The 144,179-nt window shown below is 39.9% G+C and overlaps 3 protein-coding genes across 5 annotated transcripts; 1 reads left to right on the top strand and 2 right to left on the bottom strand.

Moving 5' to 3' along the window:
- Window positions 1-24,974: 24,974 nt before the first annotated feature.
- Window positions 24,975-25,802, bottom strand: cldn23.1 (claudin 23.1). Its single transcript, XM_062435101.1, has one exon. It carries the CDS (start codon window positions 25,800-25,802, stop codon window positions 24,975-24,977), a length of 828 nt encoding a protein of 275 aa, XP_062291085.1.
- Window positions 25,803-32,424: 6,622 nt separating this feature from the next.
- tnksa (tankyrase, TRF1-interacting ankyrin-related ADP-ribose polymerase a) lies at window positions 32,425-114,116 on the top strand. 3 transcript variants are annotated; one of them, XM_062434040.1, is made up of 29 exons: window positions 32,425-32,926; window positions 34,822-34,937; window positions 36,228-36,336; window positions 42,138-42,233; window positions 63,327-63,363; window positions 67,951-68,026; window positions 82,454-82,548; window positions 83,661-83,727; window positions 84,203-84,389; window positions 87,422-87,543; window positions 87,631-87,722; window positions 87,891-87,969; window positions 89,437-89,608; window positions 90,084-90,163; window positions 93,991-94,136; window positions 94,274-94,439; window positions 99,227-99,446; window positions 101,392-101,501; window positions 104,364-104,552; window positions 105,062-105,142; window positions 105,543-105,729; window positions 105,846-105,925; window positions 108,540-108,660; window positions 108,944-109,041; window positions 110,241-110,315; window positions 110,483-110,588; window positions 112,287-112,473; window positions 113,114-113,270; window positions 113,576-114,116. In XM_062434040.1, the coding sequence occupies exons 1-29, from the start codon at window positions 32,425-32,427 to the stop codon at window positions 113,660-113,662; spliced, it is 3,840 nt and encodes a 1,279-aa protein (XP_062290024.1). In that variant the 3' UTR covers window positions 113,663-114,116. The 3 variants fall into 3 exon arrangements, with proteins under 3 accessions (XP_062290024.1, XP_062290025.1, XP_062290023.1); XM_062434041.1 differs by having other exon boundaries at window positions 105,843-105,925; window positions 110,247-110,315; XM_062434039.1 differs by having other exon boundaries at window positions 105,843-105,925.
- Window positions 114,117-120,152: 6,036 nt separating this feature from the next.
- dusp4 (dual specificity phosphatase 4) lies at window positions 120,153-130,705 on the bottom strand. The gene is made up of 4 exons (XM_062434616.1): window positions 129,687-130,705; window positions 128,047-128,174; window positions 125,809-126,028; window positions 120,153-123,521 (listed from the first exon to the last, which is right to left on the bottom strand). The coding sequence occupies exons 1-4, from the start codon at window positions 130,054-130,056 to the stop codon at window positions 123,133-123,135; spliced, it is 1,107 nt and encodes a 368-aa protein (XP_062290600.1). The 5' UTR covers window positions 130,057-130,705; the 3' UTR covers window positions 120,153-123,132.
- Between the last annotated feature and the right edge of the window lie 13,474 nt (window positions 130,706-144,179).

The following is a 144,179-nucleotide window of genomic DNA, read 5'->3' as shown; positions in this document are numbered from 1 at the left end:
GGTCAGTGTGTGTCAGAGGCTCTGAGATGTGATGGATACGCTGATTGCGGTGACCGCTCTGATGAGGTGGACTGCTCTAGACCCCCACGCTGCCCGCCACAGCTCAAATGCCAGCACAGCCACGAGTGCCTGCAGAGAGAGTGGCTCTGTGATGGTGAGGAGGACTGCAAAGACGGATCAGATGAGAAGGTAAGGAAAGGACAGTCTAAGTGAGGTGAATGAAGATAATTTTGTGATGGTACATACTGTAACTATAAAGTGCCTATGAAAAATGAGGATGAAGGGAATTGGGAAGTAGCCTTGTAAAGTAAACTTGGTCCCACCATTTTTATCCAGTACTGCGTTACGACTCCAGCGAAGTGCAGGGAATACCAGTGGCAGTGTGGAGACGGAAGTCAATGCATCCCTCTGTTGTGGAGATGCGATGGGAAGAAGGACTGTCATAATGGCATGGATGAGGACAAATGTAAGCATGTTTTAATTGGTTGCATTCTCTGTGTACACTGGCTTATATAAAAATGTTCAAAGTGACTATAATAATTCTGAATCTGCCATCTTATTTTCATGAGCTGATATGCGTAAAAAAACGGCCTAATGTTTTTGTTACCAGCATAATGTCCATTTCTTTATTTCTGAGTGTTGAAAGAAAAAATTATTTCCAATCCTGCAAAATGTATTGAATCACTATAAAAAGCATCTGTAGCATGATGAATCTGTACATCTGCTTTCACAGGCAGTCAGAGAAAATGCCCGTCTTACCTTTACCAGTGTGGCAGCGGTGAGTGTTTGGAACCCCGTCTGGTGTGTAACGGTTTGACCAACTGTGCCGACAGTTCAGATGAGGGCGTGGGATGCGCTCAACACAACTGCTCCAGCCCATCAGCCCCTGGCTGCGACCACCACTGTGTCAGCACCCCAAATGGACCGGTCAGTACAGAGCAGTGTGGTTGTTTTCTGTCCAAAGCTTGTTAGAGCTGCTTTGTCACAGACTTCACCTGAGTCTGTTTGCATGTAAGCAGGTAAATCTTGTCACAAGTTTTTGCTCGTTTAGTTATGGATAGGTCACATTCATCTGTCTATCACAGCTAGAGAACTATGGAAGAGTGCGCACAACATTTTGACTCCTCGCATATAAATGCACTGTCAGCAGACCTCCTGCTTAGCTTGATGCCCTTTTCCCTCATCTTTGCAGAGGTGTTACTGTACTGCCGGTTTCCAACTACATTCCAGTGCTGTGTCATGTGTGGACACTGATGAGTGTAATTCAATGCTGCATGCCGTATGCAAACACGCCTGCCTCAATACTGGCGGCTCCTACTCGTGTCATTGCCACCCTGGCTTCTATTTGGAGCCTGACAACAAAAGCTGCAAGGCAAAAGGTTAGTAGGCCTGCATGTGAAAAATCAAATTTCGATGTGATTTAAAGACACAGGTGGCATAGAACAGTGACAGCATATAATTATTATTATTATTATTTCATACCTTGCACACAGCCATTGATTTCACTTTATCTTGATACATTATGAAACAGATACTTGAAAACCTGAGAAGCACTGAGATTATGAAGCTGTCACAGTGACCATTGAGTTGTGCTTTTTTAAATTTTATGTTATCTTGTGGTAATGAACTTGTCACTGTTTTGGTTTCCCAACAGTGACCATTTTAATGTAATAAATGGACAAAGTTACAACTTGTTCACAATTAATGAAGTAGTTGTTGTTTTTCTCACAACATAGCATGTAAATGCTTTTTTACATCCTGTCAAATGTTGGGTTGGTTTTAAGCATCTGCAGAACGTTTTTAAAATGTTAAATACTTACAATGAAATAATTTAATCTGACTGTGATGGACTTCCTGTGTCAAGCCAATGCTAGCTGGCCAGCACACTTTCAGTGCATGTTAAATTAACTTTCATTGGACATTGGTTTGGCTGAGAACATACAATTCTACATTGGTTTTTGGTCATGTACAGTACTACAATGACCCAAAGGACTTGTTTGTACTCCACAGATAGTGAAGCCATTGATTTATTTCCTGTGCATCAGTTTGTGATAAAGAGTGGGGTTATTCATTAAGTTTTTGATGGCAAGATAATCTTAGAATGCTTTGCTCTTTGGTTTTGATGCCATTCATACTGTGGTCATATTTCCGCCTCTAGACGAGCCATTGCTTCTGGCATCGGTGCAGTCAGAACTGTTACTTCTGGGAGTCCACAGTGCCACTTTGAATCTCCTTTCCTCTGCCAATCGGCCGGTCTTCTCACTGGATTACCACTGGGCTCAACAGAGAGTTTACTGGCTGAGCCCTGACTACCAGAGCATCCGCTGGGCTGACATGAAAAACTCAAACAACAAAGGAACGCTTATCAAAGGTACAACTCTATAAGGAACACTACAATTGTGAAATTTGACCTTTTTGGTAAATGTATGTTAAATAGGTGATCATTAAGATTTGAAGGAAAGATTAAACTAATACAATGAGTACACCCTAATTTAAGGCAGCCCACCTGACCTGAATTTCCAGTATTCAAATGAAATCTCATTACAGGAGTGAAGTCGGATTTCATCGCAGTGGACTGGGTCGGTAAGAACCTGTACTGGGTGGATGGACTGGTGGGCCAGATTCTGGCTGTTAAACTCAGTGATACCACAGTGAGATCTCAGGACTACACTGTGGTGCTGGGTGAAGGTCTGGAGCAGCCAAGCTCCCTGGTTCTGCTGCCACACAGAGGGTAAGGAGCTCAGCCTGGTAGCTTTACTCCTGAACCTAAATTACAATCTTAATCATTTCATGTGCTACTCATCAGGTTGATGTTGTGGTCTGAGATCGGCAGCACCCCTCAGATCGAGCGGTCTGGCATGGACGGTTCAAAGAGGAAGGTGGTGGTGAGCAGTGGCTTGAGCTGGCCTGTTAGTTTAGCCTTTGACCTCTTGGACAACAGGGTTTACTGGGCCGACGAGAAGCTGCGCTGCATTGGCTCGGCTTCTCTGGATGGAGACAACGTTAAGGTAAACACAGTGGAGGGGGGAAAAAAACATGAAAAACAAATTGGTTCCAGAGACTTAAGTTTGTCATCCGACAAAAACACATCAGTCTGAGGTGTATTCCAGTCACTTCAAAAAGTACATGTTCACAACATACTTTATCTTGACATGGAACACTATTTCAGTGGTTATGTTGTGGTTTATGTGATTAGAGCTATTCTCCCAACAGTTTTTTATTATTATTATTAAATAGTGAACATGGATTGTTCCCTTCTTTCACTAGATCCTCCAGCTAGCTGAAACTCCAAGCCCTTTCTCTGTGGCGGTCTTCAATGATCGTCTTTTCTGGTCTGATACTAAGAGACGAACCATCCGCTCAGCTGACAAGAACAACGGGAAAGATCAGAAGATTCTTCTGAAGAGACCGGGACAGCCATTTGGACTGAGAGTGAGTCTTCATCTTGCTTATTTTAACATGTTTAATGTTTTATGGATGTTTTTTCCCCTGTGAGCAATATCTAAGGTTTCAGGAAAACAACTTGAGACTTGATGTGTATGTATGTTTCCTCTCTCCACAGGTGATGCATTCCCTTTCCCAGCCTGCTATATCCAGCCCCTGTGATGAGCTACACTGCTCCCATCTCTGCCTCCTGGTCCCGGTAGCGAAGAGCAGGTCTGGAGTACCGGGGTCAGAAGGAGCTCCAACAGTGAAGGGGCCTACGGCAGTCTGTCGATGCCCAAAGGGGCTTCTACTCTCCAAGGACAAGATCACCTGCACTCTGCCTTTGGAATCAACCTTCATCCTGGTCCTGTCTCGCAAAGTAGTCTATCAGGTGAATTCTCTCATTTTGATGTAAGAACGGAGAGACAATTTTAAAACACTAAGTTCACCTTTCTGCTTCTTGATTAAGAAAACACTGTTCTGTTGCTCATTTTCTTTTTATCTTTCCGTCACATTACTTAGATTTACCTGCACTCCATGCGTCGTGATGGTATCACTCTGAAAAAAATGCCAAATGGACGGGTTTTAGCCCTTCCCGGGGTAACTGAGGCCTCGGGACTGGACGTGTCCATCCCGGGGCTTTCGATGTACGTGGCTGATGGAGGACAAGGATCTGTGGACGTGCTGAATCTGAGCGGCCCCAGGTCGAGACAGGGACTGGCACCTGCTGGACAAATCCTAAAGCTAAAGGTAGACATAGTTTAGGGAATAAACAAGCTCTTAAATGCTAGAGTAATGTTATTTAAGACATAATTACAATACATTTTTTTATGTTTTCAGGCTTTCTGTCATGATTTTTTGATGCAGCCAAGCTACAAAAGATTGCTAAGATCATATTGACAATCATTAGTGTGAATGAAGTAGCCTTACATGTTGGGTTTCATAACGGTCAGTATTTCTTGTTGTACATCTGTCCCCAACAAGGATGATTCTGTCACAGCTCTGGCAGTTGACTGGGTGACCTCCAACCTCTACTGGAGCAGCGTCGAACGGCCTGATCTCCACGTGACCTCCCGCTATAACGGCTACACCACCTCACTGCTGCAGGGATCACTGAAGGTGAAGTGTGCTCTGCTGCTCTGCTCACATTTGCTCTTTTCTGCTCATTCATGATCATCTTTACCACTAACATTTACATGGCTCCTTCCTCCACAACATCAATTTTAACTCTGGCTAAAGCTTTTCTTGATTCTCAGTTTCTTTCTTTCTTTGCACGTGGACAGTACTAATATTATCTAAACGAAAGGCCTCTTGCTTGAAAAAACTAATTTGTTTTGAAGGTTTAACTTTTTTTAAATGTAAATAAGCAAAGACAAATTAAAGATGTTGAGCTGTTATTTTTCCACTGCTATTATTTACCAAAATCTGGTCAGATCTATTTTCTATATTTACAATTTCAAATTACAAATCACATCTAGTTTGCAGGCAGCTCCTCCGTCCAGCCACTACTGATCAACTCCTAAAAATAGCACACCAATTCACCTCTGATCTAACTCTGCTGTGGAAGTCTGCTTCCAATAATAATTTTCTTTGATCCGTGAAGAAAGTCAAAGTCATAAGACATCCAGATTGAATGCAAAGTTGGGTTTTCTCAGAAGCCTTTCATATTGTAAATGGTAAGTGAATGTAGGGGTAAAATGAGTGCAACATTGAAACGGACATTTACTCTGAGCTGCCTCTTTAGTATTGCATTAATAATCTAATAAAATAACAAACTCAGCAGAAACATCAAATACCTCTGATGCACAATAAGGCAGTCTGTACTATACAAACTTCTCTCTTTTCCACCACTGATTTTTCTTTGAGCTTCTCTCCTTTTTTGACCACTTTTTTCAACTGTGCTTTCAGGGCACTACTTCCATCGCAGTGCACCCCCCCTCAGGTCGAATTTGCTACACAGCGATAGTGGTGGTAGGTGGAAAGAGCCAGACAGAGGTGGACTGTGCCTGGATGGATGGTCGTAACAAAGCAGTACTGTGGAGAAAGTCAAGCATCCCCATCTCTCTGGTATTTTCCAATAAAGGAACTGTAATCTACTGGGCTGACGCAGGTGAGACGTTAAGAGTGTTTATCTTTATTAGAACATATTTTTTGCTGCCTTGGCTTCTGCGTGTATCTAATTACTTTTTCTCCAGGTGACGGTGTGATCAGCTCTATTGGTGTGGATGGTTCAGGCTACAGACAGTATAAAACAGGGCCAGGTCTGCTCATCTCCTTCACACACACTGAGAACATCCTCCTCTGGGTGACCCTGGACAAAGGCAAGGCATGGATGTACTTTGTGTTTTGTGTTTTCAGGCTACTTTCAAATTATTCAGTAGCCGAAGACTTCAGCACCCATAAAGCCTTTGGGGAGAGTCATAGGGCTTGGTGATGGTCTTTGTTACAATAACCTGCTGAGTGCCGTGTCATACTTCAGCCCCATTTTCATCAGTCTTTATCCCCTTCAGGCAGCAGATGGCATCACAGACTAATGTAAAACTGAATTATTCAGTCAGCTTATTCTTGGCTGTCTGCACTACTACTGCTTTTCCTCTCCATCAGGACAGTTTTGTTTGAAAGCTTGATATGGTTGGTTTGACTAGTTGAACATTATATGTTAAATGACTCCCTTTTCTACTTTATAGCCTCTGTAGACTCTGAAGTAGTTTGTGAGGTTTATTTATGCTTGATTCAAATGTTTGCTTCTTTTTCCCACTGTTTTTTAACCTGTGTAGATGTTTCCAAGCTGTGGTTCAGCGACGGACTCCAGCCTAAACAGCTGTGGTTTGAGACAAAAACCAACATGATAGAAGTCAGAGCCTACAGCAACGAAAGCCAGTCTGGTAGGAATCTGTGTGTGTGTGTGTGTGTGTGTGTCGCTTCCAAAAAAAGAAATTATAGAAACCCCATGACTGATCATAACAATTCTCCAAAACCAAAGGTCTTGAGCTCTTTTTATCTACATAGGGCACATGTCCTCTTCCACAGAGCCCACCATGTTGAACTGTCATGTTTATACAGTAGCCCAGAATAGACAAACCAAACACTGACTCTAGAGAGGACCTTTTGTGTTTTTTTATGAGGTGCGTGGCCACCATAGGTTCTCTTACACACTTGGAAGGAAGGGTGAAGTATTCAGTTGGTTGCAATCTGCAGTGTCACCACTCGATTTCACTAATCCTACACACTGGTCCTTTAACTGGCATTTAAATCTTTTCTCTGTGTAATGTATACTGAGGTTTGAACAAAAATATAGCAGAACAGAGAGCAGGCTGGTGAGAGGAGACTCATTGATGGCCACTAGAGGGCAGGTAAGGTATAAGAGGATCTGGAAAAAAAATCCAGAGCATACACATTTCACATAGGGAGTGTTTTTCAGCCCAAATAAAGCATATGCTATGACATAAAACACATCAAGCTCAATAGAATACAAAGAGAAAGGGGGCATATAAAGGATCAAGGACTATCAGTGCAGTGAGTTAAATTCAGAAAATAGCTAGTCTACGTATAGTAATTGACACACTGGTATCAAAAGCATAGCTAGTTACACTCTTCAGCATACACTGCTCAACAACAATCTGTACCTTCAGTTATTTCAGGCTGGGCATTGGCTCTTGTGTTCAAACAGCTTCATGATAAATCCTGCTGCATTTAAAAAGCAGTTAATTAAATCTCACGAGTTCATTTTAAAACTAAAGGTTAATTACTAAAGTAAACCAAGGATTTGAAATAAATATGGTTTCTTTTGAATACCAGAAACAGAATTGCAATAATACAATCTAGGGAGTTGCAGCAACCTGTATTGATGACAAAGGCATAAATAACCTTCCAGACCTTTAATAGTTACAAATGCACACCTTTCTTTGACTTGTGTCAAAGAAACACAGCTGCTCAGAGAACAGAGCATTCCTACTACCAGAACCAGTCTATTAACATTAAACTTAGCAGGTCATTTAGAGGGGAGTGATACAAAAAGCTCGTCCAAAGACTTGGTAATTAAGACATGATGGATTACAACCATGAATCACAACATATGTGTAACACATGCAGGTTGCAGTCTAACCAATTGGACATGAAACATCATCTGGAGATTCCGTTGGATTAAAAGAGAACGATTTAATGCTGTTGTGAAACTGCAAGAGTAGCTTGTAAACACTGAAATCCTCTTTACATAGGCTAATGCTACATCATAATGCGTTTATTCCTGCCCAGGATTGTAAGTCAAACCAACAGGTTTGCAGCAAACTGCCAGCTTAAATACAAAAAGAGAAGCATGCTAAACAAATTCGTTAGTCATAAATCAGGAAGTACACCATCTGTACATTTACATTTTCACCTCAATTTTTTCGTCTGTTCCTGAGTGGAGTAAGCGAATAAAGTGTGTTATCGGACACTCCAGGCTGAATGAAAAGACTCTACTTGGGCTCAGTTTGAGTTGAATAGCTGAAAAGACTGCAGAGTGATGTGATACCTGCAGGGAGATGGGACTTGGCAAGCAAGTGAGTTCCCAGTCTGTTACTGTGTGTGCTGCAGAGAGAGTGATGGTAAATCAAGGTCTCTCTCACACACACACACAAACACACAGTACTCCCTCTCCTTCTCTTGACCTGTCGCACACTCATGCTATTTAAACATGTATATGCAGAAGTTGAGCCCCCAAGTGAAGCTTGTGTTCTTTTATGCTGATGCGAGACACTGAAAACTACACGTAATCAGTATTCTCAGGAATGACGTGTCTGTAATGCTTTAACTTAATAAGGTACTTTTTTATAAACAGTGAAGTTACCTCTGAATCCAGGAAACACAGACACCTGAACTACTTTCTGGGAACTATTGAAAAGGCCAATGATGTAACATTACAAGACAAATTCTTTAATGATGTGCTAGAATAATGTCCATTATCAAATGCTGCAAACACACTATCTGCTAAAACTACATTTAAAACTGAAGTGTGAACATACATCTACAAACACTGGGAATCTTCAACCCTAAATACTGAATACTTTGAGACTTTGCTGGAGGGAAAATGTATCTTCTGTGACATGAAAGAGTTCTTGGTAGTCAAAGCAACTCTTGGAACACACTGCAGGTGCACAAGGTGAACATTCTGACTTATTCCTGTATAAACCTCCATAATGACACAAATATAGCAAAGAGAAGCCCCATGAATGCATCTATGTGCACAAAACATGAAATCTTTGCACAATATTATGAAACCATGTCGGCATTAATTAGCATACATCCCAAAGCACAATACGGTCTTCCACAGGTGACAAACATCAACACACATCTTTTACATTTTCTGGACATTACCCAGACTTGTTTTCTCAGTCTGGCACTGAAAACGTCTTTGCTATGCCAAACATATTATATAATTTTACACGGCAATGAGGCCCCCAGGTGTGATTTATTAAGCTATGACAGACATTGCCAATAATTGACATGGAAGGGGAGGGGAGTCTAATGAGCATTCTGGCAAGTACTACTGTTATTCCCACATTACTCTGGTACTATATGTAGTCATATGGGAAGCTGTCTATCCAAATAGAACATAGTATTTGTGTAAAACTGTGGAAAGACCTGTTTCACAATGGATGGGATATCTAAAGATTGCTGTGGGACAAATTGGTAAGTGATTAATTTGTATTCAAGTCAATTAATAAGATTTGGTGTACAGCTAATGATCATTAAAGATGACGTTTCTTCTCATGTCTGCATCTTCCCTTAAATGTATTTCATGCTTATTAAGTTTGTTGCTTACTTTTTATGCATCAAAATCCCTCATGGCAAATGTTTTTTATTTGCATTTTACCGATTTCCTCCAGGAAGTAACACCTGCGCTAACAACAATGGGGGATGTGTCCATCTTTGCCTGCCCTTTCCCGGAGGGCGGACATGTAAATGTGGCCGAGGTTTCTACAGTCTCAACGCAACTTCTTGTGACCCACTACCCCACTGCCCCACCGGAGAAGAATCCTGCTTCGACGGTAGCACATGTATCAACAGCAACAAGTTCTGTGATGGACAAGCGGACTGCCCAGACCAGTCGGATGAACAGGACTGTGAGTTTTCATACAACTGGACAAAAAAACTGATAAGGGGTATTTGTAAATCTCAGCTTTGTTGTGACCCATATACAAGAATCAGAAACTTCAATTGCTGGTTAAGTAACTCATTCATTGATTGATGTATTGATCAACACAATAGAGATTTTTAATCTTATTTCTCAGTACATTAGAAGTATTTTTGAAATATGGCCTTCTTAAGTGCATAATCACCAACTGTGACTCCCTCTTCAGGTCCAAACACGAACTCAGCCTCTTTCGGGAACAAAGCCAGTGACGGCCAGTCTTCCTCCTTCTCTCCTAACCCCAAAACCCAAAAGAACTCAGTCAAAGTGTCTGCATCATGTGACCTCCAACACTGCAGCGGTCAGGGCAACTGCATCACAGAAGGCAGAGTCACTCGTTGCCAGTGTGCGGCTGGTTACCGGGGAGAGTTTTGTCAAGAGAAAGAAACTACTCGAAGCCACGCAGCTGTTGTCCTGGGTGTCTTCTGTCTCATCGCTGCATTAATGGCTGCTGCTTTCATTTTCACTAAAAGGTATCGACCATGAGAGTGCTGTGTTTTGCACCTTGGCCAGAGAGTTACACTTAAAATAAGTGGTCGGAAGAAATACATCAAGTCATATTTATCCACTTTATTTTTGCTGCTGCAGCACTTTTCTTTGGTTCACACATTGTGACCCTGAGAGGAAACTAAATATTAAAGTCTGTTGCGACTGTTGGACCTCTGCACCACTTAAGACCTGCTCTGTGCCACATAACTCTGTGACATATGTATAAAAAACTTAAAACTTGTTTTTAAATCTTGTTTTAACAGGAGAGCCTGGGCATCCATCAGAAGCAGATCCATGGAAAAAGAAACTCTGATGGCCAACATGGGTCTGCCTTGTGAACACTACGATTCCGACTGTGAGGTAAAACCTTATGACATGGAGGGAAATGATCTACATAAATGAGCAGATGTGTTTTGATTTTATTGATGAATATGTACTATTAATTTGGTTTATTTGCCTACTAAACCAACAGGGTTGGTGGTTGTTGTTTCCTGATGAATTTACTGCAGAAATATTTGCCACCAAAGTTATATCCAATCATAAAGATGGAGACCAATCACTATATTTACATTTTAATGTTTCTGATTAGAACTCTTGATCTGAGTGTGAAAGTTAATTTTTGATCCTGGAAGCATGAGTTTGACAAAATAATCCTAACTCTGTCAGTTTCTTGCTAATCACTTTTAGGCCAATTAAATGGTTTTAATCCAATGAAGAAACATCCAGTGATTTTCTTTAAATTGGCTTAAAGGAAGTTAAATGCAAGTGTATAAAATAAGTAACTTTGTTGGTTGCAAGACCACAAAGTTACGTTTAAAAAAATAAATAAAAAAGGCGCATGTCTAGTATGGTATGTCTTAGTTTCTGATTGTTTCTACTCCATTGTTCAAATTTAAAATAGTTTTTTCCTCCTCAGGTGCTGGATTCCCCAGTAGATGTGAAGAATCCCTCACTACCATTAAAGCCACTCCAGAAATAGACTGTTCTGTATTCACTGACAGGGAATTTGGCATCCAGTAAACATCTGGTGGCTGATGATGCAGCTGTTATACTACTATGCCTATTAATTTCAACAAGCTGATGTAAACTCTTCATGTGCAATAAAAGTGATAAAGGATGAACCAAAAATCTATTTCTGTTTTTTAAAATCTCTTAAAAATAAATAACTTGGCTATCGAAAGTAGCTGGTCACTAATGAGCTGCTGCTGAGGGATGTTTTCTTACAGCTGATTGGTCAGTTTCAGGATGATTTTAACTGATGTCGAGATGCTATATAATTAGAAGTGTGTACAGCAGAGTGTCTTCTTAGCATTCACTGAAGAGAAATGGCCTGACTGACATGAAACAGCTTAGTTTTTACAGTTTTAAACAACCCAACATAATTGAAACAACAAACACACAGATGTACTGAAGTTTCACATCCTGGGATCTCACCTTTACATCCCTGATTTGGAGCAGACAGATTTGTCATCGTGACTGATCTCTGCCCACTTTGTCTGTCATTGTTGGGATCATATGTTACATACATCTGTCTTCAACCTCTTATTTGTATGTATATTGCAAATCTTATGTTCCTGTCATAACACTGCTTCAGTGTTGTCTAGCTGTTTGTTGTCTGCTAACTGGTTATTGTGCGACACTGTTTTGTCTGTAAGAATGTCTGCTGCAATAATGATTTAGTTCGACTGTTTCTAAAGCTACTGAGCTGAATAGTTTTTCATAAATCAAATACAAAATCCCAACAATTATATTAGAGCCTGACATCCTAAATGCCCTACTCTCAATTTATGTTCACTGCCAAAATGTTGTCACAGCTTTCCATGTTATTAGTCAGTAGCTTTTTCTCTATCAGTCTGTCAGTTTCGACCAAAGGCTTCCTTGTGACATTTTGGTTCCACATTATTATTTAACTGCCTTTAATTGTGTGATAGTATCACATTATGCCCTACATAGCTGAAGGGCAGAAATAATAACTTTATTTGTATAACACTTTTCAACACAAGCATACAATATAAGCTTTGGTCAATAAAATCAATTCATATACAAGTCAATTTAGAAGCACAAACAAAGAAACCTTAAAATGAAGAATTCAAAATCACATCATAAAAGCTTTCCTGTAAAATGTGTCTCGAGGAATGAGTCAAAACTGAGAATTGACTCTGCAAACCTGATCTCTTTAGGCAAGTTTTTCCACCCTGCATCTAGAAGAGCTAGCAGGTCTTTCCAGCAGAGCTCTGACTACACGCTGACCCATATGGGGATAAAAGGTCAGTAAGGGCACAAGGCAAAAACTTGTCCTGTCCTGAAAAATGTATTCTACATAAAAAACTAAACTAATATTTTCGTTCACATAAAAACTGAATTGGACGTTTGGGAAAAAACAAACATGCTTTTTACCCTTCACTGAGAAACAGTACACTCAGCTTTGATAATCAAAAAATGCCTTTGCGTCCATGCATCATTTATCAGAAGTTATGCATGATCCTCTTGACTCCGCCTCATACTGGAGCCTCAGAAATGTGCAGTCTAAAATGTCTTGCATGGTTTCTGCTTGTAGTGGACATCTCTATGAACTCAGACACACATTTATGTCAGAGTACAATAATGTATGTATAATGCAATATGGATAGAAGTGTGGTTGGTTGTCATAGGCTTTTCACTTTTTGTAGACCAGTTATACAGCCAGTATGGTATGTTACTGTATGCTGGTATTGAAATGATTTAAATCCAAGTAGTTTCATTTAGCAAAAATGTTTGAAATGAAAAGGCTTCTGGGGGGAAAAAAACATCAGACTTCGAGCGAACAGTCGTCAGACTTCTCACCACACCTCTGTTAGCAAATAGATCTCAGTCATGCTGTACAAATGCTGTTATGCTGCAATGCAGATATGAATAAGGTTCTTGTGAGGTCCCTTTTAATACAAACTCACCCTGTGTATTGTGTATGCTATATAATGTGTGTGGTATAGGATGAAGAGAGGGAAAATATACTAATCTTCAAGCCATGACAAGAAAGAAAGCTGCACTTGTTTTAAATAACCAGTCAGTCTCAAACTCAACCTAATATACCCACAGGCGTTCTTTGCTTTTATGCAAATTTAGCAAAGTCAAATATCTTGAGATCATAATATTGCTATAATGATATACTAATAATATATAATGTATGTTAAATTGTGCAGGTTTTACCTTTTCTGGAGGAGGTGTACCTGTTTGCTATGTGGCATGGTAAATGAACTGACAGCTAGTTTGTGCATTTGGACTGTTAGTATTTTTTACTGGATACCATAATCTAACCCTATTCTTCTGTAACTTGAATTAATGTCATTTGATTGCTGTCTTGTTTGCAGTTTCAGTTAGACTTTGCCCAGATACTGAATCTGTTTTGTCACATTTTAGTAGATGTGCATTTCTGGTTGTTTTTCTCTTGACTTGCATGCAGTATCTTATCTTTGCTTTCACCATCATCTTGATAAATCAAACATGAAACTTCCTCTGGTTCATGTGACTTAAAGGTTATTTTTAATCAAAGCAACAGCATTGACTGTAGACGTTTTGCTTCAAGCTTTCCTTAGTTCGTGATCACCCATCAAACCGTTTTCCGCCACTTATCAGAATCATCCAGGAGATCCAATTGTGTTATTAAGCTATAGATTGTATAGGTATATAATCCCTCCAGCTTGTTCCTGTCTGCCTTAGTCTTTTTCCAGCTATTTATGCAGAGAACCATCTGGAGAGACATCATGTTCAGATCTTCAGACACCTGAACCACCTCAATACAAAGTGGATCTGTTTTGAGTTTGTCAAACTTCATTATCGATCAATTTTATGTAATCATATGATTATGAAAGGTGTACTGTAACTGAGGGCTAATAAACTTCAAAATGCATACATTGAGTCTGAGACCACATTACACCCTGTCTGATTCCCTTATTCTACGCCTGTCTATTCCAGTGTTCAACAATTATAGTGAGTCATTGATCATTTGTTTTTCCAACATTTTTCTCCAAAACAAATGTTCTTTCTCTTCTTCTTTCAGGGCATGTATGTAGGGAGTAGGTATTGGCAGTGTGTTTTCCTGTTTGGCCTCATGTTGTCTTAGTGACTGAAATAATGCAAGGATGAAGATGTTTCTCAATCGCATGATTTAAAAGCAGCTTTGGAGTTTGCCAATAATAGCTCCGAGAGCATGGGCACACAGCCATGTTGCAATGACCACATAAGAATGTCTGTGATTTGTGCTCTCTAATCTGTGCTTAGTAAGTGCCAGTCATTGAGTGTGCATGTATGCGTGACACAGAACAATGTGTATTTAAATATTACATTGAAAGAGACAGTTTTAAAAAGGCAACACACCCATTTTAAAAGTGAAGCTAAAATCTTGATCATAGTTTCCTAGAGAAGGCCTACGTTGAAATTTAAGCAGAAAAAATCTTACATAAAGCATTGGAGAGTTTTAATAGGCTTAAAATCAAACCCAACAGTATTGTTTTTCACATATGAGGCATAAAAGACATGAAGTGCTGCAGGTTGCTCAGACACAGTCTTGTAAAGACATGCTACCTGAGTCTTGTTTCAACTTGCCGCCTCCTTCCATCCCCCACTTGTCTTGTAACCACACCTACTGTGTTTGTTTTATGCATTTGTTATTTAACTCCCAATTCTCAAGAAGAGTGAGGAGTTTAATGCCATGGGCTATTTAACATTTTTACACAAATCATCTTGAATTTACTTTATTTTCCCTTTGGCACATCTTCTCTCTTTGTTAAACCTTATTTTGTCTCCCACATGTTTTTTATGAGCCAATGTCTGGAAGGTGTCACACAAATTAAGTTTATTTTCCCCAGGGATGCTAGACTCTAGAGCGTTGTGTTTTTTGAGTCAGCGATAATCAACAATCAACTTAAGCATACTGTGAAACTAGTTTGCACTTCCTATGAAGTATCTAGTTGCAACATTATATCCGTCAGGGATATTTGGTGTGAGCTGAGCTGAGTGTGTATGAGTCATCTCATGTGAAGATAAGCCAGAGGGAGGGTGATTGTGTGTGTGTGTGTGTGTGTGTGTGTCTGTGTGGGTTTTTAAGGGGGGAAAAATGGGCAGGTATTCACAGGTCTCGGCTTTCTTCCTCTTCCCTCCTTCCTTGTTTTTGGAGATTCTCTGAGTGAAACAGGAACTTACAATTCTTTTTCAAAGAACCAGGACCTTAAACACACACACACACACGCAGATATCAGGACAACCTTTCAACAAGAAATCAAACTCCACTGCCTACATTTAAAGGACGCCAGGTCTGCATTCTTTGTTTTTGTGAGTAGACGATTTTGTTGTATTGTGGTAATATATTGCGGTGCTTTCTCATTGTGAACATGCCTCACCTGAGACCTATATAAACACAATCTGTTAGTGGGAAACCTGAATGACGAGATGCTTGAGAAGTAGGATAGCTTTACCGTCACCACGTCTTTATCAGTTTACCTTCAAGCCTTGGACAATCTTGTCTCTTCAATCTCTATAGTGGCTTTTTCACACACACTTGTGAATTTATTGCAGGAGGCTTTGATCGTTTAGTGGGCCACTTAGCGTTTTACTCTCATCTGAGCAGATCTCGGACTGAGGAGTTATGAGTTCATCTAAGTTTAAAATGTGTTGAGTATCTAAAAGATTAAGAAAACTTGTAGAAAACTCATAGGATGTGTATGTCATAGATACTGCAACCTAATTTTATCCGACTCTTTCTATGCTTTCGGTATAATAATGAATATTTGTTTGACGGGAAGCAGCTCTAACTCAGGCTGAGTCAAGTCTTGTTGGTTTTCTAGTATACCCTTATTTAATCTCTGTATACTATTTTTTTCATGATGATGAGACAAGCACAAATACGATTATATCAGCTTTTGTAGTGCAATTCAGTACTTACTCATTTGTATGTGATGTTTTAAAAGTAAAATATGTTTGAGGGCGGGATTGCACATGACATGCAGAGTACAGTTCAGTGTGCGAGCAGTGTTTTTGTAAAAATACAACTTTTATCAACCAGAAAGCTATCACATTCACACACAATATCTGTATTTTTCTATAAAAACATAAATGTATCACCAAGACTTTGCAGTGTTAATATGTAAGTTTTTGGGGAGTATTTACAACAAAGTATAGATGTTAATGGGACCCATTTTCATTTATAATGGCCACTTAATATAAATATAAAACATCTTCTTGCTGTCTGGTGATACACATCACATCTTGGGGATCATAAAAGCTTGTAATTCTGACTTCTGAATTTCTTTAAGGTAAAAGAAGGCAGCACCATTTCAAGTGTTTGTGCTTTAACTGCAACAAAGTCACTACAGCCTAGTCAAACATGTAATGTGATGAGTTGCATACAGGAATGTTTGAATACATTCAGACCAAAGACACATGTTAATGCCACGGTGTGATCACCTTTTGATATTAAATCTTTGTCCTAGTAAAAATGATCTTTATGACAATATACAGCAAACTTGTTCGGCTTTAGAGGCCTTCACAGCAAGTTTGCAATGCTGCTACAGTGTGTTAGTTTATGAAAGAAAACAAAAGTGATAAACTGAATGTTGCAGAGTAGAAATAAGCAGATGAATGATGATATTTAAAGCAAATTCTGCCCAGTATATGAAACTAGCAGAACTTTAATCAGTTTCCATTTAGCTTGAGATAAAGTGGCTGAGGAGAAAAGCTGAAAGACAAATACTTGCAGACATGTTTGACTGAGCTGGTAACCCTTTTCAGCTTTACTATAAGCCTCTGTGTTTTCTCTTTATGTTTCCCTATTGTCTTTTAGGGTGTGTCTTGCCCATCCATTCATCTCTCCCCTCTCCTATTCTCCCTCAAAGTATCACTCCTTCCCTTAATTGTCCAGTATTTCCTTTCTTTCTTCCTTACACCCCTTCTTCTATGATGTCTACCCCTTACCCTGCTCCCAACGCAAGAGGCATTGACTACAACCTGCCCACCTGTGGAGATACTCGGTGCAATGGCAACGGTGTCTGCATGTCTCCTCCGGGTGGTGGAACTTATTTCGTGTGCAACTGTAACCTGGGCTACCGGGGTCAATCCTGCGAGGACACAGTCAATGGGTCGCTAAGTGTGCCGCTGACCCTGAGTGTGCTGGGGGTCATTATAGGGCTCCTGATCCTGGCTTTCATCATTGCCAAGCTGCGGCGGAGGCAAAAAAAGAAGCAACGGTACTGAAATATCTCATGAACAGGAGACCTACAGCTATATCCTGTTCAGGAGTTTTCTATTGCATGCTTTTCCATTTGTTGTTCTTAAAGGAATAGTTCAACTTTTGAGGAAGACTGCTTATTTGCTTTTTTCAAAGAGAAGAATGACACTTTATTTATAGAAAGCATCACTTACAACCTATGCTACATTAATACAATAACAGAAAATAATGATGCATCATATGAAATAAAGATAACAAATGATTTCACTTTCAGTTTGTTGATACGTTAAAAAAGGTAACAAGGTGTACTGAAATTAAAATGAAGAACACTGTGTGTGTGTGTGTGTATATATACACAAAATCCACAAAATCGTGAACAAATACATAAATGAGGATATATATACACAGAGGCATCTGTGAGGCGGCCGCCCGACCAGCCAATCAGAGGAGAGAATAGTTTCTCTTCATTTTAACCTATATATATATATATATCCTCATTTATGTATTTGTTCACAATTTTGTGGATCAAAAAGAATACATTACTGTTATATTTATTTGCAATGGCATCGACCCCTACATGAAACTTTGTTAAGGGGTGAGAGACTATGATGGTAATTTTATTAGTCCAATATCTGTGTCAGCTGGCACTAAGAATAGTTGAAAATAATTCTGTAGAATTGAAGTTATATTGGCAGTTAACCAGCTGCAGACCTACATCGTTGACTCCAGAGGCTGTCTGCTAAATCACTAACAGCAGATTTGGGTTTGTTGAAAAAGACGAAAATAAGTCTTGTTTCAATGATTGTAGGCTACACAAATTGATGACAAGCTCTAGTCAGTCGCTTCTACAAATATGTTTTTTTAAAAATACAAATGATAGCGTCAGTATCATTAGTGATTATTTTCTTCAAAGTGAGGAGAAATTTCAGTTCGACTTTAATCCATGTTGGGCTGGTACAAAGCATCAACATGTACACCCACACATAACTCCCTCTAAACTGTTATTGTAATTGAGGTGAGGTTTATAGTTTTTGAATGGTGTATTTTTTTAACTTAAGACAGAGCCAGGCTTTCCCCTCATCGTTATGTTAAGTTTGCTATATCCTAACTTCTGCATCAAACTTGACATTCGGACTTGAGATTGATATTAATCTTCTGCTTGATACTTCCTGGTTTGTTTGTGAGAGAGAAAAAGAACATAAGCAGAAGCAGGGATAGTCACTCTGTCAAAAAGACGCCCACAGTGTTTGACAAGTGATCATTTTGTCCCTGCTGTATAAATGCACTGACAAGAAGGATTTAGTTTGAGTGTCATCCTTTATGAACGATGAGAGTTGCATCATGCAACCAACAACAAGTGCACCTCCTCATAATTGCCTGATAGGTTTGGCAGGGGCATTTCGAACAATCTTAGGAATTATTATTCGAGTGTATCTATGTTTACCCCATGCTGGAAGTTGCTATGTGCTCACATATGAAAAGTATGTTGACTGGATGTACACTCCCTCAATTTGTGCAACTCTAATTACATCAAGTCATCCAGACGAAGACGAGTACATTTCCACATATTAATTCTGTGTTTTTGTCTGTTGTCACTAGGAGAGAAATGGCAGCAAGACATGGCTACAACATTGCTGTGTAATGTGGATACATCTCCTTTATATCTGAGGTATGCTTTCCACTTGTGTTAAAATGTTACCTGGAAGTCAAACTTGTATAGATATCTGAAATGTATATGTAATGTGTGTAAGAGTGTAAAAGTCAAAGTTTAATCACAATGTTTAACAAGTTTTCAGGGAAAATGTGGAACATGTTAAAAAAGTTTTACAAACAATTCAGTTCCTGACCAACACAAGTGTGTATTCTCCAGGTCTAACAAACGTGTTGAGCACATGCTTCCACATAAAACATATTTTAATATTTTAAATCCTGCATTGTTTACAACCACGTTTAGCAGTCTTGTTCTTCACTGCCGTTGTTTGCACATTGCTACATTTGTTGGTGTGTTGCTGCCACCAGCTGTTGATCAGTGAATAAGATAAGATAAGTGAAACTCATAGCAGCATGTGAATCGCATTACGACAACATATGTGCAATCGTGAGTGGGAAAAGAAATCCCAAAACAAAACAGGGACCCACTCTTCAAAATACTGCTCCATAGCTCTACTAGTGGTCAAAAACACCACAGAGTACCTTTTAACTCACTGACATCTGAGAGTATCGAATGTGGATTTTGAATCAAGAACAATTCCACCATTTTTATGAAGGGCCAAAAACGTATCTGTCACTGTCGTTGATGTCATTGATGCAAATTTTAAAATAATTACTCTCTCATTCTAATCCAGGTCAACCACAACATGATGACCAGTGAAACTATTGAGTTTCCATCAGCATTTCTCCTCAGCAAGCATACAGCGCAACTTATACAAATATGAACGATGTAAAAATGGACTCTACAGTTCTACCCTAATGGCTGACTTGTGGCTACTGCTTTATGACTGATGCTGTAGCATCTCATAAACTCCAGAACTTTTTACACTGCAAGTGACATGGCTGATGGATCCACCTGTTCTGTCCAACTGTGCCCTGATTACATTTGTAATTTGCATATACTGTTAAAATTTCTCACATTTCACACTGCCAGAACAAAGGAAAACTAAAAGTGATTCCTGTCTTGTCATGGGCCAACAGTGACCCAGTCTCATTATGTTCATGTATCATATTTGATGATGGATGAACTTTAAATTATATCCCCAAACACATTATTCCATTGAAAAACTACTCAGCAGTAGTATTACACAGTATCACACATTAAGAGCCACAAATCTCTTAAGTGCTCTCAGGTATTTCATTTCAACAGGTCCAGCCCAACAAAACAAACCTTTCTGACCTGATGGCCCTATCAGCAGGAAAACATCACTGCTTAAAAAGTGAAACAGTTTTATGACCTTGTTTCATTTTGGTGAGTTATCGTTCCTATCTAGTGCTAATGATCTACAATTAAACATTAACAAATATTATAAGCATGGATCCCAACAGTAGATGCAACCATTTTTTGTGTTGTAAGCATACTTTTGCAATTCCACACACTGACAGACTTTCCCAGACTAAATAATCATATAGTTTGTAGTCTGAATGTAAGGATCTGTCGATATTCCTATTCAAAATCTACTTCCTCAAGTGCATCACCTGTAGCAAAGCTTGTTCCCATGGAAAAGCTGGTTGTTTCTAACACTGGTGACACTGGTAAAATAATGCAAATGTTCACTTATCAGTTATTGTCTTTGACAGAGCAGTAGTTTCCTTTTAAATACAGCGAAAGCAGAGGTGATTGTTACAGTCGCTCTCATGATGAGCTCTTCTTACTGTCATGTTTCTGAACTTATAGCTGAGTCCACACAGGTGTTGAAAACCAGAAGTGGAAGGACTTCAGATGTTTCCACAGTAACACATTTCATAAGGGTATGCCAGGTTTGTTTTTAGATCGCCTCTGTTTTTTGTTTTGTTTTTTACAAGTTTAATCATAAACTATGCACTTTAACCTGTTTGCTTTATCTGCTTTACTGCATCCTTTACTACATCTTTGTGCTGTTTGTTTTACTTTCATAGGCTTTACGTCCAGTTGAACATTCGACTTCATGACGTAAAGTTGTCACTGTCAGTCTTTATTTTTGTATGTGTTTTGAGTGACAAGAATAGAGCTCTTTAATTTATTATACGAGGCCATCTGCAAATTGAGATTTGAGATCCTACAGGAGTCAGGACAGACACCAAAGTTTTAACCACGGAGAGAATCATTACAGATGTTTTATGTGTCTTGATTTGAGTCCGAATTTGGGCTTCCTTTTCTCACAATTTTCCACATTGTACATATTGTCCATAATTTACCTTTTCACATTCTGTTGTTGGTTTATTTTGTACACCTCTGACTGAATTACTGTGTTATTATTTTAGTCTTTCATCTTTATGAAGATGTGGAATAAAAACTGTGTCCAGGTGTGTGTTGAAAACATTGAGTGTGTTGCATTTTCAAATATAAAGAGATGGTAAATTGCAGAATTTTTTTATACTTCTCAGAAATGATGAGTCAGGTTGACAAAAGAACAAAGGAAGATACTCCGTGAATGAGCTTTGGAAATATCTGTTCACCAAGCTCAAATTGCCAAAACAATGACTTCACTGTCAGTTTTCAAAACACAATATCCAATCCGGAGTCTAATCTGGCACCTCATATGTACAGCCAGGTAACATAACTCTACCTTCTGATCACCATCACTAGTCCTGAAAGAAAAACATTGATTTTAAAGAGTACAGAGGACGAGAAAAGAGAGTAACCTTCTATTTTCTCAGATAATAAACTATGTCTGCCACCCGAAACCAAAATATGTGCGCACACCTCCGCAGATCCTGTTCTGCTTCATTTTTACATTCTTTCACCTGCACGGTACAGTTTAACACTTAAGCTTTTATGTCTTTTGGCTTAATTGTCACTCTTAAATAGATTGTACAGTTTATTTTTAATCTCATGCTGGATTTTTACAAGCAACTATACTATTTACTATATATATACTATTTATACTGACGAGTTTATTTTACTTTTTGCTTTAAATTGTCCTATCAGCTCTGTGCAGAACAAGATTTGTAAAATGTGAATCGGGGAAAAACTGATTTCAAATGTTTCATATACTGTATAAGCACTGTATAAATTAAGTTAATAACAACTATACTCATTTATGTCATCTAAAAAATAGTAATCCAACGTAATGAGTTTGTAACTTTAAAATCATTACTAAGTTGTTATGATATTGTTACAAGCTGCTGTTCTGCAGGTTGTCAACAATGACAACAGACAGTCTGTGTGTGCTTTGCATACACCTAAACATGAACTGCTGCCTGTTTAATGTCTTTCTGGGATCCAGTGACATGATAGAATCGGCTTCAGTACTTACTGAACTCTAACAAACAGGAACCAGAGCTGATTTGCAATCATGAGGGTTGACAAAGTAACAAGAAGGAACAGGAAGGAACGAGTGTCAACAACTGCTTTTCTATTAATGAGCAGACTTTGTTTGATTTACAGAAGGAGGAGGACATTAAAATTATGGAAAAATAAATTATTCTAAAGTTGGGTGGTTTTGGATGTTAAATTGTTAAAGGGGAGCTCCACTGCTTTTAACCCATAAAGGTCAGTTTAGCCATGAGGAGTCTCAGGTTCAATTATATGCTCTGGTTGTTTGTTTGTTGTCAAAGTATTTTTTACAAAAATATATGTCATTTCAATCAACACACTGGAGGAAGCTTCTTAGTCATACATGAACCACTTTTGCCACACCCTGAATGCATCAGTTCACGCAGTATAAAGATCATCTTGTCCTGGGTGGGGTTTGTCATTGTTACTGTTGTAGTGCACAATTAATGAAGTCACTGACATTATTTTTCTTGCATTAATAGTTAATGTGAACATAGACAGCGTACAAACAGATTTGTTATCAGGAAGAGGCTGAAAAACTAGAAAATGAGTTAGTATTTTACAAGAAAAAAAGCAAAGACAGGACCCAGTCTGTCTCAGAAAAGATTAAACACAACATTCAAATGTGAATATGTTTTTGTCATGTCCTATAAGATAAGTGTCAGAGCCCTGGAGAATCCCAACCACTTTTTTTTTCTTTTTTGCCAGAGACACTATCACTACTGTACACTTATCTGATGCTACATGGTTTGTTAGCATATAGAACTACATCGGAGTAAGTAGAGCTGAAGATGACAAAACTAACTTTTTAAAACTGTAAAAGAAATAAAACATTTTGTATCAATGAACGTTATCTGAGTCCGAATTATCCACTGAAACAGTGACTGAACTCTTTATGAAGAGATACCTGTACCTCTCCATCTTACACAGAGTTAAACGTAAATATTTGCACTCCTTTCACTGTAACTGCTTGTTTTAACGCATACTTTGAGAACCTACAAAAGCTACAATACCTACAAAATAAGTATCATGCTTTTCTTATGACAATTTGTAATGATTATACTGGTTTAAAAATACAAGAATTACATAAAACTCCACATTCTCATATTCTGGGACTAATCAGGAGGATTTAGGGTAATTGAAATAGTCACAGCATGATGCCACAATGGTCCCTTTAAAGTGACCAATTGAAACTAAGAACCATTAAACAGAGCAGTTGCCAAAAGTACAACTTTAGTTGCTCACAAAGTTGCTCTGCATCTACAGTAACTCAGTGATCTTTAGCTGCATGCAATAGGTCCTTCAGGGAAACCTTTATCATCATTTCATGGATGCCACAGAGGAGCTATAGAGGGACAATTGTTCACGCTTTGTTTGAAATGTTAAGCCTCTTTAAACACAAGACGTAATGTTGTTAGACAAGATGTGTAAAGAAACCAACCTCTCAGACCGGTCAGGCTACATTGTCTGTATACTTATGAGGTTAAAACTGGATATCAGAGCTTTGTGTGTTTGAATAGAGTCAGCAGTTATTTTTGATGTTTTTTGTTTTTACTTCACACACTCCCATTTACAGTACAATTTTACTAGTACACATTTTTAAGTGTATTATTTAAATGAGCCTCCACACAAGCTAAACAAAAAGAGTCAAGTTAAGAAAGGGGACTCAGACACATGTTATGAAACACAGTGCACATTTAATAAAGCGCTTGTATCACAGAGCAATGAGGACATAATTGATCACCTCAGGATGCTTCTCAAATGGTGGACTGTTGCTCTACATGGTTTTTTACAAGTTTAAAGTGCATACGAATACAGTATTTACATAAAATAGAAAACAAATCATAGAAAATGGCATATGCATTAGTCAATGTACACAGAGAAAATCTAAAAGCTTCTTTAAAGATGAGGACTATTTACAAATGGTGTTTGGCATAATTTGCAGACAAGCAAACTTAACATTTTAACTTCTTTCTCCAGGCTTACTGAACAAGGCTGATGTTATCTCCATGTTTCACTGTTGAAACTTCTTCACTTTCCAAACCTCCTTCATAAGAAAAAAATCTCACTCCATTTTCTCACGTTAAAACATTATTAATCTCATCTCTGTCTCTATTACTATTTCACTGCTTGAAGCACACAGCTATTATAATGATGTTATAATTAATCATAATCAAGTCAAGCCCTTAATGAGTCTCATCTGCTGCCACATTAAACTGCAGCCCTGCCATTTAAATGATGTGTCGATCACACATCATTTAACCCATCAATCTGTTGTAGATGTATGCCCTCAAGTGTTGCTGTCCCAATGATAAAACACTATAATACTTACAGAGGCATTTAAAGTGATGCTGCTCCACTTAATGATACGTTTACAGTGATTTCATAATCTTTTTGATCCCTTTGTACCACTGGAATACCCTTGCAATATTCCTTTATGGTCTGTCAACAATGAGTGCATAGTGATTTTAAAGTACGTTATGGTAGTTTTATCTCATATTACTACAATACTTCAGCATATTATAGGCAGTTTACAGTTAAGACTACAGTTCGGATTAGGTTTGTAATTGTATCATTTCATTGTGTCATTACCATTTTTGCATTCTCAGTCTGTATTGCAGATATTCCTCTCCGTCTTCAAGGTGTTTTTTTTTCTTCTCTTCTGTGTTTTTTTGTGCGTCTCCAGATGTGAGGCGTGCTTCTTTTTGGGTCCCATCTTCTCATAGGTCTGCATCATAAGGTCTGCCGCTGTAGGAGGTGTTGACTGACCGGGCTGCTGGGCTCTTGGCTCTGGGGAAGGATACATCATCATCCATGGAGTCCTTGGAGTAGGGGACACTGCTGCTGGCGCTGCTCCGTGCCCGGTTAAGACTTGGTACATCGACGCGTCTTGGTGGGGGCTTCTGGTGGCTGAACCTGCTCCTGACCTCCTCAACCGGTACCTCCCCTCGGTTCTTCCCTCCGCAGCACCGGCAGATCCCGATGAACATGACGAAACCACCAAGGATCTCAAATATCCCACCGATGTAGCCCAGGATGATGCAATAGCCGACGCGCACATCTGCTGCTGGGGTCACCGTGGCAACTTCTGTGAGGATGTGGGTGTACCAGGCGATGGGTATGATGGTCATAACGCCTGAGAGGAAGATCAACAGGCCGCCCAGGCCGGCCACGACCCAGTTAGGCCTGTCTCTCCAGCACCGGACACCCGGGATGGCCACGGCCAGCCCGATTAGAGTCACGATGAGGGAGGCCACCATCAGACCCTGAGCTACCGGGATGATCTCGTTGTCGAAGTAGGTGGTGTCATCCTGGCCGCACACTGTTCTTGTGGTAGTGGTTGCAGCTAAGCAGATGTCCCAGATGCCCTGCTGGACGACCTCATCGGCTGGTCTGTTGGGGACGTTATGGATGGTCCTCCAGTTTGGGGCCACAGTGGAGGTCAGGTCAAGAACCCATCCACAGGGAGCCATGACCAACCCGAAGATAAAGATGCCCGGGGTGCGCATGGACAGCCGTATCCACTCCTGCGCTGATCGATTCGGCATGGTTGCTGCTTTTGTTGTTGTTGATGATGATAATGATGTGTGTGCTCTCGCTGCCAAACTCGGTGTAGTACTTTAGACAGGAGCAACTGAGTTTTGACAGTCCCAACAGCTGGTCTTTTAAAAAAAAAGTTTAACTGAAACCTGACAGTGGGCGGAGCTTTGGTCCTACCTGTCTGCCTCAGTACCCAAATAGGACAGGCGTGTCGCGCAGTGTTTTCAATTCCACCTGCAACACTAGAGACAGGGAGAGGGGAGTTTCGATGAGGCTTTTATCATGCAAATACCTCTGTCTCTGATAAAGAACCAAAAAAGGTCTTTGAAAGGTCCCTGGAACTGGCGAGCCTGTATCCTCAACGTGCTCAGCTTTTTCAAATAGTACAATGACCAGCCTAATTTAACCTACTTATATACAATATTACACTATTGTTAACTCGCACCCAAACAAACACATGTGTCGTTGTTCATTTGATTTGATTGTTGTAATAAAACATTTCAGTCTTAAATAACTTTGGCTAGTCATCTTCAGATGAAATCAAAGTGTGTGCACATAGACTAACACATACCTACTGTATTCAGTGGCATTGTTAGTAAAACACAGCATGTTTTTAAAAGATGATGAGGGGTTTTTTTTAACCGGGGCTGCAATAAAACAAGAATGATACTTATGAAACTGTTTATAATGGAGGATTATTAAACCTTTTATAATTTAAAATATGGTCTATTTACATACTCTTTCATTCAGCTAAGGCAACTAATAGCACTATTACAGATTGAACCAATTTATTAATGTAAAAACAAACAAACAACAACAAAAAAACACTTTTTGATTCCCCAACAAGTAATCAGGCTCAGTAGAGCCTTGGAGTTCATGACGGTTTAGGTTTGAAAACACCACCATGGCTTTGTGGGAACTGTTTACAGTAGGAATGTAGTTCTACTTGAATCATATGACAACTGCTCAGAAACATGTCTGCCTCTTTGTCCTTTCTTCATTGTATTTACATATTGTCAGTTTCTTCTTGTTGCTAATTAATTATTCTCAAACCCCCCAAAATGAACAACTCTCATGACATTACCATGTTCAGATCCTGGGGTGAGCGTGACTCTTGATTGTCAATATTATCAACCACAAAAAGAACCAAACAACCTGTGAACAACTGATGACACACCCAGAAACTACAATGTTAAAGTTCACCATGTCTATTTAAAACATGCTGTTTTCTTACTACGCCACTGACGAGCACAACTCCGCAGAATACTAGAATGTTAAACATTTTCCTTTAAAGCTTTTAAATGTGTAAGATGTAAAATCCTCCATGACTGTGCGATTTCAAATAATCAACTCATGTTCTTGAAGCCACCTGTTTTTTGTTTTTGCTCCAAGCCTTGTTTTTCTCAGGCCAGGTTTGAGCTTTGGCACACAGAGAACAGTTAAAGGAAGTATGAGAGGTATGTCAACCAACCAGACACAACTTTGCATACTCATCTCTTGACACCACAGTTTTGTTTTATCAGCAGCTGTCATGTGTAGCTGTCATGTTTAATAAGCTATCATATCATTTCACTTGAGACCTTAAAAAAATGTTATTATTAGCAGCAATTAACATATTGTGTCTGTTGAAGCACAGAGACTTGATTATAACTAATCAGTTAGGCCTTCTTGGCCTCAAGCAAAGCTAAATCACAACTGCCTATTGTTGAAACAAATGTTCCCAGACTACTGAAGATTCAACATACTCTGAAAATCTCTTACTGTTTTTAAAGTTTCTGAACATAAATAAAAATGTATCTAGGACCTGATCAATCCTTTTAAAATGACAACTCAAGTCTCAGATGTGTTTTTTCCCCCAATATGTCACAATGATGCTGCTTTATATGTTATCTACATCAACTGTTTCATTCATCATGGCATTTGTATTGCAAGTCGGGTCACTATAAATTGCATAACACATTTACAAGGTGCTAATATAATCGGTGGATATGATTCATAAACACAATCGAACAAGCTGTCACGCACATACCGCTGATGCAGTGTAACAGATTCTTTGTGAAGCTGTCATTGTTCAGAACATGGGCTCTCATTATTCACACATATAGGTTGTATGTAAAAGGAGAAGAAGAGACTGATATACTGGACCAAATTAGCTAATTATAAATCAAAACAGAGCAGAACACAATCTATTAATTTATGATAGTTGAGTTTTAATGTGTCTTCAGGGTTTAACTGGTCCATTGTGAAAATAAATACGTACATAGTGACTTAGGATGCTGATCCTGCCTTTGGCTCTCACACAAGGATCAAGGCAATAAAGGTGACCCTCATCAGTCAGTATCTATTGTACAAATAATAATCTGAATGAGAAAATGTTAAATTTAGGAGCATGATGAGAGAGATGCCAGACTATGTTTTGTTTCCCAAAACCTCTGTAGAAAGGCTGCTACAGTTTCTTGCAGATGGTCTACCTCTATCTGGTGTCCAGTTAATGAGATATTCTGTCAGTAAATTGTCTGAAGTCAAGTTTTCCAACACTTTGTATATGATTTTTTCAGTCATTCATTTCAGTGTTGCCTTATCGAAGAAGGTCCTTCAATACAATCACAGCCTTCTGTCTGGAGTCTTCCTCGTGCTTGGGTAGATTTTTATCTGGGTGCTCACGTTTCTCTCTGCAGTTCAAAAACATGGAACTGAGTTCAGTAGAACGACAACGTTAATGCTGTAGGTTTCTGAGTGGTATTTGTAGTATGTAGTTGCTCTAGTTTATTGTTTCCACTCCCTCAGAAAAGTCAGATTTGGGTGTAGCTGAATAGGAACAATTGAGACAGACAAAACCGGTGTGGTAACATGTTAGAGTGAGATAGTTACCAGTCAATCAATGAAACGCACCTTTCTTTAAGCCTTCATCTGGTTAGTAACATACAGTCAGGTCCATAAATATTTGGACAGTGATACAGTTTTTGTAATTTTGGCTCTGTACACCGCCACAGTGGATTTGAAATGAAAAAATCAACATGTGATTGAAATGGGGACTTTCAGCTTTAATTCAAGGGGTTGGACAAAAATATAGTTTAAAAATGTTAGGAATTGCAAGTATTTTTATAGACCACTTACTTCAGGGGCTCAACTAAATGACTGACTGACTAAATAGTCATAAATAAAATGTTCATTTTTAAAACCTTGTCGAGAATCCTTTGCAGGCAATGACTGCCTGAGGTCTTGAAGTCATGAACATCATCAAATGCTCGGTTTCCTTCTTTGTGATGCTTTACCAGGCCTTTACTGCAGTTGTCTTCAGTTGTTGTTTGTGGGTCTCTCGGCCTTAATTTTTGTCTTCAGCAAGTGAAATGCATGCTGGATCGGGTCGAGATCAGGTGATTGACTCGTCCATTGCAGAATATTCCACTTCTTTGCTTTAAGAAACTCCTGGGTTGCCTTTACACTATGTTTTGGGTCATTGTCCATCTGTACTGTGAAGCATGGTCCACCTTTGATGAATTTGGGTGAATCTGAGCAGACAGTATATCACTGTACACCTCAGAATTCATCCGGCTGCTTCTGTCCTGTCACTTCATCAATAAACACTAGTGACTCAATGCCATTAGAAGCCATGAATGCCCAACCATCACACTACCTTCACCATGTTTTACAGATGATGTGGTATGCTTTGGATCATGAGCCGTTCCAAGCCTTGTCCACACTTTTTTCTTCCCATCATTCTGGATGAAGTTGATCAGAGTTACATCGGTCCAAAGAATGCTGTTCCTGAACTGTGCTGGTTTTTTAGATGTTTTTTTGGCAAGTCTAATCTGGCCTTTCTATTCTCAATGTTTATGAATGGTTTTACCTTGAGGTGAACCGTCTGTATTTGCTCTCGTGAGGTCTTCTCTTTATGGTAGACTTGAATAATGATATGTCTACCTCCTGGAGAGTGCTCCTCACTTGGCTAGATATTGTGAAGGAGTTTTTCTTAACCATGGAAAGGATCCTGCAATCATCCACCACTGCTGTCTTCCATGGACATACAGGCCTTTGTGTTACCGAGTTCACCAGTGCTTTTTGTTTTCCTCAGAATGTACCAGACTGTTCATTTGGACACTCCTAATGTTCTTGAGATCTCTCTGATGGAATTTTTGTTGTTTTTGCAGCCTAAGGATGACCTGTTTAACTTGCATTGAGAGCTCTTTTGATTGCATGTTGTAGGTTCACAGGAACAGCTTCCAAATGCAAAGACAACACCTGGAAACAACTCCAGACATTTTACCTTTAATTGATCATGAAATAACAAAGGAATTGCCCACACCTGTCGATGAAACAGCTTTTAAATCAGTTGTCCAATTATTTATGGTCCCCTCAAAAAGAGGGTGGTACATGTTAAAGAGCTGTAATTCCTAAACCCTACTCCTTTGTTGTATCAGTGACTGGTACAGCTCCTGTACTCTGGAGTCATTGCCAATGGTCTCCACTGGAGGGCAGTGTTGTTTTCAGGCAGGCCAACTCCTCAAATCCTGCACAGACCTGTTACACTGGATTGAAATAATCTCTCACATATTAGGTGGCTGTCATTAAATGTCTCAATGCTTCATGCACATTAAACATTTTTGGTGTATTTAAATATGAATTAAATGAAGCTGGATGTCAATTAATCAACCAATTATCGATTAATTTATTGATTAAAAATATAGTAAATGATAATGCAGTACAGTATCAGAAACTGTTCTGTCGTTGCTGTAGTACCTGGTTGCGCCACTAGGTGGAGCCTCTTACACTTTAATAAGGTTGTGTTACAGGTGTGTTTGGTGACCGCCCGTAAGAGCACTAATTGTAAAACAAACACACCTTCCCAACTTTGAAGCATAAAGTTGTAAAAACTCCACAAAGTTACTGTCTGATGTCCACTTTAACTATCTGAAGCGTGCTGACTCTAAACTGGCATCTTGAAGCAGCTACTTGGTTAATGCAGCGCAGCTAAAGTGATGATAGCAACACTCCCCTGCTCTGGGTTTAAATGCATTTTAGTGGTAGCAGTAAATGGACTAGTAAAGTTGGAGCGACAGTATTTGTGCTTCTGTTAAACGGAGCATCTGTCTGCAGCTGGATTAGCTACCGTGGACACACACATCATATAGATCATGCAGATTATTTTATATTAAATTAGACATTAGTTTGTTTTACATATACCGTCACGGGTTACTCACTATTGGAGGAGGTTGCAGCAATTTTGATTAAACGCCAGGCTAATTAAATGTTAGATGTCCGAAACAGTCTGATCTAATTATGTCCTCTAATGAAGCTGGAAGTTGTGCAGCTGTTTACTGTGTTTAATACTTTTTTATGGATTTTATGCCAGGTGTTTAATAGACGGGAGCCCCGTAATTTTAAATGAACTCAACATCTTGTGTTATTTAATTTATCATTCAAGTAACTTGGTGTTTATTTTATCTGCTGTTTGAACTAATTATAGCCTACTCTGATTGTGTGTCATGTCAGTGATTAACATGGTTTTATACTGTCCTGAGAGGGGGACTACAGTCTTTGGTGGAGGTGTGGGAGAGGATGATGCAGCCTAAAGAAAATATTCAGTATTGACAATGCTTCTCATCCCCTGCACACCACATTGAGCTACATCAGAACAACTTCAGCTTGAGACTGAGATCATCAAGGTGCACCAATGGCCATCAAACTATTCTGCAGGAAGGACAGGCGAAACAATAATATCATGTGCAATATAACTTTTTATTACTTTTTCAATATCATTGTCAATATTACTTTTCAATATCATGTGCAGTGTTTTCTATTTCATTTGACTTATTTTACTAAATTTATCTTAGCCTACATTTTTTGTTATTCTCTTTTATTGTTATTTTATCAGGCACTGTGTTATCTAGATGCGCTTTGTTTTTATTCTTATTTTGTAATTTTTTTTTTTTTTTTTAGCAATTTGTGTAACAGAAATTTAAATAAAGTAATATCTTACCTTAAAAAAATTCCATCTTATTTCCTAATTTGTTAATGATTAACCGATAATCGTTATATGACCGACTATCGATTTAAGAAATTGCTTGAAAATTTGTAAGCTAGGGAGATCTGTATAAGACACCTTAAACATTCAGTATGTCATTGTTTGTTGTAAACAAAATAGTGCTTGATTAGTTCAAACTACACAGCATTAAAACAAAAATCCAGATGTAATCTGCAGGAAGACAAATGATACACTAACATGAAATAGGCTAAGATGAAAATTAAAGTTGTAACAAACGGGTGAACACTGATTTTGATTTTTGTTCAAATGTAAAGATCTATTACCCTTCCCCCAAGTACATATTATTTAAATTCGCCCATAATTAAAACATATCTTGTGATTTAAATATTTAGCACATACTGGATGAATATAAATTGAATATATATTTAACTTGTTAAGTAACCACATTTCTTTTTTAGCAGAGTCATTAATCTTCCATAATGGATCTCGGCTCTGTAATGTTATGAATATCCTAACGAAGGTTTGTTTATTCCACACAGTCCAGTTAATGTAATCCCAGTATATCCGAGCGGAAGTTTGACTTTGCTCTGCAGGAAATCGTCAGCAGTGTTTTTGTTGCTAGTGGGGACTGTTGTGTTGTGAAAATGGCGACGCCTCGTCGCTCCTCTCAGCAGCAGCAGCCAAACTCCTTGCTATCCTCTCCACCCCACGGCTCCCTCCGCCCCGGCACCCCGCCCGGCTCCCCGGCAGGACCCACCGACGATGCCACCCCGCTTTCCCACGGAGACAGGATAGATAGCACGGCTGACGGTGAGGCAACCCCGGCCTCTCCCACCACCATATCCCCTGCTCCGGCCCTCAGCAGCAGCAGCAGCAGCAACACTAGCAGCAGCAACACTAGCAGCAGCGCTAGCTCCCCGACCACCACCGAGGGCAGCGGGACCAGCGCAGGCTCTACGCCCGACTCGGGGAGCAGTGACCAGGGCAGCGGTGGCAGCAGCGGTAGTGCAAATGGGGCTTTCAGGGAGTTATTTGAAGCCTGTCGTAACGGGGATGTTTCGAGGGTGAAGAAACTCGTGGATGCGGTGAATGTGAACGCTAAAGACATGGCAGGACGCAAATCTACACCCCTGCATTTTGCAGCAGGTAACCAAAATCACATCACAAATGTATTTTCAGACTGTCTGACTGCAGTTAAGGGGTGCACAAAAACAATCCAAGTAGGAGGGATCAAAAAGTCATAAACAAAGCCTATAAGCAGAACCATTAGCTGTGTCTTTCTCTAAATGATAACAGATTTCAGGGCAGTTATGTGATAAACAGGTATGATTTATCTTGCAGCAACAAAGAAAAACACCCTGCACATGTTCTCATAAACACATCATTCCTGTCTGTTTGGACACCATTTTCCCCTGTGGACCATTTACTATTGCACATTATGATGCAATATTATCACAAATCTTCAGGCCTTTTCTTCTTTGTTGTCAAAAGCAATGCACCATCTCTGTTTATTTGTGCCATTTTCAATGTTTTAAGTGCCATTCAAACAGGATACAGTATAATGATGAAAAGATCAATTACAGGAGGATAACAACATAGAGTAGCTTTACAAAGTTTTGGAAAGTGTTAAGTAAATATGAACTTGTTTGGAAGCAGTTATAGCAAAATTTGACTTATGAGTTATTAATCACACAGATTTCCATCTTAATTTGTTTAAAGTAAGTTTGTAAATGATCAATTCAAGCAAGATATGGGTGAGATTTACCTAAAATAACCTTAAAGGACCAGTGTGTAGGATTTAGTGACATCTACCAGTGAGGCTGTACATTGCAAATAACTCATAACCATCACAAAAAATGCAAAAGGACCTCTCTAGAGCCATTGTGTGTTTTGTACATATAAAGGGCTCATTCTAAGATAATTAAAAGACAATGATTCTTATTTTCAGGTGATTATACACTAATGAAAACATTATGAATATTCAATTTCTGCCAATATTTCTGCCAGTTGTTCCCCTAAATCTTACAAACGGGTCCTTTAAATCAGACAGGAGGGGTGACATATCATGTTTGTGTCTTCACAAGACTCAAACAGTGCTGCTGCACAGTCAGTGGACATTTAGAGTCAATTATATTCTACTTTAAAAATAACTACTTGGCAACCCAAAAACCTGTATGAGACCTATATGTGTTGACCTGAGTTTTCATCGTCCAATGAAATTAGCTGAAATTGCTTCAAAAGGTTTGCAGACATAAATGCAACGAAACAACTAAAGTGGTTTCAGTTTAGACTGATGTTTGAATGTGACACAATATTGTTTTAATTCAAGTCTGTACACTGCTGTACAACAATGCTTTTACCCTGAGCTGTAATATTGTTGTTAAATGAAAGCAATAGAAGTGGAGTGCATTTATTTTTGCCACAAGCATAATTTAGAGAACACTCAATCATCCCAAAAGTAGATCAAGATTCAATGCCGCAATTTCATTTCACTCTTCATTCTTTCATTTTAATCTCTATTACACTTGTTCATTAAGTCAAAGGAGTCCAGGGTTATGAAAAAGTGCTCGTCTTCGCCTGAGCTCCTCAGTTCCAAACCGCTTTTTAATTCTTTCACCAGTGCTGACAAAAAGGATTAGGAAAAAAGAAGCAAAAGAATGTGTACAGCTGTTTTACATCTGAGCTCTTTCAAATCCTCAGAACAAGAACAGAGTCCCACGGCGTGTTTGTAGTAAAGATATAACAAGCTTCACTTGTATCGCACTTTCCTTAACAGCTGCTACCCGTGCCTTACAAAACCACTTAACAAAATGCATATATAGAAAAAGACATTAAAGACAGATTGAAATGAATTATTCCCACAAAATACTAATTGCAGTAATTCATTCCAATATTAATAACTCATGCTTTTATCAACATCTAATGTGTTATGTACCGATTCAAAGTTTCAGGATATCTAAAATCTTCTGCACATCACAGTCAAATGGTTGTAACATCTCTTCTCTCCTCCCTCCCTCTCTCTCTCTCTCCTCTTCTCTCAGGTTTTGGGCGGAAAGACGTGGTGGACCACCTGCTTCAGACAGGCGCCAATGTGCACGCTCGGGATGACGGGGGTCTGATCCCGCTTCACAACGCCTGCTCGTTTGGTCACTCTGAGGTGAGACTTCACACAGTAACATTTTCACACAATTGTATGTTGTTTTTTTTTTTTACCATTTTCTGTGCTCGGGATGGGTGATTTTGCCACTTCTGTGCCCGCAAAGATTCAGACAAAAAACTCAGACAGCAATTTATAACAATTTACATAGTGAGACTGAAGATTGTAGGTGAAGCACATTATTACAATTGAGAAGAGTGAGACTACAGTCAATACTTTAGTATACTTTAAATGATAGCTGGTAATAAAAAGATTGTGAGTACAGCAGTGTTGTGCACAAGAGTTAGTGTGCCAATACATTTTTAGATTGGTCGTGGGACAACATTTAAACAGTGTTGTTATGAGAGCAAAAAATGATGTGTTTAAATAGGCTGTAATCTGTAATGTGCACAGTCATCCTTAAAGATCACACTGACAAAAATCTGAATTTATTAAACTCAGCAGTGTCATTGCTACTTCAATGTTCTTTTCTTACATTCAACTCTGATCAGACAGAGCACTTTTTGTAATTGTTTTTAATGAAGGTGAAGCTTTTTGTTCACTTCTTTTCCGTTGCCAAGCACCTCACGTTTTTCCACTCTGTTTTTGTAAGAGCGTCCTGAGTTGTGTTTTTTTCCATTGTCCAATCAAATTAATTGAGAGGCGGGCCTTCTGTGGTGGTGAAGACAACAAGTTGAGACAACCAACTAGTGGTGGCTGTTGCTGGAGACCTGCACTCTATGTAGCATAGTTACCATAATCTGAACAGAAAACAGCAGGCCTGGAGTGAGTTTACTTCATAGCAAAGTAATGGTTAGGAGCAGGACAGGTGATTCAGTGGTTGCCAAGCAACAATAAAAAAAAAAGCTGCTCTTTTTTTTAAATTGTAGGCTTCAACAAAAGCAGGCAGTGCGGTGTGCCTCACGTTCTGCAACCTGTCTGACTAGGGCCTGAAGGTTTTTTGGATTATCTGTGACAGATGTGCTTGTGCTTTTCTTCTCCTCGCCATTAAACGCAGCGATCAATCTAACGTTTACGGTTTCACACATTTTAGAGGCTTTTAGAGTTTTGTTGTAGAGCACTTTGCAGTCTTGTCAGAAATCCGTCGTACTAATGCAAGTGAATACGGCTGAACCTGAACGTGGTCGACTTGCTTTCAGGTTTTCGCTCAAAGTGGAGATTTGCACGTTTTTACCAAAAGTGTAATTGCTCAATTAAGGTTTACAAGCTTGAGTAGAGGTGCAAAAAGCAACCGATGTGATGTATTTTAAATAAAGAATAAATGCAGATATCCTTTATGTTTGTCGTCAGGTGGTGTCCTTGCTGCTGTGTCAGGGGGCCGACCCTAATGCTCGAGACAACTGGAACTACACACCGCTACACGAGGCTGCCATCAAGGGCAAGATAGATGTCTGTATAGGTAAGCACACAAGTAAACCTGGGTGTATGTTTAACATTTAATTGTTCCTTTTGGCACAGTAAAAGTCAGTTCCTCCACCGCTAATTGTGTTTTATCATTTGCGATGATAATGCTGTGGCAAATTTTAAAAGTTATTACATTTTATATTGGGCTTGAAGGCAACTGTGTGTGTGTGTGTGTGTGTCTGTGTGTGTGTTTGTGTGTGTGCCTTTGTTTTAAATGCCTCCTTCCCTGTCTCGCTTCTGAAGTCACAACCTGGAGTTTGCTATAATCACACAGTCATTTTCAGAAACTATAATAAGCTACCAGCAGACTGTGAGCTATTATTTTCCATTAAGTATAAAGAAGCAAATAACCTGTAAATTACAATTTCTGTACTACTGCTTATTCTTAAGCTTACACGGGGGAGAAAATAGCATTGATTTCTTCCTCTTACACAATACATGAGCTCCCACCAGTCCAATTTTAATTTATTTATAATATATTTGAAGTAAAACAAACAACACAGTATCAGTTCCAGAAAGGGCAGCAGCAGCAGGATCTTTAAAGGTGAGCAAAGAAATAAAAAGGCGGCGTCACTGATCCCCGAGGAAAATCATAAGAAATCTGTCTGAGCACTAGGTTGTAGAATCATCTTTATGATCTTAATGGAAAAGCGTTGCTCAAACATGAGTCGTAATAAAAATGACTGCAATGATAGTCGGCGTCACCTTGCTGCCAGCGTTCAGACTGGAGAGCGGAGAGCAACAAGGAGGAAAATTGCACCAGTCATTTTTATTTCTACTGTAACTGCTGCAGAGTTTGTCGACTGCATAGCAGCAGAAGGCTTTGCAGAGCTCTGATGATCCCTGAGCACAACATTTATCCTGTTATTGATGTTTCAGAAAATTATGAAAAACACCCAAATCGACGTGGAAGAACTTTGTTGTTGCTAATTGCAAGATGTGCATAAATTGACTTCGACTCCATCCGTTCCTGCTCGCTGCTGATTTTGAATCTGAGCAGCACGTAGTATCGCAAGCTGAAAAAAGAACACTTCAGTAATTAGACACAACAAATAGTGTAACCTCTTAATGCCTTGTGATACTAGGCTTTGGAGGGAGCAGGTCACATATAGGATAATGCGGTTTCTGACACGGTTCATCGAAATACACTTAGCCACACTTAGTTTAGTCATATTCTAAACAAAGTTTTGGTGGCTTTTGGGACTGATGTCATCGAAAAACACAGACAGTTAAAACGACTACTGCTCTGATTGGCTCTGTGTGGCTGTGAGTGCTGTCATGTCGGCACAGCTTCTCCTTCCAGAAAATATTGTCTGACAACATTCTGTGAAGCAGGAGGATGATAAATACTTTATTTACTACTGCTTCACGTTTTCAGGTCAACTTACCAAATTGTGGGATAATTTGAAAAGCTGGCACCTTCCTGCCTTCATCCTCAACTCACACATTTCACACAAGGACAAATATAATACAAATTTCCACTTATCATTATCCTCAAATTCTGGATTTGAGCACGCTTGACTGCAGCAACATGGTGATGTTTTTTCTGTATTACCAAACTACACAAATATGTAATGCTGACTTAATGTCCACCTTGAGCTCAGGTGACTTCCATGCGTGCAAGTTAATTTTCACGGTGCACTGAAATGATCCGAAATCACTGGTCGCATGGGATGTTGGAAAAGGCTCAAAGCTTAAAGTATGATGTGGAAAATGGTCTGTAATAAAGATGAATAAGAATGACTTGCAGATAAATGGTTCAAATGCAATGCAAAAAATATTATGAGTAAATAAAAGCAAAAAAAAATGTTTCTTTTTTAAGTAACTACTTCGAACCAGCTCCTCACAAATCAGATGATGTATCACAGGTTTTTTTTAGAATTATTTTGCTTCACCAGGCAGTTGACATAATGATTTGCTTTTAGTGCTGAAAAATCATTACTCAGCTAGTCAGTAGGTGTAGGTGTGCAGATCCATTCTGTTAAGCTTTTTAACAGTGACCTGACAATGTCAGTGCCTGAGCATTTTGGATAAGGCTGAAGCACTCAGATGGACGTCCACAATAACAGACATGTTTTTTTTTCCCCAGACAGTATTAACGGTTTCATAACAGTATAAAGTTTGTTATGTGTTGTCTGGATCAGAGAGAGAAAGCTGACTTTGTTGCATGTTTTTTTTGGTCTTTGGTTTGCGATCTCTACTGCACAGACACAAGCAAACCATGCCATGTAAACAAAGTCACATGACCTACAGTGGCCTCTGTTTATTGGACAGAGTTTTGGTGGCCTGTCATCCTGCCAGGTTGGAGATTTGGCAGCAGAATGAGAGTCAAATCAACTCTGATTCGAGTAAGTGCGACGTAAGCTGAGCATACGATGGTCTGAGTGTCCTCTACGCTGCTGTTCAGATAACTTGAGTAAGAAATTAATCTGTCATTAACAGACCAGCATCTCTTCAAGCTCAAAGTCTGGAGAAAATCTCAACAAACTTGGGGATAAGAAGATCTTGGAAATCCTAAAGCAGCCACGCGATTGGCTCAGAGTCTGATGAAGATTTGTTCTTGAGTTTCTCCAGTAAGGTTGATGAGATGGAGAGCTGGTGATGTGAAGTTGGTATAATAAGTAGAGACACTAAGTAACAATAAGTAGAGGCTTTCTTCTGCTCAGCTTTCCAAGCACTATTTTAATAAGAGCTAAATAAATAAACTTTAGTAATGTCACTTTATACCCTCAAATCCATACTTGGTTGTTTTGAATTGCAAGATGCCCTTTAAACAGCTTTTAAATGGACATAACTCGTTAAAATGCATAGGAAGAGGGTTGCATTGGTTGAAACCAGCTCTATATGCATCCAGTTATGGTTGCAAGTAACAATTATTTTTCACAGCATGACACTCAGTGCAAACATCCTTTCAGTTTCATGCATTTATCTGTCGCCACAAGATTTGCGACAGTGTTGTTTTTCTCTCAGTTTGAGACAGTATGGGAATAGGAGTGGCTTTTTTCTGTGACGTGAAGTGAAGGTTTGACTTTTGCCCAGTCGCTGCCTGAAGCTGTTTAAATGGTAATGTGTGCCGTGCAAAATTCCAACCTAAAAATATCAGAATGTAAATTTAGGCCAGCTAAAAAGCCATATGCATTTTTTTTCTCTAAAGTCTCAAATTATTTGAACCGTTCACGTTCGTTGTGTCTCATTATCGGCTTGTCACTCACCTGTAAAGCACTTCGAGTTGCGCTAATTATACGAAAAAGTGCTACGCAAATAAAGTTCCAAGGTTTTTACAGTGAAGCCTCTGAGTTTATCACAGTTTTGTACACACCAGTTAGTCATAAGATCACTGTTGCAAATCTGACATTGTCCTGAAAACTAATCCTGTCCATAAAGGGATTTAGGTTGCTCAGAGAGGGCTTTTACAGGTATTACAGGCAAGCCGCTCCCGTTAGAGGCGAAACTGAAAAAACAAAGTGATTAGTTGATGGTTGCAACTGACTCAGAAACATTTGTACAGACTGGACTGCTGGATTTATGAGCTATTAATATCTGTCTATATGCACCAATTTGTGTATCAGACTGTCATTTCTCTGTGTGTGTCTCAGCGTGGCGAGTGGGTGACTAAGATCTGCGTCAGTGACGAAGCAGAGGCGCACGCACACATGCATGCATGTACGCACACGCACATACGCACACGCGAGCCAGGCTATCTCCTCTTCTCCTCTGCTGGGTTTGAACAGACTGGTTTGAAGTGTACACAAGTCAAAAGGGCATGTGCACCGGGAGCTGCTCAGCAATCACAACAGTGGGAAGTGAGATGGAGAGGAGAGCAGTGAGCGTATTGACATTAGAGGGTGAAAAAGGGCTAATTTACCACAAAAAAAAAAGAAAATAACTGAGGAAAGGCAGAGTTTGTTATTCAGCTCATACCTGGCCGGTAGTCACATGACTCCTCTCTTGTCTTCTCCTCTTCCCTCTCCTCTCTTGTCCTCCTCTACTCTCTTCCTCTTTCTCCTCTTCTCTCGCTCCTCTCCTCTTTTCTTTTCTCTTCTCTTGTCCTCCTCTCCTCTCTTCTCCCCTGCCTTCCTACTCTCCTCTTTCCTCTCTTCTCTCTCTCCTCTTTTCTCCCCTCCCTTCCTCTCCTCTCCTCTCTTCTCCTTTCATGTCCTCCTCTCTTCTCCTCTCCTCTTCTTCCCTCTCTTCCTCTCACTCCTTTTCTCTCTCTCCTCTCCTATCCTCTCCTCTCCCCTTCCACCTCCCCTCTCTTCTCCTCTTCTCTTCTTCCCTCTCTTCCCGTCTTCTTTTCTCTCTCTCCTCTTCTATTTTCTTCCATCCTCTCCTCTCCCCCTCTCTTCTCCTCTCATATCCTCCTCTCCTCCCCTCTCATCCACTCTCCTCTCCTATCCCCTCCCACCTCCCCTCTCTTTTCCTCTCCTCTTCTTCCCTCTCTTACTCTCTCGCCTTTTCTCTCTCTCCTCTCCTATCTTCTCCCTTCCCTACCTCTCCTCTCCTCTCTCTCCTTCCCCCTCTTCTCCTCCTGTCCTCCCCTCTCCTTTCCTCTCTTGTCCTCCTCTCCTCTCTTCTGTCCTATTCGCTTCTCTCTCTCCACCTCCCCTCTCCTGTCCTCTCCTCCTCCCCTCCCTTACTCTCCTCTCCTATTCTTCCCTCTTCCGCTGTTGCCTTTTCTCTCTCTCCTCTCCTATCTTCTCCCTCCCCATTCCTCTCCTCTCCCCTCTTCTCATCCCCCCTCCTTTCCTCTCTTGTTCTCATCTCTTCTCTCCTATTCTCTTCTCTCTCCTCCTCCTCTCCTGTCCTCTCCTACTCTCCTCTCCTCTGTTTTTACTACTTCCAGCTCTCTGTCTCTCTTTCACACAGACCAACACTCTTGTTTTGTTTTGCACTCTCTCTCTCTCTCTCTCTCTCTCTCTCTCTCTCTCTCTCTCTCTCTCTCTCTCTCTCTCTCTCTCTCCATCCCTCTCTCTCTCTCCCCTCTTTTTGTCCTCTACCTCTCCCATCCTCTCTGACTCTCTATCCCACCCCCTGCCCCTCCATCCCATCTTTCCCCCCTCCTCTCCTCTCCTCTCCTCTCCTCTCCTCTCCTCTCCTCTCCTCTCCTCCCCTCTCCTCTCTCATCTTGCTCTCCGCTGCATCGCTCAGTCAGTCGGAGAGGCGAGAGTCTCTCCACTCACACTGCCCGCCTGGCTCTTTGCTGCTGCTGCTACCTTCGCTGTCTCTCTCCTCCTCACTTATTTTTATTCATCTACTTGGCTTAAAGCGTGCTCTCCCCCCTGCCCCTCTTCCCCTCATTAATGGAAGTGTAATGTGTTTTGTAGCCGGTCACGTAGCCGCTTCGTTAGGTCCGCTGTTTCTCTGGCGGTGTGGTGTAGCGTAGCTTTCGCTGCTCTTGTTGTGGCATGTCTGTTTACATCAGCAGCATGGCTCGAAGGGCAGGGGCAGCCAGGGGCAGCCGGGGGAGCAACGCTAGCAACAGAGGAGGAGCAGCTGGAGGAGGAGGAGGAGAGAAATGTGAAACAGGAGGGCTCGCAGAAGGACTGCCAGGAGACACAGCCAGAGGAGGAGTATCAGGGGGGATAACAGAGGAGCAAGGTGGAAGTCCAGGAAGAGCAGTTGTTGGAGCGGGATGTGGTTTAGCGACAGCGGCAGCAGCAGCAGGAGCAGCAACGGCAACAACAACAGCAGCAGGAGGAGGAGGAGGAGGAGGACTGGGAGGAGGTGTGTGTCGGGGAGTTTGCATGTCAGTCCAGGAGCTCAGCTACTGTCTGTGTCTGCCCTGTTGTTGTACAGTGTTACTGCAGCATGGAGCCGACCCCAACATCCGCAACACCGACGGCAAGTCTGCCCTGGACCTGGCTGAACCCTCCGCCAAGGCCGTGCTCACAGGTCAGTGCTGCTCCCCCGTCCGCCTTTATATGTGTCTTATTGTCTGCTGCAGATTGTGTTTTTTCCTCCTCTTTTAGTTTCTCGCTTGCTCTTTTTTTCCCCCCGAAGGATTATTGTTAACATTTTGTCCACAACTTTACCCAACATTCAGCATGCTTAGTTTCTTTCCTTTAAATCCTCATTCCTTCTTTTAGTCCAAGGCTGCAGGCAGTATCACCTTGTTTTTCTGTCCATTTATCACTCACCCTGTCATCACTACCCTCGCTATTCAGTCTTTTCATCCAAGGCTGTACACATGTTCCGCTCTCTGCTTTTCTCCAAGGCTGTAATCAGCGATCAGAAGTGTTTGTGTCTCTGCTTTCTTTTTTTTCTTTTTCTTCCTCTTCCTTTGACTCCTTTTGTGACTGAGGCTGCACTCATTGATCAGACGCTCAATAAACTCACTTTACGTGTTGGTTTTTGGTTTGCTTGCCTTTTTTGTACTCCTTATCTGTATCCTTCCTTCCTTCCTATCATCTTTCTTTATCTTCCTTTTTTCTTTCTTTCTTTGTCTCGTCTTGTTGGAAAAAACAGAGGAATAACAAAAGAATGCCACAGGAAAACCATATCTACCAGTATTTTTTTTAATGCAGCACAATGCTGCAAATGTAAATAAATGCAGTTTGAGACTTTAAGAACCCCACACATCCCACCCCACCTGTTGGCATCATGGGGATCCATCATCATCATCATCTTCATCAATGTCCAACTTTGGTTTAATGATATGGGACATTGAAGGCCAGTACTGATAGTTTCTGATTGAAAGATAACAATTACATGCTACCTTTTCCTTAAATATTTGTCCATATATTCAGTGTTGCCTTATAATAATACTATAAATAAGTAGAGAAGGCCTTTACACCCTGACAAGCAAAAAATACCTCATTGGAGAGCTTTTAATGACCACCATGGGACACTAAAGCTTTGTAGTGAAACTCGGACTAATTACTGGTTCCTTCATTGTTACGAGCTCTTAAAGGCAGAGACTGGTAACACCTATACAGTGTTAGAGGAACTACTGGGTATGGTTCCAGCTTTTAAATGAGGAACTAATTAAAAATATGTCTTTTAAATAAATTCTAATTTTTTTTGTAATACCCTCTTCATTAGGCAGCTTCATTTACAGGCACAGAAAAAAAGATGTCTTGCATGTTTTCCAGCCTGTTTTTCCAAATCTTACGCTTTAGTTTGACATCTTTCATCTCTGCAAATGAGCTCATCTTCACACTTTTAATGAACTTCTTGGCTCCATATTGCATGTGTATTTTTTTCATATATGTTTGCCAAGTTGTGAGTCCTCGTGTTGCGTTTTTTTCTTCAGCTGCGGAGAGGCTAAAAGTCTTGGTTTCTCATATTGAACTAAATGAGTTTCTTTTTTCAGGAGGGGACCAATACCGAGAGCATTAAATTTAAATTCTCCCTTTCTGCGCTCACTGTCGCTCACATGCTCTCTCTGGGTATCGTCGAAGGCTCGAAATCAGTTTTCGCAGCACCACTTCTGTGTTTACACTGGGTTACATCATCAATTCTCCTCTTCGGTAAATGAGATAAACCTCAAGATACCACAGAAAAGGGGATTTCGCCGTCGCCCCGTAAGAGATTATTGTCCTTGCCAACTAGAATTGAAATGAGGTTGTTCTGGGCCAGAATTTTTGAACATGGCACATATGTTCCAGTTAGCCCCTTCACCCCTTCTCAGTGTTTTCCATGTTATAATTTTTACAACAGAGCTGTCATGGAAATGTATTTTATCAGCAGTGCAACTGGAAGATTTAGCAGAGGAGTGGTAGTAATTTCGTCCTGAGTCTATGTGTGATAAAACATGACCCCAAACATGGCACATTTAATAGTGTGAACAACAACCTGACTGAGAGAGTTTGCGAATTTGTTTATTGACATCTCACACTGGCAGGGGTCACATAATTATCACCAAGGGAAATTAGAAGTGTAGTTTACCACATCTAAAGACAGTGCAGTGACAGAGAATCAAAGATGGTTAAAATTTGAGGATTTCAACGACATTTCTTTAGCACTGAAAGGAAGCTTTGAGCAGAAGCCGTTCAGCAACAGATCCAGCCTTGTGATAATTAAGACTAATCACTCACCCTATCGCACCCCTTAATGTGTTTATTTTATTAGATATTGACAATCCGAGGCATCAACTCAGCACATAATGCAGATCCAAATCTCATTTTAGCACTTTCTTTGTCGTCGTCTTTTTTTTTTTTTTAACCTGCGAACACCGACTGAGATGAGTTTTAGTGTGCAGCAGCTGCTGTCACGCGTCACATTCATCTATGAGACAGGGTTATTCCCGGCTTAGAGCGAGGCAAAGGTCGTACCTTATCGGTGACCCGCTGAACCTTGATTTATTTTTAGCTGAAAATACATTTTATCTAGATATATGAGGCCCCATCTGCCTGCTCTATGAATCTTAAACCTTGATAATGGGGTAAAAAAAGGGGGAATTTGGTTTTTAATTTACATAAAATAGGCGCTGTAGTGTAAAGCCGGATTTCCACCGGGTCCGTCAGCGGCACGTTATGGCTGCGCCACAGTTTAGCTCCGTCCTCTGCCCAGCGTCAACTCACACCGGGAACGTTACAGCAGCGGAGCGGTGCCTTGCAAGCCAGCAGTATTCGCGCGAGTACGCGAGATCCCGCGAACTGGGTGTATAAAGTCAACAACAAAAAACAACAGGTTACTTTGCTTCTCGGACCAATTCTCCGAGACCCTCTGATCGATTGACTGCTTACCTGGGGCCACCGGTTATGACGTAATGTGGATGTGAGGTTGTGATCTGCGCATTGTGTTTTATTTTGAAAGGGGACTGAAGTTTTATTATGCCGATTCTGTGTCTGACTTCCTGTCTGGTGCAATCTGCTCTGTTGAGCTTGTCGCGAGTTAGAAACGTGTCCGTGAAAAATAGAAATGCTGCGGATTGATAGCACTGCTGGGACGTTGCTGGGATGTTGCTGACACGCTCCCTGTGGAAATACTCTCATTGATTATAGTGGTACCTATCAGCTCCAGTGACCGCGGCGCAGCTGTAACGTGCCGCTGACGGACCCAGTGTAAATTGGGCTTTAGGCTTGTCTTCAACGCCGACAGTTTACCTTGTCATAGCAGGGAAAGCACAGGTGTAATTAATAACAGTAATGATGTCCCACTGAGGTGATTCATGAAGCCATCGAGCCAACATGCACAATACACCTAACTAGAAAGCAGCCTTAATTAAGGTTATTAATGACACCTGTGCTTCTGCTGCTATGACGTGTCAAGATGTCGGCTGTAATAAAGGTGTATTAGAAAGTAGCCAAATACTGACCAATAAAAAAAAAATACAGGCCACGTCATGGCTTCCATAAATTAGATTTTACAGCATAGTGCTTAAAATATACAATATGACTGAATAGTCAATAATCTCCTTAAGTCTAGTTTCAAATGGATGTGTGAATGTTAACAAGACGGACATTTACAAGGACAGCAGACTTATCTTCTTATTTCCAACATGCGCTGTTTTTTGCAGGCATCCAGTGACGCATTCAGGTAAAAATCTGCAGTTAACAGAGAAATTAGTTGATCCATAACAGCGGTACTTTGGCACCCCTCTTTGTTTTTTGCCCTTTCCTCCTACATTTGATTGTTTTGTATTGCGTCTGTGGTTCAGATCTGACAAATTTACTGCCTCTTGTTAGAAACATGAATTATGCTCTTATTGGCGAGCGCTAATTAGCTAAACTATCGCCCTGTTGCGTTGTCTTTTGACCTCGTGCCACCCTGGAGTGATTCCACTGTTGTTATTACTGTTGGCAGCGATGCATTTAATGCAATGCTCTTAAAGCTTTTATTATTGACGGCATGGTCAGGTTTTGGTGAAAGCAGCAGAGAATATTTAAAGAAGGCCTTTAAATTCTCTCTCTTAGAAAAACCCTTCAAGAGTGTGAATGTGAGCATGCATAATTATGTGTTGGTATATTTGTAGCCTCTATATATTCTTCCACAGTGACACCCTGCACGAGCCGTTTCCTCTCTGTCCTATATGGTCTGTGTCTACGATTTAGAGGTTCTGCTCCATTCTTCATCTCTGCCGCAGGCACAGCTTTCAGATTCAGTCTGTGGTGATGGAAGTTTATATTGACCCATAAATTAGCTCTACTGCTCTGCCACATCCAAGAAACTGCTCTCAGAAATGATAGACTCCGTTCCTTGCTAGCCAGAGATGAGGAAAGGAAAGACAGAGAAAATTAGTTTTTTTTTTTTTAATAAACCAGCTTCGAACACTTTAACGCTTTATTGCCTTTTCTAAAAGCAAAGAAAGGAACAGGAATCTGTAAATTCAGCTTGTTTTAGGGTTTTGTTTTCTTCCAGTTATCATTTTTACAGCATGTTTTTCTTGATCAGGGTGAACGTGCCAGTGTGGTGTTGACTGTCAGGTCTTAACTCATTATTCAGTCGCTCCCCAGAAATGCCTTTTTACACACATACACATACACACACACACACAACCAGGGAATTGCTGCTCCAGTCTATTGCTAACCAGACACACAGCAATACACACCCCTCCAGGGGGGCAGGCTTGCATGCACAACTGTACTTCCCAAGCAGATGACAAAAACCTGGGTGGTGTTCTTCTTAGCATTGTTTGCACAAGTACATTGAGCTAATAAGGGCACATGATAAAGCATTATTGGTTGGGCGTGCTTTCAGACAGATTATGTTTTAACATGGACAGGCTTTGTCTTTTATAGCTTATCCAAATAGGTGCGTGTTGCCAGGCACAATTTGCTGTTGCAATATCACAATCAAATATGGTAGAAATGTAAATTGTTCAAAGCCTAAAAATAACAATAAAAAAAACTCTGGAGGTTAAACTCTTCATTATTCTTGTCTGCTTTTGGAGCGTTAAAGCCTAGAGAGTAGCAAGTTAATTATATTGTTCCTTATCAGGTTACAAAGGAGGGCATGCACAGATTTGCCATCAGATTAGCCACCTAATCATCCAACAATCACTAAATGGTCAGTGGCTCCTAGAGCTAAATTCAGACGGTCTGCGGTACACAGCTTTTATCAGATGTTGGAGTGAAGCTGGTATGTAAGGTCAGATATATAGTCCTGCATTAGTGTGGAGCAGGTTTAAAAGAGTCTTATTAGTCTTCTCTTTTTGGGTACACATTGGTATGTTTTTGTTATCAAGCAATCATTTTCCACAAATCACCCAGAGGTACAGCTCTCCATCACAATATAAATGAGAGAATATAAACTTTCATCAACATTTAGTGTTTGGGTCTACAAATGTATTCCATTAAAACTAATATGCAGCAGACTGAAATTCACTTTCTCTTCAATTCTACCATCAGCATTTACTCTCATAAACACACCAATGTTATGTAACCACAAATGTAAAAGAATGAATATACTTTGCCTACCTGTGAACAGACAGCTGTGTAAGAGATACGTAGTTCAAAATTATAATTGGACTCCTGCACACTGTCAACACTTACGGAGAATTTAGTACATTGATACGTTTCGATCAAACGACCTGAAAACTCAACGTTTGAACGATCCCTCCTTGCACTGCGCCTCAATACAATTTGGAAAAAAGATACATATGACCTGCCATCAACAATCTTTACACTGAGTCACATTTTTTATTATTTTTATTTGATGGGAACTTTCATATCTGCCAACCCAACTGATTTCAATCTTCTCTCGAAAGCTTGTTCGGAAATCTTAATTTGCTGCTCTTCACCTGAACGCTTCACATACATTTATACCAAGTTTGAATTTAGGTTAAGCCAAGCTAAGTTAAGCTAACCATTACAATTCATTACAAGCAAATATCCAATGGTTACACAGGAACCGAGTCCCCAACCATGTGGTGCCATTAATAGTGCTGCCTAACTTGGAGTTTGATTGACACTGATGTTTACTTCTAACTCAGTCAGACACACTTGATAACACTCAACATGCTGGAAGATTGAAATGTTGTTTCATGAACTAAACGGGAGGGCATGAAGGCTCAACACCATATTGACCACCAGTTGAGTGTCCAAATCCCCAGTTTTGAGCACGCCGACCCGTTCACACCAGGCGCCAACACAGGTGTTTCCGATGGTCTTGCATCAGCATGAGTGTTGTCAAAAGCCTGACATATCCCTTTAGCAGACTTCAGAAAGCCACAGTAATGATGTAAAAAGGTCCGGTAAGGCTAACTTTGGAAACAAAAGGAATCACCAGGAGGTTTTTTCTTTGCATCCGTCTTCCCTGTTGTCGTTGGTGATTGATCTCCCTGTATTTGGAAAAAGCAGTGATTAGGACACTTTCATCAAGTTGTCCGCCCTTGACAACTCTTTCCCTTCTCCGCTCATCTCTCCATCTATTCCTTTCTTCACTCATCAATTACAGCGTTGTTTAATGAGCTTGCAAGTACAGCATGTACTCCATCCACCCCACCATCATCAGCCTCGGTGTCATTCTCTTTTCCATTGACACTTCATCTATACTCTTTGTCCTCTTGCCCTCTGCTGTCTCTCTCCCGTCAAGCTTTATACCAGTCAGCCTCTCCATCTCTTCCCCGTGACACTTGTCATTTATTCTCTTTCTGCTCTTCGCTTGAAATGTCTCACTCTGCATCACCCTCTTCGAGTCTCTGGCAGTAACATTAACACCATTGATTCCAGTGTTATATCACTCTATAAAGAGCACAGCTGCATCTCAGTCCTCTACTTACCCTGAAAACAGATGTAGCTTAAACATGACGCCTACATTCGGCGTTGTAAAAATCAGCAAAGGTTGCTGATCAACATCACTGCTTAGTGTCAGTATAATTGCCTAATCTTCAGGATTAAGGCTATTTGTCTGTTAAGAACTTACTCAGAAATAGACAGGGGAAACATAAGCTCTGTTTAACTTAAAGTAAAGGTAATTTCTGTGGTAATCACTTGAGACTTTTTATTTTCTCCTGTATTAAGCTCTCATTGTTGATTTTGTCTGCATCTTTAAGCTCTCACAGCTTTGTTTCTTGTTCTCAAGTGGGAAACAAATTGTGTTTAGTCTAAAAAAACAACAACCAAAAAACATGTAGAAACTTAATTATTGCAGGTACTTCAGCCTCTGGCTAGATAGACAGATTAGTGACAGGCACGTGGGTTGAAGTTTGAGTCACTGAGGGGGAGGAGGGCAGTGTTGTTAAAAAGTACTCCTAAATGTATTATAATAAAGAAAGAAGATACCATAAATAAAAATAGTAGCAGTCAAGAGGAATATGTGAGATTAAGTAACAACTAACAAGACTACCTGCTAAGGACTACATGCATATATTTAGCAGGTATAATGTTTACCCTTTTCACCATCTTAGTTGAGCGAGTTAGCATGCTGATGGGAATGTCATTTGTTTTGTAGGAATTAAGCCATAAACCAAAGTTTAGGACAGATTAAAATTTTGACCTGGTGATAGCATTAGATAAAACATTAAGGGACCCCCCCCAAAATTATAGCAATTAATCATAATTGTGAAATAAATGGCTGTACCAAATTTAATGGAAATCCATCCAATAGGTGTCAATATATTTCACTCAACTACTACCAAGTGATGCCAGTGGAAAATACAAGTCGCCAATATTATTACTATTCATTGTCTGGCACCACAAATGGCTTTACACATTTTTGTGCCAATTAATTTAGTACATTTTGAAATATTTAAGTGCTTAAGTGAAAACTTTGAGCTGTTGGTGGCTAAATCACCAAAGCTGTTCAGTATTATGAGTACGATGGATATCTGTACTCAATGTCATGGTAATCCATACAATAGTTGTCTAGGTATTAAAAAAACAAAACAAAAATGTCAACCTTATGGTGGTGCAAGAGGAATAGCCAGAAACTAACTAAAACCAGTTGGATACATCCTCTGGGGAGCATGGATGTCTGTACCAAATTTCATGACACTCATCCAGTAGTTGTTGATATATTTCAATCTGGAACAAATTATGTCCTCGTCTTTAGCCCATCAGTGTTCAAAATGCTTATTTTTCATATCTGCATCATAATGTTTACAATTGATTATAACAGTTTTCAATAACTAGTCCAGTCTGCTAACAAGAATAAACAACAGACGAACCTCTCTCTTCATATTTTCATAATTTACTGTGGCTTTTTCATTGGTTTTGGCCATGTCAGTGTGTCATGACAATTTAAAAAGCATATTTTGGGATATTGACACCTGAGTTTTGTCTTCCAATTTGTACAAAAGGTCTTTTGGAGTGGGTCAATATTATTCACCAGTTATGATTTGTTTGGTCTTGATATGTGGTCTGTGAAGGCGGCGGGATATCGAGTTGGTACATAGCTCATACAATACAACAGATGGCAACATCACCTGGCACCAAATAACAGCCAATAGCACAGTCAGTTCAGTACGGTGTTTTTCACCAGGATTCACAAAGGTTCGTTTTTTGTGTTTTCTTTTACTCTATGACGTATCTTCTGTCATTGACTTGGAAGCCCTTTTGCAGTTATAAACCTTCTTTAGCTATGGAAGGTGAAAGTGTCTCTCTGGAAGGCGAAAGATTAGGAAGGTAAATAAAGAGGAAAAGAAAAGAATGATCATTCATCCCAGTGTGCATTAATGCTGCATAATAAAAAGGAGCAAGAGGAACAAATAGAGACGAAAGAGAGAGTGAGAGTCCATTAGCTGCTATTAATTAACTCTGATTGGTATTCACAGACTAGCTGCTTCTGAGCCTCGGAGAGATCAGTTCTCCACTCTGGACCTCAGTCAAGACGCGCACACACACACACACACACACACACACACACACAGCCTCACATATTCCTTTGGTCTATCTTGTTTTCACTTACTCTTATAATCACACTTTGCACACAAATTCACTCTCTGATTTCATCTAGCCTACAGGCTTGCTAAGATTGTTCCACCATTTAGACTGTGTCCTATTTGATACCATTTTGAATAGGAACTGAAATGACACGCAAACAAAACAACATTAGATACATATTGTCTTGATTTATGACATTTCAGTTGTGCGTGTAATGTGTCACGTTACTGTTTGCTTCAGTTGACGCAATCACCAGACGGCGGGATTGTCGCATGTAAGTCCAAGATGACGTTTAGATGTCATTGCTCCCTTTGAGATGAAAGTGTTTGGAACGCCTCCTTTTTAATTGCCCCCCTATGCTCTTGACCTTGTCTGGGATGTGCCCAGCATTATCAAACATCTAACACATAGTATATGTCCTCCTGTGTGGTTACTGTTGATTACTGCTAGTAATCTAGAGCTGGCAGTAGTTCATGGCGTTGCGTCTCATTGCCCTCTGTCCTAATGCTGCTCATTCAAGCCAAAAAAAAAGCCATGACAGCTGTCTTAGGTTAATTGCATAACATTTTCTCAGCACTGAACAAACATGTTTTCAAGTTTTTGCTGTTTAAATTAACCCGATTTCAGGGAGCAGAATTGAATTTGAGATGCTTCCAGCGCCTCTGTTAAGGCAGCCACTGATCCTTCTTTCTATTTTTATTCTCTTTGATTCAGATGTATAGGCACACCTTCTCACACATGCAGTGTTGCGCAGTTTGGGTCAGAAAGTGCAAGGCAATATCTGTGTGACCTTTTACTAGACTGCTGCTGATAGACATGTTAGGAAAGGTCCAGGATTTCTAGTTTTGGTCCAAACAATGTAGCGTAAGGTATACAGAAAGTTACAGTCTTCGGATTAGTATATTGAAGTTGCAGCAGTTTTTTTCTTCATATACGTAGAGTTAAATCCACGTGTGATAGCAGGTGAGAACAGAGGAAACATTTCTTAAGTAGCCACTGTGAGTAAATGATGAATGCAAGTTCTATATAATCTCTCTACTCCCAATAGTTTTTCATTACCTTCCCAAGATGAATTGTATTCCATTTACTAAAGCAATGACCCAGTTGCTTCATGAAAATCAATTGTCTCGTTGTGCCTTGTCTTATAAATTCTGTAAAGCACATTTGAAAATGTTCTGCTTTAGACGCTAATCAATTCCCTGTATTAAATAAACAAAGCATTAGTCTCATAAACAACCAAAGTGGCCTCGCATTCGGACCTAAAACTGAAGACTTTAGAGTGTATAGGTACAAATTGTAACTTCGGTGACTCTTAATTTTCCCCATGCAGTCAAAAAGGTGTTTTTCTTCTTGTTTCTTCAGTTGTTGACTTTGACACTAGGAGGCTGTGAGAATGGACTTGAAGCAGGAGCCATATTTTGTCAGTAAAACTTTTAAAATAAACAGTACTTGTACATTCATAAATTCTGGATTTGTCAACGAGGGCGACGCAGGAGATGTAATATTAAGAATTTTTAATGAGGCAATTAAATGATTATGATTATGTTTATTATTTTTGTATTTCTGGAGGGGATCTTTGTGAGTGTTCAAGACTAGATGTTATTATCATATTCCTACATTATTTGCCATTCAGTTAAAAACAGTCACTCAGTCTTGGTTCAAGACAGATACTTTATATATTGACTAGAGCCTGACCGATATTAGTCAGCCAATATTTGCCTATCAGAGATATATCGGCATCTGCATATATGGTGTCCAATATGAGCTGATGGTTTTTTACTTATAATTAATTATAGTTATAAAAGTCCCAGCTAAGTTTACTGTTTCAGTGCACTGATGTCATTTTATACAATAACGTTTATTGTTAAACTATAAAATATCATGCATCCATTACATATGTTTGTGATAACCATATTTGAGGGATCATTGCAAAAAATAGGTGTTTATGTATATATTCTGTATATATAAGATTATCGGCCGATATATCAATATTGAAATGTTTTCCTCCCTAATATCGGTATCGACATCGGCCCCAAAAATCCACTATCAGTCCTGCTCTAATGTTATGTGTTGTAAATTTTCAGCTCCATGTCCAACTGTACGTCAGATCTTGTTTAGTTTCGAGTCCGTGCGGAGAGATTCAAACACCCTGAGTAAAGAAATGCAGAATTAAACAACTTTGAACAAGTTTTTGTCAAGAATCCCACACCTTGTCATATTGTCAGTGTTAGCTTTTCATCCTCAGGAATGAGTTACTGACGGCAATAATAGACTGTCACCGACAAAGAAAGTGTGGCTGCAGGGATACGCTGATATGAGGTAGACAGAGGGAAAAAAATCCCCTGGGACTAAAATAGGTTTCTGTCGTTTTTGTATGGTATCCCTGTCGTCTTGTCATAAGTGGAACTGGTGCTAATCTAATTTCTTTCGCTGCCCGACAGGTTTTCATCCCCTAGAATCAATTAGTGCTTGTGTTCACCGAGCGCTGCTTTTCAAGCTGCTATTGCTCACATAAGCTTTGGGAAACATGTGTCCAGCCTCCTGCTGTTGCAGTGCGACAAGTTAAAAAAACTACACAAAAACAGTTTGAATCATGGTACACTTTTAACAGAAATTGTGTGTGTGTGTGTGTTTCCATTACAACTGTGTTACTGCCAAGGTGCGTGTTGAAGATGTGCTGTCAGCAAGCACTGCCGCTCTATTGTAAATAAAGAGAAAATGAAATTGTTGCTTTGAAGAGAGGTCCGTGGTGGGCAGCCAGCTTTAACATAGCAGAAAATTAGCCAGCCAGCTCTCACAAGGGCTGGCTGTAAATGATGAGAGATTTAAGAGAGCGAGGGCGGGAGATGGAGAGAAAGTCGATGAAGAGCTGTGGTTGGAGGGAATGAGCAAAGGAAAGGGAAGGACGTGGAGAGAGAGAGAGAGAGAGAGAGAGAGAGAGAGATAAAGGATGGAGATGCTGTAGTGGCTTGGGTGACAGATGGATAACATGAACAGAGAGATGAATTGACGCAACATCAAGGGAATGCAAAGAAACTGGAAGAGAGGGGAGCTCAGATCGGTGTATATGTTAACAGCCTAATCATGAAGACAAAGAACTGCTGTAGCTGCTCTGAAGGCTTCGTTCCGCTAATGCAGCGAATGGAGTTAAGGCAATCTCACACCTGTGTGCACACATAGAGTGTGTGTGTGTGTTTGTGAGAGAAAGAGAGAGTTTGAATTCTTGTGTCTGCAAGGCCAAGTGTGTAGCTTTCTTCTCCTTATCAGTGACATGGTCATTGATTACCATGATGACTGCTGTTCGATTGGTCCCCAGTGATGAATGAGCTCGAGAACTATTTCCCCCCTCACTCTCTCAGACACACACACACACACACACACACACACACACACACACACACACACACACACACACACACACACACACACACACACACACACACACACACACACACACTCTCTCACACTATAGGATCAATACCTGATTCGGTTTTTGTCTGTCCAGTCTAAGAAACTGCAAAATGACAAAGCAAGAAAAGGAAAACAAAGGGACTATTTTTTATATATGTGTGTCTGTGAGTGAGATGCACTTCCAAGGTTCCCTCAGCCCATTTGGGCCATTTTCCTGCAGCTTAATTGCCTAGTTTTCCACATGGCTGCACAGCCCCACAACACTGTGTGAATAAGTGAAGGCAGTCTGTAAGAGGAGACTGACAGAATTTGGTTAATGAACTCAAAAAAAGAAAGAGGAAAGGAATCTCCTGTGTATGGAAATCTTGTGGATAATTGATTGGATTTGTGTACATATTAAACCAGTGTTGTACTCCAAGATGCTAAACATTTTTGAGAGTTTGCTGAGTATTTCCTTTGAAATCAAACATATTGCAGCCTGTTTTGCCTGGCAGGAGATGCAAAACACATTGCACTTTCACAAGTGGTTCTTTCAATGATCAATTATTGAGGAATACAAAATGACTAAATGAAGCTCGTTATCCTCAGGAAACGAGTGAGTGTTCTCCAGAAAATTGCTTACTCATTTTAAGTGCGACAAAAATCAATAGAATATTGAAAAACTGTAAAATATAAAGAATACACTCTGTAAAATGGTTACAGATGAAAGTTGCAGCATGTCAGTCGAACATCACAATAATATAATAGTTTGTTTTTTTCTGTCGTGAGTCATTTTGTGGAGCAGGCCAGACTAGGCTGTGTGCTGATGTGGAGGAATGTGCTGACTGCAGTCTGCTTTGTTTCTGCTCGGCTGTTGTGTGACTCTTGTTTGCACGTCGCACTCAGGACATTATGACCTAATCGTATCCAAATTAATTTGTCCAGCTATGTCGCTATTGTTGTTGTTTGTGGTTTTACTCCTGCACGGAGGCGTGGGTGCTCCAGCCTCATATCTGCTCATTGAACAGTGCTGTTGTGTAGTGGCTGTTTCAGGCATGCTAACTAGTTTCCTGATACTGTCACAAATTAGCATTTGTATTTTTGATTGCTACCCAGGAAGGAAACCTTCTCATAGCCCTCAGGAGCAAAGGTGCTTTAGCTGGTGCAGAAAGAAGCTTAAGGAAGGAAATCAAAGAACGTCCTTCTACTTAAAACTCTGAAAGAGAGGCGGCTCTGCAAGGCACTCTACCTGCAGCTGTTCATTGGCTATTAATACTGTTGGAAGGAAGTTGGAGTTGTACAAGGATTTCCTCAGATCTTCCATGATGAAGTTAAAGCCTTAAAGGACTCATTTTCAGCAAAGCGAGATCCAGAATCCTCCAAGATAGAGTGACAACTGGCTCGTGATGCAGGGCAGCGTTATTACACTGTATAGATATAGATAGATAGAATCTCAACAACCGTTCATCCAATCGACTTCTCAATCAGCGGGAGTATTGCTGAGGACCCAAGGAAGTGCAGCGTCGAGTGTGAAGTTGTTGGAATGAGCAGCGTTTGAGAAATATATAAAAAAGACCCCATAAACCTCATTGTGGTTGCAGGGGGAATTATATCTGAAGTGGTAAGAACTAACATAGAGAATGAATCGAAAAAGTTCAGAGAGTTAAGCTCTACTATTAGCACAGGAACTTTATAGGAACTTAATAAGTACATTCACAGTGCAGGATGTCTCAGGCACGGTTTGAATGGGAACTGCAGTTCATCTGATCAACGTCAGCTCAGCTCAAAATTGTAGTCTTTCGATAGTTGGTATGTGAGGTGTTAAGAGAACGTTGGTGTATAGTAGCGTCTGTCAATACCCTGCATGTGAGGTACTTAGGGAAAATCGATCAATTGTAGCATTTACTGACATCGGTATGTTGTAGCATTGGACATGGGCACTGTTCTCTCAAGGTATCGAGAAATCAGCCTTTTTCCGAACAGGTTCGTTTTGAATGAGCACAGTTTGCGTGCTGAATGTTTTTGGTTTTGACAGTCTCATGTAATATATAATTCAGAGAACAAATACAGCACGTGGCTTTTTGTTTTGTTTTGTTTTTTTCACAGGTTTTTGCGGATACTTTGAAATTTGATCAACTGAAATGATTTCAGTGCCAACACTTGGCTTCGTTCAGCAATTCTTGCTGCTGTTAACGGTTTCACAATCTATGCAATACCACAAACAAATTTTAGCCAGTCAACATACTTGCCAAACAGGAACGGGCACAAAGGGGCTGGAAAACTGTAGAGAAAAAAACCCCCATTTATTTAGAAGAATGATGAAAACCCCATTGTAAGCGCATCCAAGCTCACCTCTGGCTACACCCACAGTAAATGTAATTACCCCAGAATGACTGCGATGAAAAACACCGTTTAAATACAGCGATTTGTCCGTGCCCACTCAAGGTCACAGACAGACACATACTGATATTGTATCATGATGAATTACAAACGGTTCGTCCTCCGATTTAGAGAGGTGTACACATCCAGATACTTGTTTATGAAACTCAGCCAACTAAAAGGGGGTAGAGTGGGTGGTCAAAAAACACAATTAATGCAAAGCTGTTCTCTTTGGTGTACGGCGTGAAGCAATTAATCACACGGCGTACGCGGTGAGAGCCAGCCAGCAAAGGGCCTAAACATCCTCTTTTATAATTTCCGTTTCACCTCCCATTTATTTATTTTTTCCCCGTTTTGATTGGTCTCAGTGCGCACAGATCCACTTACAACCTCAGCAGTTGCGACCTTGCTGAGGTTATAAGTGGATCGCTCAGCGTCTGACTCAAAGCCAGTTGTTGTGTAACAGCGGATAAACTGCTTCTCCAAAAAAAATGATATTTGATTTAAACACACACACACACACACACACACACACACACACACACACACACACACACACACACACACACAAGCAGACAGCTCGGCACTGAGTCAACTCATGGTCCAGTCAGCATCAGTCAGCATCATCTGTGCTTGTGCAACCACTTAATACATGTGAATGCATGCTCGCACAAAGTAAACTGGGTCCTTGCTGCATGGTCAAGATATATATAGGAACATGACCGACATTGACTCGTACTCACCTGTGCACAACCCTGGAATCACAGTGAAGCATACACATACACGTGCATGTATGTACACACACACACACACACACACGCACAAACATACACACGCACACATACCTGCATGCAAATAAGTATATGCTTTCATACAATTGGAATTCAAACAGTGATTGCCGGTGTCTACTGCACTCTGCCAAGGGAGTGACACATACACACACACACACACACACACAAACACACACTGTCACACACAAAAACACACATAATATCATCATTCAGGAGGCAGCCAGCCTGTCCTGAGCTTTAACCTGTCCTTGTCTCTTCTGTTTGGAGTCAGCAGGATTGCCGACACCAAACACACACACACGCACACACACACACACACACAGCCAGACTGAGTTGTGTTCATACATACTTAAATACATCCTCCTCTCTCCCTCTTATACTACTAAATACATAATCCTCCAGATGCAGGTATCTGTTGCCAGTAGTGAAATTAATATTTTCCCATAAGGTATTTTAAGTATTTTGCTGACTTTCCGACTCAGAATCACTTACCTTCAGTTGTGTTCTGACTCAGTCTGACTAAAAACGGGTTGGCTGTTACGATAAAGCCAGCCCCCCCCCCCCCCCCCCCCCCCCCCCCCCCCAACGCACATACCTTTTACATTCATTGAGCAGTTTGTTGTCATCACCAACATGTAGCTACAGTAGGTCGGGTTTGTGCAGCAGCAGCACATCTAATGATTTACACTGCTTTTTCACCTTCTTCACACTCCTGGTGTTATTGTCCAAAGAAACTACATCAAACCTGACAGAAACACACAATCATCTGCGTGGAAACAAAATGAAGACGTGTATTTCAAATCAAATGCCAGATTTTATGTAGTTTTAGTTTTGCAGTTTTAAACATTGTGCTGCATCACATAAAAAGACTGCTCGGTATCTCTTGTCTGTTGGTTTGGATTCTTCTATTTCCATTTCTCTATATTTAGGGTTCAAACCCAAAAGGAGTCTTCTGTGTTTGTGCTGTTTTTTTATTATTATTATTATTATTATTATTATTATTATTATTATTATTATTATTATTATTGTTATTGTTATTATTTTTGTTATTATTAGTTTTCTTCTGCCGTGGCTCAAATTGCCGTGAGCTGGAATGAGCTAAAACCATGAGGCTTGGCCAAATAACTGGAAATGATGGGCATGTGCCTCCCAAGAAATATGAGCCCAGTCAGCCAGATATGGTGCTGTAATGAAGACCATATATTTAATTTTGGAAAGGCCAAACACCCCACATCGTGAGTCCAACTGACTTAAAATGTTATACACAAGTCCAGCTCAGTATGCTCTATAAAGAAAGCCTCTTGGACCATAACATATTTGCTCATTTCCATAATGTGAAAAACAATAATAATATCTACTTTTTGGATTTTTACTCAGTCAACGCCAAATTTGGCGTTCTGTAGTGGGGGACTGAGATGCACAATTCTACTATAAATGAACAACATTTGCAATGGGTGCAGCTTAGAGAATATTGGCTGTAAGTCATTAACCATTTGTTCCAAACATCATAAATCTGGTATACAACTTCAGTCTGTGGTTGGGGGATAGGTCCACCAAAGCATTTAGGGGGCGCCACAGATGCCACAAATGCAAATCTAAAAACCTGGTGGACAGAACTTCACCAAAACTTGTGTGCATGTTCTTGGTTACCAAAATCTGAAGTGCCATATTGATTGGTGCAAGTGGGAGTGGCATAACACACATATTTGCTCATAACTCAAGATGTTTTTGAGCAATCCTGATTGAACTCACTGGTGACTTCCCTCACTATCTACTAAACATACACAGTACGTTTTGTTCACATTAGATGAAGGCAGGATGAATGGCAGAACTTTGAGTGCACAGTTATTGAAATGCTGCAGGCTGTGTGGTGATGAGACAAGTGCGTGATTGGTCCCACTCCTCCTCTAAACATAAGCAACCTCGAAGAAAAATAATTTGCTCACCTTTGTGAAGCCTGAAACCTGCTCATTGCTGCTTGCAGCTTAAATGTTGTCTGATTTGGCTGCTTACTTCCATCAAGTGCTAAAAGGCTTGAACCCACCAATTACTGCTTGTAGCTATGTTCTCATATTTAGACAGACATGAAAAACTCAGTGTTGCCTTATAAGAGACACCATTTCTTAAAACTTTTTTTCTGTTATTTGAACTTTATTTTAAGGCAAATTGATTAAGAACTAAAGCAAAATGTGGGTGACATGATTGGAGGGTTTAAGGTGCCAGTCATGAAACATAATATTATGAAAGAGTAGCTAAATATTCTCCAAAGGCTTGGAGTACGTTTCTGCAGGCATTTTTCTTAATAATTAAAAAGACACTTCTACAGTTAGCGGCTCTGAGGGTGCTGATAAATCCTCGTGTCAGGGTTGATTAGGGCGTCATTATGTTACTGTTAGAGGTACATGTGTTATTCCGTGGCTAGATGGTTGCAAAGGTCTTCAGCGTGGTTGTTTAAAGTGTTTTCAGGTGGTCACAGGGTGAAGATATCAAAAATGTGCTTTACTGCAACTGAGACAAAAAGTTTAAAGAAAATTTCTACTGTGCAATATGCAAAGTATTAGCTTTTGGTGTCGTCACTTAGCCTTCTGTTTTGATTTGTATGTGTGGTGTTGAAAGTGCGGAAGGTGTAGTTCAGCAAAGTCGCAGAAGATTAACAATTATACTAAATGATCCTGTCCTTGTCCTTGCTTTGTGTGTGTGTGTGTTTGTGTATGCGTGTGAGAGAGACTAATTAAAACTGCTGAGTCACTGTTGCTTTAAATCACTCTAGCTCGGAAAGCATGCACAGTATTGCGAGCAAACTGTGGTAGAGCAATCTCATTGCAAACAAATTCATTTAAAGGCTTTCATTTGTATACTATGCATGACTGCAGCCTGAACACAATGATATACATGCTGTAAGTTTGCATGCAGGTGTCATTTAAGCTCGGATTGAATTGGATACAGAGCCACTCCCTTCCTTTCTACAGTCATAAGTCCTAACTTTCCCTTATTTCACTCTCACGTAATTTATAGACATCGAGTGGCACAGCTGAACATTTTTGATGTATGAAGGGTAAAAATTGTGTGAATAAAAGCAGTTGAAATCTTTCCTTTTTTAAAAATTTCTCATTTAGAAAACCACTGCAGCACACAGAGGTTAATATCACTGATGACTTCACCCGCTCTAGCAATAACAAATATCAAAAAGCATAACGCTAAAAGCTTAAAAGCTTGATTTGAATTTCTTTTCTACCAATAAAGTTCAAAGTGCAATGACCCGTTTAGTCTGAATGAAGTTTTAAGTGTGACAGATGTGTTAGACTTCAAATAGTAGCTGGTTTAAATGTTCTTCCAAACTCTTTCTCATTTTTGCTTTTGGGGGAAAAAAACAATCTCATATTTCTATGAATTATATATGAACAAATGTGTGGATCACCACCAAAAGTAATAGCAGAGTGGTCCATATCGAGGCACATAATGGGATGTATTTTATATGTATGTGGAGCTACAGATGTGGGAGATGAAGATATTTAAAAAATAAAATGTAATTGTTTGTGATAGCCATCAAACACTTTAATAGTGATACTGATAATAATAATATAATCCAGCTGTGACTGTCAGGTGTGTAATGGAACTATGATCCTGTCACATAAATTGGTTCAAAACTACAGCATCCAATTTAGTTTTGTGAGCTCTCTCCTTACGTTTTTCTTGTCTCTCTCTCTTTGTATTCATATTTTCTATTTCTTCGCTCCTCTCCGTCTCCCCCCTTTTTCTTCTTCCTCTGACTATTCCGCCTTAGCCTCCCTAACACCAATTATACTGTGTCAAATCCATGCATGTCAGTTTCCAGATCCCTAATCATCCCTTCTCTCTTTCATCTACAAATCCTTTGTTCCTCCCTCCTCCCCCTGTTCCCTTCTCTGTAACCTTTCTTCTTCGCTCCTCACCCTACCCCACCCCTCCGTCTGCTCTGTGTACACACGGCCCAGCCTCCTCATCCTCTTCCCATTTATCTGTATCCCATTTACCTCTCCGTCCTCTTTTTGATTTTTTTTTTCAAATTTCCTATTTCAAATTTTTTACTTTCTTTCTCTCTAGCCGCAGAAAAACCTGTCGCTAGTAGCACATCTAATGTCTCACTGTAGCTAGTTCTTCTTCTGTTGTTACTAACTGCATGTTTCAGTCTGATCCACTGACCAAAATACCAGAGTTTATCCATATTTTGTTGTGTAGATCACTTTTTGTACATAGAGCTCTTCTAATGATAAAATCACCACAACACAACATAATCAACAGCTTATAATGAGTTTATTTACTGCTACACACTGAGAACAATACACTAAGCCAGAACTTTTTAGCAGATTAAACAAATGTTTAATTAATGATAATTAATCAGTGATATTTAGAGGCCTGGTGAGGCTTTTTATTAACCCTTTTAGATTTGAAATTATTAAAAAGAAAGCCTGTGTTAAAAACTGGAAGTGTGGAGTTTGAAGGAAGTGGGCATTTAGGAGGCTTGGGGCTTCTAATGAAAGACTCTATTGAATGGCATCATGGGAATCCAGTGTTTTTGGAGCTTGACCCATACTACGCACTAAAAGTCAGCATCTCTATGCCTCTGCCGCTTCAAATTTGATTACAGTTTTTAAATCGGTCTCATGTGAGTCTCACAACTATATGGTAGTACAACACTAAATTGCTGGAGGGCCTCTTTAATGTAAGTGTGATATTGATCCTCTTGTTTAAGCAAAAATATTGAACTATACCCGCAGGTGAAGACATACAGAAAATACAGTGGAGAGGCTGTTTTATATGATTCTTCAGCTCTAAAAATTAAACAGATATTAAGCAATAACCAGCAGATTGATTTTGACTTTGCCCCACCCAAACAAATCAGTCAGTTATTGATGATTGATAGGATAAAATGGCTCAAAACGATGAGAATACCAAAAGGCCAGGACATTAACAGACAGATGAAGTGTGTTTCCCAGTACAGAGAAGACACATATGGGAAGGTGTGTGTGTTGTGACTGTAGTAGCAGGGGGGCAGGGCTAAGAGAGAGAGAGAGAGAGAGAGAGATGGCGAGAGGGTGAGGGAGGGAGGTAGGGGGAGGGGTTTGTTTATTTCTGTTGTGTTTTTTGATGGTAACTGAGCCCACAAGAGAGAAAGGGAGAAAAAAAAGCAGGGAGACAGCGAGAGAGAGAAAAAGACAGAGATGATGGGGAATGACGGAAGATGCTCAGCAATATGAGCGGCAGCCGAGACGCGGGAGACGAACGCGGCAAAGGAGAGAGGGGATGGACGGACGCACAGGCGGATAGAGGCAGAGCGCGTGTCAGTCGGCCGCTCGTCGCCTAAACAATGAACGTGTTGTGGTCGCTGCCGGCAACGCATCGTCACGGCAACCGGAGCCAGAGGGGTGCGCACTGAGCGAGAATGGCAGAGAAAGAGGGGGGGAAGAGGAGGAGGAGGGGGGGAGGAAGGAGGAGAGATTGAAAGAGAGATGGTGTCTTCCCTCAATAGATAGATCCTTCCTCTGTGTGTGTATGTGTGTGTGTGTTTTTACATCTCTGTGTGTGGGGTTGTTATTTGTGCTTGATCATGTGTGTGTGTGTGTGGTCGGTGTGTGTAAGGGACCAGTTGTCTGACACCATGATCTTCTGTAACCATCTAGGTGAATACAAGAAGGATGAGCTGCTGGAGGCGGCGAGGTGAGTACCAGACTCTGCACGCTCTTTGTTTTCATTTCGTTCTCCTCTTCTCTCCTCTTCTCTCCTCTGTCTTCTCGCCTCGGCTTTTTCCCTACTTTGTGACGCCCTTTCATGCCTTCCCTCTTTTTTCTCTCTCTCTCTCCTACATTTAGTTCTTTGCCTCCTTGCCGTTTCTTGTTTCCTCGCTTACTTTCTTCTCCGCTGTTTCTGTTTCCTTCCTTTACCGCCCTCCCCTCTCTTGTTTCCTTTATTTTCTTGTTTCCCCCCTCTCCTCTCTTCCTTGCTTCTTCTCATTTCCTCCTCTCTTTTTGACCGTCCCCTCCCCTTTTCCTTCTTCCCACCCTTATTTCCCCCTTCTCTTATTCTCTTGTTTCCTCTTCTTCCCTCTTTTTTGAATCTTTGCTTCTCCCCTTCCTCTCTTCTCCAATCAACATATGCGCTCTGTTTCCGGTCCTTGTTTCTTATCCTTTTCTTGTTTTCTTGCTTCCTCTCTTGTTCCTCATTTCCTGTATTTCCCTCTCTCATCCTTTTCCTTTGCATCCTGTTCTTGCTTCGTTCTTTTCTCTTATTATCTGTCTTTTTATCTCCTTTTTTGTCTCATGTTTTCTCTGATTTCCTTTCCTCTCTCATTAACTTGTCTCCCTTTCCCTCTCATCACCTATTTTCTCCCGTGTCTCCTTTCTTACCCTTTCCCCCCCTTCTATTGTTAAATTTTCTCTTTTTTGTTTGAATTCAGTCATCTGCTGCCACCACCAATTTTGTCATTTTGCAGCTCACTCTCTTTGTGTCAAACTGTATCCATGCGTCCCTCCTTTCCCTCCATCACCACCACCACTGCTTCCAAACACCCATATATACACACACACACACACACACACACACACACACACACACACACACACACACACACACACGCACACACACACACACACACACACACACACACACACACACACACACACACACACACACACACACACACACAAATACTGTCAGCTCCTACACTAGACAGGTGTTTCAGATGCAGAGATTCCAGCACATGAGGACCAGGGACACTTTATGTGTGCTATTGTTGCAGGCATTGGAGGCAGTGCATGTGGGCAATGTGTGTTTTCCATCTCTTGCATGTGGAAATGGCACAGCCTTCATTTGGGATTGTGTGTGGGTGGCTGAGCGCTCAGTGCCTCAACAGCCTCTCTCCCTCTCCCTCTTCCAGGCACATACATACACACACACACACACACATGAGGAAGCAGCTGGCCCAGCATAGCAGCACCCTAGTGTATTGTGGGGTCAGCAGGCTGTTTAAGTGTGAACTGTGAACTCAGTGTGCTGCTCTCACAGCTGAGCCACTGACTGGCTTATCACCAATGTCATTTTTTCCCCAGAAGAACTTACCTTTTTTTTGTGTGTGTGTTGTTTCAGGTAAAATAACTCCCACACATGACTTTGAGATATCTTTTTTTTTCTTTTTTCTTATTCCTGCCACTTTATGGCCCCGATCGTATCCCTGCACAGTGGTGTAGAAGAATAGGCAGAGATGGTGAAATGGCTCTGCAGTTGAATGCATTGACTTGATGATTGACTGAAATAATAATGAATGTTGCTGTCAGAGAAGGTATTAGAGAATATATGCAACTGCTGTCCAGTAAAGCAAATTTGTCCCTTTAAATTCACCAGTCAGCTGACAACAATCAAGCAAGTCAAGTCTGGTTGGTTAATTCAAAGTCTTTAGGTCATATCTTTTCATTTATAAGCTGTAAATATTGGACATGGTATCCAGTGATTTAACTGCGTAAAAGCTTTTTGACCCTTTAAAAGATACTTATAATGCACCGCCTTTCCTCAGAGTTCCCAAACAGAGATGTGAGGCTGAATCTTTCCCCACGATTAGTAAGATATGATAACATGGCTTCTGTCATCTGTCACAAAGCAACAGAAATACAGTGCACATTTTAAAACACATTTAAACACACACACTCACAAGTAGAATACGACTAAACTAAACTCTGTAACTGTCTACTGTTATAACTACAATGGCGAGAACAATGTGAAACAAACACATGGACAGAGTACAGTCCCTGTTTTAATTTGTTTAGGGTGATGCTCACAGAGGAAATCAAACTGTTTTTGTAGAAGTTTTTCTGGGCCAGATGGACTTTGTAGCATCGACCTGATGGCAGTAACTGGAAGTATTGGTGTGTGGGGGTGAGAGGGGTCCTTATTGATTAGAGTGGCTTTCCCAATTACTGAGCAGGTGTACCGTTCAGATAGGTGAGTTTGAGGTGAGCCAATCATTTTGCTGGCCTGATTAGTTCTGCAGGAGAGTTTTGCTTAGTGGTTTGTGGTGAGGACGTTGTGCCAGTTTGAAGATGAGTACAGATTCAGTTAGTGTCCTGTAAACCAGGGTTAAAATGTCCCTGCTGACATTAAAAGTCTTGAGCTTCCTCAGGAGGAGGAGAAGGAGCTGCTGGGCACAGAGTCAGTGTGCTGTGGAAAAGACAGGAAGGTGTCTATCTCTGTCCCAAGGTATTTAAATGATTGTACTTGTTCTACCAGCTGGCCTTTGTCAGTCTGGCTTCTCTCTGCTGCCACAGCACACCTTCTTATTTCTCGGTGATGTTGAGCTCCAGGGAGCTTTCCCGAAATGTCTGGACCAAGTTGTTTACTGCCTGATGGTATTCAGACTGAGGCATAGGTGCCAGTCAGGTGTGCCACCAGGGCCATATCATCTGCATTCATTAAAAGTGTCATTACTTCACTGCTGCGGGAGATGTTGGTGTAAACAGAGAAGAGAATGGGAATAAAAAGCAACCTCAAGGGAGCCCTGTGTTTAAAATCACACCAACTACAGTGCAGTAGAGTGTTTGTGTGTACAGTATTAATAGCAGAAGAGAAGCCCATGAATACAGTTGTAGTGTGGAGGTGTGCTGAGTGTCTGGCCACAGTCTCTAACATTTCATGTTTAAAGATCTTCTCCAGACATGCTTTAAGATTTAAAAATGCTCTGATTGTAATATTTTATGTTTGATACGTATTTTCTACTCAAAAAAATAATAATAGCAATTTGGTTACCACGTTGAATTCTTAAAAATCACACTCCTTCTCCCCTCATGTTTTTTCTTCTTTTCTTCTTTTTTTTTTTAAGTTCAACTGCTAGACACAAGATGCTTCCTACTTCACTGAAAAGTATTTTCTTAGTGTTTGTGCACTGGAGGCTTCAAGTGTGTATTGTAATTTTCTGTGGGCTTGGACTATGAATCAGATTACACAAAGTCATAGGATGCATTGAGAATATGAAAATACCTTCAACTGCTCCAAATGTAGATATTACATACAGAAATGGCTCACGTGTATATTTAATAACTTCTTACCATTAGCAAGCAGTGTAGGTGATTGGAAGGCTTTGAGATGTAATGAATATCTAGATTTAAGAAACAATAATTCTGTCATATAGTTTTTTTTAAAGTATTTTCAATTCTATTCACATTGTAGGCCTTTTTTAAATTTCCATTAATATGTATTTATGCATGATTGTGAGTACTGTCCCTAGTGGGCCACTGTAGACCATTTGTGTGAATTAATGGCCACATTGGTAACTAGATCAGACATTCCATTAGTGAATTCACAACAAGATGATAAAAATATTACTTAAAAGCACTTTGAGATATGTCAGTGAGCCACAGTTAGACAGAATCAAGATAGATGTGAGGATGATGATTGCTCACCCTGAATTTGTAAACATGGGGATTGACTTAGTTTAGATTCATATCCCCATCACTTGGCTGGGTCATGAGGTGCACACACACACACCAACACACACAGACAACACCATTTCCCCTCCTGTTTAATCCTCAAGATGTTGTTTGCATCAAAATGAAGCCTCACTTCCTGTTCGGGTACGAGCAACACACAACACAAAGCAAAAGAATGGTTGAACTGAAAGGAAGATGCTGAGGCATGTGAGCGAAGGTGGAGAGGAAGAAGCTTCGGATGGAGAGGGAGGGTAAGGATGAAAGAGGAAAGCAGGAGACAGCAGATAATGGTGGTTGGAGACGTGGAAGATACACAGGCAAAAGTAAAAGGAGAAAGGAAGATGAGGGGACCATGGAAGAATAGAAGAATAATCCTCTTCTTCCCATCTGACAGCTTCTTCCTTTAGGGCTGTCACAGGAATGATGGTTGGATTGGCCGCTGCCTTGGCAACACTTCCCAGTGGTCACCCAATGCCAGGGCAGCGAGCCCACGAACCAGGAAACGGATCAACAACGTAAACAAAAACTCTTAACTCTTCTGTAGCTGGCTCCAAGAGCTTTTAGTCAGCTTGTTGCAGTCAGGTTTACAAGAAAACACACACGTACACACACACTTCGAATCAACACACACACACACACCTCCCCGCAACCATTTCTTTCTGTCAGTCTGTTTCTGCAGATGAAATTTCCCTTCAGTCTCTGGCTTCTTATCTCACTCTCCCTCATTTTCTCCCCCACACTCTCCTGCTGAGGAGCAGTGCTAATCCTCTGTGGTGGTGGATGTTTTCTCTCTCTCTCTAATGTGCGTTTATGTGTGTGTACGTTTTTGCAGGAGTGGAAACGAGGAGAAGCTAATGGCCTTGCTCACTCCGCTCAACGTCAACTGCCATGCGAGCGATGGCCGCAAGGTAAGAACGAAGCATGTGCGCACAAAAAAACAAAAAACACACAAAGCAGTTACAAGCTCATCATTGGCATTTTCTGTATGACTGCACCTCAGGAAAGTCATTAGGGTTACAAAACCATCCAACTGATGCTTACAGGTTGTTGTTGTTGTTGTTTTATTTATTTTTTTCCCCAACCAGTGAAAGTGAAACAAATGCTGTTATTGGCACCTCCGGGCCTTGGTTGTATCCAATAATACGAGCACTCTCCAGCAGGCATCAACAGCCTTTCTTGGCTGTCAGTCATTAAAATGAATAGATGGAGACACAAACCTTTCAGTGAATAAATTAGCAGTCATGTCGAACAATAGCGGCGCAAAGCAACACGCAGAGCACCGGCAGATTCAGGGACGGTCCCTGAAAACCCAAAAAAACCCCCAAAAAAAAACTGCGACAGCTAATAATACATTTCAAGAATCGAGGGATTTACAAAAGGTGGAGATGCTAGATTATTGGAAGACTTGTATTTCTGTATTGGCACTTATTTTATTTGTTACAGCAGTGGCTCACATGTCATGTTTTCTTCTCAAAGCAGTTATCTGAACAATTTTCCAGCACAGATAATTACATCCTGCTGTTAATAGGTAAAGAAAACCACCCGTGATTAAGTTAGGGTTAAGGTTAGGGTTAGGGTTGGCTATCTAGATTTTAAACAAAGTTAGCAGTTGTGGTTAAATCAGCATTTAAAAAATTCAATCACATTTTTCAGCAGATTGGTTTTACGCAAAGTATACAAGTTAGTACAACACACAGGGAAGGTAAGCAACAACCTACCTGGCCTCTGGTTGACCCCACGCAACCAAGGAATAGTACAGAGCTGTGAGGCAATTTCAGCTTAGTGGCTGCAGCTGGAATTGCAGGTCACATGACACGTGGCTGACCCCAAAAAGACTTTCATACAAAATCATGACAGCCGTTAAATGATTAATACATGTGTCTGAGCATGACAAACCCTCATAAATGACCTTTAGTGCTATGTCATTTCAGTCATGAGCAGCAATAAAGAATAAAAAATCGCAAAGGGATGTAAGTTATTGTTATATCGGTCCCGTGTGTGGGTAGCTCGCAACACTTCTCTTTTTCTCTTAAAGCCGTGGTTGAGACACGGAGCACCTGGTTAATTAAGAGCCGCCCGAGTGTGCGTTCATTTCCGGTGCAGCGATGCACAAAGCTGAACATATTGAAAGAGGTTAAGTGAACTAGAATGAGCACAATTTACAAGTGCTTTCAGTTTCTTGTACAGGTCACCTCTGCTATGTAAAGTGTGTAACCTGTTTATAATTAGCCATATGTTGTACTTGCTTGACTAATAGCAATAATTAGATCAGGTGTTAGCAGTCGTATGTGTCTCATTCGCATGTTAATTCTGGTTTCATTAGATTCAAGAGTGGGTATGCTAAAAGTCAGGTAACACAACAAAACTACTTTGTGCCCTGTTATAAACTGTTCACTTAATATGAATTATTTTCTGACCGCTGCATTCCCCCATGCGTCCTCAGGGAGCCACGAGCCTCAGGTTGATGTGCTGTGTCACAGCGGTACGTCTGGCTTGCTGCTGATTAGCCCCTCGGATGAATAACTGGAAGGAAAAACAGCCTATTTTTTAGTTTAGTATTTTTCTAGCTTTAGTAGAAGCTGTCCCTGCAGTCCACCATATCACTGGTTTCCAAGCTGACAGCAGTAAAGACTGCTGCTTATCCGCATTTCGTTTGAGAGCAGAGAGAGACTGAAGTTCCACTCTGCAATGGCAATTGGCCAAACAGGTGTGAGGTCCCTCTTGGGGTTCTTGTGTGTGTCTCTTGGGCCTTACAGTCCAGAATCTTCGTGCTTTACTCTAACATGTTTTTCTCCTGAGGGTTGAAAAGCTTCTGAAACGGCATTTAGGTTATTTACAACAAAAAAAAAAAAACTAGTGGCATTCTTGTAGGGTGACTTACTATTTTGTAGAAACAAGTTTCATCTAAGTGATTGATTGGTTGGAGACATTTTTTTCAGAAAACCCGAGATTGCTGTAATTTATTTGTCGCTAAAGCAGAGCCCACTCTATTTTATTGGTTGCTATGACAACTGCCAGGACAACCAAGGAGCCAAAAGGAGCCTTTTACTCTGTACTTTTGATAACTGCCATATAAATGCTATAACAGCCTTGAGGAGGCTCTTTCCTATAATTACGGGTGCTTCAGAACTGTTGATGATGCTCAGCTGCAGCTTGTATCCATCATATCACCGTCATACCCGTAATTGTGAGAGTGCATCCTCCGGCAATTATCTGTGCAGGTGGCCTGCTGGGGACGTGATACCCCGAGGGAAAAACCGTGTAATTTGAAATTCTTTGGAGGTACAGGGAACAAACACAAGAGATCATTGAGAAATGTTGAAATGTAATGGTTCATAACTACATGAGATCAACTACTTCCAAAATATCAAAATGTGCCCAAGCGTATTCTGAAATGACCTCTTCTACACAATCTGTATTTGCAAATGCTCTTTAATTGCCCGGACTGAAAGCAGTCATGCTCAGAAGATGGAATATATTTTCACGCCACTGCAGTTTTATCCTCTTTATGGTCTTAAGGGGTAATTTAATGGGTTGATGGGGATGTACATTCCCACTGCTAACAGAAATTATTGAGTGATTTCTGCTTAATAAGTGCAGATACTAAGTGAAATGAAGTTGTAATGAGAATCTTCCCTCTTGTCACCGTTGTCCTTTCTGCGGGAAGTATAAGTTTACAGATAATGAGATTTGATTATAGAAAATAGATTATAATGCAGGTCCAGTATCTACACACAAAGACTCATCAAGTTGACAATATCAGATATCTGCACACTAACAGCCTTAAATACATTAGTTAGATGAGTTTAAATGAGCATTTATGTTTATTAATAGTTGTATTTTCAGGAGAGTAATAATGTGTGATGATGATGATGGTTTCACACTCAGTAAACTGCTTTTCCCGTGTAGTAGTAGTAGTAGTAGTAGTAGTATGAATATAATATAATGTGAATATTATTACTGCTAATGTTAAAATCAGCACCTACAACCCGCCAGAACCTGAGTTGAACAGATGAATGAAGTTGTTGACACATCATGGGCACAAATAACTGGTAACTAATAGGTTTACCACAAAAAACAGACATGATTAAAGTCATTAAAATGCCAAACAAGGCTGCAACAACTTATTTTTATTATAGATAAGTCTATTATTAATTAATTGATGAGAGTATAAAACATTGAAAAAAAGGGTTGAAAATGTTGATTACTGTTTCCCAAAGCCCAAGATATGACCTACATTGTCTTGTTTTGTCCCAAACAACAGTCTATAACCCAAATATATATATTTAGTTTAATATCAGAAGACAATCTTCACATTTAAGAAGCTTCAAGTGAGAAGTTTTTGTAGTTTGATACTAATTTTCATCAATTAATCAACAAATTGTTTCAGCTCTAATGTCAGAACACATGGCAGTAACTACACTACACTACACTACACTACACTACACTACACACAATTTAGAAAAAAAACATCTCTTAAAATCTGAATTTTCATTAAAGAAAGAAAAATAAATAACTGATAATTATTCCATAAAGTCTTCCATATGCAGGTGTGAGTAATAATAAAACAGATAATTGTGTGATGCAATAATCCCTTTTCAGATCAAAGCTCCAGTATTCACATGTAATAAAACAATAATTCAACTGTGGATGCACAATCTCATAAAAGAAGTTTACTGATGACCGGCTCGTAACACACACAACGACAAATCATTAGGAAGACATCATCATTACAGACAAAACGGAGTGTGTCACAATCCAACAGATTGATAATAATGATTGTCCTCTTAAAACTAGACAGGTCACTTCCTTCTCTTCCTGCCTCTCTCTCGCTCTCTCTCTTCCTCCTCCTCCTCCTCCTCCTTCGCAGTTTCATTTTAATTAGAAATGGCACAAGCTCTCGGTCTCTCCTCCTCAAAAACACACACTCGCGCTAACACACACACACACACACACACACACACACACACACACACACACACACAGATCTGGAGCATAAATGTTGATTGCGGCTGCCCTGGGTGAATTAAAAAAAGCTCTTGCTTGTACACAGCACACACACCAGATAAAAAGTGAAGCAAATTAAATAGAGAGACTAGATGAAGAGAAAGCGGTCTACTATGTGGCCAAAAGTATGTGGACACTCCTGAAAGTACGGGAGTTGTTCCTAATAGACTAGTTTCAATTAATGGGTAATAGTTAAACCTTAACCTTTAGCATCTCTGCATATTATTGCCCATGATTTTATTAACAATTAAACACAGGTGTAGTGTTTAGTATCCACATATGTTTGTCCTCGTAGTGTATCTAACCCTTTTTTGTTTCAGGAAAAATGTTCACGTTTTTCCCCACACAGCTCTAATTTTGGAAAGAGCCTTTTGTTCTTATTACACTGTGCTATAGTAAAGGCAGCAGCACTATAACATCCACTTCTGTGTGTGTGTGTGTGTGTGTGTGTGTGTGTGTGTGTGTGTGTGTGTGTGTGTGTGCACGCGCACGAGTGCACTCAGATGATTGAGGACCCATCAGAGTGGGATATTATTAACACAGCTGAGTGGAGAGCGTTATCAAGCTGCCTCTATTGAAACCTACTGCTCCCTCCTCCTTCCACCCCCTCCTCCCACAAACACACACACACACACACACACACACACACACACACACACACACACACACACACACACACACACACACACACACACACACACACACACTCTTGCTCCTGCATGCTTCCTCTGGAAAAAGGCCTGTGCTCTCTGACTACCCACTGAGCTACAAAATGCACACATACTCATTTTTTTTACCCACTTTTTTGTGACATTTCATTCCTGATCAGCAAGGCACTCACAATCACACATGAGCCAGACCACTCACTGCACCAGTACTTTACCCACCCTTCCTCCTGGCCACAGGTATAGACCTTCATGTGCAGAAAGGCTCATTTTAGCAGGAGCTTTGTTCCTACAGCCATGTGCACTTTAAATCAGTAACCTCATGTTAAGTTAGAAGAAATCCAGTCTGTGGTTTGTAGAGTGTCAATCCATGTTTTCGTCTCTCTTTGTTGTGTAACCGCTGTAATTAAGCATCCCTGTAAATCCTGTATACTGTATAACTCTGTATAATTCAGAGTGTATGCACCCACTGTGGCTGTCTATTTGTCTTTTTTTAAAGTTCAATTTTCCGATCTCATTTGAGTCAAAAAAGAGGAAAAAAATAAAAATCTCATTCATTTAAGGGAATACATTTCATGTCTGAACACTGTGAATGTATGTGTGCGTGTGTGTGTTTGTGAATATTGTGAATTTTGGATGTATAGCTCACCAGTGAGAATCATCACACCCACTCGCGTCCTATCTGGCATGAACATCAAAGACACAGACAACTGAAGAGCAACACAGAGATTCAGATTCCGAGAGAGAGAGAGAGAGAGAGAGAGAGAGAGAGAGAGAGAGAGAGAGAGAGAGAGAGAGAGAGAGAGAGAGAGAGAGAGAGAGAGAGAGAGAGAGAGAGAGAGAGAGAGAGAGAGACAGAGACAGAGACAGAGACAGAGAGAGAGAGAGAGAGAGAGAGAGCAAAAGAAAATATTTTAATTGAGGCCTTGTTTAAATGTTGATTATGAAAGCGGATCCTGCTGAGAGCGCCACGCTGACTGACTGTGGTTCGGCCCTGAGTGGTAGAAAAAACATGTTTCTTCAAAAGTGAACTTTTCAGGAATAGATAAATGGATATAGGACTCATAAAATAGGTTTTGAAAGCATTTTTAAGACCTTTAAGAGGTCTGTTAGTATTTTCTGGCTTTTGAAGAATATTTTATGTTCCAGTTTAATGTCAAATGCTAAAATTAGACATACTGATGCAAGCGCTCTCTCAGTTGAAATGTTATGGTTGACCTAGCTTTTAATTTACAATCCAATGAGGTTATTGTTCCAGTGCTGACGTCTCTGGATTGAAAAAGTTGCCAACTTGCCTGGAAAGTCTCCTTCGATATTAAAACTCTCATCTGTTGGTGTCCTGCGGGGTCCCGATGAGTTCGCAGATCAGAGTCGAGGCCGGCGCTCCTCTCGTCTTGGCGGAAGTTTGCTCATGACTCATGTTTACAAATCCAGGCGAACATGCACAAGGTCGTCGAAATGACTGAATTGTGCTTGACGGGAGATTTTTCAGAGTTCGCTCGCAAATGGAGCCCGATGCCCTCTCTGAGAGCGATTACACTTCTGCTCTTATGAAACAGGGAATAAACACATCCAGAGGCATCTGTTAACTGTTCAAGTGACAGATGACAAATAGGGTAAGGAAAAGTTTTAATAAACTTTTGGCAGTGACAAATCTAACCTCTTGCTTTCATGCAAGCCCGTGGCATGTTGTTGTTTGTACAGTTTTAGCTCACACAGGTAGTTTATGATGATGGATCAGATGTTATAAGCTTTGTTTCCCATAGAAAAAAATATTAAATTGAGCTTGAAAATTACAATTGATACAAGTTATTATTAATTCAAATACCCGCTGTAGTTTAAAAGAAGTTATCGTAGCCATGGTTAATATTTTTTATGTATTAGATACGTAAATAATTGATCACAAAACGAGAAAACAAGTTGTGCAGGGTTCAAATAAAGATTATTTCCAAGAGGCCAAGACGTTTGACTTCACAGCAATGTGGATGTTTGATAGCTGAAGATTCCCTCTTTCAGCTTTGATAAAAAATATGATTTTAAGCTGTTCATACACAACTTGTATACATGTATGTATCATAAACTGTAATCACATGGCTAAAGTAAACACCAAAGCAACGACTGTCAGTGTGGTAGTGTGACCTGGACCTGCTGTATGTCCACACTGAAGATCTGACCATTTATTGCTGAAATGCATGGAAACCAATTGAGTTCACAGCAAAAATCATGTTTTCATCATATTTACAATTTAAATGATGTCAATGGTGATTGATATTTTGACATGAATTCCTCTGGTGCATTTCATTGTAGGTAACTGGACATACATAGCTTGATACAGGCACTTCATTTTCTGTTACATCAAAGTAACACACAGTCAAATCTTTATTTAACTTGGCCCAGTATCCACAAGACTTACACACATATTGAATGACTCTGCAGCATACAATTCAGTACAGAAAGTGGTGTGTCCTTTATACAGTAAAGCAGACAGAGAGTAAGTCATCTGAGTTATATGCTGAAGACCATTTTTTACATTCAGTATGTTTCAGCCAATTCAGTGTATGTGCTAAATGCATTTCCTTCCTCAATAAACATTTACGAAGCTGATTTAAAAAAAAAGACTTAGTGGATTGTAACATTATTGTCAGCTTGCTAGCAGTTTTCTTCTTCGCTGCCTTCAGTGGTGCTTTGCTGCGCTTGTTGGTGGCGGATTAGCCCAAAACCAACAACAGGATGTTAATTATCCTACCCACATGTGGGGGCCCAAACATTGCTCCATAACACTACATTTTTTAATTTAGTTCAGTTTTTTTACATAACTACTATCTCCTCCCTACCTTCACCAGACCCTGGCTGTCATGCACAGATGTGGTAAAAACAAGTTATTTAGTTGTCTTAATTCATTGTTTTGTGACATTGGTTTTGAGGACTTTACATTTTACCTGTAAACATGTACAGGTGATGCCTTTGAGATATGAGGTTTCTAACTTGAACCTGAAAGATGACAAATATTAAACCCAGGATGTCCGTCTGAGATAGAAAGTGAGAAAGACACTTTCTGTTGTTTTGGAGGATTGTACAACTGAAGTTACTTTCTGAGCTGCTGAGCTTAAAACTTTCCGTTGAGCCCTCAGCTCCATGGAAAAGTCAGTGTTTATAGCTGGGAGGCAGAGCGCATAGACGGGTGATGGCTGAGATATCTGTGTGTGTGTGTGTGTGTGTGTGTGTGTGTGTGTGTGTGTGTGTGTGTGTGTGTGTGTGTGTGTGTGTGTGTGTGTGTGTGTGTGTGTGTGTGTGTGTGTGTGTGTGTGTGTGTGTGTGTGTACAGAAAGCATAAGATGAGAAGACTAGCTGTAGGTTATTTATCTTCCAAACTTTTGGCTGGACTGAGCTGTCAGCAGCTTACACTGTCTCTCTCTCTCTGTGTGTGTGTGTGTGTGTGTGTGTGTGTGTGTGTGTGTGTGTGTGTGTGTGTGTGTGTGTGTGTGTGTGTGTGTGTGTGTGTGTGTGTCAGAGGAATAGCACATAGATTTGCTAATATGTTTATTGATCCAGCCATCTGACCCTACTCATTTTGTTAGCGCGTCTACCTGCAGCGCTGACCCGAGGACTAAGGCAGCTGAAACAGTGGAACACAAGTTACAGAGATGTTACGCTCATTTTTTGAATATACAAGTGACACAATTATACTCATGTTCTTCTTTTGAAACATGTTAGCTGACAACTAATCACAATTATTTCACATTTAACAGTAAATGAGCCTTTTTTTAATCTCAGCTTCAAAGCTAATACCATGAAGAGGAAAGCCTTTTTGATTTAGTGACGGCGGAAAGGTGCTTAATCGGTTAACTGAATCTTTCATTTAATAATCTACATCATCAGTCTTTTAGATCAAAATCTCTCTTCTATACAGACCTCAGTATGTAATTTTGCTGACTTAACTCCATAAAATAAGACTTAATTGAGATATCTGTAGGAGTCAGAAGGATGTAAGAGATTAATGAACACTTTGAGGGACAATGTCTAGTTTCAAGTTTGTGCTAAGGTTATATACAGTATGAATATTGGTGTATTGTCAGTAAACATACTATATTCGAGGAATGCATGTCTCAACTCTAAATTGAAGCACAGTTTGTGAAGAGTGTTTTTTTTGTCGTATCTGAAACGGATTTTCAAACCCATGCTGCAGATCGCATACTGCACCTGTTTTCTACACCCACAGTGTGTAAAAGATGTATTTTCATATTCACTTCAAGCACAGACAGTTTCATTTCATCCTGTGTCTTTTAAGATTTGTTCGTCCTTTCACTGCAAAAAATTATCATTTAATTAACATGTATTTTTGACTTGTTTAAAGATATTAAGCCTTGGTGAAAAAAAGCCATCTCCAATTTAAAGCTGCTCCTGGATTTAATTTGAATGCTCTATCATTTCTGGCAGAATATTTTCTCAATTTAAGACGTTTTTGTTTGCAGCATGTGTTGCTGTAATTCATCCAAATGCTGAATTTATTGAGTTATAGGATGAATGGCAGACTGATGGATCCTATATGGCAACGTTAAGGAATTCACACACACGCACACACACGCACACACACACACACAAATACGCCAAACAAAATGGTCTAAATGTGGCCGTTCACCCTCCCAGATAGATCACGTCTCATTGCTATGGCAACTGCTGACAGTTAGCAGTCACCGTTGTCATGGGAACAGCTTGACAGGCTTGTAAAGAGAAAAGGAAGCCTGAGAGAGAAACGTAGGGTGCAAGAGATGTTAAAGGAAAAAAATGGTAAGACATAACAAAGCAGGAACCAACACAGAAGCAGATTGGACAGTCAGTGTTTTTTAATCAAAATGTGTGATTGATATTTTTGATACCAAATAAGGCAAATTTGATGAAGGTTGTAATGTGACAAGGATGTTTACATTATTTTGATGTTGTGGCTACAATTCAGATATATAGAGTTTATATAGAGGGCTATATTTCAATAAGAAAAAATGCTAGCAATGAAAACCAGAAAGATTGATTAGTATTTTCCATCTTAGCCTGACATGCTGTCTGCTTCCCGCCTTGCTTCCTGCCGCCTTCATTTTCCTCCCATGGTTCTCTCCTTCATCTCCTTCCCTTACTCCGCTCCTGACTGCCTTCACCTCACAGAAAAGCTTTTAGATGATTAAAAACTACGAAGTGGGGTTTTTTAATTGCTATTGTTCACTCTCAGTCTGCCAGTGAAAGGGCCGATTGGGTGTATTTGAAATACAGTCTGCTAGGTTTTTCACTTTAGGGCTTTATGGAGCAAAATATTTAACAGTGGAAGGACACAAGCACACACAAAAAATCTGGATTTTACTTTTCAACAGTTGTTCCCAAAAACGATTTAAAAAAAAAAGCTTTTTATAAGGAAATGCAGCCCAACAAATCCAAATAATGTAGTATTTAACACCATGAGCAAGCAAAAAAAAACTTTAAAGAAAACTTTATTCACAGGAAAAATAACCTTGTCACTTTCATTCTCCTCTGTCCATACACATACATAAACATATATATTATTAATATTTATCATATGTCATATGATGCTATTTCTGAGTTAAATGACATCCTGAAATGTGGTGATTATGCCACAAGCTTGAAAATAAAAGCAGTGAAAAACTGAGAAAAAACAGCCTAGGGCTCAAAGAGTGTTAGACTGAATGCTCTCCACTCTCTGTGTGTTAAAAATACATATACTGGTGGAAGTGTGAATATTATACGGAATTGTCATTTCAGGCAATTGTGTAAACGATCCTGATACGACCTCAACCCGGCACAGAGAGAAATATTGTGCTTTATGTAAAAGCAGCCACGTTTAAAGAGTCTAGTTTTATGTGCTGCTGCTGTGCTTGTTGGCTCTCTTGAAAGAGCATTTATTCTTTTTTTTTCCCATTTCTGCCATTTTGAAGGGTCAGTGTGTGGCTTTGACTGTAGAGAAACATAATGATAAAGAACGCTTCATCTTTGCTTCATAAAATTCAGAGCCCAAGAAAATCTGCTGCTGCTACTGCAGGGGGAAAAAACAGCTGTAATGGGCAGCTTTTGGATGTGGAATGGGTCAGATAGATGCTAAATAGGTGACGCCTCTGATTATTTGCACTATTGGCTTATAGCTACTGAGGGGGTCAGAGGGTTCATGATGAAAGTTTCAGCTGGAGCTTATTTTTTTATAATGTTATTTTAAATAATCTTCACTGTGCAGAATCTAATACAAGACCTGCATAGGCAATGACAGTGTTTATGTCTCTCTGTCATTCACGCACGCAAGCACGCACACGCACAAATATGCATGTACCCATTCCTCTCACAGGGTTGACAGATTGAAGAGGTGGAGCTTAAACTACCCTGCCTGACCCTGGCAACGACATTATGGTGATGAAACAGTACATGCACGTGCGTGTGTGTGTGTGTGTTTGTGTGTGAGGCCTAGAGGCCTAGCTGATGACTCACTGGTAGCTTTAAGATGTACTGAGTTTAACGCTTTGCACACTTGTGTTTTTTCAACACGCGGTTTGCAACAACAGCAAGTGCACAGGCTCACACAGGACACATACACGCACAGAAAGACGCTACATTTAAAATGAGGATGATGACTAACTGTGTACCATGTCCTGCTCCTTCCAAAAGCTGCTGTCACATCCTGTAAATACAAGTGTGCCATCTGTCCTGCCGGCTCTGCCACGCTACTGCTGCTGTTGCTGCTGCTTCTCAGCCTTACAGCTGAGTGAGCAGCAGAGATCACCAAAGATTATCTGTTGTTCAAGATCTCTACAAAACTTCAGTTAACGCTGGGCAGAAGCTGGGCTGAAAGCTGCTAAATGGTGCTAAATTTCCTCCATTGCCTGATAAAAAACCCTGTTGTTCCAACCACTGTAGTCCTGTATGACTTAAGTTAAACTTATTTTGTCTTTGATAAGTGAGTTACAGTAGCATTTTGTCCATGTAGCCTTTTGAGACCATGCTGCATGACCAAATGAGCAGCCATTTCTTTCATTTGTTTCCTGAAAAACTCCCATGTCATCTTATTTTTACCTTTTTATAATTTATGGCTAGACGTTAGCTAAGCTTCACTATGAGTACTACGAGTTTTGTAACCAATTTATTATTTTTTTATTCATTTTAAATCTTGCCATGGTTTTGCATCATGGCTTATGAAATAATGTAGTAGTCTGGCTTTTTAATGAGGACATTTTCTCTGTCAGTGACCCGTGAATGACCTCTTTAGGAGTCTTCTTAGCAGCAAAACAAGAACAAAACCAGGATCACTGTTGTATAAACTGCAGTCTTAGTCTCTGTTTGCTGCACTGTAGCATTTCTGAATGCTGCCATCATCGTGTGATTTCTGTGCTGTTTTTTGTTGTCATTTTCCTTTTTTATTTTGTTTTTGTCGTTGTTTTATTTTTTATGTTTTTTGGCAAACATTGTTAGCAGTTGACATCCCAAAAAATGCTGGTAAGTTGTTTGCTTACAGCTGGCTTGCTCAGCTCAGATTGCTGCACTGTTTTGGGGTTTGAGCCTGTGTGTTGGATGGAGATCATGCCGCTGTTTTGTGGTTAGATGTGCGCCACTGTGCCGCTGTCACACCACCACCATCCGAGTCCTGCTGACACAAGTCACAACTCCTGGTTGCCTACTTCAAGCATCTTCCCTTCACCCACTACTTTATCCCACCCCCCACCCCCACTCCCCCCCAACTGCCCCACCACCCACACCTGAGACATACTCTGCTTGCTGGCTTCCCTCATGACTTCTTCTTTCAGAGCATTATGCGTTTGTCAGCAGAATCACTTGTGCTGCTATGAGACTGTATGCATGATGAGGTGCAATGTTTTCACTTTCTGAAAGGTTCATCTCTAAAAGGACTCTTCAATTTGCATTTGTATGTAAACAAAAATGTTTTTTTTATTTATTTTTTTAATCCAAACTTTAATGTTTACTGTTTCAGACAAATGCTGATGTTTATGAGGGAAACACAAAGTATAAGTAGACAGGCCAAAGTTCTTTTAATGGGTTGGTTCACCCAAATTACAAGAAGGCGTACAGTTTTTTACCACTAGTGCTATCTAGCCATGGAGATCATTTTTATTTTAAGGGCTCTGGTTTCCATCTCTGAGATCTCTGCCACCACAAGATTGGATTTTCTTTGTTGTACTCCAAGCATTGAAAAATGACATCTAAAAAATGTAACAGCTGGGTCACCCCAGTGGCAGAGGGGTTGGCACACATCCGGCTGGGGACGAATTGTTACATGACATTCCCCATCTCTCTTACCTCGTTTCCTCGTTAAATGCCCCCTCCTAAAAAAAAGAATCAGCACCGACGCCTCTTTCCAGAAACAATGTCAAGGACACTCTGGATAATTCACAGACTGAAATGTAAAGTTTTCTACTGATAGTTGAAAAGTTGTAAGTGGCTTGATATCACTGGAAGAAATTGGGGATTCTTTTTTATTTTTTAGAATTTGGATGAATTGACCCTTTAATCTGGGAATCTTCAACTAGGGCTGGGCAATATATCGATATTATATTGATATTGTGACATGAGACGATTGGATTGGATATTGTATTATCACGATATTGCATAAGTGTTAATTTTTCCTAGTTTTAAAGGCGGCATTACAGTAAAGTGATGTAATATTTTCTGAATATACCATACTGTTCTAGCTGTTCTATATTTACCTTTACCCACTTACTCATTATATCCCCGCAATATTGTTGCGATATTGATATTGAGGAATCATGGTAAAAAATATTGGGATATTTGATTTTGTATATGTCGCCCAGCCCTATCTTAAGCCATTTTTTTTTTGTCAAAGTGTAATTTCAAAGGGTTTGATTCACAGAAATGTTATTTTGAAGGTGAATAATTACATTAACAGACTCCTGTTCATATATGACCCAGACAGTCGAATAGCATGTGTGAAAAGGAACTCTGCCACCCGTGTATGCAACTTATTTCAAGTTAGCTCAGTTTGTACTTTGTGAGGTTCATTTATATCTGCCTGCTGCATGCTGCATATTTAATCCCAGTTCTATTCACAGTTTAATCTCTAGTACATCCAGTGTTGTAAAAATCCATTTTATATCATGGCTTTGAGGCAGGTTTTTCAATACCTGTTCCTGTAACAAGTTCAATTTGACTGAATAATGGGAGCATTCTCGCTGCCATAACATTTCTCCAGCAGTCTTGGTATCACTCCAGCTTTGAAAGAGAATGTACTTTGCTCAGAGCATATAGAGGAAACACTGCATGGAGAGCTGAAGCCATCTCATCTCATCTTAAAACATTCAGAACTGCAGCTTTTCATCAGTTTCTTGGAGGAAATATAGTCAGGCTTTGTCACTGTAGAATGAGTCAGTGGAGGGAAAGCACATTCCTCCCTGCAAAGTCTGAAAGCGTTCACAGATCTGACTGCTCAGTGAAGACAATCCTGAATGTGAAATTTGTATACTGGACTGATGATAATGAAATCATGATGATAAACTGTCACGCTACAGCAAAGACATGGGCTAACATTTACATTATATTTTTGTCCCTTTTTTCTTCACTTTCACCCTGCCTCTTCTTTTCTCCTCTCCTCTTGCACCTACTGTCCCTCTTCGTCTCCATCTGTGTCTCTTCATGTCTCTCCAGTCCACTCCGCTCCACCTGGCAGCAGGATACAACAGGGTGAGGATAGTTCAGCTGTTACTACAACACGGCGCAGATGTTCATGCCAAGGACAAGGGGTACGTACAAGTAACTAAGTAAAATAAAAACAAGAACAAATGTAGAAGATGTAAAAATTTTAATTTTAGGAGAATTACACTATCTGATATTGTGGTGGTGCTGCACTGCCACCAACCTCACATAGCTTTGGAGATGAGTGTTTTCAAGTAGACTGTCCATCACGGAGACAGCAATAAGAGTCCTTTCTACACCTGATTGGCTCTCAGTGGCTCTTTTCTGATTTTCATACAGAAAAACCTTTCTAATAATTGTGTCATATTTCCCTACGTTATTTAGAGACACATGACCAATTAAAAGGATATGTTATCATTATTATCAACATAAAGTGTCTTAATAAGGTTTTGGGCCTTGGCATTGATTCTGCACTCTCTGAACTCTACTGGAGGGATGAACCCCATTCTTCCAAAAGATACTCCCTAATTGGTGTTTTGATGTTGTTGGTGGAGAGCGCTGTCTAATGCTTCTGTCCAAAATCTCCCTGAGGTGTTAAATGATGTCTTTCCCATAGATATAAATGCAGATGTCACTTCAGTCACAGTTCTTATTCTAACAGCAGCCAGCTGAGCAGCCTTTGTGACTGAAGCTCCTGCCATCCATGCCCGAACAATGAACCCTCTTTCAAAGTCACTTAGATCTTTTCCTCTTTCCGTCTTGCTGAATCAGAATCAACTGGGTTCGCTCAGCATTTTCATACACGCCACAGAACATCATTAGATGTTAATTACTTAATTATATGAACGCGGTGCACCTGAGTTGAAGCATCTGCATTCGTTTATGTTTCTCCACTCATTTATTCAAGCTTTTCCTTTAATTTGTCTGTATCAAAAATGCTTTCTCAATAAATGTGAAGCATGTGTAGCTTTTATATTATGGACCAATCACTCTAAGTTCATAAGATTTTGGCTGGTAAATATTCACCTAAATGTGCCAAACTGGAAAAAGGTCACATTAAATTGAGTTTCATTTTGCATTTTTCTTAGTGAAAAACTAAGACATAACTCAAAACATAAACATGCAATGGAGACATAAAGAGTTTTAAATTCTGTCTTTGAATTCCTGAACTTTATATTAATTGCTAATTAAGATTTTGTTGTGTGTTTGATCCTTCCAGTGGTCTGGTGCCTCTACATAATGCCTGCTCCTATGGACACTATGAAGTCACTGAGCTGCTGCTGAAGGTAGCACACACACACACACACACACACACACACACACACACACACACACGCACGCACAGATCCCGAGCTGACAGCAGATATTTTGGAGATGGGGACCTCACTAAAGCTTTACAATACCATCTGTGAGGTGAGGCAACATGAGCCTTTAGCCTGTCCTTCCAAAAGCAAAACACATTATCTGGTCCAGCTCAATAGTTACTGAGGCAGGGACACTGCCTCTCAGTTAACATGATTACATTTTTGCTATCTTGAATACTAATAACTCAAATGGAAATTGGATCACAACAGACCTAAATTTAACTGCTTTGTTGTTTTTATTCAATTAAAAACCAGACTGATATGTAACAGCCGCACACCCGTCACTGTTTGTAGTGATCTGCTGCTGAATTCCCTTTAAAATGATCCAACATGAAAAGAAACTCTTGTTCTCTTTCTCCCCTGTTTATCCTGATCCGCCCGTGTTGTTTTCTTCCAGCACGGAGCCTGTGTGAATGCCATGGATCTCTGGCAGTTCACCCCACTCCATGAAGCGGCGTCTAAAAACCGAGTGGAGGTCTGCTCTCTGCTGCTGAGCCACGGGGCCGACCCAACCCTGCTCAACTGCCACAGCAAGAGCTCTGTGGACATGGCGCCCACTCCGGAGCTGAAGGAGAGACTCACATGTGAGTGCGGCACTTCATTTACATAAACTGCAGCTGCATTGTGTCTCCCGAATGAGTCATGGTGCTGAATTAATGAATAGGTTGTTTTTAGGAAGGGTGTATTTATACCAATCATGTTTGGAGCAGTTGATCCGAACTTAGCGGAGACACTTGAAAATGTGAGTCTCAGTCCCTCTGACAACAGAAGGGTTGTTTTGTGGAGCAGAAAACAAGGGATTATGGGTATGAAGAGACACAGATGCGAACATCTGATAGCCGGCAATTCGACATGCTTGGAAAGCTGAGCAGAACAAATGAAGACTTGACTGATGCTCTTATTTAGCTGTGTTTTTTTCATGTGTGCTAACATGAATGAAACATCACAGGCAAAGAGTGAAGGCATATCTGTCATCTAAAATAACGGTTTAAAAGTGGAAGAGAAGAGTTTTGTTTCTTTATCTTCCAAAATATCTAACCTTCAAAAAACATCAAAAAATCTAAAAAGTGTGAAATTAGTTGTTTGATCAGAAGTCATTTGACAGTAATTCGTGGCAACTGAGCAGGTGATTCTGATACTTTGAAGTCCATTTCTGAAGTACAGATGTCGGGAGATATTTTCTGCTTATTTTCACTTGTCAAATTATTTTTTTTCTATTGCAGCAAATCTTACACGAGCCTTCAGAATCTCAGCTAGTTAGTTCGTAGGTTAAACTCAGCTAGCAAAACACTTCTCCAAAGTAAAAATTATAAACAGACTGGAGGAAACCTGATAATTGAGCAACATTAATGAGCTAACAAACATAAGGATACAGTACACACAACCTTTACTGCAACACTCTCTCTAATTAAAAAGAGAACCTGATGCTGTGAATATCTAAATGTCCAGTCCTCCAATATAACAAGATGCAGTGGATTCTAGAAAATCTATGCAGACATGTACTCTCACATGAAAGTAGAGTTCCTCAGCAAAACCAAATCTATCATCTCCTCTGAGTTAGTCACCTTTACAGTTCCTGCCTTTGAATTCAATTCATACAGTAGCTCATTCACAGAGTTGCCCCAGCTTTACTTCAAGATGCGAGGATCACGGCCTTCAGCTGAACAACTGTGCTTCACGCTTTATTTTGATCTCAAGGTGATTCAGGTTTGGTCAACATGTGTATCACAATAACTTGTCACAATATATTCACTACAACTTATAATGCTTTTATTTTCTTTGTTGTGAACATCTGTGTAGTCATACCTTCGCAAATACAGTCCAACTGCCACGCGTGTTGCTTCATCTTCGTAATGAATCAGATCAAAGCAAAACTCAAATGCTACATGAATCATAAGCCATTGTGAGTTAATGCACAAATGCAGGACAATAACACTTCTGATGGGTTTTTTTTGGTGAGGGTGTCTTCTAGTCTCAGTGGGACATTTGCTGCAGTAACATTATTACTTACAGGAATTCAAAACTAAATGTGAAGATTTTTTAGACTTAATTGCCGTTTATTTGTGAATACACTGTATACTTCAACTTCTAGTTTAGAGATTGGCCTCTAGCTGGTGACACCAAGTTCCTACCTAATTGGACAAGAACCTTTAGGGTGTATTTCTGTGTGTGTTTACTTCAGATTATTTTCTGTGTCACAGCCTCTTTCTTTTCCTTGAGGAGTTCTTTGACTAGAAGAGACTGTTAAAAATACCTTACATGCTTTTATTGAACCTGTGATACCCTGATACTGAGCCTCCTATTGCAGGAGATAGTCTGCTGATGAAATACAGATACTTGCAGAAATCCAGGAAATAAAACTATGATCATAACAGTGTGTTTGTTGGCTGTGCAGCGGCTGATTGTCAGATCTCAGATGCCAGAGCGTCATTTAAGGCAGTTATGGGGAGAATTTTTCAGTAAAGATTAAATTGCAAAAGCATTACTATAATAACAGCTGACAACAAGACTTTCGACGGAAAATTCAAATTTGTTAGCTCAAGCATGTTTTAAGGTGCTTAAAGTTTACTTTCATACTGTTTTGACACAAAAGTAGCGTAAGTGTAAGGTCAGTCTAACATCTAGTAGAGATACTTGGTAGTAATGTAGAATATAGGCAGTTTATAAAATATGCAAAACCATCTTTAAGTTTCTCATTATCCTTGTGAGCTGTTCTGGGATATTTAAGATTTTAGTTAAATTATTTACACATGTATTTAATTGAGGCACCAAGACAAACCTTAAAGTCTCAGTGCATTTATGTGTAAATTATTTGTATTTTTTTTCTGGTTTTATAATATTGTTGGGTTTGTTTTTTCAACTATTTGACATTTTAATAAGTAAAACCTTGTGAAATGGAAAAATACTCTTCAGTTGAGTCCACAATACACTTTTAAACTGTAATGAGGGCTCAAAAGTAGATATTTCTTCATTTAAAGATTGTCAAAAGATCAAAAGTTTTGGGAGCCATCGTCGTGGACTAAAAAGGATGAAAAATGACTTCATAAACAATAAAACTGCTGTCGCCACCTCTGTTTCCCATTCATCAGCTGTTATTACGGTTTCGATTCTCTCTCTTGACCACGTTCCCTTGAATATGTGACTGCTGTGTGGTGCTGTTTCCATTAGATTAAATGTCTGATTAGAAATGCATGAAAGCTTTCGCTCAGTCAGTAGAGAGACTTGAACAGATTCCTTTTTTATTCAGCCTGAAATGTTTCAGAAGCAAAATAGTTTGTTGTTTGTAATTTTCAGTCCCCGGGGGATAATCACTTGTTTCCGCTTCAATTCCAGCACACACGCTGTTACTACAACAGACTGCTTGATATGTTATTAGCTCTCCGATATAAACTTTGAAGTAATCTCTCTGAAGTATTGGTATGCTGTAGGGTCATTGCAACTAAAAGAGTATATTGTTGTGGTCGGATTTGAAAATTGTTACTCCGGTTTTTCATTTAGATACTTTTGCAGCCTTCTGGTTTAGAGGAGGAAATTTCAGATTAATTCAAAATTGCACTGTGGTCAAACTGAAACTATTGTTGTTAACGCCTCTGATATGTCGTGTGTGTGTTTCCAGATGAGTTTAAGGGCCACTCCTTGCTTCAGGCTGCTCGAGAAGCTGACATGGCCAAGGCTAAGAAGACCCTCGCATTGGAGATCATCAACTTCAAACACCCTCACACACACGAGACTGCGCTGGTAAGACACACACATATAGTACTGCACACACTGGTTTTTTTTCTACACTGATGTACAGATACTAAGACAATGATATGTGTGTGTTAGCATTGTGCAGTAGCATCGCCGCACCCCAAGAGGAAACAGGTGACGGAGCTGCTGCTGAGGAAAGGCGCCAACGTCAATGAGAAGAATAAAGAGTGAGTTCTGTTTCCGTCTGCTCATAACCACCAAGATAGAGAATTATTCATATTTTTTCAACTGTGCACAGTCAATGAAAGAATTCAACATACCAAGGTTATTAAAGGCTGACCCCAGTGTATTAAATACAGACCCTCGCCTCCTTCTTTTCCCTCGTCTCTCTGTAGTTTCATGACTCCTCTCCATGTGGCAGCAGAGCGGGCTCATAATGACATAATGGAGGTGCTACAGAAACACGGGGCCAAGGTAAACCACAGTATTTTTCACATGCAGTTAGCCATTCATCATTTTCTGCATCATCCATGTCTGCCCCATCCTTGTATCCATCCAATTATTTCTCTCTTTTGCTTTACTTCCACCTGAATCTTTTGTAAATGATGTGAATATGTTTTTTTATATTCTATCCCATCTATAAGCCTCTCTGTTTATTCATCCGTCTGCTTATCTTCACGTGCATAAATGAATTTTATAAATATATTTTGCTGTTTGGTGGTCATTTGTCATTCCAACAAATGTGAAGTGATGACATTTTCAATGTCACTTCAGCCTCCACTTCGGTCTGACATTCAAAAAAATCACTGCAGAGTTTTACACATTAACAGAAGGTTACACCAGAATGCAATGCAGTGAAAAAAAGGAAGATTTTTTTCAGTAGAAGTGGTGACTCATTGTACTTTTTTGACTGAAGAAATGTGTCTTCTTGCTTTTCTGTGCTTTTGCTATTGATATTGACACATCATATTTACTCTTAAATTGCTACCTAAATAAGAAGTCATTCACGTGACAGATTTCTGTAGCTAATGTCCTCTCAAACTGTAACCACAACAAACCCAATATGTCCCAATTATATTTTATATACTACACAAATACAAGAATATCAGACATATCTACATTTTTCTCAACAGTTTTTATATCAGTTGCAATCCCTTTCCATATTTTTGGTTGTATGGGTCGCTGTACTGTAGGTTAAATGTAAAGTCATCATCTGGATCTCTTCATGGCAATATGCAATTTTTATATGACTTTTGCGTCATGGTGATGAAGTACATTGATTCAGGTACTTCAAGTGTTTCATGTATTTAAATTGCCAGCAAGCCAAAAACCAGTATTTCCATCTGGCAGCAAAAAACCTAAACAGAACAATTAGACTTGACAATGTTCAGCTGAATAGCTAAACTAACTAACCATTTCTGCAGTATGTAAGAAATAAACAACATTCAGGATCATGTTTGACTGAGTGTGGTTATAAATTTCTTTACATGCATTTCTTGTGAGGTACTTATTTATTGTCTTACAGTGTTGCGTTATTGTCTTATTATATAGAGATGATGTGGTTGAATCTTTTAAAAAGATGTATAAGGAAATAAATTATGTATTTTTTCAACTGAAATGTCAGATCTTTGATGATCAGTATCATCTATCAGAACTCCATCCAGGTGGTACTTAATTACAGGCTGACAAAACTCTTACCTGAATCAGATTTAGATGAAGCTAGATGAGTCAAAGTGGGTTCAGCAGATAAGTAAATCACAGCATTTCATCAAAATTAATCCTAGATTGTCACTGTGTGCCACAAATTGATAAAATGAAGAAAGAAAAAACACAGTTTGAAGAATGCTAGTTTAAAGGTGGATTGGTGGAGTGGTTTAGGGGACACATGTAGCCACTGAAGGTCTTTGCAAGAATCATAATATAAAGGTGTTTTTTTTGCAGGTGAATGCCTTGGACACGCTGGGTCAGACAGCGTTGCATCGTGCTGCGCTGGCAGGCCACCTTCAGACCTGCAGGCTGTTGCTAGGATACGGGGCTGACGCCTCACTGGTGTCACTGCAGGGCTTCACTGCTGCTCAAATGGGAAATGAAGCTGTACAGCAAATACTCAATGGTATGCCATCTTTTGTGTGTGTGTGGGTGTGGATGGGGAGGGGGTGGTGTTTTTGTGGTTGCTATGCACTAGCAACAATGAGATTAACTGGAATTGTTTTCTGAAGGTCAGTATTGATAGTTTGAGAGTGAAGGCGCGGATTAGTAAATAGCTTTTAAGGCAGAGAGTTCGACTCATTGGTTCAGTGGAAGAGGAAACAGCACATTACCTCACTGCAATATCACCAGATAACGGCTGAACAATTTCATCAAAAATTTGCTTACTTAAATGTACCTTTATTGTAATTTTCAAAGGAATGTCGGTAAACTGATGACATCTAGCCAAGAATTCAACCAACAGCTCAGTGTCTTTAACAAAATACATTCACTCTCTTCACCTCAACCCTTTTGCAGATGATACATTTACTTAAGTGATCATTTGTAGCGTATAAAAATGTTTATCCAGCACGTTCATTCTCCAACATTCTTCTCTGCAGAGAACGTCCCAGTGAGAAACTCAGACGTGGACTACAGACTTCTGGAAGCTGCTAAAGCCGGAGACCTGGACACAGTCAAGGTAGTTTGTTTTGTCACTTTTTGTAACTCACACTTGGAAAGATTTTCGCAGGGTTAGGTAGGTCATGCTTCATTCTTTTAATTCCAAATTCTCAATAATTTTGGATGCATTGCAGGTTGTTAATGTCTAGATTGGATATAATTTTTTACCATTCACTGTTCTGCCTGTGTGATGCCAACTCTATGTAGACAGACATTTAAGAGACCGGGACATCCTGGTGGTCTAGTGGTTAAGACGCTTATCATATAACACAATGCTCCTGATCCTGGTTGAGGGCCTTTTGTTTCAAGTCATACTGTTTCCTGTCTACCTTTGAAAACTGTCTCAAAAAGTCAAACACTAACATAAAAGGGGAAAAAAGAACGTATACAGACTGCTAGTACCAAAGTGCCATTAAAGTGTTTGAGTAATAAATGTATTGATTGATTAGACTGTTAGAGTGTTTTCAGTCATTGTGGTTGCTAAGACAATCCAGATACATTAATATACAGCTGAAACCTTAAATAAATGTTGTCTCTACCTTTAAAGTAATCAGTCCTTAAAGGAAAGGTTCACATTTTTTCAAGTCTGTCTTAAAACAATACTCATACGCACGTATGTACATTGAAAGAACTGTTGGTCGCTTAAATTATTTCTCTTTCTAGATAAATATAAATAGAGTACAGATGCATCACTTCCATTAATTAAAGCAGCGATACACTACAGATAATGCTAAACTAGTTTAACACCTGTATAAGGTAAGTTTGACAGTGACTCATTGAAATGTTGACTCAGATAATCTTTGTGTGAGAGAGACGAATGTCTGCAGAGCTTTTCTTTTTAAATGAAGTTGGAACAAAACACCCTGACCTTTATGATTGTTCTTGTTGCTCTTATAGAGTCCCGGTCGTCGCGTTTTTTGTTAAATGTCAGGTGGATGCTGTTCGCTATTAATCAAATGTTTTTTGGTCATTTCTTTATATAGTTGCCCATGTTGCTTCCAGTCAAAATCACAAACCTCTTTGATTGTCAAAGGCCACGTTTGGCATCTTATAAGATTTCCTGTTTATTCCACTGTAACACTCAGTATGATCACAGTTGTCCCCTGCAGCTCACTGGGCAGCGCAGGGCACCGCCACTTATTTGAACCGGGCCCACTCATGTTAAAAATGTAGGCGCTCATGATACACTGTAATATGCTTTGGATAATACCACCCACCAGATGTCAGGACCTGGTAAGCATTTGACAGAAGTATTTGGTTTTGAGTGAAACAGGCTGTAATAGGGTTGTCCAGATGAAGAACCTCGGTCAGCATCTGAAGTGTAATGTTTTGGCAGGCTGGCAGGAGATTGGAGCGCAACAGATGATGAGCTCTGGTCTGACTTTCTGTCAGTCTCTTTTTACCTGATGCACGGAGACAAACACATATAACAGATCATGGTCACTTTTGGGGACATTACATAAACTTATATTCATTTGCTGGAGACCTAGCCTAACCATAACCATAATTACTACTTACCTAACATTAACTCTTGCCCTAACCTTAATCACTAACCCAAAAATCATTTTTTCCCCAATTGGGGTCATACATTTTATCCCCAGTTGGACAAATCCCAAATGAATTGGCCCTAAGACTGAAATTCATCCCCAAGTGTAGGCTTTGACAGAACACGCATACACACATACACACATACACACATGCACCGGGGTTAACAGTCTGGCTGAACTACTGATTGACGGTTAAATAACACTTTGCACCAGTCCTGGGCTGAGTCCTGTCATCTGTTCAAATGTCGAGGAGGTTCACACTGAACTGTTCGCACTGACTATTAGAAAGATGATCACTCTAGGCGACAGGCCAAAGTTAGACACTGATTCTGTCTCTAGAGAACATCTTGTACTTCATTTGAAGCATTAATTTGAAATACACATCACTGTAGGTGCTCCACAGTAGAAGCTACAGATGCTTTTACTGTATTTTGAAACATTATCAAAAAACTGACAATTACATGTAGTTTGTATGAGATGTCTGTTACTTAGTGCAGAGATTGAGCATATTATTTACTGGGTAATTTTTAATATGATTCATCCCTTCACCTATGATTTATAATGACATAATAAGATGTAAACTACTGTCTCTATAAGGTTTGCTGTTAAAATAGACTTCTCCTCAGGACTCCCATTGGTTATTATAGATATTGATGTTAGATTTCTGTCTGATTGCACTCACCCAGACAGGTAGGAAAAAGTCTTGTATCTAAATTCTAGAATCCCCTTTACTCAGCACATTCACACATTTGTACACTGTAAATACCCAGCCAGGCACAGAGTGCTCAGAAATAGTAAATTGTGTCAGCTGGGCATGAATATATAAGCAGAATATTACTTTTTCAGTTGTACTTGTCCCACTATATTGATGTAAGATTCAAAAACTCCAGAGCAAACTAAAATTGATCCTTAAATGCTCCCTGTGTTATCCAGATTGTCTATACTTACATTGTTCCTGCTGTTTGATTTGTGTGAAGTATTTACAAAATTCAACCTGGAACAAGATACAGTTTTTTTTTTCTTTTTTAAGAAGTATCTCTCCCAGGACACACAGCTTTTATAAATGGCAGCGACACTGCCTCGTTGGCAGCTGAAGTGAGGGGTAATGGCCTCAGATTGACGAATAAGTCTGCCAACGGGATGTTACATTTTTATTTCCTGTGGAGTAGGATCCTGCAAGCGGTGGGAGGAAACTATAAACCGAATTTCCCACCATGTCACCGCTTAGTGCTGAACTGATGTGTAATAGGGTCTGAAATAACGGCAAAGCAGACAAGTATTTCTTTGATTTTGTGTTAACAGCAGCCACCCCCAGTTAAGCAGGCATGTATTTTTTACTAAGCTAAGCTAATAATTTCAATATTGATGCTGTTACTCTCTCAAAAATCATCTTTTCACACATTTCATTACACTGACATACTCAGCTCTTTTTTCTATGTTTTGTTTCTTTTTCTCTCAGAAGTCCTGCTTGCCTTGTTTGATGTTAGATTTGGTTTGGTGGCTATGTTGTTTTTTTAGGGAATACAAAACAATGATGTAAGTGTGTGGATGTAGTTATAGCTGGTCTGTATAATCTAAAGCAGATTTTAAAAGGTTTTTATTGCTCTATAAAGTTACGTCAGTATTCGTTAACCAACACATCTTATTTACACAGCTCTACACAGTTTGTTTTTACTGGAAACTTGCAGCAAGCTGGCAAAGAAAGCTACACAGAATCCAATTAGCTATAACATAAGTTTTTTTCTGGTACATTTCAAATAATTCACATGATTAAAAATACTCAAAAATGGTGTAATTAAGGACTACAGTCACAACAGTGAACTGTCCTGCCAAGAAACAAAAACTAAACATGAAATATTCAAGGCAGAGCAGAGAAATGTGTGTTGCATGTAGATTATTTTCCCCAGTTATCTGAGAGAAATGGTGTGTTTGGATTCCTTCCAGATGATGGAAGGAAGTCACTTTTTCTTCCTCTCTTAGTTCCCAGATCCTGGTCATATATCATGAAAATGTTTTATATTATTGAGCTTCAACATTTAAAAAAAACAAGTCATATTCTGTCATATTCACTCAGTGAAAAAGCTCCTCAGACAATCAACATCAAATCTGTCTTAAGACAAAAACTCATCAAAGCTCAATGATTGAAAGAAAATGAATCATAATTGAAATTACTACATGACAGGGTATGAAGCCGCAGGTCATACATTTATCTCTTCGTGCCTCTCTGATAGATCGGGGCAACAGCAGATTTTGATTAGAAACTTTCTCTCTTTTTGTCTCCTTGTCTGTTTCTCTGCAGTCTTTGTGTACGGCTCAGAATGTGAATTGTAGAGACCTGGAGGGGCGACACTCCACTCCCCTTCACTTTGCTGCTGGCTACAACAGAGTTGCGGTGGTGGAGTACCTGCTGCACCATGGGGCCGACGTGCACGCCAAGGACAAAGGGTGCGACACCGATAGAAAAACGTATAGAACAAACATTTAGATTAGAAAGGCAGTTACAATAGGTTATAATGTGTAATAACTTCTGATGTAATCATTCCTGAAATGATATATTGTATATGTGTGTTTTCCTTCTGCAGTGGTTTGGTTCCTCTCCATAACGCCTGTTCGTATGGTCACTACGAGGTGGCCGAGCTGCTGGTCAGACACGGAGCCTCAGTCAATGTGGCCGACTTGTGGAAGTTCACACCGCTCCACGAAGCTGCCGCCAAGGGCAAATATGAGATCTGCAAACTGCTGCTCAAGGTCAGACTGCTGGTCAATAACAGAACATTAACCACTTGACTAATATTCAAGAAACATGGATACATATTTAAAGCAACAGGACAGATCTAGAGCCCATCCCATCTCAACAGCCTAAACCAATGTTATCAATATCAATGTTAAGTTGTCTTGTCTAATCATTTCTAGAAATTAAACAATTAGTTGATGAATCTGTTAGTTGATCAACAATAAATAAATCAACAGTTATAATAATCACTGTTAATTGAATATTATTGGGTTGTAAGCTTTTGGATGGACCAAAACAGCCATTTACAGAAAGCACCATCCACTCTGAGAAGTCGTGATTTACTCATTTCAAAATTTCATTGACTTAATGAAAATCATTTTAAGTTGGGGCTTTTACAATTTCTTCTTCTCAAAGAAAACTCTTCGAAACTTCAATGAGTTAGTGTCTAGTTTAGGAAACAGGACTCACTGAATAGATGTTTTTTCTGTCTTTTCTCCAGCCGCATTGGCAAACATGAGTGTTTGCAGTCACGTTACAGGATTTCTGGGTACACTGAAGTCTGCAGAAGTCAAATAATTACATTTTACTACTGCTTACTTGGTGTAGTTTTAACACTTTCTGTAAACATACTTTACTCTTTGGTTGATACAGTTTCAGAGAACTCAGAACTCTATCCTGCCTTTTGAAACATGAGCTGGTGAATCTGAATCATCAGTATCATGTGTTACCAATGCGATAAATGACACGTGGCGTCCCTGTGAATATTGCGTGTTACACAATACGTATGTGTTAAGTGCACAATAAGGAGCAGACATATTATTACTCAGAATCAGTGGCATTTTCTCTGCAAAAACAGACGCCAGAATCCTTTAATTGGCCAATCAGAAGCAAGCATTCATCAAAAGGTGTGACGTGGTCTCCTGCTCTCTTGGAGCCCATTCAGGACAAACTCCGACCAATCAGATCACACGGCTGAAAATATCTGTTGTGTAATACCTGATTGTCACATCTGCTGCAGTCTAAATGAATCCTGTGAAATGTTGCAGTTTCACAGCTGAATGTGTTTTTGTTTTCTCTGTCATAAACACCTCCAGACAAGGTTACATCACCACTGTGTTGTGTTGCCATATGGGGCTGCATAAATTATTATTAGATCAACACTGTTGAATTCACACAGGACGTGAACACACACAACAGACCAAACACACATCAGCAGCAGGGGAAATGTGCCGTTTCAAGATGCATTATTTGAATTTCTTCATCGTGATTGCACAATGAGATGAAGCTTGGAGCAAATAGATTATTAAAACATTGTAATAAAAACTTCAAAGACAATATAATGAAATACAAGACAACAATTATACAAAGTGTTAAGAGAGGTGACAGCTCTGGTGGAAAAGCAGAGGACAGGGCAACAAATATCATCAGAAAATGAATCAACACTAATTCTAATAACAGTTAATGACAAAACATCGCCAAACATTTGCTAGTTCCAGCCTCTCAAATAGGAGTAATTCCTTGCCAAATTGGATATCTTTGGGTTGTGGCTAGTTGGTAGAAGATGTCATATAGGGCTCTGGGAAATTGTTCTGGGTATTTTCCAGATGAAACAATTAATCTAGAGGTTAAGCAAATTAAGGTAATGATTAGCTGAAGCCCTACAGTGACTTTTTGGACAATTTTGGTCACGTGCCAGTGATCCTGTGCCAGTGTTCCTTTTGTCTGCAGTTGTCCTTAGCAACAAAATGTACTGAATGGATGGCCATTTGTGGGCATGTGCAAACAATATGAAGACAGTTTGGGATTTGTTTGATTTACAGAGATAACTTCACATGTTCACCTAATGTTTTGGAACTTTTAACTTGTTTAATCAAAACATCCAACATTATAAAAGTATATAAAGAACAGAAAACCTAGAATATTCATTTTGCATTCATGTTTGATCGTGCTGTAGGTTTGTGTCCTACCAGTTTATATGTCCAACATTTTTTTATCTGATGTTGGTGAAAAAATTTCACATTTTCTTGCTGAAATAAAACAGATGAAACAAATTCTTCAATGTCAATGGGCGACTCCTCTGTAGCCCCATGCGCAGATAAATCCCAGTCAGTGCTCTCAAAATGATCCTGGAGTTCAGAGATAGAGCAGCTGCCTCAGGCCACACTTTCACCGATCTGATGGTTGGTTCAGCTCTCGCAGCAAGAGGTCTGGAGGCAGTGAGAAACACTGACACATGATCGATTGTCCAAGGTGGTGGGAAGTTTGGCTATTTTTTTTTTTTTTCACTTACTCATACTGGTGAACTTTGGAAGTAAATTCATGCAGACACTGCAGCACTTTAATTCCTTCTTTAAGGTCATATTCAGACCGAATAAGTTTGGGGTTAGTGCATTTACTGGGTTAGTGCACTGCAGGGTTTTGGCTGCAGTGGCGAGAAACTTGATCCAGAGGCAACTTTTGGAGAAATGCAACCTGATGTCACGCTGCGTTGGCCAATCAAAGCCGGCATCCGAACTTATCGGAGCTGTAAAACCATGCCATGATGGAGCACAAAGACGTTGCCAGGACAATGGGGAGGACACCTCTCTTCGTTTGATAAAGTTAAAAGTTAAAAGTCAGACTTTGCTGTTCACATCCCAACTCATTTAGAAAAATACAAGAAAAAACAAGAGAGAGAGCTAAAATTGAAAGAAGTGAGGGAGCGGTGGTAGCGAGAAAGCTGGTGAATCAGATCAATAAAACGTTATTTTCTGTTTGTTTCACAGTGGTTACGTTCTAGAGCACAAACACTCCCACGCACACCTCTACTTAACCCTGCGGCAGTGCGCCACAACACCAGATCTGGTCTGAATTGGGCCTTACACAGCGGCACATTCACACATGTAACAGAGTGTGTGGTGTTAATCGGCCACAGCCTTGGGATGTTCTCTCTTTTTAAATAAACTCTTCCAGAGTTCAGCTGTAGGTTTTCCTTTGTCTCCTTTGTTTGTTGTCAACTTTCTATTGTCCCCCTTTTGTGTTGGATTTGTACCGTGATAATCTGCAAGGTTCTTGTGAGAATTACAAAAGCATGTATAAGCGTTTTCTTTGTCAGGAAAGAAGCGCAAGAGCATGCTGAGTTTCTCCTCAATTAAAGCAGAATCTGCCATGCTAGCATTTGTATGAAAGATGTGAGCTTGAGTCACTTATGATTGTGGCTGCGATGGATTTTCATCTTGTAACAGACCAACTGTCAATCAAGCAGTGCGACATCTTGTAGTTTGGAGTGTCAGTTCAAGGCTTTTTTTTTATTTATCCACACTAATTGTCCAGCTTCTCTTGTGTTTATTATTAAAAAATCTGAAATGTCCTTCATATGCACCAGAGGATCGCTGAACCAATTTTCATCTCTGTGAAAATGTCCCCAACTGTTACTGAAATGGGTCTCTATACTAATTTTCCTGGACAGTGAGAATGTGATTACAACCGCAGTAAAGAGATGATAGAAGTAGAGAAGTAGGGCAGAAAAATCATAATGTGGATAGGCTCAAAAAATAGATTGAAAACGGGAATACAGGCATGAGAGATGCATAACGGACATTTCCAGGCCAGCAGTGAAAACCCTGGGGAGTGGTCCCCCAAACATCAAATTTTAATGAGCGGATTTCAAAAACGTACAATGAAAAGTTAAACCGTAACCTAGGAGACAGCTGAGCGATGAAAATGTCTCCTCCCCCCCACTCCATCTCCAGGGTGTTTGGTGTTTTCCACTTCACTGGATGTCCTGTCCTCACCTCTCTCCATCTCTCCCTCTCTTCTGCTCTCTGGTGAATTACCTTCTCATCCTCATCCTCTGCTCACTCCTTACTCGCTTGTCATCTTCTAAGTGAGACGCTTCCTCTGGGGTTTGAGCGGGGGGGGGTAAGGCACAGAGGCACTATCTTCAATTAAATATTAAATAATACCCTATACGAGGTGCTTCAGCTTCCACAACCATGCTGTATATTGACAGTGTTGTGTTAAGAACATGAATAGACTAACTTATCAGAGTGTACTTGAATGCATCAGTTTTGTTCATGATACTAACAGTTTGTAAATTCCACTTTGATTCTGTTCAGGAATTCGGCCAGCCGTCTTCTCTGCAGGGAAAACCCGACAACAATCCTTCTTACCACGCACAATCATGTTTTGATTCAGAGTGTGCACAGACAGGAGGAGTTATTAGAGAGAGAGAGAGAGAGAGAGAGAGAGAGAGAGAGAGAGAGAGAGAGAGAGAGAGAGAGAGAGAGAGAGAGAGAGAGAGAGAGAGAGAGAGAGAGAGAGAGAGAGAGAGAGAGAGAGAGAGAGAGAGAGAGAGAGAGAGAGAGAGAGAGAGAGAGAGAGAGAGAGAGAGAGAGAGGCAAGGAGGAGCTGAGCAAATCAATGTGCTGCATGCAGCTCTACTGTGAAATAAGATTATATACCCATTTTAAAAAGTAAAAAAAAAATAGAAGATCAATATGTAGCTGTCAATGTTGATAATCTGGTGGCCTGCCACAAATGAATGTGTGGGAAACCCTGAATATTAGTTAGGTTGAAGTCAGTGATAGGTTATTACATTTTGGGTTTGACATGTATGTTGACAAAAATGTAGAAATGTTATCCGAATCCGAATCAAATCTATCATTGCATTTGGATTTAGATTGTGAACCCTGCCTCGATCATAGATGTTAGCGTTATGACACTCAGTGGATAAACATTTCTTTAACATACTGAATCTATCTGTTTCATTCTCTCTCTCCATCTTTCTTTCCTTTACACCGATCTCTTTTCATCTCTGCAGCACGGAGCAGACCCCACAAAGAAAAACCGGGACGGGAACACACCTCTGGATCTGGTGAAGGACGGGGACACGGACATCCAGGACCTCTTGAGAGGAGACGCTGCGTTACTGGATGCAGCCAAGAAGGGCTGCCTGGCCAGGGTGCAGAAGTTGTGCAGCCCCGACAACATCAACTGCCGGGACACACAAGGACGCAATTCCACCCCGCTGCACCTCGCAGGTAACGTGCATGTAGAAACGACATGAAGTTTAAAGAATAAAGCCAGAGGTTTTATGTACTCTATAGCTTGTTTATAGAAGCAGATTTAAGTGAGTTTGGACATTTTATATTTGCTGGTGCTAATCACTCTGGTTCCAGCATCTCAGAAACAGCCAGCCTCCTGGGGTTTGGGCTCAGTGCAGTGCCAGGAACAGGGTAATAAACACAGACAACTAAAGTCATGAGGGCAAAAAACAAATTGTTTATAGACAGGCAGGCTGGGACAGCTTAGCAGTTTCATCATTTTAACACCATTTTCAGTCTTTGTTTTTTCTTTTGTATGCATAAGGTTAAACACTTGGAACACTTTTCAGAGAACAATATTAGCTCAAGAGGTAATATTATTGTGAACGTGGGCTCCTCAATGTCACTACCCTCCCAGTTTGTCGCCATGGTAACAAAGCCGTAGTGTCACAGTGGGCATGAAATTTGTGAAAAAAAGAAGCTCATTTGTTTCTCTTTGAGTCGGTGAGGAGTAATATCCATTTTTGTTCAATTAACTTTTTGCTTGCTTTTTTTAATTACAATATTCAAAATATCAATATTATCTATAAATTAAATACCCAAATCGGGTATAAGTGACAATGGGCTGATCTGGTATCAGATACCATTGATATGTTAAACAAACGGATACATGATGCATTTATTTGTTATGTTACAGATAAAAGATTGATCTCTTCCACACAGTGAGGCATACAGCTTATTAATGAAACGCTGGTATTGGATCGGAACTCATTATCAGCTGATACCCAAAGCCCAAATATCTATATCAGAACTGAAAAAGTTGCATCGCTGCATGCATCTGTCCTTGGATCTTGCACAAACTTCATGCATTTTTTAAAAATACCAACAACCAGTAATGTAGGTCCTCAAAGGTGCACACACACACACACACACACACATATTTATGTATATATTCAGGATCTGTAATCACGATAACATCAGCTTCAAAGATAACAACAGATACTCCATTTTTGCTTTTGCACCTCATAGGCATAAACACACAAATAAATCCATAATTCACAAATACTGTGCAGATATAATCACCTACAAACATAAACTAAACACTAAACAAACCAAACACTTTGTGCTTTAAGCTCTAAATACACAAACAGTTTGAGGTAACATTTGTACCATGTTTCAGTCTTTTGCCACCATAAATAAAAATGGTTATATAGACGTAATGCAGTAATTTCTATTAACCTTACCTTCAAATTTCATAGCAGGAAGGATCCATTTTTGATTTTATCTCCATGCTTTACTTGCGTTCTCTTATCAGGATTCTCAAAGTGAATAATGTGAAGATTACACTTAAGCACCAAATAAGGATTTTGTGACAACAGCATTAATTATACATGCTAATTACAGCAGTGTTTCACAGGAAACAGTTTGCTGACAGCTAATGTAAGGTTGAAGGTAAATGTCTCTAACCATCATTTAAACAACTTCCTATCTTCCCTGCAGTGTCTTCTCCATCTTTCGGTGGAAAAATTGATTCGTCTTTGTCTTTTTATATGCATTTATAGACTCTGTATTTATAGACAATGTCAGGACCAGATGTGTGATCATAAAGCATAACGCATGACTGGAAAGTTGAGATACTGCCGAAAAACACTTTGAAGGTCTCTGTGATGTTTTTTTTCTAAATGTGACCAGAAGACACAAGCCCACGCACCCTCTGCCTTGATGTACTTACTTGTAAAATGAAACGTTGATTATACACTGTCACGCTGCAGCTGATGTAGGCTGACATGTCTCTCTTTCTTTCTCTCTTCCCCTCCTCCTCACTTATTACACGATTTCACTTTTCTTTCTCTTCTTTTCCTCTATTCATCGGATCCTACTTTTCTCTGCTGTCCCGCTGTGTTTTCTATACAACCTGACCCCTGACGCTGCCGCTGTCTAGCTGGCTACAACAACCTGGAGGTAGCAGAGTATCTGTTGGAACATGGAGCTGATGTGAATGCACAGGACAAAGGAGGGCTGATACCTTTGCACAATGCAGCGTCATACGGGGTAAGACACACACAAACACACACACACACACACACACACACACACACACACACACACACACACACACACACACACACACACAGGTGATGCACTCACACTCCAGTTCGGAGATTTCACTCTTTCTGTTTTTGATATCCTTTCATATCTGTGCTTGGATGCAACTCATATTCAATGCAAGTATGAACACAGTGTCTTGACCGACAATTCACCAACACTTGTAATAATCGTAACATGTAAAGTTACGTGTTTAATCATTTTATTAAGCAAATATGTCAATCATCAGCTGGTTCCAGCTTGAATCTGATGATTTGGTGCTTTTTTCCTGAATTTTAAATAGTATAGCTCTCATTTTTGGACCCAACAGACAAAACAAGCCATTTGATAGCTTCATCTTGTGCTCTGGGAACTTGTGATGAACATTTTTCACTTCTCGGACATTAGTTTTTTAAAAAATCAAGGGATTCAGTTGACTATCTTGCTTCCGATCCTGTCTCAGGTGAATGTCATGAAGTTTGTTGACTGTTGACGAATTTCAGCCTTTAAATCCATAACACATGTAGAATGCATGCTAAAGTAATCTGGATTTGTAGATTAATGCTAATGTGGATTGAAAAACAGCAACTCTATGCTGCTGTTTGCTGTTTTACAACTCAATTAAAACAGATATTTGATATTATGACACAGGACAGTAAGAAGCCTTTTTATAATTAATGTTATTACTACACTTAGGTTTTCTGAAGAAGGGCATGTACACAGTGCCTTGCATTAGTATTCACTTCCCTTGGAAGTTTCTACATTTTGCTATGTTACAAGCTTTAATTCAGATTGATATTTTTGTAGCGTTTTACCATTTGATTACCACAACGTGCATTGTGCTTTGAAGGTGCAACATACTTTTTCATTGTGACACAAACGATAATTAAGATGTGTTGAATGTGCAATTCCCCCTGAGTCAGTGCTTGATAGAACCACCTTTCTCTGCAATTACCGCAGCAAGTCTTTGGGGTATGTCTCTATCAGCTTTGCACATCTAGAGACAGCAATTTTTGCCCATTCTTCTTGGCAAAATAGCTCAAGCTCAGTCAGATTGGATGGAGACTGTCTGTGAACAGCAATTTTCAAGTCTGATTCGCAATTACGTTGAGTTCCGGGCTTTGACTGGGCCATTCTAAGACATTAACATTCATTGCCTTAAATCATTGCTGTGTAGCTCTAGCTGTAAGCTGAGTGTCATTATCCTGCTGGAAGGTGAACCTCTGCCCCTTTCTCAAGTCTCTTGCAGACTGAAAATAGGGTTTTCTTCCAGAATTACACTGTGTTTAGCTCCATCCATCTTGACCTCAATCCTGACTAGTTTCCCAGTACCTGCTGATGAAAAGCATCCCCACAGCATGATGCCCAGCGCCATGCTGTGGGGATCATTCTTCCACATGTTTGCTGTGTCTCCCTCATGACTTGTGGCAAACTCCAAACAGGATTTCTTCTCTCTTCTCACCACTCTAGACCAGATTTGTGGAGTGCATGACCAATAGTTGTCCCATGGATAGATTCTCCCACCTGAGCTGTGGATCTTTCCAGCTTCTCCAGAGTCACTATTGGCCTCTCTGATTAACACTCTCCATGCCAAATCTGTCAGTTTAGATGGACATCCTTCTCTTGGTAGATTTGCTGTTGTGCCATGTTCTTTCCATTTTCTAACGATGGATTTATTGCTCCTCTGTGAGATATTCAAAGCTTGGGATATTTTATTTATAATCTAACCCTGCTTTGTACTTCTCCACAACTTTATCCATGATCTGTTTGCCAAGCTCTTTGGTCTTTACGATGCTGTTTGTTTAGTAATATTCTCAAATAAAACTCTGAGGCCTTCCTGGAACAGGTGTATTTATATTGCAATTAAATTGCACACAGGTGGACTCTATTCAACTCATTATGTGACTTCTGAAGGGAATTGGTTGCACCTGATGTTAATTAGTGGTTTCACAGCACAGGGGGGGGTGAATCCATACTTAATGCACCCAACACTTTTCATATGTTTATTTGTGAATAATTAATAAAACTATGTAATACCCCCTCCGCAGCTTCAAATCATTATTATTATTAGTAGCAGTAGTATTTTGTGTTGGTCCATAACCTGGAGCCTCAATAAAATCAATTTGCTGTAGTAACATGACAAACAGGACTAAACTTGGAAAAGCCTGGAAGGGGTGTGTTTGGAGGGATGATGATGGGGTGTGAATACTTATACAAGCACTGTATGTCATTTTTCCTTCATCCAGAGTGTTCAGTTTTCTCAGAGTAACATTTTGCTTATAGCTAGATGGCATTCTGCTGCTGAAAGAGTCATGAAACACATGTTTGAATGAAAACTTGATGAGCTTTGCGTTTCAGAGACACAAACACACACATACACACGGTTTAGCATCTCCCACTGTTACTCAGACTCAAGCTACCCTGTTTTTGACGCCGAGACAACAGGCTGCAAGGGGAAAAGACGAGAAAAAGAAAGGAAGGAGCAGTGGGAACACGAGGATCACAGCAGAGTTAATAATTCACACAATGTCTGCTCCAGAGAATACTGCGTATTACATTTTTTCAGATTTTTTTTTTATAGCGCTCCCTCACCAGACTTCACACATTTGCTCTCGTTAAATGCTTTTATTGTATTTGTCTCTTTTCTTCCTCTATCGCCTGCTCATTTTCTTTACTTCTCATCCCCCTGCTTTCCCTTTCCATCTCTCCTATTCTCTCCCCTTTCATATTTCCTCTCCTGCTTGTTCCTCTTTCCGTGTCTGTCATCGTGCCACCTCCTCACTCCTCCTCCTCTTCTTCTTCTTCACCTCTTACCTTCTCTCTATCTAGCACGTGGACATAGCCGCCTTGCTGATCAAGTACAACACGTGCGTCAACGCCACAGACAAGTGGGCGTTTACTCCCCTCCACGAAGCGGCCCAGAAGGGTCGGACTCAGCTCTGTGCTCTGCTCTTGGCCCATGGAGCCGATCCCACCATGAAAAACCAGGAGGGGCAAACGCCACTGGACTTGGCGACGGTACGAAAGGCTCAGTTAGATTCTGTATTCAGCCAAAAATGTTACTTGTGTTTAGTTTCAGATGAGCAGTGGGGAAGATTCTTGAAGCAGGCCACCTTTCACTTAGTGGATGTTAAGTGGATGACAAGTTTTGTTGTTCTTGGCTGTTGTTTCAAGGCACCATAGAAAAAAAGTGACAGAAGGAGCAACCTTGAAAGGAGGCTTGTTGTGTGTCCTTTCTGAATTAAACAGTCCTACAAGCTAAATTTAAGATGCTTTGTTGTTTTGCTTTGAATTAATTGGTTCATGGTTGGATAGAGATGTTGGCTAGCAGGGATAGAGTTTGGAAAAAGGAAAGACCAAAGACTATTTGTAACCCATTCAACTGCTGTTAGCTGCAAATGTTCTTCTTTCAGCCTCCAACTTCACATGTGAGCGAGTTAGTTAATTTAGGTGCAGAATCGTTCATAGAGGATACAAACAATACATCTGTGTACATCTTTCTCTACATGTTTCTCTGTCTGTTGCAGGCTGATGACATCAGAGCATTGTTGATTGACGCCATGCCGCCAGATGCTCTGCCGAGCTGTTTAAAACCGCAGGCCACAGTGGTGAGTGTCCACACACACACACACACACACACACACACACACGTACATACAAGTATATACACTCTCAGCTGATGAAACATATTTCATGGTGGTCATACCGTGTGTTTGCCCATAAGAAAAAACATTAATTATATTAGGAAACAGAAAATAAAAAAATAAAAAACGTGATTGTGCTCGCTTGCACTGAAATGTACAGGTGCAGTTAATTATTTGCATGTGAGATAATGTGTGGCAGTTGTACAGGAGTTCAGTTTAAACCCTTTAGGCAATTGACTTCACATATAAGCACTAAAAGCGATCCAGTTATTAATTAAAATGCAATAAATGATAGTTGATTAAATTAAAATTAAAATTTGAATCATCAGCACTCAAAACCAAATCTTCTCTCTCCCACTCTCAGGTGAGTGCAAGTGTGGTGAGTGCAGGCGCCACAGCAGGTGTGGTCATCTCTCCCTCTCCATCCCCGTCCTGCTTGTCAGCAGCCAGCAGCATAGACAACCTGACCACGCCCCTCAACGACATCACAGTGGCCGGTGCCACTGGAACCGCCGACGGAGCATCTGGATCCGACAGGAAGGAAGGAGAAAGTATGTACACACACAAAGACATATGTCTGAAAGCAGGGGTTGGTTCTTTGAAATAAAAAGTTGTACGGTGTTGTAACAGTTAGATTAACCCTGCTGACATCACTGTGTCTCAGCAGCTCTACTCGACATGACCATCAACCAGTTCTTAAAGAGTCTGGGGCTGGAACACCTCCGAGACATCTTTCAGAGGGAACAGGTACACACACTTACAATTTTTAGTGTCTGGAAGGAGACAAAAGTGAGAGGCAGACAGCAAAAGGTGTGAAGAAATGAAGGTGTAGAGACTATAGGGATTCTTTTTTTTCTATTTCTTTCCATTGTTGTTCCTCCATGTTCCATTCCTCATGTCAGTTTTTCTTTTGTAATAATGAACAATAACACAGACAGAAAGAGGTTCTGACAGAAGGAGGGATGCAGATGGACGGAGTGAAAAGGGCAAGGAAGAACAACATAGCACAACAGAAAGAAAGAGGCTTGAGAAGAAAGATACAGTACGAGAAACAAGAGAGAGGCAGGAAAGTAACAGAGTAAAAAAGGCAGGAAAGAAACAGAAAGAGGAGGAAACACAGTGAGAGAGACAGTAATAGACAATGAAATTGAACGGTGACAGCTCGCAAAATTGAGAAGTCAGTGTGGGAGCAATATGGAGGATGTGTTTGTGTGTGTCTTGCATTTATTCTAGATCGCCTTGAAGGGAAACAAGCCTTGATAAATATTCAGAGAGTGAATGAAATGGAGGTGTGAGAGTCAGCTGAGTGTTGACAGGAATGCACATTTATAGTTTCAGAATATGAACGAAGATTCTTCTGACTTAACTTTATTACTATTTAATAGATTTTGATTATTATGAAACCACACTGCCACTGCTAACACTGTTTTATAGTGGCACATTGCCCCAATGTTTGTTTTCCACCACTAAGGCCAGAGATATACTTGCTTTTAACTACATGTTCATGTGTTGAACGCCTGATGGCTGTCTCGCATATCCTGCATCTGTTTTGAGTTACGCACATTCAAGAAATCCAAAAAAAATGCAACACGTCTGCAAGATGCAATACCCACATGAACAGTAAGGGGGGTGTGGCAGCATCAGGGGTCAGTGGTCACAAAACGAGCAACAGCAATGGTGGAAAGTTAATAAACCCAGCCCACAGTTCATAGTTCACATCTGTATGATGCGTCATTGCTGCTGCACAGGGATAAATTAAGTAGTAACCTCCTCGAGTTTAGTTTTTACATCATGTTTCTTCTTCCTCCTCTTTTTCTTCTTTGTGTTTTTTGGTGGATTTTACATCATGCAAATCGGTAAATTGTATTTAAATCCTTAGTTCTGTGGTGCACCTTCTTCATGGAATCCTCTGGTAACACACACAGTACATGACAAGTATGATATAACCTTCACAACACAGTTGGTTGTCTACACAAACCCTTGGTTCAAAAGCAAATATATCTGTAGTCTTACTGCATTCCCATTCATCTGTTTTAATCGTCATTTTCAATTTGAAAACTGAGTGGAAACTGAACATCTGGAGAGAAAAAAAAGAGGGAAAAACTCACATGATCACAAAAATCACAAACCAGAATTTATGCTAGGCTGAAGTGGAAACGCTGTTGTATAGATAAAAGCAAAATGCAATAGAAAGAAACTTGGCAAATAAATCATGATGTATATGAAGCATGTGATTTGACAGCTTTGGTTCTACTGAAGAGATTTTTTTTAAAATAGCTGAAGATGTAAAGTGTATTGTTTCTCAAATTAACGCATGAAACAAACAGAGGTGCCATATTCCATGTTTTCTACATAGTTTTTCACCATTTGAGGTTTGACTGGTGCACTTACAAATACACAGTCAACAGGAAATTAGCACCAACCAACTCCTAATATTCACACAACAGTAGTGAGAAGAGTGATTGAGGGTGGAAACATGCAATAATTTGCTGCTTTTTTGTCGATACTCTCTACATTTAAATGAAAACCTGGCAACTGAGATGTAATTGTCAGCCAATGGTGACAACCTGGCTGATTTGTTACTTTTATTAGTTTCAAATTTACATCAAATTAGGTGACGCAAAGTGCCTCGCTCTGTTAGAGAGATCATACTGGCTCCTGACGTCAACTGCTGTGATTTGTGAAATGAAACACAGGTTTTTGTATTAAATTTGGTGCCAGCAAAACCCTCAGCTATGCTTATTTCTGCCTGATCCCTTTCTCAGTGAATTCCCCTACTGTGTATTTTAGGCTCTGTGATGATTTACACCAGTAACAGTGATCACAGCATAATGGAGGAAAATAGTCAAAGGTTACTGTTTGAAAACCTGAGTTATCTTTGCCTCCAGCATGAATCTCATCTCTGTTCTCCCTCAACAAACTTGCAAACTTCAACCATTTTCAATTTGCATATCAATGACTTGATTACTGCCATCCATTCATTGACCTTTACTTCATGCTGCTTTTGTCTTACTCTCATGAATATTTGTCAGACCTGTTGTCTCTGTAATATGTCTTAGATAATTGAATCCATTATAGTCGATGGCTTTTAATTTTGGTGACCAGTTGTGGTACGCCCTACTGCTGTTACCAGAATCACTCATTAAACCATTATGTATTTTTTTGGTCAGTGTAAGTGTTGGCAGAGTTCCTTTACAGTAAAATATAGACAAACATCATTTCATGTAGTTGACTGATGTATAATGAAAAGTATAGCTGAAGTAGTTGTTGTAATTATGATTATTTCATGTTATTTTGCATTATTTTGATAGTAGACAACCATAAACCAGACTGACGTGACTTCTTTGCTGTTTCCGGGCAGATTTCGCTGGATGTGCTGGCAGACATGGGTCACGAGGAGCTCAAAGAGATCGGCATCAACGCTTACGGTCACAGACACAAACTCATCAAGGGCATCGAGAGGCTGCTGGGAGGCCAGCAAGGTCAGGAAACACAGAGACACACACACACACACACACACATATGAGTGCCAGTTTGTACTTGTGAACGCACAAGAAGGGGTACATGTAAGGAGATGTTACATCAGATGAATTGTATTAAAACTAAAATGAGAATGTTGATGATTGTTGACAATTTCAACATAAAGGTGCCCAGCAAGCAGGTGATTTTACAATGATTAGATTCTTAAAAGGATGGTATCATCATTTATTCTTTGTTTGATTCGTCCTGTCCTGACCGGCATTCATCCAAACTATGTGTCTGTAGGTGCAAACCCATACCTGACGTTCCACTGCTCCAGTCAGGGCACCGTGCTGATCGACCTGGCACCAGACGACAAGGAGTTCCAGTCTGTGGAGGAGGAGGTATGCAAACACACTTTAATACACGCATAATACTAATTACGCCTTTCATACAAAGAATGTGGCTTAAAGTGCTTTACAACAAAAGAAATGACATGCTTCACGTGAGAAAAGACAAAATGAACATAAAAACATTCAAAAAACACATTAATGTAACATAAAATGAAAGAGACAAAATAAAGTGAACATAGGATACATGATAATTTGAGAAACTATTTTGCCATGTTTATACAATCTATAAATCAGCACCTATACTAGGTCTCTGAAGCCATAAGCAAACAGAACTTTCCTTTTTCCAAACTGACACAAACTCTACACATGCTTCATCACACTCAGTACCTGAATGGGTTTTTAGCAGTCTGGTCATATTATTTCAGAATTTTAGATTAACATTTTTGCACACGTTTTCGTATTTGTACTAGTTAAGGACACACCATGCAGTGTCACCACAGTAGAGCAACTCAGTACAAGATGCACCGCTGACTGTAAGGCTCTTGTAAATAAAACCAGTAATTAAAGAAGACGGCAGTTATCAGTCTGAATGGGTTTATTATTAATAAGGACTGTCAGACGATAACAGAAATTTAGCAGGTAATTTAAACTGTAATTTTTTACCTGAAAAATGACTGATATAAAGTCTCTCCAGGCTGTGCCTCTAATATTAGAAAATATAGGTTACAGTGAATGCCTTTGCCGGTGCACACCTATATTTTATTTTATGTTATAGACATCAGTAATTGAAGCCATTAGAGATATACTTTTGCACTATTTTATATTCTTTTTGTGAGTTATGGTCTTTTTCTCCGGCTGCTTCATAAATTTCCCACTGGCATGGTTGAAGAATCTGTTCTGAATGAATGAGTTGCTGCTCTGCTTCGTCACTTAATCCATATCTTTGTGCACAAGTCAGTAATGGCTGAAAGGCCTCATATAAAAACAGAAAAATCTAACAAGCTTAAACTTTCTATCGTTAATGGAGGTGGTCAGTGAATATCACTTTCTGAATATAAAATCACTCCTGGGGCAGACTCATCACATCAGGTCTTCAGAGAGCACTATGAATCACAGCAGATATCAGTCACTATATATGAAAGCTGCATTTCATCTGAATTTTTTCATCCCACACATTTTCCCCTTTCTAAACTTGACAAGCTTTGCATGTGTGTCATTGATTGACCTCTGTATGTGGATTTCCTCCTCAGCTACAGAGCACTATCAGAGAGCACAGAGATGGAGGCAATGCAGGCGGAGTCTTCAGCCAGTACAACATCATCAAGGTGTGTGTGCTCAAAAACACAAACACACACTTTTTTATGGACCAAAAATAAGGAATTTGAACTTAATTACATTAGGCGTCTTATTTGACTTTTGCAAATACATTTAAATGTTTTTTTTCTGACACTTTTCTCTCTTAATTTCTCTCGTCCTCCCTGTGGCTCTGCAGATTCAGAAGGTGGTGAATAAGAAGTTACGGGAGAGGTATGCACACAGACAAAAAGAAATTGCAGACGAGAATCATAACCACCACAACGAGCGGATGCTGTTTCACGGTAAATAAATTCATTTGATACAATACATATACCCTACGGTGCAGGCAGGGTCGGGAAGGTTACTTTGGAAATGTAATAGGTTATAGATTACTACTTACCCTTTTTAAAATGTAATAAGTAATGTAACAATTTCAATTACTTAATCAAAGTAATAAAATAACTTATTACATTTGATTACTTTTGATTCTAATTTTCTAATACGTTTTCAGCTGTTAGGTTAAGTGTACCCATCAAGTCCACCAAAATCTAAGCTAAGGTGTTTTTCATGGATACTGAAATTATTTATAAGGGAGATAATTTCTTATAAAGTAAAATGTATCTCTCATTTGAAAATGTATTCATTAGTTCATGTAGATTTTAGAATATAAAATAAAGATATTCTATGAAAAAAGTCAAAAGTCTGGCATGGGCTTAATTGGTACTGTGACAACATGTGTGCTCCAAATAAGCCCATGTCATGATTTATTTACAAAATATAAAAAATATTGATTTCAAAGAATTAAAAAAAGCAATATGTGTATTCAGTAACATGTTAAATATTAAAAACTGAGCAAAATCTTAAAGGTCTGACTTCAGTTGTAACCTCCTTTGTAATCATCAACATTTTCATAAGTAACTGTCATTTAATGACACATTTCTTCTCAGTAACTATAAGGGATAACAGTTACATTGATTTTGTAATTAAATGACATAACGCCATTACATGTAACTAGTTACTTCCCAACACTGAGTACAGGTGTAGCATTAGCATCATTATCGTGAATACGAAGTACTTTTTTTTTTTGTCACTTCTTGTGACTTTTTTCATATCATCATCTTTAATAATCAATATCATAAATCACAACAATAAATCATCATCATAAATAAATAGTGTGTTTCAGAACTACCGCTTCGTCATCATTAAGTTTTGCTGATCACGTCGTCACTGTTGTTTCTGTCACTTCTTCTGAGTCGGCAAAAGTCAAACGCAGCTCCGTCTTCTGCTTCAAGATTTCAACCTTTAATGCTCTTTAAGCTTCTTCTGCAGTGTTGTCATGGTTTCAGCCTGACCGTAAGCTTGAACGAATCTCATTAATCTTCCACGTCCCCATGAAACCACAAGTTTCAGCCAGGGCACCGTCCGTGGGACTGCAGCCCAGTTCATTTTCTTTTAACCTTTAAACACTGCAGAGAAGACAGTCCCAGGAAGTCGTGTGGCTTCTGTGATGCCTGAAACGGTTCGTCTGGCAGCAACGATCGTACTGTGTTCAGAGTGTCTTGGATCATGGATTTCCCACGATAACGCTTAGCCAGTATCTGGATTTCTGTGCCTTGTCTGCTTTCTTTATTCTTGTGCTTTTTTTTATTTATTTGTGATTCACCGGCATCTGAAGATGTGAGCCGTTTATAGAAGTGGAGGTGTACCGATCGTAGCAGAGTCTGAATGTAGACATCTTCACAGACACTACTGCATGTTTACATCATCTTTTCCCATTTGAGGGCTCATCCAGTGGAGTTCAGACACCAGAAAAGAAGTCAGATAAGGATATCGTATATTTTGAAGACAAAACAAACCAGTTTGTGTTGGAAGGTGTCCAGGTTTCCAACAAGAGGACGTCTTTGTAGGCAGAATATTACAAGTTTTTGCTGTTTGATTGACTTAAAGTAGATGTGTCCTTTCTCACTTTTACAAGTACAAGTTTTTCTCTCTCTTGCCAGGTTCTCCCTTCATCAACGCCATCATTCATAAGGGCTTTGACGAACGCCACGCCTACATCGGCGGCATGTTTGGCGCCGGGATCTATTTTGCCGAGAACTCCTCCAAAAGCAACCAGTACGTGTATGGGATCGGTGGAGGCACAGGATGTCCCACCCACAAAGACCGTTCCTGCTACGTGTGTCACAGGTGAGACGTCAAATATAATGACGACGACACCAACTCTTCTTCTCTTTGTTCCAAACAAACCTGAAATGTAAATGACTTTGTGTCTGACTGGAAAGAGCTGTAGCTGAATTTCAATTGTATACAAAAATCCTAGTACTAAGCAGGTTTTATGTGGTGCGTTTACACAGCAAAGCTACATTCAAGGATGTTGCTTTGCATATTGAATCCCCTTGATTTTTAACTGTGCTGTTGATAGTCCCACCATGCACTGTACAAAGACAAAAGGAGGAGAAGCTCACAGCTTAAAAGACAAACAAAATAAATAACTTGGATGATCATGAGCTTCAGGAACACCTTAAAAATAAAAAAGTATTTTGTGGTTGTTTGACTTCCTTAGCATTCATGGTATCCAAAGCAGAAATTTGATTGACATCTGGTGGTTGTACCATTTCCTGTTTGTATAAATCAGTAAAGCACATTTATTTCTAGTATATGAATTTCAAAAACAGTATGCTATGAAAGTATATAGAATATAGTATATACTGTCAAAATTAAACTAAATTCATATAAAATATAAGATTATGACGTTGAGTAAAAATATGTCAATAAAACAAAAATTTGACCCTCCTGTTGACAGCATCCGTCTGTGTTTGTATTCCAGGCAGATGCTGTTCTGCAGGGTGACGTTGGGTAAGTCATTTCTTCAGTTCAGTGCGATGAAAATGGCCCACGCCCCCCCCGGACATCACTCTGTTATTGGACGGCCCAGCGTCAACGGACTGGCTTATGCAGAGTACGTCATCTACAGAGGGGAGCAGGTCAGTATACACACATAAACACACTTTATTCCTGTCTGCATATCCGTTTAACACCTTTTGTGACATTGTCATATGAAATAAGAAGAGCATATAAACTGATTTGCCATTTCCTCTATAAAATAGTGAAAATAGTGAAACAGCGCAATTCACAGAGGCCAAGATCTTTAAAAAGCTTGTTAGTCTGACCAGCCGTCTTTGACATATATTACTTGATTATTAAATGTGTTTATATTATGATGTTCAGTTAATCAACGTGTGATACCCGCTCTAGAAATGAATCTAACATTTAGTTTCCTCGTCCACAGGCTTACCCAGAATACTTGATTACCTACCAGATCGTAAAGCCGGAGAGTGTGGCGGCTCCCGCTGCCACCGCTGAGCAGAAGTCTTAAAACACAGACCCAGCTGGATCAGAATGCAGTGGACTAGAGAACTCTCTCAAGAGAACTGAACTATAAGGCCTTTGAAACCTCTGACCCAGTATAAAAGTCTCCAGAGCTGAACTTGAGGTGGGTGAGGTTAAGTGTCGACCAGACGTGAGTCAGACAACCCTCGGAATTGGACCTGAACGTGTCTCAGCAGAAGAAGAAGAAAAGAAAAATGAGGAGTTTTAGGGGTACAATACATGCACAGTCCAATACAGAGGAGTGCAAGAATCAATGAGATTCTTTAATTAATTAGGTCTAATTCTGCTTAAGAAAATTCAAATGGTTTGATCAGCAGCTCTGGAAGCGTATCAGTAAGCAGGCCTCTGGCTTGATCCTATAAAACGATTAAGGAAACAATTAGGACAGGACACAGTCCAAAGCAAAACAAACACTCCTGATTTAGCACCTTTGCGCTGCTCATGTATTCTACCCCGGGTTTTTAATGTGTTGTTTTGATCGTGTCCTCTTTCTGCGTCGTGCATCATCCGCAGCGAAACAACACCCCGAGGCCACAGCTATTGTCGTACTGAGAGAACAGAAATCATAGGAGGCTCATGCAAACAAGACACGGCTCTCTGTACGTCTCACGTTGTCTCTCTTGTAAACAAAGAAGAAAGATGAAGTGAGTGTGAGCGCAGACGAGTGAAAGAGATTACAGCGGACAAATACCAACAAGTTCATAAGAAGAAAAACAAACAGGACACTAAGAGACCACAATCCACTGCTGCACACTTTCCACTACAGTCCAAACAGAGACCATCTTCAACTGACCAAACCGCTTCATATCAGAGCTGCTGTAGCTGCTAAACATTACATTGACATCATTTAAAAATGGTAGGTTTACTTTTCCAGATAACCCCAATTTTTCAAAGGCGTTTGAGGAGCCGAATAAGCAGCAACCACCACAGCTGAATGTGATATTGTCAATGAAGCTATCACGCCTTGAACATGCAACTCTTTGAACTCTTTTTCTAAATTAAAACAAATACTGTTAAAATGTGTCCCAAATTAATATCAAGAAAAATTCATTTGTAGGCTTTCCATTCAATTTGATACTCTGTTTTAAAGTGGTCATTATAGGACCAACATCTTAAAGACCTTCCACATTGGCTCCAACATGGTGGTTGCTGCTGCTTGTTTGAGACCAGTTCAAATAGTCCAAACTCAATTTTACCCGAAGCAGGAGGACCACAAGAGACAAGACTGTGACACTGTCACATGTACACACATACACACACTGAACACTTTTACTCACAGCTGCACTTGGCAACTTAAACAAGCACGTGGTGGCTCAGAAACCGCAGGCAGAGATTTAACTTCAGTACCTAGAAATGTCACTAAAGGCAAGCCTGAGAGATCTGTGATATAAAACACCAAAGGGGCTCAAAAAGAAAGATAAAAGATGAAAACATTAATTCCAGTTTCTTCCAGAGTTTCGACTTGGGGGGGAAAAATGGATCACTATTCTCTTTAAAGCTTGGTGATAAATCCTGATCTTGTCTAGTGCAGCTTTACGTTTACACCTCTGTCATTCAGTCACACTCACATCTGAGGCGTCTTTTTGTTTTGTCTTTCAGATCCATATCTTCCCTGCGGTTGTTATTGTTTACATGAAACTGCTGCCTTCTAACACCTTTCCTCTCTACTTATAACTGTTGATGCCCCCTAGTGGTGCAATAGAGGAATTGCTGGCTTGCAGCAGTAGGAGAGTTACTATTTATTTGTGTTTTTGAGTCACATAACATGCATTTATTCCAGTTTTCTTCTTTTCTTTATTCTTCCTCTTTTTTACACTCCTGAGTTTACAATCCTCAAACATGAAGCGAATGTGAAAAGTGAGCTTAAGTCATTCAGCCAGCTTGTCACAGGCTGCGAAAAGAACCAGGTATCTGCAGGTTGACTGAGGATGATGAAGAGGATGACGGGTATGTTGTACCTAAAGATGAGCTTTCACACATATGTTTGTATCAAAGCTTCTAACACCAACATTAGCAAATTCCTCACACTATGTACTGTAAGCTTGATTTTCTTTTATTACACTGACCATATTTTTCTGGTGATAGTTTTTTTTTTAACACTGTATACTATTTGGGACCACACACATTTTAGTGTCTTTCAAGGTGATTACTTCACATCCTGTCAAGCAATGCTGAATCTTGTGGAATGGAAATGGCCTTAAAAGATTTTGAAAATGAACACATTGCTTTGAAAGTGCTCACAAGCTTATTATGATGCAGTTTAGCATAATCAGACCCGCATATATCTGACTGTCAAAAGACTTTCACACATCAGGCATCAGTTAGGGACAAGCTTTTAGTCACAAAACATATCAATAGGTCAAGACAGATGAAGATGATGTTTGGTTTGTTTCTCCTAACAGTGTTAGCATTCCAGCGTCTACTTGTCAAACTCAGATTTCAGCTGATTTGTGCTTTTTCAATGAAAAGTGAAGATGGCGTTGGTCTGAGACGAGTGCAAAACAAGCATAAAGTCCTTGATTAGTGTGAAGTGAGCCAACAATCTTTTCATCATGTGCGTTCAGACCTTTTTCAGGCTGTGAAGTTGTCAAATCAGCATTTTCCCCTCAGTTTTGCGATACCGTCTGCAGCCCACATTTAATAGCAATATGTCATCCCAATAACAATGAATGATAACATACATAATTTATGTAGCAGCACATTTCAGCAAATTACAAAGTGATTAATTATGGTGCAAATGAAAAGGAGATGAATTAAAACTGAAATAGAAATTAAAAGACGAAATAACAAGCGATGACTAAACTACAAATGAGAAAATGAATCATTTTGAAGATAAAATGGTACCAGAAGAAAGTTTTTTTTGTAGGAAAAACAGAAGAGTTGCAGAGGAGGGACACAGTTAACACAAACGGTCTTATGTAAAAATAATGTAATTTTTTTTTTCTTCTAAAGTCTAAAATTATAACACTAATTTTATCTGCCTTGAAGATCCAATGGGAAACTTGGGTTTCTCTTAAAATCAACACATAATAATCAAATTATGGCTTTTCCATTTCACAAAATGCTCAGATCTCAACTTATAAAGCCTGGTTAACAGTTTTAAACTGGTTAGTGTCACTACAGGCAACATATGGAACAAAATATAAGTTACCAGACATTTTCCTGTTTTTTCACCTTTTACATCATCTCCGATCAGATGAACTAATCGCTAGAACAGAGGTTTCAGATGAAGCTTCAGCGTCACTGCTGGCTCTCTCTGAACAGACATAGCAGGTGGACTTTATGGAGTTGACCTCATTAAGGTGAGCAGTACTGTATGATTTATGAGAAGAGAGCCGTGGGCTTTGTTTTCAACGAGACTGTAAATAAACTAACTCCAGATGGACCTGTTAACGGGGTTTTTTATGGATAATTTTCAGTTTATTTTTCTTGTTTGTTCTTTTTTTCTTTGAAAGACTTTTCAAAGACTTTTTTTTTTAATGTAATAACTGTTTGAATCATGTTTTAGCTGGTCTGTCTCTACTTATCTGTCTCAAGGGCCAGTCAGCCATCTCGATGTAAATAGTTTGGAGCGGTGTGTGTGAGCGTGTGTGTGTTCACTCAATCTCACCATCTGACTTGCCTTCTACCAAAAACCAGTTGAATTAACACATTTTCTCATCAGTTGTGTTTGATGTCCTGTTGTACAGACGGTTGTATAGAGCTGCTGACCAGCTAACACGCAGAACAAATAAACTCCTTCACTCTTGTACAGAAGAAAAATAAAAAGAACTTAACAAACTGTCTTTTTGTTTTACTTGAGCTGAAAGTCTAAGTTACTAAAACTTTTTAATCATATTTTTTAACAATTTTCTCATAGTTTATCATAAACTACATTCTCCACAATTATCATAAAGTTGAAATGTCGCCTCTTTAAAACAGTTGAAGAAAAACCTGAACATTGAAACCATTAAGGTGGGATTTACTACAGGGTTGTTGCATTAGATTGCATTGCTTTTGATTGGGTGTTCCTAATAAACTGACACTACTGTATAACCTGGGGGTGTAACAAGAACCAGCTCACTGATACGATTTTAATTACTTTTATTTATTTTCTGACCTCCCACTGCAGCCAGTTTTGATTAATGTACTTTAATGAGACATCAGGATGAACCGATGTTAATCAGAAACTCCATTTAATGCCCACCATAATCCACACAGAGAGAGATCTGGCAGACTAAGAGGTTTCAGCTCAACATTTAAAGAAACTCGGGACATGTTTTCTCTCATCTGAGATTAGGGAGGCACTTCAGAGTCTTAAAACTCCAATACATCCTGTTTCCTGTACTGTTCAATTGATTTCCTGTTTTCGCTTGGAGATGGATGGCCATAAGGGTGAGATCGTTTGGCACCTCAGCCAATGCAAGAACAGAAAGTAGCACTGTGATTCATCAACCTAAATGCTCATCTGGGTGGTAAATCAGGATGATGGGGAGAAAAGCAGAATCATCAATGCTTTCATAGATAAAGAGAGGAGATCAACCTTTTTTTCTTATCCATCTAAACGCTGGCATATTTAAACCACAGGAGCCAGACTGGAGCCGCCAGCTGTTCTGCCAGAGGGGCCAGTTCATTTCACCTGGAAAGATGCTCATTTAACCAGAGATGTGATATTAAGGAAAAATAGTGGGTAAGCAAAGTGTGAAGCAAATGTTATACAAGTAAATAAGGTGTAATTAGATGTGTAGTTGATTAGCGTGGTAAAACTATGGAAGTCCTGGACAGCCAATAATAGAAATAATTTTTCATCATCAACTAGGAATGTAATTTTGTATTTGTGTGTATAAAGCATTTTTAAAAATCATTAAAAATTAATTCTTACTGACAAAATAAAGGGTTCCGCTTTGTGGTATTTTAATTATAATAGGCCTTTTTTTTATGAGAGACATTTTGGCACGTCACAGAAGGACAAGCACAAGTGTAAATAATATAATTAATGAAGCTTCTTTTAGCTGCTTCAGTTTTTGGGTCCTGGTATTACAACTTCACAACTAGTGAGGCTGGTGTTCACTATAACTCCACAATTCCCCAAAAGAGTTGATTTTAAACAGTTTTGTCCACAGTGACCACAGCTGAATTGTTTAATTGTATTCTCTGTTGCAATACTGCCTTTCACCACACAGACTCACTTACATTGACCAGCTGCTACAATCCAGAGGGGTGCTGTTTCACTTGTTTGCGAAGACCAAATAAGAAAGGTAAACTTTATTGTAGCACATGTAACTCAGGGGAGAAACAAGGTGCCTCACAAAAACATATTACCATATATGTGGGACAAACAATTTGAAGAATCAGAACATCCATAACATCCATATTTCCTGCTGCAGAGTCATGCACCAATGTTAAGAATGTTTAGTTTTGTCATTAAGCAGCAAGAACTTGTTGGACTCCAGATGTTTGTCTTTAATGTAATCATCAGGGAAGCGACTGAGAAATGATTAAATATCTTTATAATAATAAGAATGCTAAGTATTTTGAATAGTAAGTGGGTTCTCGTTTGCCTTGTTTCTAGAAAATACTGCTTTTGCTCTATATGAGAGTTTAAAGACACCATCATCTGAAACAGGCTGAATGAGGACCATTAAATGTTCTCACCACTAGATGGCGCTGCAAACTAACAATTTCTTCCTCTGAAAATACCAGGATGATTTTTTGGTATTTTTAATGACAAAGATTGCACATGCTGTACATAGATTACCTACTTTTTTAAATTGACATTTTAAAGGATTTCTGTTATAGAGGATTTGTTGTTTGATATCAATTAAAGCAGAATGATAGAGTTGCCAGCACTTGAATGTAGAGATAAGAGGAGGAAAATTGTTATTATCTCAAGTGGATTTAAATTTTATCTTATAAAAAAAATCATTTTTTTGTTAATTAAATTTGCTTAAAATACTGGATTCTGTATTTTAAGACATTATTCACTGATTTCTTCATTCAAAAGTCTGTTGTTATTTAAATCCCCCCTGAATAATAAACATGGCATACTACCATTTGTCTTTGACTTCAACTTTCCAGGATTACTTTGGATATTTATCCACTTTTTAGGCAAAGTAATTAATGATTTGAAAGGTGGTATCATTTTAAGAGGGGAATCTCAGTAGAAATCCCCTTTTACTGTTTTTGACTCCATTATCTCATTAATCTGTGTTTACATGAGTCATTGTGTGATGTTTTTTCCACCTCGATCACACATTTACTAAACCTGCTATATTTCTACAGTACTGTGTGATTTCTAAACCACAAACATTCCCCAGATTCCCATTTACAATGTGAAGTTATGTTGGCGAGATTATATTATTTAGTGTCTTAATTATCATACAATGATAGCCTTTATTCAAACTGTGTATGGATGCTGTACATATTTTCAGTTTACTCGCCATCATAGAAAGAAAGCACATACAAAATAATTAAGAACATTGTTTATTCAGTAATAAATAAATGCACAGATCATTCATTCCACAAGAAAATTGAGGGAAAGTTGTTTTTCTTTTTTATAGAAATGTCCAAGTGGAGGATTGATATTGCCATGATGGGTAAACAGCATTGACCAGACAGAGAGACAGTCAGGACGGATGGACTAACAAAGAGAGACAGACAGACAGATAGACATGGACCACACAGATGTGTACAAAGTATTGCGTTTTTCACTGATTGGCTCTCTTTCTTCTCTCTCTATTTCTCTCTCTTTCTACAAGGACAAAATGTCTTTATGCAAAGTCTAGTCAGTCTATCATCACCATGATGTGCAAATCAATCATAAATTATAAATACAGTATTGCATCACTTCAAAGTGCTACAGAGATAGGTGCCGACAATCTTCAAAAACGGAAAAAGGTTTGTTTTCTTTGAACCCCTGTGTGTGTGTGTGTGTGTGTGTGTGTGTGTGTGTGTGTGTGTGTGTGTGTGTGTGTGTGTGTGTGTGTGTGTGTGTGTGTGTGTGTGTGTGTGTGTGTGTGTGTGTGTGTGTGTCTGTCTGTGTGTGTATTTTGTGCGTACGTCAGGACTCGGGTATAAAAGCGACCATGTTGGACTTTGTGCCTTTGGACGTCTAGCACAGAGTGTAGAGCTTAGACTGGTCAAAAGCAGAAGCAATATAAACACTGTCTCAAATTCTGATATTATGAAGAACTGATGTCAGAACGTCCTACAGAGCCACCATTGTTTTTCTCCAATGGACTGTGAGTACAGTATTTCATGACCTCAACGTGCTACCCTTCAAAGCAGAGAAGGGTGATGGTTGTTGTATCGTATGTGTGTGTACATCAGGACACGCTGAGAAAACTCAATGTTAAGGTCAACTTCCTGTTATTGGATTATAGCCTCAAGGCTCAAAGCTTTCTTCTTATTGTCCTCCATCACTCAGTAGGTTTTCAGGACTAATTTAAAAAGTGAAATCAATGGCAGATCTTTCCTTTTTTTTTAACCGGATAGCCCTAATGAATAATGAATTTTGTTAGCAGAGTGTAAAAGTAACCATGTTTGGATGCACTATCTTTAAAAATCCAGCACAGGATGGAAGGATGGGAAAAATATTGCTGCTGAAGATCCTCCAATTTGCTCAGATATTATAATGTCAGGATATTGATTTTAAGTGAGCTGGAATCCAAAATAAAAAACCTGAGTTTTGGTTATTTCACTTTAACATTTATATTTATATTCACTGTTTAGGAAGTTTGTCTTTGTAGTTTTAAAAATATGCTTTAAATATTTTTTTGTCAATCTGAACAGTTCCAATATCAGGGGTCAAATCCACTATGAGTCTGAGGCCTAATATGGACGTACACCTACTCATGTACATTATGTGTGTGAGAATCTGTGTCACGCCACTGAAATGATTGTTTTTTGTTTTGTTTTTTTGACAAACATTCAGCAATCTGCTTTCTAGCAGCTAAGAAAACAACAACAACAATAATTGCTCCACTGGCAAATCCAGTGTCGCTACTATTGTAAATCCATGGGACACCTATATGATCAAGGCACAAACATCTTAAAGGACCATTTACTGGTGATGCACATTTTAACCCATTCACCAAAAAAAAAAAAGAAAAAAAAAATAGAGACCATTTTCCAAAGCAACCAATAGGAGCCAATGTTTTCAGAAGAACTGAAACCAATGTCGTCAAAGTTAAATGTTTTGGAAAATAACCAAGCCTACTTTATTAATAATGGGTTTAAATGTACAAAAATGACAGCATGGTCCTTTAAGTGGCTGTCTTCTAGCGCCACTGTGCTCTCTGAACTAAAATTAAAATCCAGGAGAAGACAATATCGCCACAAAATGTCCCAAAAAACAACATGTGCTCAACCTTTTAGCAAAAAAAAACCCTGATTTAACCAGCAAGTTTTAACTGTTGTGAGGACTTCATCCTCTCATGTTGTTTTTTTTTTTCTCTCAGCCCTTTCATCAAAATAAAAAGTATTTTTGTGATGTAGCAGAGGGAGACGTGACAGAGTTTCCTACAGTGTGTATCAGGGGCCTGCAGAGGGGTTTCCCAGCACACTTGCTAGGGGCCCTGGCCTTTATTTGGCATCTCATTTTTTTTATTTAGCCTCTTCAGTGAGGGGATGAGGATCCGAGGAGAGAGAGGGGGGTGTACAGGGGTGAAGATGAGAGGCAGAGATGAGAAGAGGAGGAGGGGAGGAACATAAAAGGATGAAAAGGATGATGAGAGGAGAGGAAGGTGTGTGTGTGGGGGGGGGCAGAGAGGGGAAGAGGACGTATGAAAGACAGGAAACTCCGGTCGGATTGCCGGCAGAGCACCTGTCACTGAAGAGGCTCCTGCTTTCTATCACCCTCTCCTCCCCTCTTTCTTCCATCCATCTCTTTTGTCTGGCAACAGGAGGACAGCCAAAAGGGAAAGAGCGGGTGCTTAAAATTCCTCCTTCCTTCCTGTGTCCATCTCCTCTCCTAAAGACCTGCCGTCTCCATAGCAACAGACCCTGTCTTCATACTGAGCTTATTCAGTTGGTAGTCATGAATGTGTGTGTGTGTGTGTGTGTATGAGGCAGGGAGAGAGAGTGTTCGCTGCTGCTCATGCCTCTCTGTGTCAGTGTGCCTCTGTGCATGTTGTTGTTGTTTTTTGAGGAAGAGGGTGTATCTTCAGTAAACGTCAGTCCAACACTCGGTCCGAGCTCACTCACTGAAGCAAGTTTTAAAAGCCAGTTCATTTTTGGTCAATTTGAATAAAACTGTTAAAATGGAAGGAGCGTTGGCTGGTTTCTGAACTTAAAAAGTTTTGTTTTTTTCAGTCTTTGAGTTTTAAATCAGGCACCGTGACGCTTCTCACCTTCCCGCCATGGAAGCATGTACATACTGCAGCGGTCAGCAAGACTGACAGCTCTTCCAGCCAATGGCAGTCCAGTCTGTGCTCAGTCATTTTGTCAGCGAGAAGGAAGTCTGTGATTGGCTGTCCATCAGCAGCCGGGGGAGGTCGTGAGCGGGCTGTGGTGCAGGTAGGCCGAGTTCACCACAGAAACCGGGAAGTTGAAAATGAACGGAGAGGTGGGCGTCGCCGTCGTCGAGGTGGTGGTGGACGAGGACTTGGGTCCGAGCAGCGGGCTCGCCGTGGCGGCTGCCTCGGCGGCGCACGAGGTGGCGAGCAGCTGCGACTCAAACTGCAGCAGCTGGCCCATGAAGCTGAAGTTGGGGGAGATGATGCTGCGGCGCCGGCGCACAAACTCGAAGGCTTCATCCAGACGCACCCGCTTCCTCTTCATCAGGTAGGCCAGGCAAATGGTGGCGGAGCGGGAGATGCCAGCTTGACAGTGGACCAGCACTCGCCCACTAGAGTCCCGTACTGAGTCTGAGGAGAGAGAGGGGTCAGAGGTTAGAGGTTTCTACGAATTATACAGTATGAATTCTATACACACATACTTCTTGTTTTTGCACAAACATTGCCACAATTTCCCATTTATTGTTTTATGTCTAACCCTAACATCACTAAACTTCCTGGATAATGAAAGTGAAGTAAAATCAATGTTGTCCTGTTCATTTTATCTATAAGCAAAGGGCTCCAGGCATACATGTAGCAGTTCATTTGAGGCTGAGCTTTTCTTTTCCATTCAGTTTTTTTTTTGTAGGTGACAAAGATGCTATTTGAACTCTAGTAGCCCATAACAGAGACTGTAAATGTCAGTCTTAAGGCAAAAGGACGTAGTACTTGGGAGCCAATTCCCAGCTTTTCCTCTATGCTTGCAAAGCCTCCACCCCTCCACAAAAAATGATGAAAGCTCATGTTTAGCTCTTTCTTTACATGTTCTTGTTCAAAGATGAAGATTTACAGCTGCAGCTCAGTGACACCATGAACTCTAACTAACAAATAAATACATTCAAAGTAAAAACAAACTGTCACCCAAATATAAAAGCTCTGCACGCCAGATGCACACTTCCTCTCCTGCACACTTTCACAGCTTCTCCCCTCTCTCTGTGCAGTCAAACCAGTAACCTCAGAGCAACAACGCAGCAAATCACATTTAACCGAAACACGCAAGTGCAAACATTTGAGTCATCAGCCTCTCTTTCACACTTCCTCCCTTGTCCTATTTATGTCTCTCCCTCTTTCAGTAGGTTTAGACGCATGCTACGACTCCATTACTGTGAATAACCAGATTTAGGTAATAGCTTGATTAAAGCGTTTACAGTAACTCAATTTCCCCCCTACAACCTCAGCGTGCATGATTAGTGGGATGCTCATGTTAATGTCCTGGAGCATGTGTGGAGTCCTGCAGGAAATTAGAAGCACACAATATGAGGAAGATAATGGAGCGACTATATTTATTGTTTTTTTTGTTTTTTTCATGTTGATGAATTTAATCTAGTTTTCCACCAATGCTGGCCGTGTTGCTGTTTGCATGTAAAATCACTGCTTTGCATCTACTTCACTTCCATGACCTGTGTGGCACACGAGCAGAATGAAGACGCCTAAAATGCACAGAGCAGTCGCCCATCTCTCATTCTTTGTGTCTCGCTCTGCTTTTCAGATGTATGTAATTTTTCTCTCGCAATCTCTTTCTTACACACATGCACACACATATACACGCACACACACAGATTTCAGGTAACTCCACCATAGCGTCTATTCACCCGGTAACAGTGGATGAGTCAGAATCTGGTCCCACAGCAGCTAACTATGACGCATACCAGCACCTACACACACACACACACACACACACACACACACACACACACACACACACACACACACACACACACACAGCAGAGAACACGCTCACGAACATACATTCACAGTACGAAAACCACACACACATTAACACATGTTCATGCAATGCCCACTAATCAGAAATCACCTCGCGGACAAATGATTGACTGGAATATTTTCTCAGTCCAAACTCTTCTGTCTGTTTTTTAATCGCCATTTTTCTGTGATGGATTCATTAGATTTTGGTGGGTTATTTCTTCGTTTTCTGCCTCTGCTGAGATGTGTGATAAAGGGCCACATAAAAATAGCCATCTGCCACAAATTTCTCTGAATGAATTTCTACATGCACAGACATGAAAGTCCTTCCGTTCTTGTGTTTAACATTTCAGGTTGCTCTAAGATAAATAAAAGAAGCTGAATTTGAATGTTGTTAGCGTTAGCAGTGATGAGCCCCCATTGCTAACAAACTGCATCAATGCAAAATCCATAGGAAAGAAAAGGAATCAGTGCTTGATTTACATGTGATCTCTCAGTGGTGACAAACAACAGCAAAGAGATCGTAGCACACAAAACCACGATATTTATGGTTTGGTAAATTTTGAAATATTATCATATTTACTTGTGTGGTTTCATATTGTAGGCTTATCGACAATATTTAGCCAAACAACTATTTTTTTAAAAAGGCACTCCACATGTACACACAGACACTGCGACTGCTTACACAACAACATCCCACAAACAAACTTAACCAAGATTAACTCTTTTGATTTTATCTAAAAATTATGTGACCTCGATCGAACCACATGAAGCACAAAACATGCCATAGCCTGAAGCAAGCTTGTTTTATTCGTGTCTATCCACCATGGGAATGCATTCATACTGCTGACATCCCACACACACACACACACACATCCCACACTTTCTCACTGACCTATGAACTCAATCGCCTCCAGGAACCAGCAGCTGATGTCTTCTTTGTGGTTGTCCTCCACAGGGATGCATTTGTACTGGTACACCCCCTCGAAGTGGTTGGGGCAATCGGACGACACGTTCAGCAAGGCGGAGATTCCTATGGTGTCCAGAACCTCCTTCTTTGAGGCATGGAGGGCGCTGCCAAGGTAGAGGAATGGCAGGATCTCAACTGGTCCACCCTGGAAAACAAGAGAAATGGGAAGATGCTGATTAATTAATTATTTCCGTTTTAATCAGCAGTGAGGAGACTGATTCATTTATACATCCAAGTAGTAACTCATTCATTCAATCAGCAGTCGTTGAGTCCACATTAGAAAACATCCATTGACCCAACCAAACCAGATCAGCTAGGAGAACCAGGCCTGACAGAATTCATTTGAATGAAAACAGCTTGTATGATAAGACAAAGAATTCACTGTCTCATTGTGCAGCAGTGGGCAGACACCAGATGACTTCAGCATAAGCGTGACCTCGCTTAAATATTTTGTTAATCACATTAGCCACACTTATCACTAGACAAGAGTAGCTTATTATCTGTATGATTAATGCAGGCTCCTTCGATACGGGCCGTTTAGTTAGTTATTTATTTCCCCCATATGGAAACACAATTACCCTACAGCCTTACTGTTGGGATCCAAGTGTCTGCTCGACTGACCAGTGTCTCCATGTGCCGCCCATGGAATTAAATGGAAATATCAGCATGTTTTTTATGCACCAGTGAGGACATTCACCACTCTCGTGCCTTGTAATTATACGATCCATTTTATGAGTACGGGGAAAAAACATTCTTCTGAGGAAAATATTCTGAACAGTAACATTTCCCCAGAAAACTAGTTCCTGTCAATAACTGCTGTGTGATGTGTGCTACGGTTTAGAAAAACTGCAATGTTCTGCTGCGTTATGTGCAGTGCATAAATAACATACTTGCTCACATAACATCAACTGAGTACGTGAAGGGTTATTTTTATACTTTTTGCAGAAAGGAAACATCCAGTGGAACATAAAAAAAATCAAATGTGTTTGACCTTTATAGTTTTGTTAAAAAGAATATCCATGACTGTCATCATTTAAATGTCAAGACAATCAAAAATATAAACATTTCATGAGCTTTTATCACATTAATGCAAATTGCTGAGTTGGATTCCGCTAGTATCTGCAAACTGAAAACTGATGTTTACATGAAACAATTCAATGTTGGAGCATTTTTGTGTTTAAAAGAACAGTATCTCAAAATGTATTCTGATGTCAGAGTGGAAGTAGTTTTTCCCCCAAGGGGTCAACCGGTTGGTGGTCTATACCGGCAGTGAGTCTTATTGACGAGGACTCTGTCTGTTTATGTCACTGCCGCTGACGACCTCGGTACTGACACAGTGTCAGGAAATGATCAATACTGCTAAGAGATGTAATGTGAGGAGGAGGGGGGCGGAGGGCGGGAGGGAAAAAGCAAACGAGATACCCGGCTCGCTATTTTACCCTGTCCATTATTTCTGTGCTGCAACAGGAAGCTGGGCTACTCTGTCAAATTTGGCCTATTTGTCAAACAAAAAATCCACCTGACAGTGTGGCCATGACTCGCATTTTTTCTTAGAAAACACACAGAGGCCAGATTGTGTGCATCTCTCTTCTCATGCGTTCCAGGGGAATTAAACCCGAACCACATGTGACTGTGAGCGTTGCATAAAATCTGCAGGCTGAAACAACAGCAGATCACTGACCAACAAAACAAGGTCATCCAGGTCACAGGAAGTGATGCAGAGGTGAATCAATGGTAAGCTATGTATGACCTCCAAGCTACACGTATTATCAGGAAGAAACCCATTTATAAATAAGAAGTGTGTTTTCTCAGGAATGGCCTGGAGCCTCAAGAAACCAGTTTGTAGCTCCACGTTCACTGGTTGACTGGTTGTGAAAAACAGTTGAATGAAGATGGGGAAGTGAACAGCAGTTGAGTTGCCCTTGAGCAAGGCAAATAACCCCTAGCTGCTGCTGTGTTTGTACACAGGAGCTCTCGCATGTCAACGTGTGAAACTGAGGTCGACTTTTACCAGATAAGAAGCTGAAACAGGTGTTAATTGAATTTGACACTGATGAACGTCAATTGTGTTATTTTAGGTGTAAGTTTGCTGGTGTGGGAGGTTCCTGCAGGTTTGTTGTCGTCTGTGTGTGTGTATTTGTATTTGTAGAATGTGTGTTGTACCTGGTCATGGTGTGGCGTTCCACAAGACGAGCAGGCAGAGTCGATGCTGGACTGGCTGGCGAGGGACGGTAAGGATTTGGTCTTCAAACAAAACTCTGGGTACTCTGTGAAAAACCTGTCATATCCACCTGAAAAAAGAGAGACGTCATGATTAAATATGATGCATTATATTCAGTCCTTTCCTTTAAAGAAAGTATAGCATATCTTCATTTATTAAGCAGTGTTTTAGAAATAAACATATAGTAAAATATAAGCAGCAGCAAACAGACTTTTACACCCTTTTTGTTTGGCATTTGTGTGCATAAAACACACTAGAAATGCCTGATTAAGGACAAAAGAAGCCCATATTTACATGTGAGCACAGTGCACCAGGATTTTCTCCTCTGCATTCAATTAGTCTGACATTAAGTCTGTTAAACGGATCCCTGATTTACTCTATTCTGTGTCTGCTGCTGTGGGTTTGAAACAATTTCATCATCCCTTTGTTTTTTGGGGGGTTTTTTTATACATCTGCAGGCTGACCGCTGCTCTCTGCACCTCAGGGATCAAATCAGATTAACTGGGAAATGTCATGTTTATAAGCTACATGCATACACTCCTGTGCTTCAAGGCGTCTGCGTCATTAGGGTGCACACACACATACATAAAAAAAAGATGAATGCGCCACAGCTTGCAGCAGCTTTGGTTTTCAGATTTCCTGCAGTCTAAATGTAGTGTGGAGGGTAAATTTGAGCGTTGATTTTTAGATTTGACCGCTTTCCTTCAATGATTTACCCACAGCGGCCTCTTTCTGAAATGATGTGTGTCCTGTAAGTCCCTCCGGTTTGATGTAGCTTCTACGCATTACCTCATTCACTCAGCTCACGGCCATTGGTCTGTGTGTGAATGTGTGTAACTGTGAGTGAGTGAGTGTATTGGGGAAAAAAAAGAAAGGAAAATACACCAGTGCATAAAAATAGAGCAGCCACAGTCAGCAAGATATTTCAATCTCTGGTTTATGGGCTAATGAGCAGCTGATAAAACAATACTAGCAATGTTTATGGAGGTAATTAAGATATTATTGATTGTGCTGAAAAATATAAAAAGCAAAATAATAGATTGTGGTCTGTGCATACATGCCACAATTAGACAAAAATATATTCATTATATCCTTGCAGGTTTGCAGTTTTCACAATTTGTGCTAATATAAAAGCTTATTCAAAAATAAACTTCATTAGTTATTAGTATATATATGGCTTGCCTATAATATTAACAAATGCAATATTGCAGGTTGGTATCGCCCCATATAAAGGCTGAATCCAAGAATAACACCATAATACCTACATAATTACCTACGTTTAAATACATTTATTTAATTGTATTATTTTGTATCATAATTATTACATTATTATGTGAATCTGCTGCACTTCTATATGTATTATCGTTATTTGTATACCTTTTTATTGCCTAATTTCATGGTTGAATTTAGGGAAAACGACCATTTATTAATGATATTACAATCAAAAGCTTCAATGGACCCATTATGAAGCCGATTCCTGACATTTAATAGCCATATTGAGGCTACTTGCACGTGCATTTGACCATCATTTATGAAGCTGACCCATATAAAGTCTGAGCGTAATAACGAACCACATATGTACCTTTGAGCAGGTACATGTCCGTGCCGGCGGAGTCCCTGCATAGCGCATTGAGCACCAGGGTGATGGTGCTGTCCTCCTTCACTGTGTCGGAGTCGGGCGTCCTCTCGTCGTACAACACCACGGCGGAGTACATCCCGGAGCGGAGGCGGCTCCGGACCTCCTCGTCCCCGGCCAGTACCTGCTCCAGGCTCAGCACGGAGCCCTTAGCCCTGCGGCGGACGATTGTGTTGCAGCGGGCGTTGACGGCACCTCGAATGTGTCCCGCATTGAAGGCGAGAAACGATCGACAGTCCAGCAGCAGGCACTTGGCACTGTCCTCCTTCAGGAGCCGTTTCAGCAGCGGGCACTCCATCTCGCACAGCTCCTCCATCGCGAGTTGTTTCAGGCTTCGTGTGTAGGCTTCACCGTCAATATAATCTCCTGTATCTCTGTTTCTCTTTCTGTGCCTCCACCTCCCTCTAAACCTGGACAAGGCGGACGGATCCTGCTGTGGATTCCCTTTGCAGCTCTCTTCTATCCACGCATGTTGTCTCTCTACTTTTACTCACAGTCCGGCCACCTCTCTCTCTCTCTCTCTCTCTCTCTCTCTCTCTCTCTCGTTTCTCCTCTGGATTGTTTCTCTTTTTTTTCCTCTCCCTTTTTTTAATGAATGGGTGCATCGCGTCACGGCGGAGGTGACGTCAACCGATAGCAGCCTATCACAACGCGTCCAGTTTCTCGTCCCCTTCCCTCCTCTGCCGTTCATTCATAAAAAAAGGCAAACATCAATGAAACGAGAGTCGATGGGGATGGAGATTGGACTCTATAAGGCGTGCAGTGGAGTTTGGCACTCATGCCTTAACCAGCTCATGACCGCATTTTATGATCATTAGAGGTTTTGTTATGATGAAATAAAGTTGTTGTTTTTTAAAGTTATTTCAGATTAAAATTCAGGGATAGTAAAATAATAATAATAATAAACATCGTTAGTTAAATTGAGTTTATGTGTGCTAAATCACAGTGGCATAGTCTATCCTCAGTGGGTTGCAGTATTGATCTTTTCCTTATCCATCAAGGATGTACTTAACTGTAAAGTCCTGTGAAACAAATCCAATATTCTGGGATGTATAATAAATAAAAAAACTTGTATTTGTGCAGAAACATAGGTATATGTATGTTGGGAAGGCTCATTTTATGTGCAATTTAATATTTGGCTTTTGTCTAGGACCCTCTGATCCTGAGAACTTGCATCTCCCCTTTTCCACTGAGCTGGAGCCGGAGCTGGCTCGGAGCTGGTGCTACAGCCAGTGCTCAGTTGGTGCTAACCCGAGCACCTCTTACCAATCTGTTGTTTTTCCACCGGCAAGGAGCCGGCAAGGAGCCACGCGATCACGTCACTGTATAATGTAGCCAGCGCGCCTTTGAAGCACTTCCATGATTCACCAGTGAGAGGCAGCAAAATGCCGCAAGGCATCTAGCCTGCCGGAAACTAAGAAGAAGAAGAAGAAGAAAACAAAGAAGGAGAAGAAGAAAACAAAGAAGGAGAAGAAGACAACAAAGAAGGAGAAGAAGACAACAAAGAAGGAGGAGAAGACGATGAAGATGGAGGGAATTGCGGCCGTGATGTGTTTGCGCAGGTAAAGTCCTGCTCACATAACCACGCCCCCAGCCGTAATCGGTTCTTGCTTTAGACCAGCTAGGAGTTGGTGCTCGCTCTGGCTCCCGTTCTGAGGCTCGGGGCTGGAGCTTTGGCGGTGGAAAAGCAAAGAGCCGGTGCTTACTTAGACTCTAGCTCCCCACAAGCTCCGGCTCCAGCTTGCTTTTTATCTTCTTTTAGTGTATTTTCTTTGGTTTGACACCCACAAATTTACTGTAAATTCACTTTCCCCACTTTCATTAAACATTGCACATGTTTAATCTTAAGAAAGTCTCATAAAGCAACAGCCCAGAACTGAAAGGCAAACAGAAAGTAAGTTAAACTTGCTGGTGCAGAAGCATATCTATAGCAGCTTCAGTGCCAGATATTTTTCTCAGGGTTGGTGGAGACCAAACACAGCTAAACGATTAGTGAATGTCTGCAAATGAATGTTAATGTTCTGCTGATTACAAATATAGAAAATGATCATTATTTGACAAAAATGACAGTTAATTTTGAATAGTGTGTGTAGAAATATGGTAATTTGGTGATACTTGAATTTAGGACCCATAACAAACATGAACCTAACAAATAGTTTCATCTATTAAAACTGCACAGGCGGAATTGGATGCTTTTGACTGGGGTCCCTCAGGATCCCAGTACATTAGTATTTTTAAAAAGCACTAATTAGGCAGAAAACAATATGAAGTAGGTTAGGAACAAATGAATTGAAAAAGTCATGAAAATGGAATGATAGATGAATGATAGAATAAAACTCTTGTGAGATATGACAGAAAGTATACTTTTGGGGTCTGCAGGTACCCCAGTTGGTAGGATTAGGGTTAATATTCACTTGTATTAGAAGTATACTACTTCCTATAGATAGTTTCAGTCTGCTTGTGGCATAATGTATCGGGCTGCAGGTGGGTGTGCTTACGTATGTGTGCACACGTACGTTATGTGTATGTCCGCATGTGCATCTGTGTGTCTGTGTGCGTGTGTTTGTGCGTGCATGTATTTGTGTGTGGGTGGGTGTGTGTAATCCTACAAGCGGAAACACAATTTGCATCTTCTATCACACAGCCTTAGCGAGCGTGCTCAGGTATTTGCATGTTGATCTCATTTCCATGGTTACGAGAGGAAAGAGCAGCACGGCGGCAGATGAGAGGAGGGAAAACGCAGACATACTGACAAAAACAGACTGAAAGCATAACAGGCAGACACACCAGCTGAAAGAGATAAACAGACGACAAAATGGATAATTTTCAGACTGTATCATCCTCAGATACATCTATTATGAATCGGTTTATGTTACATGTGCTTGTGTGGGGGGGCTCTTTCATTTGCTTACACCGCAGGCCTCCATCTATGAAACATATGTCTGGTTTATTTTTAATGAATACTCCAAGATGTAACTCATGTAATACAACCATGTTCTGACAGCACTGTTGAAATGACAATTGAAAGTAGACGATCAGTATCAGAAGCTGCTTGTATCCAACAGGCTTGATCTCATGGGAAATTCTTAGTATTAATACAAAAGGAATGTCATGTTTTCTGTCTGATTTGTATACAAACTAGGAGAAAGAATGAGCTAAAATTTGAGAGATACAGCAGCTGGGTCAAGGTTATTAGGCAAAAGTGTGATGTTTAAGAATTTTATATTCTGGTGATAAAACTGATGATGCTGGTCTGGAGTGTAAATCATGAGTGTAAAATCTCTCTGGTCTGAGTTGAAGTCTGGTGACTGCAAAGACCCTGGCACATGATTCATATCATTTGCATCATTAATAATCAAACCATTCAGTTACCCCTGGTGTTCTGTACGGACTATTTGTTCAGTTTTTCCTTAATCTTTGTTGTTAAATCATACGTGTAAAAAGTGAATCCTTACAGAAAAATCTGAATTTGGACACACTGTGCAAAAATGTGCATGCACGTACAGTATCTCCTGTCTCTCAACATAAAGTGTGCATCACTGAGAGCAGCAATGCAGCAAAAAAAATGAATCATGAATGTAAGGACCAGAGAGGTTAGGGAAGGTGAGACGGAAGACGAGACAGCGACAGGCAGAAGACGGAGGAAGACTGGATGAGGAACAAAGAAAGATAGGATGCAAGAGGAGGACGACATGAAGGATGACAAAGAGGTAGAGGAGGGAAAGTGAGAGATCTGTGCTGGATTGTAGCCTCTTTTAACACACACACACACACACCAGGCCTCATTACTACCAACCCCAAACAATGCCTCGCACAGGCGGGATGGTGCTGCTGCCATAGCAACAAGAGAGAGGTGTGGGAGGGCGGAGACAGCAAGCAGGGAGCTGCGAGGGGATAGGCCTGGAAGAGATTCTTGCACTGATGTCATCCCTCCCTCCCTCTTCTCTCCCCTGTCCATCCATTCATCCCCTCACATCCCTCGCCTGCATGCCGTCATCCATCAATACAGCGGTTAAGAGAGAGACAGAAAGAGAGAGAGAGAGAAGATATTTATGCACTTTATACACGTCAGTGTAGTAAACATCTCTCTTTCTCTTCCTTTCCTTTTTACTCCATTTTCTTCTCTCTCATTTCTCAGTCTAATACCCTCATCATGATTTCTGTCTCTAATGTTGTCTATTGTTATTTTATTTATTACTCTGAGAGGGGCAGTGCAGTTTATTACTGTAATGTTTGTTACAGTAATAAACACTGATGTACATTTTTCGTGTCCCTGGACAGAAACAAAAATCTGTTACTGAAATAGGACATGCCTGCAAAACAATAATAGAAAATGGAATATCACTGTTAGATAACATGGACTATACAGGACATCATTGTCATTAGCAGCAGCATACCATGTGATACATGCAAGCAACACACAAACACAAGAAAACAGCAAAATATCAAGGTGACAGATGACAACACGTCAAGTACACACACAGAAGGTGACGACAGCAAGGAGAAAGGATGGGTCGTCCATCACAGGGTTGATGGTCTGATCCTCTACTCCTTCTGTCTGCTTGTCCTTAAGTAAGACACCAATGATGACCAGGTCTGCATCTCAGTGTGTGAGTGGCAGAGCTGACTACCAATGGATTTCTTTAAAGGAATAGTTCAACATTATGAGTAAAAGAGAGTTAAATATGAGGCTAGCAGCTAAGGATTGTTATTTTATCTTAACTTAAAGGTTGGAAAGAGAGGGAAACAGCTAACCTTGACAGTATGAAATTTTATGAAAGAAAATAAATGGATGTATTCCTTATAATCCTACATTAGTTGTCATTTCACTAACAGAGACCATGCCACACCAGAATTGGATGAGGGTCATGAACAGTAGGATAATTCAGGGTTGAGGAGAGGGATGATTGGGGGTCAGTCACTGGGGGGATAAATGGAAGCTGAAGGCTGTTTCATCATCATCGTCAGAAAGTCCCTGGAACAGCAGGAATTCAAACCCTGGGCCTTCTTGATGTGAGGCAACAGTGCTAACCACTGAGCCAACATGCTGCCCATTCAAAGGGGATATTGGAAAACAATGGGGTTTGGTGGGGAGGGTCATGACAACTGAGACAAATGGGAAGAGAAAGCAGTTGGACATGCCTATGAAGGTATGCACAGGTGATTAAATTAGAAAGATAGAGTGAGGTGTGGTCTTGTTCCTGTGCATTAGTTATAATAACTTCATTAAAAGTGCAGTAAACTGTCAGCCTGTTTGCATAACTGTAATATAATGGGAACCCTTCATTTATGGAGTACAAATAAAGTTTCAAAACACACATAAAAAATACTTGTACGAGTATGTGTGTGATGCATGCGTATGCACACGCTCTAAATCTGTCCCACTTTCTAATCCCATAATCCAGTGATTAAGCCTTGACTGAGTGCCGCTATGTTTTCATGAATGAGTTTGTGACATTTGTCATGTGTTTGTGTGTCAACAGAGAGAGAGAGAGAGAGAGAGAGTGACAGGAAGTAGAGGAATGTACTGTATATATGAGAGATAAACGAAGAGGTACAGATGCTATGAGGGCATGGATGAGAGCAAAATAAACAGGTGAAGATGAGGGAGAAATAGACAGGATGAGGGAGTGGGTGGGCGCGAGGCGAGTTGTGCAGCGGAAGTGAGCGAGTGATGTGGTGGGGGTTGTTAAGTCTATGTGGAGCAGATCCATATTTTTCTCTCACAGGCGTGTTGATGCTACTCATGGCTGAAAAACAGGTTAATCTTTCAACCTCATCTGGTGAAGTAAAAAGAGTAATAAAGCACCAACTGTTTGGTCATGCTGTCGTGGTATGATCAGTGTTGATTCATTAGAAAAGTGAATGAAAAACCTGCAACAGGTGTCTTATATATATATATATATATATATATATATATATATATATATATATATATATATATATATATATATATATATATATTTAGTTGAACCAACTAAATATGGATATATAGTTGGTTCAACAAAAGCTCTGTAGATAAGTTCATTTCTATGTGCCAAGTTTTTAAGACATCCAGCTCTGGCAATTGAAATGTGTTTGGAGACACAATGTCCCAGTTACTCAAATTATTCTATAACCATATGTATGACTTTATACTGCTAGGAGTATGTGAGAAAAGGTTTTTTGAGCTCTTAAAGCAAACATTTTAATGACTTTTAACAAAATCACTCTCAGGAATTGGAAGATACCTAGAGAGCTTCTGTTTAAGGACTGAGTAGCTAGTAGGTGCTGTTTCATGTGATGAAGCTTTGAATTTCTAACACTGAATCAGTTTTGGGGTCAATGTCGTGTTTGTCCAGAGCTGTTTGTAGAGACTGTGTAGGTTAATGAGTAATAAAGCTAACGGGTCACCAGCTGCTTATCCCCATATCAATGGATCCACTTCCCAAATGTGCACACACACACACACACACACACACACACACACACACACACACACACACACACACAAACACACACACACACAGACACACACACACACACACACACACACGTGCAAGGTCATTATACTGAATCCCTTCTTGTCTGGCCCTCACATGCTAACCTAAACCTTTAAGGCTCCAGACACACACTTACTAGCTTTGTTGCCCTTAGTGGTCCTTATTTGGTCATTGCGTTGCTTACTTCCTCCATGCCCTTGAGTGCAAACATCATACGACTTGACACCACATCATCATTAACTTTTATTTAAGTAGGAAAGTTGATTTAATTGAAATTGATTTGATTTTGTGATTTCTATGAAAAATACCAAGTGTTTATGTTATGATATTGTCACTTGTACTAAATAAGGCATCAAACTTGAAGATCATGCTTGGTGTGAATGTGTAATAGGCAAATTCATCCCAGTCTTAAAACATTTTTGAAACGATGAGAAAAACCCAACACATAATAAATGTTTCTAATGGTTATACATACAACAGACTCACAGTAAAGTCCTACTAAAAATGTACATAAAGCAGGTCTTTGCTTGTCATGGGGGATTGTTTTTACAGCGGCATGACATGTTCAATCAACATTGTTGGCTAAGAAATCGAAAGTAAAAGGCATATTACAGTGAAAATCACCTTTTTTCCCCTTCTGTCTCTATCTCTTTCTCTCTCACACACATGTACGCACACAAAACAAGTATTCCTCATTCAAATATCTCTGTGTTTTGAATAGTCAAAGCAGCACTGGATGAAACTGTGAGATCATATTCAAAGCTATTCATATTTTACTCAAACATTTGTAACCCAGGGGCATGTGTGCAGCCAAACATTCCTGTTACAACGTTCAAACTGCCTACAATGTTCAAACTGGATTTTCAAACTATACGCGGCTAATACAAATATCGTTTTTGTTAATGAGAACAGGAGTTCATGATCGTAGCCTAGAGGAAGCTTCCTTACCTTCCTGTCATGGTACCTTCCTGTCATAAATACTGTCTCACAAATCAGGCATGAGTCCAGACTGCTTGTTTTTATATTTGGCAGTCTGGGTTATGTCCACAGGCTGGTGCTAAGGGGTTTGTAGACAGCAGGAATGCCAAAGGGAACGATGAAGGTACAAGCACTTGTCATATTAGGATGATGTGATGACATGGAACAGATGACATGAGTTTTGAATTAATTTGCTGTTAATATTAAAGTTGTTTATTGCCGCACCAGACACTGGTGCAGCGAAATGTATCAGTGCATCTTCAGGAAATATGTAGCTCTAGCAGATTGGTGATGTAGTGACTACTTGCAGGGCTATTTGGTGGACTACTGTAGCTTACGAGCAACCTGCTGATGCAAAAGACATATCTTCTCTTTTCAAACTCTCTTCAAATCCTGTTTTGTAGAACAGTTAATACTTTTGAGTCCTGGTCTAAGATAAAACTGTTGCTAAAGCTGTTGTTAATGAGCTATTGATGTCTAGAGTATAATTCACATTGTGGAGGTGAGTGTGCCCATGCATGTACTGTATTATACATGCATGTGCTGTATACATGTGTTTCCCCATGGTTATGGTGAAATATGTCTGTATGCAAATGTAGGGAAAGAAGAAAGAAAAAGGAAAAAAAATCAAATATATTTTGATACTTGTTTGGTATCAAGTACTACTGACCTATTATTAACCCGGTGTCTCTGCTTCTATTTCTTTTGAAAGTTGTTTTCACATTATTCTTTTTTTAATCAATGTCATTTCATGTCAGTGTGTTTATGAATGGATGACTATGAATGAGTGGAGGATTATCAGGTCAAAAGCAGACTGGATTAAAGCAGAACTTGTGTTTGTGTGTCTGTTTGTCTGACGTGTGGTAGTCTAAGCGAAAAAGACACAGGGATTAAGGACAGGAAACTGCTGCTAAAAAACATTTTCACATCTGTGCACAAACAACTTTCTGTGGTAAATTCAACTTGTGAATCCGGATGTGAAATACTAATATAGGTATGCACCCAAACAGTCATATACGCATACACACACTCATAATGTGACACTGCATTCTCAGTCATTTTATGTGTCAGATGTTCGTCCAAACTAACAGACATGCTGACGTCATCAGTCCCTCATGTTTTTGTTTAATAATCTGTGACAGAGTCAGAAACTGTCGTTACTAAGACAACGAGTGGGGCAAACATGACTGGTGACGACAGGTACAGACACACAAACATGCGTGCACACACATATGCAGAAGGATACACACACATATAGTACATTTTGAACTCATGTTGACCTGTGTCGCCTATATGTTTCTCTTTATTTTCTAAGAAAACAACTTGAAGGGAAGCTGAACAGTGATGGGGAGTGCAAAGGGAGGAGGGGGAAGGAGGGGAAAACAGGAGATGAATGGGGGAGGAAAGAGAGGAAGCGGAGTGTCCTTGTTAAAATGACACGGTCACATTTAAGTGATTGAATTTCCTCTGTGAGAGCATGTGTGTGTGTATAGCCATGAGTCAATTGCCCAATTGACTAGAGTTGAACAAGACTAGAGTTACACAACAGACAACTGAAACATGTCCCTCCTTGCCCCCATTCTGTATTGGCTGGAGGCTCTAAGTGAAACTCAGGGCTTTATACCAATCTGCCACAGTACAACATTACTCAATCATATAATGTAGTGTGTGTTTTCACAATATCTTCCTTTGACAAGCTCTCTCTTCCTGCTTGCTTCCTGTTCTCATGTCATGCTAAACTGTAAAAATAGAAACAAGCAAGTCAAGATTATTATATTATTTTGTTGGTTATGCACATCAGAAACTCTGAGATGTAGATGCTTTCACTTAAACCCTGTGAAGCTTCATGGAGGAACTTGAATTTGTGTTGACTTTCATGCCTCCTTTCAACTGGATTCCTTGTGTAATTTATATATTTTTTTTACTGTTGTAGATGTATAGCAAACCGCAGACTTATTTTCCGAATTTACCAAGTAACAAGAAATACTATTTTCTGATTGGCTGGTAGGTCGCTAACTCTGGACAGCTATGAACGCCTCGCTGTTAATTTTTGTATAATATATTAATTTCTGTGCAGTGGGATCTATCACTTCTCAGCACGAGAAATGATAGGTGTGGCATGTGAGCGTGTGAACTGCTTAAAATGCGTGTGTCTCACGGTCAATGCGTGAGACTTCAGAGGTCTGTAAAAGGGCGTTCACACCAAAAGCGTCTGACGCAAAAAAAACATTTGAATCGCTTCTATCGCGCCGCTTGATCATAAATTTCAATTTTTGGATCATCGATTCATTCGCGCCTGCGTCACGGATGTGAGAAACTCGGGGAGAAACTCGCCGCTGATTGGATGTCGCGGCGCGATGTCGCCTGAAAAGTTACATTTTTCCAACTTTATTCGCGCCCCTTCAGACGCTTCAGATGATCCATTCGCGCTGCCTGATATAAAATCGTGTGTTATCGCGCCATTTACATTGATTTTCTATGTAGACTTGCTGCTCAATTCGCCCCAGGCGCTTTTGGTGTGAATGCCCCTTAAGTAAGCAAGTTAGCAAGTAAGTAACTACTAGGTAAGCAAGTTAGCAAGTAAGTAATTAGTAAGTAAGCGAACAAGTAAGTATTAAGTAAGCAAATAAGGGAATAGCCTAAGTGAGTAACTAGTTAGCAAGTTAGCAAGTCAGTGAGTAGCCTATGTAGGTAAGTATTAAGTAAGCAAGTTAGCAAGTATGTGAATAGCCCAAGTACGTAACTAGTAAGTAAGCACACTAACAAGTAAATGACCTAACTCATTGACTAACTAACTAAGTAACTAACTTCTTTTCAGATGATTCTCCAGGTACACTTGAAGAAAATCACAAGAATTCCAGAAAAACAATATAGCCTATTGACCAAAAATGTTTAGCTAGAATAAATGAATAGATCGATAAATGAAACTATTTATATACCTTTGTGTGTTTAGTTTTAGAGAGATAAATAGTGCACTTAGGCAGACAAGATGTCTGTTGCTTGGACATGTGTTTTTAAAATGCACCAGAGCTTGTTCATGTGGGAACAGGTGTTACTTTTTCCAAGAAAAGACTTTGGTTTAATTCTCTCGTAGGTGCACTCCAGATTGAAAAGATATGATTTTAAAACAATAACATTTATCACCAACACACGCCCTAGTAAGTGACAGCTACTCGTTATCATGATTTACTCATCCACACACACCCAGTTGGCTTGAAGTTTAAAGATGTAATATTCTAAAGAACTGTATTGTGACAAGCCAATGTCTCTTAGACACTTCGAAAGCTGATAAAAATGTTATTGATGGCCAGATTTACCTACGCAGCCCAAAATTATTGACTCACTGCAAAACTACTTTAAGTGAACTAAAGGGAATAGACCTTTTAGGTTTAGGTTTAAGTAGTTAACCTCAACATTTTATTGTTTTATTTAACCTTTATTTAACCAGGAAGTCATATTGAGATTAAAACCTCTTTTGCAAGCGAGACTTGGCCAGGACAGGTTATTGCCATACTATAGTTAGCCTGGGGAATAGTTTAAAACCAGTCTTTTCACTTTTCTGCCAGTGTTGCCACACACTTGTATCTCTACAAACAAGCTGGTGAGTAAAAATGTCATCATAACTGAGAGAGACCAAAAAGTGTGTGTTTTTACTGAAACAATAGTCAATGAGAATGAGTCTACAGGCTTTCAGTACAGTAAGTGGAGATGAGATGCTCACAAGATTTCTGCATAAAATAATTTCCTAGGGAGCATGGTGAAGTTGAGGACTTGGGCTCGTGGGTGGAAGATTACAAGTTTGGATCCACTAAATGATTAAACTACTGACAAGAAGACGGAGGCGAGAGCTGCACACTTATGACTGTGATGCAGGCATTTTATTTTTAATTCAGTGTTCCAGGCAATTTTCTTTTCCTTTTTTATTATACATATGTATACAGTATGTGTGTGTATGTGTATATAGTGTATCTGTGTAAATGTATAACTTGATATATTCATAATGTGCAAATCAATAAATAGATTTAAGCTGATTCATAAAATGTGACCATATGGATGGATGATGTAAGGATCCTACTGACTCCATTTCTGTAACCATGTTGATTCCACTATGAACTCACCTGCTCTGATCAGTTACTCACATGATTTTATTTATTCTAAAGAGAGCAATGTGTGATGGAAAAAAATCTGATGTTTATCTAGTATCCACAAAACACACCAAAGACATGTTGTCATTATAGTATGATGGTAGTCATCAGATTTGTAAATCCGTGTGTGCGCATAGTTCTGTTTTATAAATCTCAGTCACTAAGCACCTGGCTGCATGTGCAAAACACTCATTTCCTCTCCCACAATTAGCCATAAATGGTTAAAGACATGCCCTGAAGTAGCCGTTTTCATATTAATTCACTGCCTTCTCCACCAGTCTTTACATCTGTCAGTGAAGCAAATGGGAAATAAAAAAGTGCCTTTTCATTAATAGCGTTACACCAGTAAGGTTCTCCAACAGCTAGAACAGCTGTCATGACTTGCAACCATTACACATGGCTGTTTAGCTCTTTATAGTATTCATAACATGTATTTGTCATATGAGCCTGTACCATCATCAGCAGGTATATGTCAAAAATGTAATCAATGATTAGTTTGTAGCACTCAAATCTAAATTGACTTTATAAGGTGTGATGCAACTATGGATAAAATAAAAGGTATATTAACAACATAAAATGTTGACACTTAAAAAAAATTATAAGAATGATCAAATTAAAAATTAATCAACGTTACCTTAATAAATGTTCCCTTTGATTGGTATTTTACAGATCTTCTGTGTAAATGGAAAAAAAAAATCCACTCAATCATTGCAGTTGTTGTGTTATGCACGTAGCCTCTGGTATTGCGTGTGCTGGCTCAATGTCACACTGTCATGGCTTCCTGGGACACAGTCGTTCATGTTCTAAATTACACCACATTAAATAAAGGCATAAAGGTCAAATTGCTCTCTGCTGTCACAGGTTACAAAAGCATCACATTGTCTTAAAATCACAGTCTTGTTCTATTTAATCTAATTGAACAGTCCTTTTCTCTGCCATAATACCTTCCAAGCAGACCACTAAATATCACTACTCTTCAGATGTTAGGGTCAAGTCACATTTACTGGACCTCTCAGCTAATCTCATTGTGTTGTGGCTGATATGACATGATATTTTGCTCTTTTAAAGCTTACTGCATTATCCAAATTGACTTTGCCATGGATACTCATTGACTGTTTATGCTGCAAGCAATACTGCCCATGCCCTTTGCTTTAACAAGAAGCCTATAAATAGCCAACTCTTGGTAAAGAGCAACGGTTGGACAATATTTAGAGGAGGTGGACTGTTAGATACAGGAAGTTACATAATTTTGAGAGTGTCCCCAATTCTGGGAACCAAGATAGTTTGAGTGATTTTACTCTTTAAAGATGACTGTATCGTCCATATCAGATATGTCCCACTAACCAGTTCCCATGCTTGCTGCAGGGGAAATGCCTCCTCCTTCAAAATGTTTCCCATGAATTATGCCTAAAGCCCATCACACATTCGCCTCAGCATTGTGCTTTAATGGAATAGAAACATGGTTGCCAGGAAACAGTTGATAATATTTTGGGGCCATGCTGGGAATATTACAAATCTTCATTGTACTGGAAGATCACCTTGTTTATCACATTCAAGAAGACACTACTGTGGGCAGCCTTTTAATACTTTATTCAATCGTCAAATCCTGAAACCATCTAAACCCCAGGAGGAGGATAGAACGCTGGAAAGTTTGCAGGAACTCGCAGTACAACTCCTACTCATTCGATCTGAGCCAGCCAAACACCAAACCCATTCCTCAGTTTGGAAGAAACATGATGTGCTTGCATTGATGTCTTTGTGTTGTTCCAACTACAGTTATCTTCTCTAACTGCGCAAAGACAAACATCTCCTCCTACACTCCCACTGGGACACGTTCTGAGGAAAAGACACAGCATGGAAGATGCGAGGATGTAGCACTGAATTGAGACAACAATATTAGAACAAGGCCTTAATAGAACTGAGAAAAGGTTTGTTATAACATGTTCAGGAGAGATTTTAACTATGAAGCCACATTTAGGACCCTTACAGCAATTAGCCCCAATCCAATATGTCATGGACTTTTTCCATATTACTTAACAAACAGCAGGTCTTCCACTCCACCACCTGCACTCAGATTATAGGAGTCTGGCATTGAAGCACAAGACACCTAAAAGAATATTTGCTTGACAATATTACAAGCTATATCCTCAAAAAATAACCATCAGCTGAATCAACACCTCTGACAGTCTCAACAACAGCTGACACTCTGCAAGCTAGTTCAAGCAGACAACTCAAGTTGGCTGTTGCAGTCACACGTGATGTACCTTCACTGACATCTTCAATGCAACCTTTGCCAACAGGGTGGTTTATTTAAGGCATCTCTGCTCTGCTCACTGTGGCTCTGCCAATGCAAGCTGCTGCATTGCCCATCTGAAAATTGAAGCATTCACCTGTAAGTTCAGGGTCTCCAGAGAAAAGTTACTGTCAACCCCCAAACTCTGAGATTCTGTACGTATTCTGCATTCGTACAATACATTGCTGTGTACTCAAAACAATGTATACTGTCACTAGCTCTGCATGTAAAATCATGCAATCGTCTCTATTTTTTATTCACCTGAAATATGCTGACCACTACTTTGCTTATTTACTTACTTGAATGAGCAGCTGACTTCACTATGTGTGAGTTATGGTCAGGAGTGAAAGGAGGACTATTGGTAAGGTGGCCTGACCTTTTAATTCAAACTGTGTGAGCACGGCTAAAGCTGTAAAAGAAACAGGCCGGCTATTGTTGTCTCTATATCTGAGCGTGTGGAGAAGCCAGCTTTCCTAACAGCTGAGGATAAACATACTTTTCACAGAACTCTGCAGCACCGATCAAACGGCACAGATTTAGG

The sequence above is a fragment of the Scomber scombrus genome, chromosome 15, assembly GCF_963691925.1.
Source record: "Scomber scombrus chromosome 15, fScoSco1.1, whole genome shotgun sequence".
NCBI classification, from domain to species: domain Eukaryota; kingdom Metazoa; phylum Chordata; class Actinopteri; order Scombriformes; family Scombridae; genus Scomber; species Scomber scombrus.
This window is presented reverse-complemented; position numbering and strand designations above follow the sequence as displayed.

What these genes read in the sequence shown, in the direction of transcription:
- cldn23.1 (XM_062435101.1), bottom strand. Translation starts at nt 25,802, where the DNA reads ATGCCGAATCGATCAGCGCAGGAGTGGATACGGCTGTCCATGCGCACC.
- tnksa (XM_062434039.1), top strand. Translation starts at nt 32,425, where the DNA reads ATGGCGACGCCTCGTCGCTCCTCTCAGCAGCAGCAGCCAAACTCCTTG. An exon ending in CAAGATAGATGTCTGTATAG is followed by an intron (nt 36,337 to 42,137) that starts GTAAGCACACAA and finishes GTTGTTGTACAG; the next exon opens with TGTTACTGCAGCATGGAGCC. An exon ending in TACAGAAACACGGGGCCAAG is followed by an intron (nt 87,970 to 89,436) that starts GTAAACCACAGT and finishes TTTTTTTTGCAG; the next exon opens with GTGAATGCCTTGGACACGCT.
- dusp4 (XM_062434616.1), bottom strand. Translation starts at nt 130,056, where the DNA reads ATGGAGGAGCTGTGCGAGATGGAGTGCCCGCTGCTGAAACGGCTCCTG. An exon ending in GGACATGTACCTGCTCAAAG is followed by an intron (nt 128,175 to 129,686) that starts GTACATATGTGG and finishes CTCTTTTTTCAG; the next exon opens with GTGGATATGACAGGTTTTTC. An exon ending in GAACGCCACACCATGACCAG is followed by an intron (nt 126,029 to 128,046) that starts GTACAACACACA and finishes CTTGTTTTCCAG; the next exon opens with GGTGGACCAGTTGAGATCCT.